Raw genomic sequence first — 108,307 nt, 5'->3', positions numbered from 1 at the left:
CCAAGGGCCGCAGGGAGCCCTGTTGGAACCTGGGTTTTTCCACACACTTGGATGCTTTGTGTCCTAGGAGGACTTTTCTGTCTTTAGTTTTGCCACACTTTTGGGTGAAGGTTCAGAACACCCAGGAGAGATGGTTTGCCCCAGAGTTCAAACCTGCTGGGCATGGTGGTGCACGCCTATAATCCCAGCACTGGGTAGGCTGAGGCAGGAGGATCACAAGTTCCAGCCCCAGCCTGGGCAGTTTAGCAACTTATTTGCTAGTGTATAGATCCCAGTACACAAGAGGCATGACATGTTTATTGTTGCTGTTGGGGGCTTTTTGTTCATTTGTTTTCGTTGGGGTTTTTTTTGGTACCAGGGATTGAACTCGGGACCTGCACTTTCGAGGCAGGTGCCAGAACCACTGAGCTAAATCCCAGGCCCTCATTTGTTTTTGTTTTTTTGAGAGAAGTTCTCTATGTAGTTCAGGCTGCCCTTGAACTCACAGTGATCCTCCTGCCTCAGCCTCCCGAGTGCTGGGATTCCAGGCATGTGCCACCACACCCAGCTCCGCCTGCGTGTTTGTTGTTCAGTGTAACAAGTGCCCTGCTACATCCTGGCTCCCAGCTAGTGCTTCTTGAGTGTCCTCATTTAATCTTCACAATAACCGGTGGCTGCAGTATTGTCCCCTGCTTGGGACAAGGAAATGGAGACTCCAAGAGGCTGAGCCACTTGCTGGGGTCACGAAGTGCTGGGGAAGGCTTCAGTTCAGAAGCAGCCTCTCTGATGCAAGGGCAGCCCTGTTTCCAAATGCACTGCTGGGCGAGGAGGGCGGACAGATGACTTCCTGGGGCCCGCTGTCCGCCTCCAGTTCATGCCTGTTTCTCCCTGTGTTGAAATCTTTTGGTTTTTTGAGCCAGGGTCTCTCAATGTAGTTGAAGCTGGTTTTGAACTCATGGCGACCCTCCTGCCTCAGCCTCCTGAGTGCTGGGATCACAGGCATGCAACACCGAGCCCCCGGCATCTCCCAACCTTCTTCACTTTCCCTCTAGCCTGAGTCAGTGAGCAGGCTGGCTGAGCAGTCCTGGGCCTGAAGACGGGGCCTGGGGCAAGGGGAGGCTGCTGTTGGGTGTGAAGTCCCCTTGGGGCACTTGGCCCTGCTGGCTTGCCTGGATGGCGTCACGTGAGGGGACAGGGCTTGTTCAAGTTCCGAGTGAACCCTGGCTCCGGCGACAGGGACAGGCTCTGCACATGGTCCTCACGGAGGTGACTCACTTGCTCAGGGCTACGGTGTTAGAGCCAAAGAGGCCAGGAACACGGGAACGTGGCCTCCAGTGCTTGGCAGCAGCATCACCGTTACTGCGGGAGGCACACAGGTGACAGGAGGGACAGCATCGTTCAGCAACACGGTCCCCCTGCAGAGGAGCAGGTAGGGGGCAGCTCCTGGGCATGCCCTCCCTGAGGGGCACCGGAAGATGGCTTCTAGCATTCCTATCTTTTATTTATTTTATTTTTTAAGACAAGGCCTGGATATGTAGTCCAGGCTAGCCTTGAACTTGGGGTGATCCTCCTGCCTCAGCCTCCCGAGTGCCGGGATCACAGGCGTGCACCACCCGCCCAGTTTGGGTAACTCTGCTGCCTGGGTGGCTGTAGGATTCTGGGTCTGGCCAGGGTGCTGGGCATTGTCTCAGAGCTGGAATAAGACTGAGCCAGCACCGTCTGGCATGTTGTAACCAACCACCTGACACCCGATGTGGTCACAAAGGGCAGGGCCAGCCTCGGCCGTTTCACACCTTCACCTTCCCCAGAGGAAGCTGCCCAGCCCGGAATCTTCAGCCTTTGGAGGTCTGTGTTGATGGAAACCAAGGCTCTGGGTCAGGGTGATCTGCACATGGTGCTTCAGCCCACTTCCAGTTGCCCACTAAAATAAAGAGTTCACTCAAAATAAGAGTCCCCCTAGCTGGGCATGGTGCTGCATGCCTGTCATCCTGGCACTCTGGAGGCTGAGGCGGGAGGATTGGCCTGAGTTCCAGGCCAGCCTGGGCTACATAGTAAGACTGTCAAAAAAAAAAAAAAGTCCTCATGTTTAGCACGCTTGGTAGCCTAGGAAACACTGCAATTCAGTGTCTTCCTGAAAGTACAAGAAAAGCGGGCCCAGAGGGGTTAGTGCAAGTGCAAGGTCATGCACCAGGAGGGTCCGCATGAAGCTTGAATCCAGATCCTTTGACCTCAGCCAGCTTTTCTCTCCTTTCCTTCCTTCCTTCCTTCCTTCCCTCCCTCCCTCCTTCCCCTTTTCTCTTCCTTCTCTCTCAGATGAGCCCTGCTGTGTGTACTAAGCATTTATCACCCAGATGCATTTCCCTTGGGAACTTCCCTCACTGGTGCAGGGCTTGCCCGGGCCCTTGTGCTCATCAGCGCCCCCGCCTGGTTGGGTGGGGAAGGCCCCAGCGCTCTTGGCTCTGGCCCGAAAGAGGAACCTTGTGTCTGGACCACAGGAGCCATCTGGGCACCGCGGTCCTGGGGCAGCGCCTCTGGCAGGGCCAAGCACTGGCAACGCAGGTGCACGCACGCACGCACACGCACACACGAGCACTCCGCGCCTGGGTTGTGCTGCTGCCCGACTCCGGAGCCGCTCTGACCGCCCCTCCAGACTGGGGACTGCGGTGCTGACCCGGACGTGACACTTCGGGGCGGTCTTCCTTCGTGCCCACCTCAGGGCTGTGGTCCTGCCAGGAGGCAGGGAATTGGCAGAGGGCTCAGGGTAGGTGGGGTCAGGAGAAGCTGCTCAGCCCCAGGCCTCAAGGAAGGGCAGGGGCCCGACTGCTGCTCGCAGGAGGCCACTGCACCTTAGGGAAAATCATTCCAACACCTAGTTGTTGTTATTGTTTTCAGTACTGGAGATTAAACCTAAGAGCCTCACACTGAGCTGCATCCCCAGCCCTTTATTATTTTTTATTTTGAGCCAGGGTCTCACTAAGGTGCCCAGGCTGGGCTTGAACTTGCCGTCCTCCTGCCTCAGCCTCCTGCAGTGCCCAACCACCTTTTTCTTGAGCATCTGCTATGTGGCAGGTATGAGGTGGCGATTGTAGTGGCCTCCGACGTGGCCCTGAGCGGGCCCCTTCTGGTGGACCAGGAAGTAAAGGGGCCTCACAGTCAAGGTGTGGTTCTGAGGCTCATGGCTGGGAAGCAGCCAAGGGGCAGGAGCGAGGGCTGCCGGCCACCGAGAGTGACAGGTGTGGCTAGCCTGTCCCCGCTGGAATACACCTGGGCTTAGGAAATGCTGTGGTCTACCTGCTGATGGGGGTGAGCGACAGGATCATACTGCAGCAAATCAGGGCCCCTCGGGCTCCATTCTGTATAAAGCAAGCCGACGGTAAGGCAGGGATACAGGCGGGAGAGTGTCCCACAGCAGGGCCCACCCTGCAGACAAATAAAGCCACGTGGGGGAGAGGGCTCAGCATAAACAGGGCCACCAGGAAAGGGGACAGGAAGCAAAAGCTGAAGCAGGAGCAGGGGAGAGCCGTGTAGAAATCAAAAGGGGGGGCCAGGGATTTAGCTCAGTTGTTTTGCGCCTGCTGCGCAAGTGCAAGGACCGGAGTTCGATCCCCGGTACCAAAAAAAAAAAAAAGAAAGAAAGAAATCAGAAGGGGCCCAGTGTGGTGCCACATACCTGTAATCTCAGCACTCAGGAGGCGGAGGCAGGAGGATTACCATGAGTTTGAGCCCAGCCTGGGTCACATAGTGAGACCCTGTCTCAAAAAAACAAAAGAAAGAAAGAATCAGAAGGGAAGCCAGGTGTGGTGGCACACGCCTGTAATCCCAGCACTTGGGAGGCTGAGGCAGGAGAACTACCAGGAGTTCAAGGTCAGCCTCAACTACAATAGCAAGGGACTAACAATTGGCTAGGGAGACAGGGCACTGACTTGGCTTTGTCCCTCTGGGGACTCAGGAGGGCCACCCCACCTCCAAGGGGAGAACCAGGAAGTGAGTGTAGGTCAGGGGCCATGGGAAATGGCTTCTAAGCTGAGACCTGTAGGATAAACAGGAGTCAGATGGAGAGGAGGCCAGTGTCAAAGGTGGGCAAGCTAGTGCAAAGGTCCTGGGGTGGTGAGAGTGGTTTGAGCTTCTTCCGTAGGCTCAAAGGGACCACTGAAGGTTTGGCATCAGGGAGTAACACAATCACATTTGGCTTTTCTTTTTAGAGACAGGGTCTTGCTATGCAGCCCAAACTGGCCTTGAACTCATGATAATCTTCCTGCCTTAGCCTCCCAAGTGCTGGTATTACAGGGGTGCACTACCACACCCAGCACATTTGCATTTTTTTTCTGGTACTGGGATCGAACTCAGGACCTTCCCCTTGTGAGGCAGGTGCAGTGCCACTGAGCCAAATCCCTGGCCCACATTTACATTCTGGAAACATCACTTTCGTCACTGCTCTTAGTGGTTCTTGCTCCACACATGCACATGCACACTCTTGGTGGCCATGGGGAGGACACAGCCTGGGCTGACCCACCCTGGGTAATGACAGGCCGACTTCAGGGCCAGCTCTGAGGCTGCTATATTGGGCCTCGTCTGGCATGAGCTCCGACCGCCTCTGCCCACATTGAGCTGTGACTCCCCAGTTCGGAGGCCACTTGTATCTTGGGTTCGCAGGGCCTCCTCCCAGAGCCCAAGATAACAGGGCAGCAGGAGCTGTTTATTCAAAGACTGGGCGGGGTGCAGCTGCAGCCACAGATAGCAGCAGAGGAGCGGCTCCTCCTGACAGCCCCAGGACAGGCCCGGCCACCACAGGTCAGGCAGGCCTCATGGGTGCCGTTGTTCGGGCCCAAGCAGCTGGGCAGCGCCATGGGGTAGGGACAGGCTGGCTTGGTGTGACCTAGAGGGGGCGGGAGGCAGGGGAGAAGAGCTGGGACAGAGGCAGGGCGGGGCAGGATGCCCTCTCGCCTGCCCTAGAGGAGACTCAGGTGTCCCTGTGAAGCATTCTCAGGAAAAGGGTGAGAGCCCGGCCACCTGGCACTCCAGCATTCGGGAGGCTGAGGCAGGACGATGGCCTCGACTTTGAGGCCAACCTGGGCTGCATAGTGGGACCATGTCAAAAAAAAAAAAGTGAGATGCTCTAAAAATAAGGCGAGTGACAGGCGGACTAGCAGCAGCCTCGCCAGGCGCTCTGTCAGGAATGTGCGTCACTGCAGTTCCCACCCAGCTCCGTGACAGATGTCTTCTCTCAGGCTCACTCTGCAGCCAGGGAAACTGAGGCCCTCAGGTCAAGAACGTGCCCAGCAGAGCTAGGATGGTGACAAGGACCCAGGTCATTGGTCTGTACTGCCGGGTCAGATCAGGGGGTCTGGCTGCAGTGGCACCTTCCGGTCTCAGGGTCTCCTCTGTCACAGGGTCCATGGCCTGTGGCCCTGGACTGGCCTTCCAGACATGGGTACAGCAGGACGTGCTGAGAAGAGCTTCAGATCTGATGGCCTGGCCACCCCAAGTGACCGAGCTATGGTCCCATGTCTGCAATGTGCGGTCATTGTAGGTTCCTCCCTGAAGCCCTGGGGATTAGCTACAAGAATGAGTCAGGTCTTCATATTTAGAAGGTGCTTCATCTTAACGAGCGCCACAGGCTTTTTGGTTTTGAAATACAGTCTCGCTATGTAGCCCAGGCTGGCCTTGAACTTGTGGCAATCCTCCTGCCTCAGCCTCCCATGTGCTGGGATCACAGGCTTATACCACCACACCCGCAGAAACTGAGTATAGAGGCAGTGATTTTTGCAGTTCACTAAAGGAGTGCATCTATGTGGTCCCTGTGGGTCATCCCTCTTAAAGACCAGGAATTGGGCTGGGGATTTAGCTCAGTGGTTTCATCGCCTGCTGTGCAAGCAGAAGTGGAGTTCGATCCCCGGTATCAACAAAAAGGATGAGGAATTCAGCCCTTTGTTAATTTTGGGGAGAGGTTGAGTTTTCCTGTAAGGGTGGCTTAAAGCAAGGCACACCTGCTTTCATTCTCTTTGAGGGTTCTCTCTCTCTCTCTCTCCCTCTCTCTCTCTCTCTCTCTCCTCTCTCTCTCTCTCTCTGGTTTTGGGAGACAGGCTCTCACTGTGTCCAAGCTGGCCTAGAACTCACAGAGGTCCAGCCTCAGGTTTTAATCTTGCAGTGCTGGGGGTGGAGCCCAGGGCCTCCTGCATGCTAGGCAAGAGCTATGCCCCTGAGCTACACCCCCAGCCACCGCCTCAGCTTTTTAAAAAACTTTATTTTATAGCACATGTTTGCAATACACAGGTCACATTCCCTGTGGGGCGTGGGTGTCTGGACAGAACACATTTTAATTCTCTTTTCACCCCTCCTCTCTGCTTTGTTTTTGTTTGTCTGTTTGAGGAGGGTCTCACTAGGAGCTCAGGCCCGACTCACAGATTACAGGCGTGCATCTCTTGGTTCTTTGAGGATTTTCTCCCTTTGCCCTGCTTGTTGCTGTCAGGCTGCTGGTTTTCAGCTGAGGCCAGGACCCACCCTCTTGAGTCCCCAGTGCCAGCTCTTTCATGGGTATGGGCTACACACAGATTTTGCCTGTTGTGTGGGTGACTCATACCCCAGGGCATGGGTTTCCAGCCTTTGTCTCCCACTGTGGTACCCTCAGGCAAAATCCTCTAATCTGAGCTGGCATGGTGATGCACTTGGGAGGCTGAGGCAGGAAGATTGTCACAAGTTCTAGGCCAGCCTGGGCCAAATAGTGAGCTCAAGGCCAGCCTGAACCACATAGTGAGACCCTGTCTCAAGGACAACAAGAAGAAAATCCTTTAATCTGCCTTTGGCTGTGCAGAGCTGGTCCCCCTGGGGGGCAGGGACAGGTTTGGGGCTCTCTGGAGTCCCAGGACGATGGAAGGGTCAGCTGGCTGGGCACTCACTGACAGCTGGGTCCTGTTGACTGGCGCCTGCTTTCTCTCTCCAGGTCCGGGGGGCTTGGTGCCTACTGGGACTCAGTTCTGCAGGAAGTGGGGCCCGAACCTGTCCCTACTCCCCAGGCTGATTCCACCCCTGCCTGTGACTCACACCTGGGCCTGGTTACATGGCCCTGGGTCCAGGCCACCTGTGACACCCAGGTGACCCAGTCCCTCCCAGGATGAGTCTCCTTGTGGCAATCAGGGCAATACACCCGTCACACCTGTCCTTGTGGTGCTGATGTGGGAGCCAGGGGCACAGAAGGAGCGCTGGCCCAGGGGACTCTGTCCTGTGGGAGAGGTAAGCGGTGAAGCTCACAGGCGCCAGATAAGGACAGATGCAGAAGAAAACAGGAAAGATGGCTCCTCCCTTCTTTTTCCTGTTTTTGTGAGGGGCAGTCTTGGGTGATCCTCCTGCCTCAGGCTCCTGAGTGCTGGGATGACTCCCGTGCACCACCACATTCAGTGATCCAGGAGGGAGGGCCAGGGATTTAGCTCAGTGGTTCCCCTGCCTGTCTCGAAAGTGCAAGGTCCTGAGTTCGATCCCTGGTACCAAAAAACAACATTCAGTGACCCTTCGAATCTATGGCAGTGAGCGACCCCTTCCCAAACAGGTGGGAGCCCCAGGCCTGCAGACCCCGTGTGAAGGGGCCTCGGGCAGAGGGACAGCAGGGCCTGGCAATGCCTGCCTGACGCGCGCTCCTGGGGATAAGGCTGTCACTCAGGGAGAAGAGGACTGACAGATGGCAGTGTTCATGGTGAAGATGAGCCGTATCTCAAGCCGGTTAGTGGCACAAGGCTGGGGTCACAGCTCAGGCCCCATCTGCTGGGGCTTTGGCCTGGGTCCCCTTCATGCTAGTACCCTCCCCCAGCAGTCCACACACACCTGCCCAATGTTGGCTTCACTGCTCTTTATCTTTTTATTTATTTATTTGCTCTCTTGAGGCAGTGTCTCACTGTGTAGCCCAGGCTGCCCTTGAACTCCTGAGGATCCTCCTGCCTCAGCCTCCCGAGTGCTGGGATTACAGCCGTGCTTCACCACGCCTCAAATATTCCTTTTGGGCTTTCAAAAATAAATTTAAGCCATGTAGAGCCTTACCCAAGGACAAGTGAAAAACCGAACATCCCCTGTGACCCCTGCTGTGACCTCCCCGCCAGGCTGAAACTGACCAGGGAGGCCATTGAGTGTCACCTGGCCTCAGTCACACAGGGTCACCTGGAGCCCAAGAGGAGGAGGAGGAGGAGTCACCCACTCAGCTGTGGCACCCACGCTGGGGACAGGGCAGTTCTGAACTGCCCAGATTACCTGGGAAGGAGCCCAGCTGGAGCAGCCACCCTGGGACCCTGGAGCGGGGAACCGGGAGCCCAGAGCACCCAGAGGCTGGGGCTGTGCTGATCCACTTAGGCCTCTCAGCTTCACCCGGAGATTACCGCCAGCTGCTTCCCCTGTGCTTTGACTCAGCCGCCCTTCGGTGTGCGGGGAAAGGAAAGTGGCCTCTTACTTCATTTGCTTTTTGAGACAGGCAGGGTCTTCCTATGGAGTTCAGGCTGGCCTTGAACTCATGGCGATGGAGCCACCACGCCTGGCTGGGAAACTGGTCTTGCGTCTGCCATTTCATATTTTGTCTCCTTGGCTAAGTCACGACGCTTCTTTGATTTTGTCACCTGTAAAATGGGAGGCGCTGTTTCTGACACCTGCATAGGCTGGGAGCAGGGAAGGATCAGGCTGCTAGCAGGTTCTGTGGCCAGAAACATGGAAATCTTCCAACCGGACTTCCCAAATGGCAGCTTCTGCTGCCTGTGAGCCTCAGGGAGGGGTCAACTCCTCACTGTCGGTGACATAGAGAGACTTTCATAGAGCTGCCAGGCATGCTTAGTTTTTCTTCCTTTTGGTCACCATTAGGGATTTGTGGGCAGAAAGACCTTCACACTTCGATAACCTTTCACTGGAAAAGTTACTGTCAGTACTAGGGAGGCTGAGGCAGGAGGATCGCTGTGTGTTTGAGCCAGCCCGGAGGGGCTGGAGGACAGGATTTAGCTCAGTGGTTCCACTGCCCGACTTGCAAGCACAAGGTCTGGAGTTCGATCAGTAAAAGGGGGGTGGCTGGACCGGTGCTCAGCGTCTCCGGCCAGGGCTGGCTGGGGCCGGCGTGAGCGGTCCTGAAGCCCTGTCCCCTGGGCTTTGCTATCCGTAAAAGGAGGTGTGGTCCCCACCACCCCGAAGCAGAGGATCAAAGGGGAGGACACGGGGGCAGAGGCGACACACCCGGAGCCAGTGGTCCTGGCCACGGCCACTTGGGGAAGCACCGGGCACCATGGAGACGGAGACGCAGGGGTGTTGCCATGGTGTCCACCCCACCCCCACCCCCACCCCTGCTGCTTGGGACCTGTGTCCCGGAAGGAGCAGCACTGGTCCAGGCAGGCACTCTGCACTCCTGACCCGGGCCAGCCCTGCCTTGCCTCAGCGGTGCCCTGCCACCCTAAGCCTGGGGGTAGTGGTCTCCCCTGAGCTTTTTTTCCTTTGGTTTGTGTTTTTGTTTGTTTTGAGGCAGAATCTCTCTGTAGTTCACTCTGACCTTGAACTCACTCTGTAGCCCAGGCTGGCCTCAAATTTTCAGCAATCTTCCTGCCTCAGCCTCCTGTGCTGGGATTACAGGCGAGCTCCCCTGGGCTTCATCAGCTCCTGACACTCGCTCAACTGAGTTTGCAGCTTGGGGACCCAAAAAGGGTAGGAGGCTGCGACAGCAGCGGCTGGGCCCCCCACACCCACTCTGCTTGGGGTGGGGTCTAGAGCATTCTGGGGTAAGCTATGGAACCCCCCTACCCCTTTGGACCAGTGGTGGAGCTACAGGATGTCTTTCCATGGGCAAGGGAAGGGACCACTCACACATGGATGAGGAAGCCAAGGCCAAGCCAGGTGGTGGTGGTCACACTTGGGAGACTGAGGCAGGAGGATTGCAAGTTCCAGCCCAGCTTGGGCTACATAGTGAGTTCAAGGCCAGCCTGGACTACATAGCCAGACCCTGTCTCAAAAGCACAAACAAACAAAAACAAGGAAGGAAGGAAGGAAGGAAGGAAGGAAGGAAGGAAGGAAGGAAGGAACAAGGAAACCGAGGCCGGGCCTGGCACTGTAAGTTAAGGCTGGGCCAGGCCTGGGGACCTCCTGTCCTATGCCAATCCCTGGGTCTCTCTCCTTGTTCTGCTGCCACCGCAAATTAAATCAGTTCTGCCCCCAGGCTGAGGACACCCAGCTTCTTGCCAAGAGTGGTTTGGCTACACTAGGGGAATGCCAGAAAAATGAAAGGTTTCTAATAAAAGTTGTCTCCAGGGCTGGGAGTCACCTGCGGCCCGGGGATATTTGTAGCCAGCCCCTCCCATGCTCCCCTTTGGGCACAACGTGGCGTTTTCTGCTCTGGCTGAAGAGGGATTCTGAGACCTAGTGTGACCCCACTTCTCCTGGCCGCCCTTTCTTCCTGTCACTGCCGGAGCTTTGGTGGCTCTTGTGGTCTCTAACATGCCTGACTCCCAGCTCTTTTTATTATGAGACAGGGTTTCAGTCTAAATTACCAAGGGTGGGCTCGAACTTGCCATCCTCCTGCCTCAGCCTCTCGAGTGCTGGGATCACAGGTGTGCGTCCCCATGCCTGGCATTTTGATGTTTTAAAGTGCGCCTTCCGCTCCGTTATCCCGTCACTGTCCTGACTGACACAGGGGTGCGGGTGGGGGGCTGCTACCTCTGCCCTGGAGGCAGGACGGTCCTCTCCCTACCCGCACAGTAGAAGGCACCCCCAAAAATGACCTTCGGCGGTTTTGCCGATTTATTTACTACCATTTGTTTTGTTTTGTTTTTGGTACCGGGGATTGAATTCAGGTCCTTGCGCTTGTGCAGCAAGCAGTGAAACCACTGAGCTAAATTCCCGGCTTCTTGCTACCATTTCTTGAGGTCTCTTCTCGCTCTGCCTCCTGTCCAGCCTGTACCTGCTGTGACAAGTCGAAGCTGTCCCCAACTCCTGTCTTCAGCCTCTCCCATCCCCAGAATGGGCCCCAAACACGCAGGGATTCTGAAGGGCAGGGCGTGTTTTCTTTGGCAAAATAAGTGCCCCGGGCCTGCCTGGCGCTGGCCTCTCTCGCCTCTTCCCTGGGTAGATGCAGGTGTGGCTTTGTTTCCGGTCTCCATAGAGGTGGGCGTGGCCACGGCTCAGACGCGCGGGGCGTGGTTAGGGCCACATCAGGGAGGACCCTTGCCGGGAAGTCCCTCGGCAGAACTCGCTCTCCCCAGATCCCCGTCTGCCACGGCAGGGCCCGGGGGAAAGCCGGGGTCCTGTGGTGGTGAACTGCCAAGCCCAGGCTGGTCACGGTGACCCGAGCCTGCTAGGACCCGCGGAGAGTCTGGGTCCTCCACATGTGTGCAACCCAGCAAGTTCACCTCACATCCTCTTGGCTTCCGTCTTCTTTTTTTTTGGTGTTGAAACAAGATGACCTTGAACTTGCAGTGCTCCTCCTGCTTCAGCCTCCCGAGTGCCGGGGTAACAGGCGTGTGCCATCGTGCTCTACTAAGCCTCTGTGGTTGGTAGGGCTCCTGCTACCCGTGGTTCCACTATGGCGCAGCTCTTTTCCTCAGAGCAGGTCCCCAGGCTTGGTGGGGCTTTTAGACTCTTGGCATCATCTCCTGAGCCCTGACCTGCCGTGGGGTGAGAGGCCTGGCTCACAGAGGTGGAAAAGGCCACCTCCTCTGAAAGGGCCCTGTTCCCTCACAGGACAGTGGGCGTGGGTCTCCCCACACTCGGGCCAATCCTCCTAGCAGCTGCCTGCAGGAATAACTCTGCTCATTCTCCGAGCTGTCCCCTGAGGGTGAGGAAGGTAAATAAAGGAGTCCTAATTTGTAACTAGCCGGTGTTTGAAGTTCTAATTTTGTAGCTTTCAATGGGAGTGCTATTTTGTGGTCTGAGATTGTCTGGGATGTTATTTGCTAACCCAAGCATAGAAGAATTCCTTTTTTTTTTTTTGGCGTTTCTTGAGACAGGGTCTTGTTCTGTAGTCCAGGCTAGCCTCAAACTGGAACTCTCGGTGATCCTCCTGGCTCAGCCTCCCATGTGCTGGGATTACAGGTGTGAGCCACCACGCCCGGCTAAGACCACGTCTTATTCATAGCACCACCTTGGTAGCCAAGCTGCAGTGCAGGCTTCAGCTGCACTAGACAGAAGCAGAGGGCGTGTGTATGAAGCAATTCAGTTGGTTCGTAGGAGGGCCGCCATCTGGAGTTGCCACAGGTCCTGAAGGCCCAAAGCCAAGCAGCAGGCCAGAGCTCTGGGCGGTTCCTCCCTCCAGGCCCTGGTGAGTTGGTCCTAAGGATCCAGCCCCTCGAAGGGTTCGGTTCAGCTCCGACCGCCACCGCCGATGTGGTGGATGTCAGGCACATCCGAGGGTCACTCCAGGATGCCTACCAAGAACCTGGCAGGGAGTCCCAGCTGGGTGTAACAGCGCACGCCTGTGATCCCAGCACCAGGGGAGCTGAGGCAGGAGGATCACAAATTCAAACCCAACCTGAGCAATTTAGGCACTTGTCAAGACCCTGTCTCAAAGTAAAAATTACAAAGGGCCTGGGATGGAGCTGAACTCGGAAGCTGTGGGTTTGATCTGTTCCTCCCCAAATAAATAACTCAAGACCATTGTTAGATTAAGTTGCTGCCTTCGCACCATTTCCTGGCGGGGCCTGAACTCCAGCGTGGGTGTCAGCAGGATGGAGCCACACACCCCCGCCAGGAGGTCCTTGTGTGAGGACAGAGCCCAGCCAGCATCAGGGGACCCACATGCACTGTCTGCCCCACTGTGGTGCCCCTCCCGGGCCTGGTGCCCTCTGATGACCTTCACAGCCCTCGTCCCCCGCTGTGGTCCGGGCCATGGCCAGCAGCGAGCCCCTCGCCACCATGTGGGACTCGGGGTGTCCCCCTCAGCCCCCTCTTCCACATGTTGGGGTGTCCAGGTGGCTGCCCAGTCTCTGCTCTCGGTGTAGGACCATGGCCAGCAGGCATGTACCCTGGTGTGCGTCTCGGGCCAGCCCTCGGGGACCAGGCTCTGCTGCCTGCCTTCTTTCAGACGATCCTCCAGGAGGCATCACCCTGTGAGTAGAAGGGCGGGGGAGTGATAAGGGGCTGAGGCCACATTCTGCGTGGCTTGCTTTGGCTTCTTTTTTGAGACAGTCTTGCTATGTAGCCCAGGCTGACCTCAAACTCACAGTGATCCTCCTGCCTCAGCCTCCTGAGTGCTGGGCTGATAGGTATGCACCACCATGCCCAGCTCACAGGTGCTTTAGGACTCACTTATTCAGAAGGTGGGGAGGAAACTCAGGCAGGGGCATGTGTTAGGGGTGCACAGCACAAGGCTGTAACTGTATGCATGTTTGCACCAAAAGCAAATGCCCATTTTTCCCAATTCTCCTTGATAGAGAGGGAAAAGAAACTTTCTTTGGATCAATGGCCACAAGCCATGTGCCCGAGGCTGTATTGATTAATCTGCTTTTGCAAGGAGACCACATCTGGTGCTGCATTTTCCGTGCAGGCAACTGCTTACATTGGCACAAGTCTGCTTTAATGCCTCGGGGTCTGTATGGGATCCGCAGGGCGATAGATCTACCTGCCCCCCACAGCTCTGTGGATCACCCTGCCTAGCGGCCTGGCCTTCCGCCCTCCATTATGCAAGGATACTGCAGCCTCATTGCTTTAAGAAGTCTGGTTCTGCAGCCTCAGCTGGGGCTTCTCTGGCACTATGGCATCCTTCTTACCAAAGATTTCTTATCTTTTTGTTTTGTTTTTTGGTTTGAGTCAGGATCTGGATATGTAATTCAGGCTGGCCTTGAACTCACTGTGTAGCCAAGGCTGGCCTGGAACTCTAGGTGATCCTCCTGCCTCAGCCTTCTGAGGGTTGGGCTCACAGAGGTGTGCTGCCATGACCTTTATGCCGCTTCGTCAAGCAGCCCCTGAATGTGGGCCGTCTCTGGGGTCTTTGGCGCCCTCCTCTGCATCCCTCCCAGAGTCCATATTTGTACCTATTTGTTGCCTGTTGCTGCCCCACAAGCAGCCCCAAAACTTAGCAGCTGAGGACCATGCACGCTCCCAACCCCGTAGCTTGTAGGTCCCTCGAGATTGCCACCAACCCCCAGGCCTGGAGTCACCTCCCATCCTGCTGTGGTGGCAGAGTCCACCTGCACACTCACACCTGTGCCTGCCATAGCCTGCGCTCACCTGGCTCCACAGCGTGTCATGGCCACCAGCGATGGGGGTCGAGTAACTTTGTCTTGCTGGCGACATCCTGTCACTCCTGCTGTGTCATTTGTCAGAAGCAGTCATGAGGGCCGGGGATTTAGCTCAGTGGTTTCGCTGCCTGCTGCCCAAACGCAAGGACCCGAGTTCGATCCCTGGTACCCGCCCCCCCCAAAAATTAAAAATTAAAAAGGGCTGAGGATGTGGCTTAGTAGTAGAGTCCCCCTGGGTTTGATCCCTAGTCCACAATAAAAGAAAGTAAAATAAATAGGTAAAAAGGGCTGGGCATGTGGCTTGGCGGTACAGCCACCCCCCCCCCGTGACCGCAGTGCCCCCCCAAAGAGTCCCTAGCCAGAGAATCCAAATGGAAATTTTACGAGTTGGCTAGGTTTGTTCCATTGGAAGAGGCTTCCAACGAAGGGAAACCGGAACAATAAGATTTCCTTCCCAAGCGCTGGGCCCCTCTTCACGTCCTCAGAAGGAGCAGGGGGTGGCCGGGATGCAGCCTGAGCCGCCTCCTGTCCCAGGCTCGCCCGGACGCGGCTTGGCTCTGGGCCGCCTTCCTCTCGGGAAATCTGTTCCGGCGCGGAGGCCTCCGATCGCGCTCAGAGCCGGGCCTGCCCCAGAACGCCGGCCGGGCGCAGCCTCCTCCCAGGCCCAGGCCCGCTAGACTTTGAAAGCTGTTTGGATCTGTGCTTAGTTTTTCCTTTTTTTGAAGCAAAACATTGGTACATTTTACGCTTCCATAATGATAACACCCAGGGAATTTGCACCTGTACACGATACCTCTCGCCCCTATTTTCCCACATCCCCTCTCCTCCCCGTGTACAAAAGCCTTGTTTCCATTTTTTCCTTCTTTGATTTTTCTTGTCCTTTCTTCTTCCTCCCTTCCCATTCCCTTTCCCATTTGAACACTTTCTTCCCATTTCCCAACATCCATTACGCCTCATTCCTTATTTCCACATTCAGTTTCTCACACCAGAGAAACAACGTGGTATTTAAACACGTGTGTCTGATTTATTTCACTTGAGAGTATGGTCTCAAGGTCCATGCATTTAGCTAGAAATGTCTGAAGCTCATCCTCCTTTTCTTGTGTTTGTTTTTGTACTAGTGATCGAACTTGGGACCTTGCATTTGTTTTTGTTTTTGTACCAGGAATCAAACTCAGGACCTTGCACTTGTGAAGCAGGCTGCAGCACCACTGAGCTAAATCCCCAGCATGCTCATCCTTCTTAATCGCAGAGTAGTACTCCACTGTATTAAAACAAACACATCTTCCTTATCCAATTGTCAGTTGGTAGGCATTTTGGCTGTTTCCAAGATTTAGCTATTACAAACTGTGCCGCTATAAACATGGGTGTGCATATATCACTGTGATATGATGCTTTTAGTCCTGTCAGGAAGATACCAAGAAGGGGAATAGCTGGGTCAGATAGAACCTCTAGTTTTACTTTTTTGAGGAATCTCCACACTGATTTCCACAGTGGTTGCACCAGTTTATATTCCCACCAGCAGTTCCTTTTTCCCTCAGCCCCACCAGCATTTGTTATTGGTTGATTTCATGATAGCAGCCATTCTTTCTGGAGTGAGGTGGAATCTCAGTGTTGTTTTAATTTGCATCTTTCAAATGACCAGTGATGCTGAACAGTTTTTCACTTATTTGCTGTTACTACTTCTTCATTTGAGAAATTTCTGTTCATATCAGATGCCCATTTTTGGTTTGGGTCTTTAAATTTGGGAGGTCTGATTTTTTTTAGTTCTTTATATATTCTAGATAGTAGACCTTTGTCTGAGATATAGCTGGCAAAAAGTTTTTTCCTGTACTGTGGGTTGTCTCTTCACTCTGTTGATGGTTTCTCTTGCTGTGCAAAAAGCTTTTCAATAAGATGAGATGCCAGTAGTTGATTCTTTGTAATATTTCCTGTGCAATCAGGGTTTTTGTTCATAAAGTCTTTGCCTACACCAATGTCTTTGAGAGTTCTACCTGTTCTCTCTTCCAGCAGATTTACTGTTTCTGGTTTGATATTTAGATCTTTGATTCATTTCAATTTTAGGTTAGTGCATAGTGAAAGACATGGGTCTAGTTTTCATCTTCGGCACGTGGGAAGCCAGTTTTCCAGCACCATTTATTAAAGAGGCTGTCTGTCTTCTAGTGAGGGGGTTTGGCTCCTTTGTTAAAGATGAGGTGGTTGGGCTGGGGATTTACCTCAGTGGTTCCGCACCTACCTCGCAAGTGCAGGGTCCGGAGTTTGATCACCCTGTTATCAAAAAAACAAAAAACCAAAAACAAACAAAAAAGATGAGGTGGTTGAGTGTGTCTGGAGTTGAATCTGCATCTTTTAATCTGTTCCATTGATCCTCGGCACTGGTTTGTTTTGCCAGTACCATGATGTTTGCTTTTTTTTAATTGCATTTTATTAGCTCTCAGCTATCTTTTCTGTTTTTTTTTTTTGTACCAGGGATTGAACTCAGGTCCTTGTGCTTCCGAGGCAGGTGGCGGAACCACTGAGCTGAATCCCCAGCCCTTTGTTTTGTTTTTTAATCACAGTAGCTTTGTAACATTATTTCAAGTCAGGGATTGTGTGTGCTTAGTTTTTCCAACTCCTTTCTCCAAATACTCCAGTCAGATACACTCACCACTGCGCAGTGGCGGCGGCGTCAGTGCTGACCATCGTTTCTGGCCCTGGTCGGTAGCGGCGACAAAGTGCTGTCCATGAAGGGATTGGCGGGGCTGGGGCCATCGTCACAGACGACCCTGTAACTGGAGGGGCCTGCAGGGGGCTTCATGTGACCCGGAAAGGATGATTCGTTAAGCAGGGGCCCTCAAAACGTCGCTGAGGCTAAGTTAGAAAGTTAGAAACGAAGAAAGACACACCAGGGATATGGCTGCTTTTTTTCTTTTTACTTTGAACATTAGCATTGGGTTGGTTACCGTACACATCCAAAGGCCCAGCATCTTAGAAAGGTCATTAAGCGGCACACCTTGTACCAGAGTCTCCAAGAATAAAATATACAATGCTACATCAAGTGGTTAAAAATACACAAAAAGTAGTTTTAACAATCTATAAACTTTTTATACTTAAAAATCATGATTGAGTTGAAATTAAAAAAAGTGCATTTCAATTGCTAAAAAAAAAAAGTATCGGTGTAGTTAACACAAGAGGAAATCAGTACGCTGAGGGGGACAGGGCGCTGGGGCAGGTGGCAGGAAGCCGGGCGGCGGCCGGCAGGGACCCTCGGCGCGTGTCCTGCTCACCGGGCCGGCAGTCCCTCTCCGCGTCTGCCCATCTCGAGAGCCCGGCCCAGCGACCACCACCCCGACCGGACTCCCCTAACCGCGCAGGCAGCGTGCCGTGGGCCTGTGCACACCAAGCCCGACGTGACTAGCTGCGTCTCAGCAGAGGTAGGAGGGGGACACGGCCCGTTCTGGACCCCAGCCACATGGCCTAGACCTTATGACCCAGCAGGCAGGACATGGACCGAGCAGCTTCTATTTCGTCAAACTCCTTTGGACAAATAGTCGACATTCAACAACAAGCTTTGTAAACCTAACGCTAAGCAGTTCCTGGCAAGCAAACTGGATTTTCTTTTCTTTAAGAAATGAGGAAAAGTGCAAGTGATTCCCATACTTTTGGGGAAAATGCAAATCGCAACAAATAAGCTGCACCTGGCCACCTGCCACCTGCCCGCTCCTGGCCTCCCTCGTTCTGCAGATGGCACTCGGGTGGCTGCCGCTGGCAGGAAACGGGTTGGGGTGGCCACGCCTCCGGCTCTGTAGGGTGAGGGGCCCAGCCGGGGTGTCCCCTTTGCTGGTGACCGCCTGCTCATCGGGAAGGAGACGGCGTAAGGACTGCAAGACTGGTGGTGAGCCAGAGGGCCATGTTAGTAAAGAGGATCACCTTCCCAATCCGTCCGCGAAGAGCTGCTCAGAAGCCAGCTGACCCCCAAAGGCCCACACCACGCTGCATCCTTTGCTTGGATCACGGGGCTGAGCAACCACTGGACTCAGCAGGGAAAATGCCCTCAATCTTCAAGATGCACAAATAAGCAAGGAGGTGAGGGACGGCAAACGGAGACCTGAAAGCGAGCTGAAAGTAAAGCCCGCGAAGTCCTTTGTTGCCCCCTTGTGGATACAGCCAGTACTGCGGTGGACTAGAATCAGCCTTGTCAAGAAATGAGCGGACTGCATATGCAAATTTATGCAAGACTGAGAATTCATCTAGTTTTCTGTGGCCACATCTATAGCCTTGGAAATAAAACCTGAAAAGTAAACAACAAAATTATGCTACACTGTCGCCTTTTCAGCCCAATGAGGAGACTAAGCAAGCATGGAAAGATACTGGGTGGAGGAATTAGGAGCCTTAGGATGTTCAGCTACTTTCTGCTAATTTGCAAATGCAGTGAGGCACACTCAAGTCCTTTGCAGAATGTGAGCTGGGACCTCTGTCCTGCTCACCTGTAAAGGACACACCCGGTACAGGGCCAGCTCCCAGTCCTGACTGACTGGCCAAGGCGAGGCTCAAGCAAAGCCCAGCTGCCAGTTTTTCTCTCCCCAGCCCCATTTCCTGTGCGTTCTACGAAATCACCTTCAGGGAATGTGGAATATCCCTGATCTCAGCAGAGAAGCGGAGCAGCCTGAAAGTGAGCTGGAGCTAGGAGGCTGTGGGACACTGCCCCCTGAAGACACGGACGGGACAAGCCAGGGGGCCCTGCACTGTTTGCTGGCTGGGGCTCTCAAGATGGAAGCAACACCCTGGAAAGCAAACTTCAGGCAGCCAGTTGTATGCAAGATGCAAGTGTCTAGGTCACTGTTGGGGGACAACAAGGCAATCAAACATAAAAAGTACTCAGGGCAGCAATGAGGAGCCCCTGCCACCATTCTCTGCAAAGCAGATCTGCCTCTTGCATTCGGAAAACGAGACCCCACTCCCAGCAGCCTTTCAATGTCCTAGACTTAGCGTTATGAAACGAAGCAACCCTCACACCGCTGCACTGTCCCACCCATAACACAGTCTGCGACAGACAGGACTCGGGCTTCATGAACAGCACCTTTAGACCCCTGCGGCATGTGGTTATTAGAGTGAACACCTGAGCGCTAGTAACTAAGGAAAGAGGAGGGAGATTTTGAGTGAGGAAGCAAAGATTTTGACTACAGCCAAAACACTCAACAGTTTTCATTCCCTACAAAAAATGGAATTCAATTTCCTCATTTTAAGGAGTTCCTTTGTTTTCACTTTTGGAGAACTTAGGAAGCAAGAGGCCCGTACGTAACACAAACTGTGGTTTTGGCTGTGAAACATTAACCAACTGCTAAGACAAGTTTTATCAATGAGATGCTCACATCGCATGCAGAATATGCTTCAACCTCCTTTTTATTACATCCTTCATATATTATGCAGCAATCATACTTTTAATATGCATTAGATGAGAACAACTAGAAAAAAGGTTTTTGAGGGGCAGGGGGATGGAGAGGGAGGCAGATCAGAAATCAATAAAGGACTTTTGTTAAACCCAGAGAGCACTTTTAAATTCATCAGGTTGAAATATAATTATGGGCACAACTTGCAAACTGGTTATGGAAGATAGAGGACACGGGGCGACAGCAGCATTCAGGGCCCCTTCGTCGGGAAGGGCAGGCGGAAGTTCAGGAAGACTTCAAGGGAGACAAGCTGTCCGAAAGAGACACCCAGTGACCTTTAAAGGTGAAGGAATGACCAGCTTCCAGTGAAAGGGGGCAGGTGAAGAGTGGGACAAGGGTAACAGGTCCCAACACGAGAGACGGAACATGTGAAGATATAAATAAAAGTGAAGAATGCAACCCCAAAATGACACGGAGGAAGGAGACAGAGCTATGTGCCAGATTCCCAGCCTAGGTTTGCGCTAGCCTGTAAGGTGAAACACACCGCAGGATGGGTGAATGGCAATGCTCACAGACAGTGAAATTGTCAGAGGTAGGAGTTGGACCAGGGAAGAGTGTGCCAGGGCTCTGGCTTGTTGAAGGCACTCAGGGAGAGAGTGAGGGATGAAGGTGTGTCAGGACGGAGGCAAAGGCTCTCACTCTATCATCAAGAAACCGAAACGACTCCAGAACACTGGTCGTGTGTGCTACACGGGTCACAAAGTAGAAAGAAAGCCAATTTGTATGTCACTTCCTGCAACGGCACAGCTTCTACTGAGGGAAAGGGAGAAGTCTGTTTTCTGAGTATACAACTCTGCCAGGTAGCTCTGACTCCAGGACACAATCTGATACCCGGTACATTATCTGGTTCTTCAAAGGAATTCACTGAAGCTAAAGCTTTGAAGTTGGGACAACTAAGAGCATCAGTTTCCTTAGAGTCTTGCAAAGCCTACCCTCTAAGACAGAAAGATCTGATCACAAAGTCTATAAAAAGTCTAGAGAGTATAAAAGTAGAGAACTATGAAAGTGGATACATCGGATGGCAACTTGTATGGCTTCCGTAGAAAGGGCAGAGGGTCTCTGGTTGGCTTCATCGAGGTAGTGTCCAGGGCTGCAAGGTCACACTTCTCACGAACGCTACAGGTGGCATAGGCAGGTCAGCAGGCGCTGTTATTGCATAATAATGCCACTGTCTCCAATGGCTGTGACCTTTCATTCCTGAAAGAAAATGACCTTTTGGGAAATTTCCTATCTTGGTTTAGGCAAAGGAAAATTAAAACTCAATATTTACTTGCTCAACGTTACAGTTGGAAAAATTCCAACTGAATTGACTTTTTAAAAAGTAGTGAGCTGATAAAATGCTTGAAAGTAATTTATCACTGTTTTCATTAAACACTCTCCATGTAGTCTGGGACAGCACTGACATTTTCATCACGTGGGTCGGCAGCGCAGTAGAGTTATCTTCTCTGTACAGTAGCTCAAACAGAAGGATTTCTCTATCTTTAGTTTTCAGGTTTGCTTTTCTTTTAAACATAAAAATCCACATACCATACTGGGTTGTACTAACTGAAATCTGCAAGATGGGGTAAATATATATGTACGTCTGAAATGTATTTCTATCTCTGCTTCATAGTCTCAAAATTTAAAACTGCCAGTAAAATCAAAAGGAAACCACATATCCATGCAACAAAAATAAAAACTGAAAAAAAAAAAATCTCATAAATTTTTACCGGTATCTCTTCAGAATATTTTGCCTTTGGTTAGTGTGCAAGGGACAAATTCTAGGGAGAGTTCTAACCATAAGAACAAGGTACTTCCAACAACTGCAGTTTTGAGAAAAGAAGGTACAACTATGGAAATCTCCATGCTCAGCCATTAATCTAGGGCTGTTTATGCACATGGCAGACTAGAAAAGTATACAGAAGGGATCTGAAAAGGCTTCTTGGAACTACAGTTAAGGTTTTTATGCAGACTCACCATTTGCTGAAAACAATAAAATCATAAATATGTGTAGAAAGCCACATGTTTTAATCTGATCTTTTTTGTTGTTCAAAATTTAAAACTTCAGTATGAGTGTACTTGACTCAATTTGAGAAAGCAAGCAGCCTTTTTTTGAGACAGTGTCTCACTGTGTAGTTCAGGCTGGTCTTGAACTCACTATGTTGTTGCCCAGGCTGGCCTCAAGCTCATGGTGATCCTCCTGCTTCAGCCTCCTGAGTGCTGAGATTACAGGGGCAGCAGCCTTTTTTAAGGCTAAAAAAAATTCATATTTGAATGATAAATCTATGAAAAAAGGATAAAAAATACAAAAACAAACCAACCACCAGAAATATAATGCCAACTCAGAAAAGCCCTTGGGGAATTTTCCTCAAATCTGCAACTCTTGCAATGTTACAAGCCCTTGAAGGCAATGTAAAATGAAGTTGCAAGAGAGCGCCCCAACTTGGTGTCTATGTAATGCTGCAATGAAAGACAGTACGGAGAAGGGCTGAGAACTCCAACTCTCCTGCATCTTTTCACGAGCAGGGGAGCAGGTAACAACAGGAGCTGAGGAATTCACAGGCGTTGCAGCAGATGTGGGAGAGAACACGGCACAATGCAGCTTTCCCTTAGTAGGGGACCCCACTCTCCACCCTGAGTCTGAGCCTTCACATTAAGCCTTGACGTGCACACACGAGCAAGGCTTCACCTGCAGTCCTGCGTGTCACAACTCTCCTTTGAGCAGTCACTATTTGTGTCCCGTGATGCTGACGAGGCACCATCTTCCCAAACACCACAGATCCCAGTCAGGGAAGGTATACTTAGCCAGGGAAAAACCCTGGAAGTTTCCAGACTGTTCCATAATCCATTTCACTAAGAATTATACTGTAAGAAACTGATTTTTTTTTTTTTTTTTTTTTTTGCTTCTGGGAAAGATGGTGGTGGTTATCTGCTTACTGCTAGTTTTCCTGTGTGGCAGCTATTTTCCTATGGTTATAGTTACTTGAATGAAAAATCAAACACAACTACCAGAATTTTCCAGGGTATAATCACAATACACCTCATGAAATGGTTGATTCAAAGATCTTGTCTAGAACTCAAAATTGTTGCCTAATACTGTAAATTTATTTAGAACAAATAAGGTATAACCAATGAACTAAGCTATAACGTACATCTTTTTAAGGACAATTATTTTTAATATTATAGGCTTGACCATGAAATAATGCTATGTCTACATAAAAGTGTGGCTTTACAAACTTGTCCTGGAATGCAAAGGAGATGGTGGTGGTAGGGGGGGACAGCCACTAAGGTAACAGTCACAGCAAGGAATTAACTTCCTTATTGGCTTAGGTGCCCAGGGGCTCAAAGAATGTACACAGATATAAAAATACTACTGTTTAAAACTTACAGCCAAAACAGGAAGAAAAGTATGTCTTGAGATACTTTTCTGTCTCCTGCAGTATCTTCCTATGCATTTTAAAAGCCAAAGGCAAAATCTGAAGGAGAAAATTTGGAATCATTAAACCAAAATAGCTAATAGAGGGATCTAGGCCTGGGATTTAGCTCAGTGGTTTCGACACCTGCTGCGCAAGAGCAAGGATCCGAGTTCAATCCCCGGTACCGAAAGAAAGAAAAAAAATAAAAGAGGGATCTAAGCTCAGCGGAGAGTTCCATTTTTCCCTGCTGCAGAGCTAAATCAGCTGGAAAAGTGCTTGACGCCTATCTGCACATTTAATATTAAAAAATAAAATAAATAAAAGCCAGGCAATGATCTACGGACCCAAGGAAAGAGTAATGAAGAAATTCCAAGGTTTAAAATGGAGAGGGCAGTGGAGGGAGAAGGACCTGTCCTTGGGACTCTGATCTCTGAGATGAATACCGAGTTAGTGGTGGTACCGAGCCTGGACGAACTATTCAGCGGAAGTCACCTGTGTCAGCCCCGCCTCCTGCCCGGCATGCTCTCTGGAGGCTCCGCAGGGAAGCGAAAGTGAGGCAGGCGCTGCTCTCCCCTTGCCCAAGGCTGTCGGCCGGCACGGTCACCTGCAGCGCAGGAAGACTTACACGGTGTCCCTGCTACACTATCAACTGTGTTAAAATCGCTCAGAGTTGTGAACATCAGACATTTCCAAACTCATACTCAGTTTGTCTTCTCATCCAAGTTTCTCAGCCACTGCCAGCAAATCATGTTTGAGATTTCAGTTTGCTACGTTAGCTTCTCATAACAATTCTAAAAAATAAAGCAACTTCAGAACGAGAGACTCCAATTTGTTTCCCAGAATGGTTAAACACGAGCACAGTTCCTAAGGGAAGTGAGAAACAGATGTGACTAAGAGGAAACAGTTCCCGCTACCGGACGTCCTTCTCCTGACAGTGACCAACCCCATGTTTCCAGCCCAGGGCACCTGTAGGCGAGCGCCCTGGAAAAGCCCAGCAGCCCGAAAAGCTCTCCACTTACTGCACGAAGGGAGCCCGAAGGAGCACGGCGCACAGGCGCGTCTGAGCCCGACGCCACCTGAGTGTGAGCAGAGGCGTGAACGGTGAAGCACGCACGCCCTGCTCGCCTGCGGTGACCCAGCCTGCTGACCGCTCACACATATAGTCTCTAAAGCACCTTTGAGTTGTACAGGTGTAAGAATAGCTTTGAATTATAGAAGTTATATGCATCTTTAAGAATCACATTTTGATGATTATAAAAATTTTTTTCTATTTTACAACATAGGTTCAGCTACACTGAAAAATTACACCGCTTATTGAAATACATTTCATTTTAGAAACAGACTACTAAAGAAGTCTATACAAAAACTCTAAAATAATTTCTGTAGTAAAATAAAGAGTGCGTTAGGAGAGCTACACGAAGAAAATTTCCATCTTTCTCTATAATGCTTGATATACTGCGAATCGGGGCCAGCTCCACTCTGCAGCCAGCACCGATAGCGGAAAAGAATTCATTACAATACACAGTGATACAATTAATGCTCTGGATTAATCTCACAGCCTTCCCGATTAGTACAAAGGAAACCAGGCCTATCTCCTCTTTGAGGAGAAGTCCGGGATATAAAAGCAAGCATACCTCATCAGCTGATATGAAGTTATAAAATCCCGTAAGTTGGAGTATTTGAAATTTATAAAAGTCATCAGAAAATGCAAGCAAACTGGGCTTCAGTTCGGTGGTTCCCCTGGTTTCAGGACAGTCCTCGCGAGCCCGAGGTGGTCCCCGGCTGTCCGGGTCTGCCGGTTCGCCCGCCCCGCCCCGCCCCGCTCCGGCAGAGGGGCTGCGACCTGGAGGGGGGCTAGTGGTGCGGGGTAGCGCCGTTCTTGTCGGTCAGGTGCCGCAGGAAGCCGTCCTCGGCCTGGCCGCGGTGGTTCAGGGTCTCGCTCTTGAAGAGTGCGGGCGGCGGGGGCAGGTGCGGCACCGGGGGGATGGGCAGGTGGTGCGGGTGGTGCGGGTGCGCGTGGAGGTGCAGGTGCGAGAAGGGGTGGGGGATGGGCCGCGGCGGGAGCGCGCTCACCGGGCTCGGGCTCAGGCTGGCGGGCACGGGGGTAGCGGACGCACTCACCGCGGGCCCGGGGCCGGGACCAGGGCCGGGGCCCGGCGCCGTTGGGGACGTGGCGGGCGGGGCGGGCGCGGGCACGGTCACCGGGCTGGTCACGCGGAAGCACTTCTCCTTGTGCGCCTTGAGCATGTTAGAGAAGCGGAAGCGCTGGCCGCACACATCGCACGGGTAGGGCTTCTCGCCGGTGTGCGTGCGCCGGTGCCGCTTCATGTTGGGCCGGCTGGTGAAGCTCTTGCCGCAGATCTCGCAGATGAAGGGCTTCTCTCCTGCGGGCGACGCAGACACGCGTGAGTCTTGGGCGATCACTGCCCCTCACAGCGGGCCCGTGGACGGGGACACGAGGGCCCTCACACGCGCCGGCGCGGCCTGTGACACACAAGCTGGGCGGTCGCCGGCCTCGCCATCAATTGCCCTTTCCTTCCGGTCGGGTGCCAGGCTCCGCGGGGCAATCTCACCCCATCTCAGGACCGACCCGCACGTTATGACACCTGCCTCCTCAGCCAGCTGCTGGGAGACTTAAGTCCAGGCTCCTGGACCCCTAACGCTCAGCACCCAGCCCTCCCCCCAGCGCCGTGGGACGCGAAGGGCGAGTTTGGTTACTGTTCTCGGGGCAGGACTCCTTACAACTGGAAGGAATCCCTCACGGGCCCCCCGGCACAGGCCTAGGCTCCTCTCTGCCTCCTCATCCAGGCAGGAAGCGGACCCTTTCTGTTGCCTTGCCCCAGGGAAAGGGCTGGGACTCCCTCCCTTCCCACAAGAGTGGACTGATGGGTAGGAGAGACCCACGTTCTCCCTGACTATCAGGGCCAGTTCCCGTCCACCGTTTCTCTTGTCTTTCTGCTTGCCCCTATTCTGCCCTGCACTGTGCTGCTCTGCACGCGACTTGCGCTCCTCTTTCTGGATGGTGCAGAGCCATTTCCTCCAACCCACCTTAAAAATCAAATTCTATTTTAAATAGCACTGACTAAATCAATTATGTATGGGGCATGGTAGTTGATGCCTGTAATCCCAGCACTCAACGAGGCCGAGGCAGGAGGATCACTTTGAATTTGAGGCCAGTTTAGAGTGCACAGTGAGTTCAAGGCCACCCTGAACTACATAGCCTGACCCTGTGTTAAAAAACAGAACAAAACCAAAAAACAAAACAAAACAAAACAAAAAACACCAAAAAACAAATCAAATCAATTGTGGTATATACATCTAATGGAAGGGCCGGGGATTTAGCTCAGTGGTTCCGGTGCCTGCCTCGCAAGCGCAAGGTCCCAAGTTCGATCCCTGGTACCAAAAAAAAAAAAACCAACACACACATCTAATGGAAAATGTCACTGAAAACATTGTAGAGTACAGAAATGTATTAACACAAAAATCTATAATCTATAAGGATTGTCTATACTCTAGTAAATAAAACAAGCTATAAAATTTATCCACCTTTAAAATATGCATAGGAAAGATACAAACAGAATACAACAAACAATACCAAGGATTATTTTTAGGTAATGAGGATTATGGGTGATTTTTACTTCATATTTATTTTTTTGTTTGCTTTTTTTTGTTTGTTTGTATGCTTTTTTGAGACAGCTCATTATGTGGCCCAGGCTGGCCTGGAACTCATGGTGATCCTCCTGCCTCAGCCTCCCGAGGGCTTGGCTTATAGGCATGTGCCACCACACCCAGCTCAATTTTTACTTTATTTTTAATGCTAATCTGTAATAACATGACTTGTACAATAGTGTGTTAAAAGCAGCCCTCTGTGATAACTGATTAATAGATCCATGGCCCCTGCTCCTTGACGCTCCAAAGTTTGTATTCTTCACTCTCAATAGCATCAGGCTTGCAAATACTCCCTCCCCACTGGATTCCCTGACCATTCAGCAGGAACAATGCACTCCCTGAACAGGAAGTGAGTGACATGCATTTAATTGTGCTCACAAGCAGTCCTGATCGCTCATCATCTCTCATTTATAATCCTGACGAGAAAAGTCTGTGCATACAGACCTAGCTCACTGTTGCACACCACAGCAGCCTTGTTTACTAGGCTTTTACTAAATACCTACGAATAAATATTTGTTAATTCTAAGACATGCATCTCCCCCGACATTTTAACACTTCTGAAACTGGCACACACCTTCTAATCAATGCCATGTCCTCGTTGGGCTGAAAACATTTTCTTTCTTTTTTTTTTTGGTACTGGGGATTGAACTCGGGTCCTTGCGCTTGCGCAGCAGGCAACGAAACAACTGAGCCAAATCCCCGGCCCCAAAATTTTGCCCAGGCACTCCAGCAAATATTCATGGATGGCTTTTTTTTTTTTTTTTTGTACCAGGGATTGAACTTGGGACCTTATGCTTGCAAGGCAGGCGGCAGTACCACTGAGCTAGATCCCTGGCCCTGAAAACATTTTCTTAGCAGTATAAGTGCAGCTTGTCTCATGACTGATGGATTTTTTATTTCATTCATTTCTCACCCTCTGCTCTCATTCTCCCCGACAGTCCTCTCCTTATAACTTCATTTCTAATACAGATTTTTCCTTAGGCAAAGGATATGCTGACCAAGGAGCACTCAGGATCCAAAGCACTTGTCATTCATAAACTAATCAAGTGGCAATTGTCTGTATACATCATCAGTGGCCTCAGACCCTGGTCTGCCTGAGCACACTGGCAGGTTCTGACGTGGAGAACCTGGCCTTAGAGTGGTACGTCTGACGCTTACGGTGTCCTCAGCAGCCCTCCACCTCACAACTCGCTGTTTGGACGTGGTGTGAGAAACACTGCCTGTGGTCTGCTGCAGGAGTCAGGCTGCCCTGGACAGGTCATTCAATCTTTGAGCCTCGGTTTCCTCCACTGAAAATAAAGGTAGTTACCTACCTAGTAAGCCACACTCGATTCATTTTCAGTGCTGCTGTTATCATCATCTCCATGACCAGGCATCAGGCCTTAGCTCCGTGAGGCGGAAACCAGGCTTCTGCCTTGTGTCCCTAGGCACCTGGCACCGTGCAGGATGCAAGGAAATGTGGCAAGCACCCTACCATAAACTCACCCCATCCTAGGAAACCTGAGGGCTGGCCGGGTTTCCTAGACAAGTTGTGCCTCACTTTTAACTGCAAAGACATTTTCACAAGCAAGGTGAATTCCCACAGGGCCTTCATCCCCCCAAATATACCATCATCTCTAAGTGTGAAGCCTTGCTTTGCTCTCTAAGTCAGTCTTTCTCCTGGACCATCTCAGATACTACTATCATTTTTTGTTTTCTTTTTTTTTTTAGTTTTTTTGAGACAGGGTATCACCATGTAGTTCAGGCTGGCCTTGAACTTGTTATGTAGCCCTGGCTGGCCTCAAAGTAATGGCAATCCTCCTGCCTCAGCCTCCTGGGTGCTGGGATGACAGGTGTGTGGCACCATGCCCAGCTGTTTTACTCTTTTAATGAGAAAAATAAAGGTGCAAGTGAATCATATTCCATTAGAAGAAAAAGGAAATGTCCAGCTCACTTAGTTAATCAAAAATTATTTAACATAAAGTTTAATTCAGTAACTAAAATTAAAAAATATGTACTTTGGTTTCATATTATGGATAACTAAAGGTCCTAAAGAAAAAAAAGAGAAAGACAAAGGGTAAGAGAGAAATGCAGGAGAAGGAGGGAGGCAGGGAGGAAGGAGGAAGAAGAAGCCCAGGAAGATCAGCAAGGAGATGCGAATGTGGAGGGAGACGGAAGTGCTGGCGGCTCCACGCAAACCTACAGCAGAGATTAAGCGCCTGTGTGCTGAGCACTGTGTGTGACATGACTTCTGCTTTAAAAAAAAAACAAAACTACTTATATCCTACCTAGTTCCAGTTTCCTGCCAAGTAAGAACAACAAAAATCTTGAGTCCTCCAGGAGACTTAGTTAGAACTAAGAAGCTCTCCAAGGGCCCTGGATTAGGACGGGCACCCGGTCAGGCACCCCGCTAGGTCCTGCACTCACCCCTCTGAGTCGGGCTTCAGTTATAACTCCCTTCTGAGGTCTGCCGCAGCTAACTAACCCTGTGGCTTTTCAGCTGGCTCTGACGAGACAGAAAGCTGCCAGGCAGGCATTTCTCTCTGGACTTCAACAGAGCAATGCAAACTAAAGAGACCCAGTCACAGGTGGAATCCGCTTACCACTAGTGAAGCAGGGACAGCAGGGCAAGCGAGGTGACCCTGGGCCTCCTCCAGCTCTGCTATGCTGTACACCTGGAACCCTATGATTAGGTTTGATGTAGAGACCCCAAATGCTTCATGCTGTTCACTTTGTGCAAGGATGGCGAATCCCGGAGCATCAAGTGCAGACCGTGGAACAGTGACAGTGTTTCAGGGCAGCTGTCCGTTTAGCTGGCCCTCTGGAACCTAGGTAATCATGCGGTTACAGGACTCGGGCCCATGCCACAGAGCCTGGTTAACATTTATGTAACCTCCCTCAATGTATTGTGCCTGAAAGCTGTGTATTTTTGATAAATTAAATCCAATCAAAGCAATATTTTATTTTATTATTTTGAGATAGGTCTCCCTGTATAGTCCAGGCTGGCCTTAAACTCACTGTGTAGCCCAGGCTGGCCTCAAACTAGTGGTGATCTCCTGCCTCAGCCTCCTGAGGGCTGGGATTACAGGAATGTGCCACTATACCCAGCAAAAAAAAAAAAAAAAAAAAAGGATTAAGAGTCTTCTATTTGGACCAGGGATTTAGCTCAGTGGTTCTGCTGCCTGCCTCGCAAGCGCAAGGATCCGAGTTTGATCCCCGGTACCAAAAAAAAAAAAAAAAAAAAGTCTTCTATTTAAAGCAGTGTCCTCCATCTTTATAAGGCCCGGAACCCTTAGAAAAATGGTGAATGTATATACATGAAACAAGATTTCTGGAGTTCCTGGGCCCAAGAAAGAACCCGTTATCTTTTTTTTTGGGGTACCAAGGATTGAACTCAGGTCCTTCTGCTTGCGCAGCAGGTGGTGAAACCACTGAGCTAAATCCCCAGCCCTAGAACCCATTATCTTAAAGACACCACAGTTAGAAGGCATTCACAAATAACCCTTTTAAAAATGGAGCTATGAAAGCCAAAATTTTCAGGAATAGAAATCTCTTTTCTTATGTAGGTTGATTTAAAGTGGAATTTGCAGTGAGATACCGATTTGGGGTTGAAATTTCCAAGAAACAGAGCCAGAAGATCCCCTCACCAGTGTGCGTCTTCATGTGCTCGTCAAAGTACTGCTTCATGTTGAAGTCCTTGCCGCACCACTGGCACATGAACTGCTTGTGCCCGATGTGGATGCTCATGTGGGAGCGTAGCTGGTACTTGTACTGGAACCGCTCATCACAGTTCTGCAGGGGATACAGTGGTGAGGGCTGGGTGCCAAGCCCGGAAGCCTCACCTGCACCCGCCCTGCACAATCTCTGCCGTGAGTCTGTCACACCCAGCTATCTCCTCTGCTCTGTGTCTGCCACTGAGTTATGAGTAAAGGCACATTTCCTCCCATAACTATCGCTGGAGCACATACAACTTCTCTGAATCACCGCCAAAGGAAAAGTCGGTCATTTCAGTGTTGTTCCCGTCACCCTAAGAAAGCTGGCCGTGAGGCAGACAGGACATTTCTCTTCCTAGTCAAGGCACATGCCATGCTGAGTGCCTGTCACATCAGAAGCTGGTGGCCTGTGGTGGGCAAAGCTGCAGCCCAGCCTGGCCTGCACGGGATGCGTCCCTTACCTCACATCTGAAGGGCTTCTCTCCAGAGTGCTGCAGGGAGTGCACCTTCAGCGACATGCTGCGTTTGAATGACTTCCCGCAGGTTTCACACGTGAATGGCATGTCTTTCGTGTGTGCTGCAACACAGAATGCACTTATGCTCAAAACAGTTCCACCAGAAAGCTCAAACTGGAAAAGACAGATGTCAGGCTGTAAGGCAGTTATACTTTAAAAATTTTTTTATTTTTTTTATTTTTTTAGTTATACTTTAAAAGTCATGTTCTGAAGAGGAAAATAAATAATAATGTTGGAAAGAAATCTGGGTGGGGAGACCACAGCATCCAGTGCACACTGAGAACATAGTGCATTTGGTCTCCACACATTCAAACTGATTAAAGTATGGCAGTGCCCCACGTCCTGCCCTGTCCCGCACATAAGGTGCCCTGAAGAATGGGCAAATTATAGGTGTGAAGGAAAGCAAGGAGGAAAAACTTACCAACCATGTGTTTCCGCACGTGAGCCATGGTATAGAATTTCTTCTCACAAATTTCACAGGCAAATTTCTTTTCTGCATATCCATGTACGATCTTGATATGTTCATGAAGGGACCAGAGTTTCTTGAATGATTTGTTACAGGAAACACACTGAGCAGGATAAATAGAAATAAACTTATTTACTGGGGCTTAGAGAAAGCCACCTGGCCTGGCAGATGAAATGGAAGAACTTTAGGTTCAAGGCACAGGGCCGGGATCCAGACAAACGCTATTCCTCCTCGGAGTCCAGATTCCAACACCAATATGTGTATGTTCTATTTTCCAAGATGCATCTTTTAGAGACCCTTTGCGAGTATGAAAACAGTGGCAAAAACTAAGCCAAGCAGTGGTGGAAAGTTCCACTAATATCAAAGAATTGACTGCTAATATCACATTAGTATTGTTCCTAGGGAAAAAACCCTTCAAGTTCATTTAACATGTGGATTATCAAGTGCAGCATCTCCTACACACATGGGTCACCATGCAATTAATAGGTGTTTACCAGAGTACACAAGCTGGCTTTACATGACATAAACAAAAGCAAGGCAGAACATACAGGTGCGGTCACATATCTGCAGGAGTTTAAAAATGTTTTGACACCTTAGAAAACACATTTGGAGCCTTCATTAACACACGTGATTGAGATTTCACTATGTGCTCTCAAATTTCATTTACTCATTCATGTAAACTCCCCCCTCTGGCAGAAGAGGACACAAACTCTCAACTGTTAGCTCCACTCCCCTTTCACCCTGCAGCCTGGCCCCATCTTCCTTACAGGCATCCACAGAACTACAGGTCCCACTGCCAGTCCCTTATGCTACGAATCATTAATCACCTGGAAAATTAGGCAGGAAGTGCGTCAAAATAAAACGTTTCTGGTTAAAGCAAAACAACACCGAGAAGCTCTTGGTGCCGGAGACGGAGATGTGCGGGAAGCAGTCAGTGTGCTCTGTGAACCAAGATCTCCAGACCTTGCTGTCACTGCACCTCCCCACCTTCGAGGCTCGAGGCGCGGGACTGGCTCCAGGAGGACCCACTGTGCCTGCGGGCCATGCTGCGGGCCGGGCCGTACTTTCTGCTTGTTAGCAGGGCATCAGAACAAAGCCCAACGTTCTTTAGGAATGTGACAGGCATTCACTTAGCAGAATCCCCAAAACACTAACACGAGTTGAAACATGTGGAGGAATGGTGAGTTGGTCAAAAAGGGGGATTTGTTTCTACAACTTCATGCAAATTTAAGGTAAAAACAACAACAACAACAACAACACACCCTGTATGTAGACAAAGACAGGAGCCCCTTTTCAGAACTGAATCACGCAGAACCCAGGTGTGGCCCCTAGGGTGCAGCACAGCGCCACCCGGCTGGCCTGAGTCTCCGCAGCCAGGGCCAGGGAGGGTGTGGGCAGCTGCCCAGGTACTGTGACAGCACTGTAAGGTACTGTGACTCAGCCTGCTTACCCAGCTCGGTGAGCTCCAGTCACAGTCGATAAATCAAAAGCAGTGGATTTTTAACAAAGGTCATTTATATTAAAAAAAAAAAATCTCTTCAAAGCAAGGCAATGATTTCAAACAGTTGATTAAAAGCAACAGAGATAAGCAAAAATTAAAAGTAACTACCAAGATTAGCAACATTCCAAAAAACAAAAGCAAGACAATTTGTCTTTTAAAAGAAGATTAAACTTGGTACAAAACATTTCTACTGCACGTATCTTACAGAGACGAGGGCAGACTTACCTTTTGTGAACAGCACTAACAGGCAAACACACATGCAACCACCTGAGCTGCAGTCCTCACAGCTCACCTCTCACCCTATCCGTGCAGGCCTCAGCACACCAGCTCGGCTGGGCGCCTTGACCACACTCACGGGGCACAGGTTAGCCCTACTGCCAGGTGGGCAACATTCACTCAGCTCGGCCTCTGTTAACGTGTGCATATTCCCTTGGCTCAGCCTCTTGACAAATTTAGTGCAGTCATCGCTCCACGGGTAAAGCACACTCCCTCCTGGAGGTCTTCCATGTCCACCGGTCTGAGTCCTTAGGGCTTTGTCCCCATCAGCTGCACTAGACTCTGGCATCCCTTTTAAACAGAAAAGAGCCTTTCTCTACTCCTGCCTTTCACTTGGGGTCTCCCACCTCGCCAGAAGATGCCACAATGAATTCTATCAAGCGTCCTATAGCAGCACATCTCAGTGCAAAGTCGCTGCCGACTTTGCGTCCTGGTCAATCAGCTCTACCAGCTCCCCCTTCCAGTGTGCCTGGGCTCCCTCTAGTCCAGCGTCAATCACTGTACATGGAATGCTCTGGAAATACCAGGGCAAGCCTCGGTTTTGGAAAGACCCAGGCAGAAGCTTCTAAAATGACAAATTGGTGAACTCTGTCCCTTCAGCCTGTAGTGTGCTTATTCTCTTGGGCAGAACCAGATGAATCTCAACAGCCAGGTTCTATCCTGGCAAGTTTGCCCTCTTGTTGATGAGACCTACCTGAATGTTTTTTTCACAGTCTGTTTGCTGGTGAAGGGACAGCTCACTTTCCAGGACAAACTTCTTGCCACACTTATCACAGATCTGCATGCGCCTGTGAGTAACGTTCATGTGCTTCTCCAGGTACCAGCGAGTATTAAACACCCTGGGGCACTTCTCACAGGTCAGAGTCTCTTTCTCTTCACACTTAGCTTTCTGGACTGGCGCCTTGGGCTCTCTGGTGGCCCGCTTCTTACGCTTAGGTGGCTCTACACTCTTCCTACGCCCTCTCGTAGTTCTGGGAGAAGGGGAAGTGGCAGCTGCGGCAACAGAGGCAGCTCTCCGCGTTCGCCTTTGGGTAACGCTGACTTTCTCCACTATCTTCTCCTTCTTCTTCTGCCTTTCATTCTCTCCGTAATCATTGCTGTCATCTGTGGCCTCTTCCTCACTCTCTTCCTCTTCCTCCTCACTGCTCGTCTTAAGAACAGGAGTCTCTTTGGACTGAGAAGAGACACCCTTTTCCCCTTTAGATACATTTAATGTTTGATTATTAAGGTTTACCTCCACTATGATCTGCTCCCTTTTGTAAGAGACCTCTTCCTCTTCCTCCTCCTCCGTGTCATCAGAATTCTCCCGATCTTCCTTGACAGCGTGCACGTCAGACACTGCTCTTGCCTCCCTGAAATATGGCTGTTCCTCTGTCTCATGGAGATGTGGCTTGCTCATCTTGGCGTCCACTAGCACAGAATAGGGACTTCCAGATTCCCTTTTGTACACTTTGGTGGACAGGTCAAGTTCCTGGTTGGCACCATGGTAAAAGGTGGATGGCACTTGTCCGCGACGGCTCTCTTCTTGTGCCATCCCTGCTACATGCACAGGACAGTTTTCAACCAGCTCCTGACAAGAACTGGCTGGGTGGCTCATTGGTAAGTGGCACAATCTATTAAACAGTTCAGACTAGAGAATTAGATTTCAAACAAGGTAATTATCAAGACTCAAATCTTTTCCCATCCACAGAGAATTGCTCAAGTGACAAAAAGATGTGGCTGGAACCTCTGTGCAATTCTTCCAGTGTCACAGCACCACTGTGTAAGTCAGAAAGGTCTGGTATTACGGCAAGAGCAGAGCACTGGGGACTTTCCTCAGAGGAGAGCTGCAAGGGACTCGGAGCACCTTATCTACAAAGAGAAAGGAAGAGGAAAACGTCAGGCACCACCATTTCCTTCTTATGCCATGCATCTGTCACGGGAGCACTTGGTCACCACAAACATAGCTGAAGGTTATTAAACCCTTTGCATACACAATGCATTACACTGCTTCAATGGTTTGGCTGGAGCATTACTTTCCTAGCTTATATAAATTCACAAACATTTTCTGTTAAGATGGAAATTCTATGACAGCAAGTGCCACAAGATATCCTCAGGCATGACACAGAGCCCAGTACACACTACATTTCTTTCTTTTTTTTTTTTTTGGTACCAGGGATCGAACTTGGGTCCTTGTGCTTGCGAGGCAAGGTGCAGAACCACTGAGCTAAATCCCTGGCCCAGACACACTACATTTCTGATGAGGAAAGAAACATCTGGCACTGTATGGCACTCATCAACCTCCCTGCTACACTGAGGTAGCCAGATCTAAGGCCTCCATCCACAAGGTGTTCACAGTCTAGTTCACGATGTGTCCGGAGACACTCCAGAGCTTCATGTGAGCGGCCATGCTTTCAGCAGTGACCACGCCACCACAGCAAGAGCCCACAGGATGCAGGTGGTGGCCAGACAGGCTCTGTGCCTGTGGAAATAAAGCAGCGAATTGGTATAACTACAGAAGAGGATGCAGATGCCCCTGGCCTTAGCCAATCTGTAAGCAGGGGACAGGATAGGACCGTTTTCAAGCTTACTAAAGTAACCCCAAGTTGTCAAGTATTTTCACATTTGTTGTGTGCATATCTCACTGGACCCACTCAATAACTGGATGATTTTCCATGTGTTAGTTGCATAGGTGGCTAAATTCTGAGAAACAGTAACCATCACACTGATATGGTTCCAAGAAAAATAAAACCATCCATTAAAAAAAAAAAAGATTAGAAGGGCACATAATTTGCTCTGTGACATGGCCCGCATTGCTGTTTAGCCAACCACCTAACCGCTGACTCACACAAACACTACTGCAAGCACAAAGCCTACCTCGCTGGCAAGAGGAAGGAAACTGGTCTTTACCAAATGCCTGCTATGTGCAAGGAGCTGTAAAAGCTTCTATTATTCATTATTTCTATTTAATACTCACTATAAAGCTTTGGGGTTGATTTTTCAACTTTTTAAAATTAATCATTAAAAAAGCACCCAGAGTTTTACAAGTCAGATACATTGGCCCTACTCAATTGAGTCTCATTCTCCAGGGATAATAATGCTATTTTAGCTGTTTCCTCCTTGGTATTCACTTCTCTTTCTCTATATGAATGTATTTCTATTTCTTGACTTTTTTTTTCCTCCAATTTCAGGTATCACCTCTCGTTCACAGATAGTTGCCTTACATGTTGTTCTTAGCTCTCCCTGATCCTAACAGTTGTATCAAACCTTTTAAAAACCAGTATTTACTACTTGTGTTTTAATGACTATGCATAGTTCCTAAATATTTCTCATTTCTCTGCTCCTGTCTTCTTTTCTATTTTCTTTGACCTTGTGGATTTATTTCTTGTTTAAAATTATTCTACTTTCACTTTAGTGGAATTTCAGGAAGGAATGGTGATAAACGCCACCATGTTTTCCTTGACATCTAAGTAGGTATGTCTGTACTGTTTGTAGGTATAAAGGAGGAAATTATGGCCCAATTTTGCAGAACGGGAGGCTTTTGGAGAGGCACACATGCCACTGTGCAAAAACACGCCTTTGTTTTAGGAGGAAGAGGAAGAAGCCCAGGGGGATGAGGTCAGGGATCAGAGAACAGCCGAGTGAACAGCCCGCCTTGGCAGGGCCCTGTCACGGCTGGGTTTCAGAATTTGTTGCAGACCGCTGTCTCCTCTTCCTGCCCCTTTCAAATCAGTGTTTGTTATTAGGTTGTCCCTACTCACTGTTGTATTGTTTATTATGCTGGGAGCAGTGGGTCATTTGTCAGCTTCTCCCCAAGTCTCTGGAGTAGGAAAAGAACTATCTTCTCACAAGGAGTCCACTGTGCACTGCCCTCCTGCATAACCTGGGGTCCTGGGCTCTGAGCTTCATGCTGTGATTGCTGGGCCTGTGAGTGCTTTACGTTGGGGTGGAAGTGAGTGTGTTTTGCCTTTAAGGGAGAACACACCAGACGCCTGAAACCAAAAATCGGACAGTGACAGACGCGCTGTCTAGCAAGTACTCCCAGCTCTCTGGCCCTGGCACAGGTAGCACTGTGCTTCCCAGCTCCCAGAAATCACGAGGGCTACATGACAAGTTCTGGCCAGCATGCCTGAAGCTAAGCAAGCACTTCTGAGCTGCTCTGTTTAATTGCTAATGTACAGCAATATGCTTGTCCCATCAACCTGGATCACCGAGCAATGATAAAAGCAGAGTTCCCCGCCAGTGATATAATGTGAGAAAGAAATCCTGCCTTGCTCAAGCTGCTGAGACCAGGGAGTGGTGATACTACCACACAACCCAGCCAATGGAGTCCCATGTGTGCCTGTGTGTGTCTGTGTGTGTGTATGCGTGTGTGCAGGAATTCCTAACATATAGGATAATGTCTCTCAGTAGAATCACATGAAAGGTTAAAAATCAGAAATACAAAAAGCTGAATTCACAAAGGAATCCTTTAATAAACAGTTGATAAAACTAAATAAGATTATCCTTTCTTTTAAAAACTTCTTATGAAGGAATGCGGTTCTATCTAACTGATGAGTACATAGATACATTCCCTCAGGAACCTGCAAATGACGTCTCCACACTGCTCGTCCCAGGAAAACCCACGGAATCCTCAGAAGCCGCCACAGCACAGCGTCTGGTCCGAGGGCTCACTGTGGAGCGACCCCGGGCACCCACCCTGCCCAAATTTTACTTTCTCTTTTTTTTTCCCACATTTTACTTTCTTGACTGATCTGGGCACCTTTTGTATTGTTTGCATTTTGGTAATAATCTTACTTTTTCTCTTTCCAGAAAATTTAAATATCTCCTAATAAGACAATAATTTTACAAAACCCAAACTATATTATAGATATTACCACCTTCCATTTTCCATTATCTAAGAGTCAGTGCATCAATCCTAACTTACTAGAGGTCAACTTCATTTAGTTTTTTACAGGACTCTAAGTGGATACTCTCAGCTCTAATACTTGAGGGTAGTGAGAAGCACATAAAAAATAACCTTCACTGACACCTGGAGCTGCTCATTTCATTACAGATGTTTAAACTCATCTCTCTAGTGGTAACAGAACAATACAAGTTCATCTATTCTTATAAATCATTTTCTACTATATCATAATATAAATTCCAAAATAAAATGGGTCATGGCTTAGTGTCTCCCTGTAACTAATGTATACAAATTCTCCCCCAAAATAGTGGTGTGTATGTTGGGGGGATGTATAAATTGAGAAGCAACAAGATCTGGTAGTGTAAAAATCTGACCAGCCGGGGATTTAGCTCAGTGGCATCAACGCCTGGCTCGAAAGTGCAAGGTCCTGAGCTCAATCCCCGGTACTCAAAACAAAACAAAACAAAAAACAGTAAGTATAGCTTCTAGAATGTGCCTTTTTTTCAATGCTTCTTTTCTTCTAAATTCCTTAAAAAATAAGTTTACAATCTTCAAAAACGTTTACTTACGTTTAGTTTTAACAGAGAAACAATTTTGTTCCCTGAAAAGCTTTGTTAATTTTTACAAATTCAACAGGTTAGGGCGGGGGATTTAGCTCAGTGGTCTCACCGCCTGCTGCAGAAGCGCAAGGACCCGAGTTCGATCCCTGGTACCAAAAAAAAAAAAAGAAAAAAAAAAGGGAGAGAGAGCAAATTCAACAGGTTTTTTTTCACATTAAAGGAAGTACCTAAGCATCTTCCTGGTACTTTCAAAAGACAGCCCCCCCACCCCCGCCTTGAGTCCTTTCAAGGTGGAAGGCAACCTCGCCCCAAGTGGCTTCCCATGCTCCCTGTGCTCCCTCTGGACCAAAGCCCCTGCTGTCCCAGCACTGCCCACTGCCAGCCCGCTGGTGCAAGGCAGAAGTGAGAGAGAGAGCACTGACCCTCCAGGAGGAGCGGGCCAAGTTGGAGACTGAGGCTGCAGGGAAAGTGCTGCACACCTGTGGGCTGCTTGCCAGGAGTGGACCTCAAGGAAGGACGCAAAGCATGTGCATGTGTCTTCCGACAGTAGCGCTCTGATGCTTCACTCAGAGTTCTGCTACTTTCACAGAAGGCTCTTGACTTCTGTCTCCTCATTAGGAAAGTGCATTAGCGACACATTTGCCGAGTGACAAGTATTGACACTGTGTTTGGAAGGCCACATTGTTATCAACATCTACTATATGGCTAACCTGAGCAACAAAAGCATGAACCAATGTGAAAGTTTAGAAGAGAGAGAAACCACACATATTTGTGGCATCTGGGAAAGTGTTGCAAAGAACACATCTCAGAAACACTTTGAAGCGCAGGTAGGTTATAGATGGGCAGAAATAAAGGCAGAATAGGCCTCCCTTGAGCCTCGCTGCTCCACTGTGAGTCGTCCGAGTGATGGAGCCAGCACTAGGCTTCTGGCTTTCTAACTCCTAATTCCAGTTTACCTAGTCCTTTACTCACACCTGCTGAGTAATGGTAAGCAATGATCTCCAAAGACATACAGTACTTAAGTCTGGGGGTATGACAGCAGAAAAACAAAAACAAAAATCCAGAGTAGCATTGAAGGAAGTAAATACAATTTATCTGTAGCTAATGGAATTTGCATCTCCCTTCAGAATGTCCCAGTGTTAGTTCAATTCATGCAGATACACATTAATTTTCAATTTGATCTGCTTGTAGTTTTGTGGGGTTTTTTCAGAGTAATCACTTTTGGCAAACTTAAGACTCAAAAGTTAAATTGTTTTAGTTCATCTTCTTGCAATAAAACAATTAAGCTTTCAAATGGATAAAACCTAAATAAATCTGTGGACTTTGAACCTGTTCTGTAAAGTAAAAGTTACAGAAACAAAATTTACACTGAAAGCCTTTTGGCTCTCTGAGCAGCACCACTGTTCGGAGGCAAGAACCGGAACCTTACAGAATGGCAGCAAAAAGAAAGCCAAGAAGAACGTTGATCCATTTGCTAAGAAGGATTGGTACAATGTGAAGGCACCAGGCACGGTCAATATAAGAAATGCTGGAAAAACACTAGTTACTAGGACTCAAGAAACCAAAACTGCATCGGATGGGCTCAAAGGTGGTGCGTTTCAAGTGCACCTTGCTGATCTGCAGAATGACGAAGGTGCACTTAGAAAATTCAAGCTGTTCACTGAAGATGTTTAGGGCAAACACTGCCTGCCTGCCTAACTTTCACGGCATGAATCTTACCCATGTAAAATGTGTTCTGCAATCAAAAAATGGCAGACCAAGCTGGGAATTTAGCTCAGTGGTTCTGCCGCCTGCCTTGCAAGCGCAAGGTCCCGAGTTCAATCCCCGGTACCAAAAAAAGGCAGACTGTGACTGAAGCTCAGGTTGATGTCAAGGCTACCAATGGTTATTTGCTTTGTATATTCTGAGTTGGTTTTACTAAAAAATGCAACAACCAGATACAGAAAACCTCTTATGCTCAGCACCAATAGGTCTGCCAAATCCGTAAGGAAATGATGTAAACTGGGACTTGAGAGGTACAGACAAATGATGTGAAGGAAGTGGTCAATAATCTGATTCCAGATAGAACAGAAAAGGCTGATCGGACTATTCTCCCTCTTCATGAGATCTTCATTAGAAAAGTAAAAATGCTGAAGAAGCCCAAGTTTGAATTGGAAAAACCCATGAGTGTTACGGTGAAGGTGGCAGCTCTGGAAAAGCTACCAAGGATGAGACTGGCGCTAAATTTGCATGAGATGATGGGTTAGGGAGCACTAGTCCAACAGTCTGTTTAAAATCCAGATTTTTGACAGGGATAAATAAAATCCTATTTGTGAAAAAAATTTACACTGAAAAAACGGTTCTGTGTCATGGGATTATTCTAATACAGTGGTACCTCGGTTCATGAACTTAAATTCTTTCTGCAATTCTGGTCACAGAATTCATTCATTCCATGATTTTGGTTGAATTCTGCCACCAGAATCGTAGAATTCAGTTTGTGAACCACGGTACCAATGTCAATGTCTTTCATTTCCAAAACTGTCCACATTATCAACCTAGAATACACTGGACAAGCTACCAATGTTAACTTGCAAAAAGTCAACTTTTCAATAAACAAAAACCTCAGGTGACATATGTTGCTGGGCTGTACTGTAGATAAGTTTATCACAAGTATTCTCAGATGGTATAATTTTATATGGCTAATAACAGCTAATTTGAATGTAATTTCATCTAATAGAAATTTAATGTCAAACAAATATTTTTAAACAGTCCATTTAATCCATTTTCTGTAAGAAACGGAATTGAGAAATGCCTGTTACCTTCAGTCTTAGACAAAGCTTTTATAAAAATTAAATGTCATGCTTGGGGTTTAGCTCAGTGGTTTCGCCGACTGCTGCGCAAGCGCAAGGACCTGAGTTGGATCCTCCGTACCAAAAAAAAAAAAAAAAATTAAATGTCACTGTGTAAGCTCTTATACATGCATTTAAACGAGACTGTCACTGTGTTCCTTCACTTTATGCACATGTGGCTGGCAGGAGAGGGACAGAGGAGAGGCTTCTAAAGTGCTGCCTCATCACCTTCAAGCATCAACAGTCTCCACATTTTTCCACGCAGAACAACAAAAACCAATGTGCATTACTCACCACACGGTAGGTTAGGCAACCTTAACCCTCACTAATAATCACCCTAGGGCCAAAGAAGAAATTAAAACCATGAAGGATATTTAAACCATTTCCTATTATTCGATTCTAATCACAAACATCTATATGTAGGAATATAACTTAAAGGACCTGTTTTTAAAAGGAAGGTAAGCTATTTTATGTGTTGCTCTGATCTTTTCTGTTAAAATCTAACAAAGTCATAGGAAACAGAAACATCGATCTTTTACAAAAGGGAAGGAGATCAAGAGATGAGGGTGTAGTGCGGGTGTAAAAATAATTAGGATGCACTATGTACCTGCACCAACTCGCCACAAGGAATGTAATCATTGTGTACTGCAAACATGTATTAAATCAAAATTTGAGAGAAAAAAATCTGACAAAAGTCCTACTCAAATTGAATGCAGTACTCAAACAATGAGAATATACCCACAAAGCATATAACCTCAGGGCCAGGGATTTAGCTCAGTGGTGCTGCCGCCTGCCTTGCAAGTGCAAGGTCCTGAGTTTGATCCCCAGTGCCAAGAAGAAAAAAGAAGTATACATATAACCTTAGAGCTAGGGATGTAGCTCAGTGGTAGAGCACTTGCCTACTACTCATGAGGCCTGGATTTGATCCCCACAGAGGTGTCAGTCTAACACGAACCTGAAGTAAGTGCCCATTAGGAAATGAAAAGAACTTTGAGAAATGTCCTTATTAGATTCCCATACATTACAAAAATAAAAACATCAGAACTACGGGAGTTGTGTGAAGAACATCAGGTAATGTCTAAGTATGTGCATCTGACTCAAAGGCAAAGGCCAAACAGATACTGTTTTCTCATTAACAAAAAAATTCCAACACTTCAAAAAGTAACTCTTAGGAAAAAATTCTTAACCAGTCTTAAACCAAATTGTATAAACAGTCTGAAACAAAAATATTTGTTTAATTCAAACCAGAACATACCCAAAATGCAACCAATGGAAAAAGCCAAGTTGCTACCACACCTGCCTTTTCTTTCCAGCAAGCCTGGATGACCCTCTCTTTAACAACTCCAAACACTTTCGAGATTCTTTCGAAAATCACAAATCCCCTGCCAAGTGAACAAGTAAAATCTATATGCGGTTTCTGGAGATCTGCCCAATTCCAGCAACTCACCCACGAGTCCCCAGAGCCTCTGGACTCCAGGCTTAGACTAGCCGAAGAGCAGGCCTTGGGACGTGCCTTGGGATGAAGTCTCCAAACTGGGTTTTCTCTACTTTTGCCCCTTCCCTCCCATCCTGGCAGTATACACAGTGCCTGGTCCGAGAGGAACTGACAGTGGAACAAAAGGACATTAAGTCTCTAGCTACAAACAGAAAGGTCTGTACTGGCCTCCGAACACTACCCTGTTCTAATTCCAGGGAGGAAGCATGGCAGGGCCACTCAGCCAGGCAGATGGCGTTGGGCAGGCCAAGTCAGTCTCGGGGGCTCCTGTGCGCGGCTGGGGTCCAAGTGCCTACACCGCTAAGGGTGGTGTGAAGGCCTCCTCTAACCACACAGACCCACTCCTGTGTCCCACAGGAGGAGATCAGCACTGGCTCCCTCTTCTCCCTGTCTGACAAGATCCTTGCTGAAGAAGTTACGGATTATGGATGGCAGAGCACCGGTTTATGTAAATTATAGTCTGCTGTGCACAGTGTTTCATAGTGAACATGCAGTAGTGGAAATGAAGGAAAGGAAAAGATTGGGAAAGAAAAAGTTTAAAAATGAGATAGCTACAGGCTACCAAAGAAAAACATAAATTGAACTTTATTTTTAAAAATTCTCTGGCCGGGGATTTAGCTCAGTGGTGCTGCCATCTGCCTCGCAAGTGCAAGGGCCTGAGTTCAATCCCAGTAGCAAAAAATAAAAAAAAAATAAAAAATAAAAATAAAATAATAAAAATAATAAAAAAAATACCAGCACTCAGGAGGCTGAGGCAGGAGGATTATCTCAAGTTCAAGGTCAGCCAGGAATACATAGCAAGACCCTGTCTCAAAAAGCAAAACAACAAAAAAGCCAGGTGTGGTGGGATATACTTGTAATCCTAGCACTTGGGTGCTTGAGGCAGGAGTTGTCACCATGAGTTTAAGGCCAGCCTGGGCAACATAGTGAGACCTTGTCTCAAAGATTTAAAAAAAAAACAAAACACCCAACAACACCTGTGCATCAAAAATCGCTATAAAAAAGAGACAACATGGCCGGGGATTTAGCTCAGTGGTTTCGCCGCCTGCTGCACAAGCACAAGGATGCAAGTTCGATCCCCGATACCAAAAAAAAAAAAAAAAAAGAGAGACAATACATAAAATAGGAAAATCATGATCTGATAAGGGTCTAAGAGCCAGAATATATAAATAACTCATACACTGGAACAATAAAAAGACAAAATGCTCAAGATAAAAATGTGGAAAGGATTTAAATAGACATTTCTCCTACGAAGATATACAAGTAGCCAACAGGAACAGTAAATGATCTTACTATCTTTAGTCACTAGAGAAATGTAAATCAAGACCACAATGCAGTACCACTTCACACCTACTAGTGTGGCTACAATAAAAAGGTACAACATAACAAGTGTTGCCAAGGATGTGGGAAAATCAGAAACCTCCTCCATTCCTAGTGAGAATACACTTTGGAAAACAGTTTGGCAGATTATCAAACAGCTACCATGTGACCCAGGAATTCCAATCCTAGGCATACACCCAAGAGATCTGGAAATATGCTCAGCGTTCCTATAAAAATGATCACAGATATATACACAGCAGCATTATTTATAACAGTCAAAAAGCGCTCCGCACCACACACAGGGTATTATAGGCCGTGAAAGGGAGTGAAGACTGGCACAGTACAACACAGGGAGCCCTGAAAACACCACAAAAGCCACATCATTGTAGGAGCCAACGTACAGGAAACAGAATAAACAAATCCACACAGACAAAGCACACCAGGGACTAACAGGGGTAGCGGCAGGGAGGCGCGGGGACTGCCACTCATGAGTTCCAGGTTTCTCTGTGGGGCACTGAAAATGTTCCAAAAATAAACACTGATGATGGCTGTGCAACTCTGAGAACGCACTAAGAACCAGGTATTATGGTATGCAAATTATACACAGTACAATAAAAATAAAATGAAACAGACTAAACACTAACAGTCCAAAGATGATCTGAAGCAGGAAGATGAATGAAAATAATTACGGTATTTTAAATAAGATGACGCTGACTCGCTGGGAGGCTCCCCAAGCAGAAGTGAGGCTCCCTCGGCAGCGACGCAGCCGACAGAGGAGCATAGTTACCTTGCGCCGGAGTCCGAGGACCTGGTTGGGCTGCACGTGCACTTCTTCCGTCCTGTGCGGCGGGCGAGCTTGCCTTCCCAGCCCTCTGTGTTTCCAAGTGTGAACTCAAGGACGCCCTTCCACCACTAACATTTAACTTTTCCACAACTTGTGCTGATCATTGTTGACTCATCTTTTGCCTAATTCATCTGGTTGCCACTGATAATTCCTGACTTCTCAACATTAAGAGCTGTGACATACTACCCCTTTGCCCCGCCCCACCCTGCCATGTTCTCCCTTGTTGTTTTCGTTTGTTTTTTGGTTTTTTGAGACAAAGTCTCAATGTGTAGTCCAGGCTGGCCTTACATTTACTATGTAGCCCAGCCTGGACTCAAACTCATGGTGATCTTCCTGTCTCAGCCTCCGGAAGGCCAGGATTACAGGTGTTGCACCCAGCACCTCTTACTGTTTTAAAAAATGTGCCTTTAAAAATGTGCATTCTAGGGGCCGGGGATTTTAGCTCAGTGGTTCCACTGCCTGCCTCGCAACCACAAGGTCCTGAGTTCGATCTCTGGTACCCCCCCCCCGAAAAATGTGCATTTTGGGCCGAAGATTTGACTCAGTGGCATTGCACCTGCCTCGCAAGTGCAAGGTCCTGAGTTTGATCCAGGGTACCGCAAAAAAAAAGAAATGTGCATTTAGGTCATACTTTTATTTACTTATTTTTTACTAACTAAAACAGCCAATCATAGTATCTTGGTTAGACTGTAAAGTGTTATCATGATTTCCATTTGCCTCTTTGAAAAATTAGCTTATGAATCTATCTGGGGACACCTGGGTTAAGGAAACAGAACACAGTCTTGAAATAAATATGATGCCTAAAGAACTCAAGGCTACAAACTTAGCCATGGAACAGGTGAGTTTTTCCAAACAAATGGGTCTACTGCACTTTCTCAGGGGGAGAGAGGTATGACTACACTCAGAAGCTTCCATGACTGATTCTCTCCAGTCCTCCACCCCAATCCAGAGGCAGCCAGAAACAAAAACCTAAGTCAGCCTGGTAATGATGTCACACCATTTCAGGAGTAAAGGCCAAAGCGACCAGCTGCTCCTCAGGCAGTGTTGAGCAAAGTTTTACTGAAAAGACCCCTCGAGGACCCTTGCTTCTCGGGGAGACCCACGCAACAGGGAGAGGCTGACTGCTGTGGCCTGGGCTGGCATCCTCACTACACTGGCTTAGGGTGCACGAGTCTCCCAAGACATCCAGCATACCATGGCTTCACAGTGATGGATTTTATTAAAGACAGCAGCTTCTATGTAAGTGCCTGTGTCTTTTTTCCTCAGATAGAGAAATCCATTTTTAATTTTTTTCTGCTATAAAGGTGAAGTTTATAGGTAAATGAGTTTATACAATAAACATTTTTAATTTCTATACCCCAGTCACTCATAAATTTTGACTATCACCTGCATGCAAAGAACTAAAACTCTAGTACAAGGAGAAGATAGTTATTTATTCCTTCAAATAATAATAATAATAACTTTTTTTTTTTTGGTACCGGGGATCAAACTTGGGTCCTGGCACTTGCGCAGCAGGCAGTGAAAACACTGAGCTAAATCCCCGGCCCCTTCAAATAATTATTATATTGACCCTAACTTCACAAGCTTAAAATCTGGTCAAGCAAAACTACAGACACAGAAAATAAGTCATGATTGCTGAATTAAACAAACGTTGAGTTTTGAAAAGATGGCATGAAATGACTGAAAAGGGCATGAAAAGGAAGGCCTGGACACGCTGTGAAAGGCTGTGAAGAACGTGAGATCCTTGCAGGGGCCGGGAGGAGGAGAGTAAAAGCCATCACAGGCCAGGAGCGTGCGTAAGGGCCGGGCAGAGCCACCTGCCCAAAAACTCCTGGGTGTGAGCGTGTGATGAGAATGAGAGGACAGCAGGGACACAGATGTAGGGCTGGGGGTGCAGGCACCACGGCAAGTGGCAGAGAGAGCCACAAAGTGGAGACCGACGGAATGTGCTCTTTAAAGAGGAGGGAGAAGGAAAAAAAAAAAGACGAGGGAGAAGAAAGAAAAAGTGATCAAAAATGACGCAGAGAATTAGGACTCCACTCCTATGACTTCTGCTCTTACCAGTGAGATACATTTCCCTATTTTCAGTTAGATTTTCTACTCTTTAAAGGCAATGCTTTGTGATTGCAACTCAGACATTCGGGTAGAGCTGTCAAGCACAGGTTGACAATGAATCTCCAGACTGGGGCTGGGGTGAGGGCTGAAGGCAGATGCTGACAGCGCCTGGCTTCTGACCATCGGACTGAAGACTTCTCCACTTTCTGCTGGCGTGGAAGCAGCACCAATGGAACATGTGCCCTGCTGGTACCGCTCAGTGCCAGGGTGCTTGCGTGGCATGCACAGGCCCTGGGTCTGACCCTCTTCCCCAGCTAGCAATCCCAATGCTGGGGAACAGCAGCGAGCCACTGCTCTGGGTGGCGTGGTCACAGGGAACAGCATTCCACAGAGCGCTCTGCTGGCAGCTGTGCTGTCCAGGGGGCCAGGTGTAGTAAATGGAGTTTTCACTTATGATATGTTCACTTTGTGATGGGTTCAATTTATGATCTGTCTCCCAAATATAGACACTAAGTTTGAGGTCAGCTAGGGCTACACAGTGAGACTGTCTCCAAAAAAAATGGAAGAAAGTCACAGTGAGGTAAAAGAAAAGTACTAAACTACAAAGCACTGGAGACAAGAGATTAAAACAATTTTTTAAAAAAATGTATGGGCCAGGGATTTAGCTCAGTGGTTTCGCTGCCTGCTGCGCAAGCGCAAGGACCCGAGTTCGATCCCCAGTACCAAAAAAAAAATGTCTGGAAAGAACTGGTCACCTACATCAAATACTGCTAAACAACCAGTGAGACAGAAAAAAACATGACCACTAAATTTCATGCTTGAATAATTCCTTAACATGAAGGCCCGTGTCCTTTCAGTACTTCCTCCCCGAGAAGCTAAGCCTAGCGCTGAGTACATAAAGGTTAAAGGCCCACTTACTTGAGCAGGGCTCCAGTGGGTGAGGAAGGAATGGAGCTGAGGAGCTGAAGGGGGAGAGGGACGAGAACCTGGAACAGAGGTGAGCTCAGTTTTCAAAGATGGATGAGAGTTGAGCATGGTACCTGCTGACAAGGTGGCTCATCTCTTGCTACAAGACAACTCCCCTACAGAAAAACATTCTGGAATTCATTGTATTAGGAGTAGAGTAGGGGGTTACTCCATTAAGATCTTAAAATTTATACCAGGTATGGTTGAAAAAATGATGTTTAAATTTTTAAAACAGTTATTACAGTAAAAGACACATTGCCAATGATCTTCTCAAAATCCCTCCTCGCTTTGAACTCTTATCCCTCCCTTTTCGCCACTTTCTGAAGTGGTTCCAGAAGTCCTTTTTTGTGTTTGGTTGTGCTGTCGTGGCTGCCTTGACACACTGAACTGACTCAAAATGTTTACCTTTCATGGTCGTTTTGACTTTGGGGAAGAGCCAGAAGTTGCCCGCTGCCAAATCCGGTGAATGAGGTGGATGAGCACACAGCACTGTGCTGTGGAGCTGCCTTCCCCCTGCGCGGCACAGGCAGCAGCAGCACCGCAGCTCCGAGCACACCTCCTAGACACTCATGAGGACCCCAGGGCTGCCTCATAGTGTGGCCCGCTGATGGGATAAGTGTGTTGGAAGTGAGGGGAGCATTCTGATGGGGATTAATGACAGTGTGTCTTTCACTGTAATAAATGTTTAAAATGTAAACCTTCACTGTACATGCCAATCACTCCTTGTATATAGAAGTGTGATACAGGCACAACTTGAAACTCCACTGCACTTCAGAACACATCTACCGAAAGAAAATAGATGGATGCTTTAAAAAATTGTAATAACAAACAGCAAAGTACTTAACTTTTTCTTTGTTTTTTGGTACCGGGGATTGAACTTGGGTCCTTGTGCTTGTGAGGCAGGCAGCGAAACCACTGAGCTAAATCCCTGGCCCACTTTTTCTTGTTTGTATTATAAAGATGATTTTAAAAACTAAAACACTAACTCAAAGTACTGAGCCACCAAATCACAGATTTTTTTAAAGCTAAGGAAATGTATGTTCTATATACATAAAACCATTTGAATGCCCTTGTAAGATACTTTCAGCCTATAAAAAACACTTTCTCAAAGCTGAAGCATTTCCCCCTTTGGTCTTACTGAAAAAAAAAAAGGTGGTCTTGAGGTAAGTTTTCTATAAGCTTATACACAGCAACCACATTAGAAAATAATAAAATATTTTTAGGTTCATTTTGGAAAATTCTAAATTTTAAAACCACTCCCAATTAAAATATGACCACTTCAAAGACAAGGGATAATTTCAAAGTTCAGACCAAAGCAGCATTTGATAGAAACCACTGTGCACTGCGGGAGCGGTAACCCAGTTTCATTCTGAGTGTGACGTTTGCTGCCCTCAAGAGAACTGCAACTTTCGAGCAAGGTATTTTCATTAGATGCCTGATAACAGGTAAGACAGAGGGGGAAAATCAGTACATTTTCATGCTGCACCGTACGCACCTCACCTCCTGGTTTACAGGAAGAGAGGCATGCTCTTATGAACAAACATATCCGACCCTATTGACAGGCTCTGTGCATTACTGGTGACAACACCACAATTTCAACTCAAGGCTGAAATATACAACATGTGCCAACTTCACAAGAAAAACCTCATCACACAAAATTATTCTCTGCTATTTGCTCAGTGGCATAACAATTGCTCAGTAATAACCTGAGCTGGGAAAGCTGCTGAAAGATATTCAAATACACAAAGGTTTTCTCCACATTAAATTCCCTTTTCCCCAAATGCCACTCTTGGGGCTGCACTGTGGTAACTGCACGCTCACAGGACAGAAGTCCCCAGGACTCATGTTTCTGAACAAACCACCTGTTCACTGTGCTACCTCCCCAAAAATGCCACAACAGTTACTTTCAGGGTAGAAAATCATTAGTAACAACGCACTTCAGACATTTGTATTTTAACCATGCTGGAATGTCTGAAAAAACGATCCTGTGAGCTGCAAAGCACTGAGCTCTGGAGGGAGAGGACAGACGCGGGATTCCACACAGATGAGTGGAGCATGGGGCCTGGATGGGGAGATGGCTCTTACAGCATGAGTTTCCCAACCTGGAGAAACCTCAAGGCTTCACAATGTATGTGCTGTAAATAGGCACAGCCAGCTTAAAACCTTAATGTTCGGCTTGCTTACTTCTGTTTTAAAATAACTTTTCTCATATACCAAACCCAGAGCACAGTCAAGGTAACCAAACCACGTGACCAGGCAGGTGGCCTGGAGATACCTGAGTCTAATCTCCCATCATCTATTTATGGGGAAGAAAATTTTAATTAGTAATAAGGAATTTCACTATAATATCTTCAAATATACTTTCCCTTTCCATAACCAAAGAATTTTCAGACTAGATTATACCAATGTAAATTTTCTATCACTACTTTTAGTAACATCTTCATTTCAATCACGCAAGGTTCAAGGAATCACTTTCTTCCCTTTCCTGGCTCCTAAGTCACAGAGTTCCCCCAGGTAAGTGTTAGTCTCTTCATGAATGGTTAAAGGATGAATCTTTTAGCCAATAGACCTTCATCTCCTCCATTCATAAAGTGATGAAAACCTGTAATCCCAGCTACTTGGGAGGCTGAGGCAGGAGGATTATACATTTGAAGCCAGCCTGGGTAATTTAGTGAGATCCTGTCTCAAAATAAAAATTTTAAAAGGGCTGAGTGTGTAGTTCAGTTGTAGAGCACTTGCCTAGCACATGCAAGGCTCTGGGTCTGATTCCCAGTACTGTGAAAAAAAAATCATTGCATATATAACTGCTATGCTTGACTTTTCCTGAAGATAAAATCCAACCAGACAATAGATGACTTTTTTCTTGGTGGGGAAGTGGATGTGAGGGGTGGTGGTAAGGAGGTTATCCAGATTTTCTCATTTCTTTACAATGAATATACACTATTCCTACAGTAAGCAAGCCAACTGACCAGGAACTTAAATGAATTCATCAAAATCATTCGGATCCAATGTCTAACACTTCCATTTATTTTTTATTTGTTTTTGGTATTTTTGAGACAAGGTCTTGCTGTGTAGTCCAGGCTGGCCTTGAACTGGAGGCAATTCTCCTGCCTCGGCCTCCCAAGTGTTTGGGATTACAGGTGTGTGCCACCATGCCTGGCTTAACACTTGCATTTAGATCCAAAGATTCATGACAGGAAGTTAAAAAAAATGCAAACATAATTTAAGAAACTCTTAAAATCTACACTAAGCCTTAACATATTAGCAAATTTTTATTAAGACTCACCAAATATTTACACTGTCAGAGACACAACTAGAAGCACAACAGATAGGATCTGTCCTCTCAGGAGGCTTAGCCATCTCACCAATAAAAGGGTGTGGCCATTTGTCCTAGTTTATACTTGCTTCTCCCAGAGTAACTGTTAATAGTGCCCCCCCTTTCCAGTGTGGACAATAAATGATGTGCTTACTCTATTCATTAAAAAACATACTACCCAGGGGCCGGGGATTTAGCTCAGTGGTGCCACCGCCTGCCTCGAAAGCACAAGGTCCTGATTCAATCCCTGGTACAAAAAAAAAAAAAAATACTACCATTCCTACAGTGTTATTATATGATTAAACTTATTTTAGGGCCAGGGATTTAGCTTAACAGTGCTGCGCCTGCCTACAAGTGCAAGGTCCTGAGTTTGATCCCTGGTACTGGAAAAAAAGTTTTCAAACTTATTTTAGACATTCATCTAGTTCTGATATGTAATGAAATAAAAAATTTGCTTTACTCAAATAAGAGTAAATAAAATCAAATTTATCACATCAAAATGTACACAAAGTAAATAAATTAAACAAAATTTTTTTCTTTTCTTTTTTTTTTTTTTGCGTTTTTTTGAGACATAGTCTTGCCATGTAGTTCAGGCTGGCCTTAAACTCTCAGTGATTTTCCTGCCTCAGCCTCCTCCAGTGCTGGGTTTACAGGCATGCACCACTATGGTTGGAGATGAATTTATTTTTTTTCCCCGGTACTGGGGATCAAACTCAGCACCTTGCACTTGTGAGGCAGGGGCGGTGCCAATGAGCTAAATCCCCGGCCCTTCAGCAATGAATTTTTAAAATGAAGTCCCTTGAAGGCAGATAGTTTGGGTTTGTTTGCTTTAAAGGGAAAGGAGTCTCAAAACTCCTGGGCACTTATTTTTACAGTGTTCTAGCTAATAACTGAAGAAGAGAATACAAAACCAGGTATTATTTTGCAATCCCCAAGAAGAAACAATGTTCCCTGGTAGAATTATATACTACCATCTATTAAATAACCTTGCTCTATGCCTGCAAAAAGAATCAGACCATAATCATCCAATTAAGACTATAGGTCTAAAAGACAATTTTCAGGAAACAAAAGGAACTGAGGAACATGTCAAATGACACCATAAGGATGCAGCCAGCGGACTGCAGATACAGACAACTATGCAATAAGTGATCTGTATTCCCCAACAGAAAATTTTAAGGGCAGCGGAGGCATGCGACCCACCCAGCCTGTAGAGCGGAAATTTACACATAAGAACCAAACACTCTTCTCTGGATCCTAGTTCCAACAAACTGAAAAAAACCTATGAGTCAAGTGAGAAATATAAACACTGACAGCATATTTAATGATGCTGAGAAAGTTTGCTAGTGTAATAATGTTATTGTAGTTGTTGTCTTAAGAATAATTTTATATTAATAAATAACATGATGTGATGTCTGGAATTGCTTCAAATGTGAGGCAGGCAGGGTAGGTAGGGGTGAGCGGTGGATATGGATGTAGAAACAAGATTGGCCCAGTTCACACTCCTCTCTCTAGAATATAAAAAGGGTTTTATTTTTCCCAAAACCAATACAACAGCCTTCTTTGAAAGGTCAAAATAATATCATAACTGAGAAACACAGGACAGTATGACCTGATAATAACTACAAAATCTAATCATTTGATGTGACCAGGGGAGGAGAGGAAGTCAGTGTGAGTGTGAAAATCCCTCCATATTATAACTAATTTTCTCTTTATACCACTTATATTTCATATGTCTAAAAGCAATATGGTGTATTTCTGAGTTAATAAAAATTCAAAATATGCTAACACATCGTGATTAAAGGTATAAAAGAAACATGAAATGTGTTAGAAGGAAAACATTTTCTTAGTGAAGTCATCCCTCCGTCAGGGTTAAGAGTCTAACCCTCTAACCTTGTAGTTACTACTACACCCCAAACATGACTTCGCTTTTTTTTTTGTACCAGGGATCGAACTCAGGACCTGGTGCCACTGAACTAAATCCCCAGCATGACTTCACTTTTAACATTTCAAGGGCAGAATAATAAAACGGAACCACAGACGTCTCTTGTCTTTCAGCAGAACTCACCATGCAGCTCTGGCCACAGGCAGGGGTTCAGGTGTGAGCTGCTCAAGTGCGCAGCCAGCATTTACAGTGCTGGTGTCAAAGTCACTCCACACAGTCCCCCGTGGACACACACCATGCCCTGGGGTCTCTGCAGAGTGGAGAGACTGTCCTCCAAACAAAGGGTGTGTGTTCCCGCTGCGAGGTCCAGGGGAGCAGAAAACCACTGCAGAGGGTTCTCTAAATTCACTGCACTGGGAAGTGATGGATTCCCTTCTGGGTCAGCCAGCCCCTGTCACTGGACAGCAGGCACAAGGGTCTCAAGCAGCCCCAGGTGCAGCCTGCCCGGCTCAATGCAGTTCACCCCCTCTCTGTAGCAGCAGATAGCAGCTGGCCTCAGGTTGAAACTGCATCTTAGTAGCCAGCACCTCTGACTGGGGTTCAGGGTGTACTTGCCTTTACCTAGATATCTAATGCAGCAACACACTAAGGTCCAGCTGCTGAAATCTTCAGCTTCCCTGTTCCAACTGCTGACACAACACCCAGTCCATCAGAACCATCTCTCTGCTGCCCTCTTAAGCCACCCTACACAGAGAGTGTCAGAATGTGGACTACAACTCCCTGGCTACAAAACCTTCAGTGGTTTCTAGGGCCTTGGACTAAATCACAACTCCTTCTCCACCTGAGCCCAGCATTCCTGGTCATGGATCTCAAAGTCCTCCTTTCCTTCCTACCTAAGTCCTTATGCTATTTTTCACTTGCACCCTGGCTTTTCCTATCTCTGAAACTGTATGTCACTCATGCCTCCTACCCAGAACCCCCTCCCACGCTCTCCCACAGTAAATCCTGGCCGTCCCTCAGGAACTGGCTCCAGCGCACCTCTCCCCAGAGTGGCTCCTGACCGCCTAGGCAGAGATTTCCCCACCTAACCCTGTGTAACACAGGGCTTTCACCTAACACACCACAGCCTGAATGCTGTGGCTTTTCTGTAAGTTCTGTCTCTCCCACTACAAGCTCTTTGACAGAAAGGAAAGAGATGTGCCCACCCCATGCCACCTAATGCACTGCTCTGCCCGAGGCATGCCCAGGACACACGTGCCAATGCAGGTCCCTGAGCTTAGCCCACTGCTTTACCCGACACACACGGCAAATGCCGTTCTGCCCAGAAAGAGGCACTTCAGATTTAGCATGTGCTTTCTCATGGTTTTTTTTGCCTCCTGGAATACTCGAGGATTTTTTTTTCTGTTAAAAAAAAATGTGGCCTGGCATGGTGGTGCATGCCTGTGATCCCAGGAGCACTCTGAGAGGCTGAGGCAGGAGGATTACAAGTTCGAGCCCAGTCTGGGCAACTTCGCAAGACCATGTCTCAAAGATAAAAAGTGGGGGGATAAAAAAAGGGCTGGGGATACAGCTCAGTGGAAAGGCCCTGGCTTCAATACCAGTAAAGCAGAAAAATGCGGGTGTTAATGGAGTATTTAAGGGTTCCCTTTAAATTGGAGGAATAGTGATCCATATCTATTTGATGCGGCCAATTCCCTCTTCCTCTGCCATAAACTGTGCTGCTTAAGAAATGATTCAAATGAATGAATCTGGATGCCACAATTTGCCTCAAGAAGGATGCTTCCCATTAGTGAAAATACCCAGGTACTGCCCCATCTGAAAAGGTATTTCGCCTCAGGGCCAGCCCTCCTCTCTCAAGAACCACAACGTATTTCAATTCTTAAACCTTTCTGCCTTCAGGACTCTCCACCACGTTCTCAATTAGCAGCCAACTTCCAATGCACAGGGTGGGCAACTTCCCAGGAACTCCTAGGGGTGTGTGTGTGTGTGTGTGTGTGTGTGTGTGTGTGTGTGTGTGTGTGTGTGTGGACAGGGGCAAACAGTGCACTGCTAGGGCCCAAGCACAAGCAAGTGCAAGAATCCTGCTCTGCCAGGAACCAGGAGAGGCCGGGGAGTGCCCCAGCCCTGCCCTAAAGAGCCCTGGGGCAGAACTGTCGTGAATGTCAAGATAATTTCAAAGATACTAATGTCTGAAGATAACTTACATTTGTTTAAACAAATACAGAGAGCCAGATGCATTATGTATAATACATGTGCACAATGTATGTTACAAGCTACAACAGAAAGTCATCTGTGAATAGGCACTCAAGCTGTTTAAGAGCTTAATCTAAGATGTTTCCAAATAGAAAAGGAATACTGTTAAAACTAAAGAAATCTGAATTAACTCTGAAGCCTAGTTAATAGTAATACAGTACAGTAAACCAATGTTGGTTTCTTCCTTCTGAGGAGCACACCATGCTTATGGAAAATTTTATCAACAGGGAAACTGGGTAAGGGTTACATGGCAGCAATCCTGCTTCAGCCTCGTGAGTGCTGGGATTCTAGGTGTGCGCCACTGCATCTAGCTTAAACTGTAATCTTTCTAAGCATTCTCAAGTTTACTTGGTAGACTATCAACTAGCAAGTAGGCATGGTTTTTCACCAGAATCCATGTACAAATGTGTAAGTATGTTTTATGGCACAAATCTCAATTTGGCTAATGCCAAGATAACCCGGCTGACTCTGGCATTACCTGGCACCCCCAGCGCCAGCTCAGCACACAGTATGGATGTGGAACAGCTGCCTGAGAGCCACTCTGTCTGGTCTCCTGACTGCGAGGCATGTGCACTTCTGGACTCGGCCACAAAGAACTCCCCACTGGAAGGACAGGAAGATGTGCATGAGGGTATCGGTCACAGCAGACTTTATGAAGACAGACCGGAAACCCAAAAAAGGGCACAGAGAGACACAGGCAAACTATGAAGTCATCTGACTTGTGATAAAGATTTATTAACTGATACATTAATGCAGCCGCATGGAAAAAGATTAAAGAACGTGAGTGGGGATCCTAAAAGTTTGTAGAGTAAAAACATGAACATATTTGTGCGCATGTGTGCGTACATTGAGAGAGACTCTTAGGACAGAAGGAAGAGAAGAAAGGAGATACTTTTATTTATTTTCTTCATTTTTTTGTACTTGTAAAATAAGCATGTATAATTTTTTTTTGATAGGGTCTATGCAGCCCAGGCTGGCCTTGAACTCACTTGCAGCCATCCTCCTGCCTCAGCCTCCCAGGTGCTGGGATTACAGGCGTGCGCCACCACACCTGGCACATTTATAATTTTTAAAGAAAAATAGTGAATAATTAGTTTTAATATATAGAAAGAATCTATATAATTAAAGAATCTATATAGAAAGAATCTGTCTTATAGCCAAAAGACATTAAGGGCAATAAAGTTTTTAAAAGTGATTCCTATTTGTGACAAAATATTCGTTATTAAATTTACTCTAAGTTATAATCCTATAAAGCTAAGAAATACAAAAACACTATATATAAGCCAAGAGTCTCTAGGTTGTCCATGTTTCTTTTTTTTTTTTTTTGGTACCGGGGATTGAACTTGGGTCCTTGCGCTTGCAAGGCAGGCAACAGAACCACTGAGCTAAATCCCCAGCTCAAGGTTGTCAATGTTAATTACAACATCATGAATGTAAGCTTAGCTTCTAGATGTAACATGTATCACCACAGTACTATTGTTTAGGTCCAAAAAAATACTATAGTTATAAATATCAAGTTATTTCATATGGATTCCATTTATAAATACGTATACTGCTGATAATATTTGTATTTTACTTGAGAAGATTAGTCAATAATTTTGCACAACACACACAAATCTCTCCTCTTACCAACGATTTATCTCAATGCTTTTAGGAGCTAGGAAAACTTAAAATACACTTAATATAAAACCCTGCAGAATGAGGGATAAGGAAGGCCGGGGATTTAGCTAAGTGGTTCCGGCACCTGCCTCATAAGCGAAAGGTCCCGAGTTCAATCCCTGGTACTAAAAAAAAAAGAGGGATAAGGAAACGAGAGACTCATCAAAGTCAAATGGCTCCTCTCAGGTCAGCAATGGGCCTAGGACCCACCTTCTGATCAAAAGGCTCAATGCTGGGTACAGTATACTGGTGCACACCCGTAATCCCTCAGGAAGCTGAACCAGGGAGATTCCAAATTCAAGGATAGTCTGAGCAATTTACCGAGACCTTGACTCAAAAAGGCTGGGATGTGGTTCGGGGCTCCCTGAGTTCAATCCCCACTAGCACAACATGCACGCATGCACGTATGCACGCACGCACATGCCAAAGAAGAGGAGAAAAGAAACAAAACAAAAATGTACATCCCCCAACACTTGCCTTTGAATGTTTATAGTGGCTCTCTTCATAATCATAAACAACTGGAACTAATCCAAATCCTTCAAATGCTGACTAAGGAACAGTTAGTGGTACACTCAGATAATGGAATATTACTTGATAATAAGGAGCAAGTTGCTGATACACAAAAAAGCTTGGAAAAAAATCTCAAAGGCATTATTCTGAGTGAAAGAAGACAGACTTTAAAGTTCACATATAAGCCAGGGGTGGTGGCACACACCTGTATTCCCAGCACTCTGGGAGGCTAAGGTAAAAGGATCACAAGTTCCAGCCTGGGGAACTTGGTGACTTAGCAAGACCCTGTCTCAAAATAAGAAAATTTAAAAAGGGCTAGGGATGTAGCCTAAGGTTCAATCTTGAGTAACACAAAATACATTTTCAAAAAAGAGCCGGGGATTTAGCTCAGTGGTTCCGCCGCCTGCCTCATAAGTGCAAGGTCCCGAGTTCAATCCCCAGTACCAAAAAAAAAAAAAATTTCAAAAGATAATCTTTACATACTATATAATCCTATTCCTGTAACATTCTTCAAAAGACAAAACCATAGTAGTATTGGGCCGGGGATTTAGCTCAGTGGTTTTGGTGCCTGCCTCGCAAGCGCAAGGTCCCAAGTTCGATCCCCAGTACCAAAAAACAAACAAACAAACACAACAACAACAACAAAACCATAGTAGTAGAAAACAGCTCAGGGGTGACAAGAGGAGGGGGGGGGGGGGTGCGTGATGGGTGGGACGAATTCTGAGGTGATGAAACCTTCCTGTGTCCTGATTGTGGTGGCTCAGGTCCTTGCCGGACCATTTATTTTTATTTTTAAATAATGTACACTAAAGGGGCAGGGATTTAGCTCAGTGGTTTGGTCGCCTGATGCGCAAGTGCAAGGACCTGAGTTCGATCCCCGGTACCCAAAAATAAATAAATAAATAAATAATTTACTCAATCTCTGGTTTCCTAAAGCCAGAAGTAAAGCTGGGAGTGGTGGTGCACATCTGCAATCTTAGCATTTGGGAGGCTGAGACAGGAGAAGCTCTGTGAGTTCAAGGCCAGCTTGGGGTATATAGTGAGCTCCTATCTCAAAAAAAAAAGGTCAGAAATATTTATAGAATTTTAAGTCTTTAATTTTTCAGTCAGTAAAATAACCTAATGACTTTTTTGGGGGAAGGTTAAAATAAGGGATCAAACTCAAGACCTTGTGCTTGTGAGGCAGGTAGGCACCACCGAGCCACATCCCCAGCTAAGAAATAATGACTCATCTTAAAAAGAACATATTCAGGGCCGGGGATGTGGTTCAGTGGTTTCACTGCCTGCTGTGCAAGCACAAGGACCTGAATTCGATCCCCGGTACGAAAACAAAAACAAAAACAAAAGAACACGTTCAAAGGGCCAGGAATGTAGTTCAGTGGTGCTGTGCCTGCCTAGCAAGCACAAGGTCCTCAGTTTGATCCCCTGTAACAACAACAACAACAAAAAGATAAAAGAACACATTCAACTTGGAAAATTAGCATAACCTGTTTGTCTCAGTTTTTCTGTCAGTAAAGTGGGGATAATAAGAATTTCTTTCTTTCTTTTTTTATTTTGGTACCAGGGATGGAACTCTGGTCCTTGCGCTTGCGCAGCAGGCTGTGAAACCACTGAGCTAAATCCCCAGCCCAGAATTTCTAATAAAAAAAATAAAAAAGAATTTCTAATACCTCACTGAGTGACGAGACAGTCCAATGGTAAAGGCTCTGTGGCATGTGCTAAATATATGCACAGACACAAACTGAATGCGCAACCCGGGCGGAGAAAGAAGACGGCTCCAGCCCAGGAGCCCAGGCATCTGCCCTTTGGAGGCTGCACCCAGGGTCTGTGCCCTGCAGTCCGGCAGAGCTGTGTAGGAAACAGCCGAGCCCTTAGCCCGCCCAAAGGCTCACGGCACAGGCCCTGCCGTATTCTGCTGCTGCAGGGCGCCACACACAGGATCACAGGGTCACCGTGTTCAGAGTTTAGAACATCTCTTTTTACATATTCATTAGTCCTCAGTTCTCCTACACAGTGAACAGCCATCTGCGTGCACTCACGTGTGTGTATGCATGTGCATATCATTTAGAAGACCTCAGCTTTAAATGGAGGCAAATGGGATCCAACCCTAACCTTTTCCAGATTTTCAGGTTTTTAAAGGACAACTCCTCTATATGGAATAAGGTCATAAATATAATGATTTTATCACTCCCTTCCACACCCTTTACTGGAGTGAGCAACTGTGTAGTGTCGACTTCAAAAAGATACTTTTCCTGCCAGGCATGGTGGCAGGGGTACATGTGTAACCCCTGCACTCAGGGGGCTCAGGCAAGAGAATCACCAGGAGTTCAAAGTCAGCCTGGGCTACAGAGTGAGCTCATTCTAGCCTAAAATTACAGACTAAGACCCTGTCTCAAAAAACAAAACAAAATAAAACTTTTCATTAAAGACTACATAGCACAGTGGTTTTTCAAACTGCCTGCCCCATGGTGGCACAAGCCTGTATCCCAGCACTCAGGAGGCTGAGGCAGGAGGATCACTGCAAGTCTGAGGCCAGCCTGGGCCACAGTGAACTCAAGGCCAGTATGAACTACACAGTGAGACCCTGTCTCAAAAAAAAACAAAAAACCCAAAAAACCGAATTGCCTGCTCCAATCCAATTTTTCTAAATGAAACAGAACTGACTAAGAACTAACAGCACCTGACAGACTGTAAGGTAAGCGCTGTGAGAGTGGGTGTGCATGTCAGCGAGCCCCTGTGGTGGGCACTGCTTCTCCCTGGGGACCAGGGCTCAGACACCTGAGAAGCACCGCTGGTTGGAAGCGATGCACAGCAGTCCTGGTCTGCAGCCATTCATGCTGCTGCACTGGACCTGTCTCTCAGAACTCGGTGCCCTGCTGCAGAGACGAGAGTCACCTGCAGGAAATTTAAAGTTAGCTTCCCACGCCAGGTGACAAAGGACCGAGCCGAGGCTGGAAGGCAGGACAAGCCATCTTCTGGATGCTTAGTGCAACATGATGAGCTGGCAAAGGTGCCCTGTGCTTTTTTCTTTACCACAACCTGATGGGAGGGAATTCACCACTGAAAAGTGAGTAGATCATTCCTTGTCTGCTATGCGTGTCATTTCTAACATTTAATTTTAATATTTTATCACTTGGCAATATTTTTAATTTACTATATAATATAAGATTTAGACTTTTTAAATTTAAAAAGAAAAACAATTTTTAAAAGAAATACATTTTATGTCCAAAAACCATTTTTTTTTAGTACAAAACAAGATCCACACTAGGATCACAAGATTTATGTGCTTTCTAAAAAATCAAGCCTTTGCTGTGTAATACACAAAAAGACTGTTTTTGAATGACCTTTTAGATAAAAGCTCTACTCCAAGATAATTTGGCTTTGCCCACTCACAAAGTATAAATAGGCTATTTTTAAATTGGGATAATTTGTCCACTAAAACACATACGTTCTAAAGTTTCATATTTAAAACTCTTATTATTATTTAAGAAATCACCACACCTATTTCTTCCACAAACTAGATAAGCTCACCGCATGTTCTCCACCTAATGCACCCGCTGGCAGCAGCGGCTCAGTCACCAGGGGCTCTGCCGCAGGGTTTCCCAGCCTGGGCACCGTGGACTGGAGAGACGGGATCACTCCTGGGAGGCAGGGGCCCTGTGGACCTGGGACACTTGGCTGTCAGATGCCAGAGCACATTCCTGCCCCTGGGCCTGACAACCAAAAGACCTCTCCAGACATGGCCAGTGTCCCCCAAGGCAAAGGCACCTGTGGCTGGGAAGCTCTGCTTCAGACAGACACTTTAATTACTATGTCCAGATTTGGGCAAGGCGGGGCAGTGTTGCTGCACCTGAAAGAAAACACTTATTCCAATGCACCTTTCCATAGGAACAGGGGTGACTCCGCAGTTGTTAAAGCACACAGCTACATACAATCACATTCCACTGTATTTGGTTGACAGCCCTACTAAATCCTAAAATATTCAAAGTTAACAATATTTTAAGTTTTTCATGTTGCTATTTGTTTAGAACCTTGGAGTTCCAAAAAATATTCAACTATATGGCAGGTTTCGTTTTTGTTTTTTTCTGGTACTGGGGATCAAACTCAGGACCTTGAGCTTGTGAGGCAGGCACGGCACCACTGAGCTAAATCCCTGGCCGAATATATGGCAATTTTAAAAAATTATATAAAATATTTTAATTACCAATGCAGGATTATGATTTCAATATTATAAATTGAGACAATAAAAGAAATATTTAGCAATGCGAAAAGGCATTTTTCAGGGGTTTTTTTTGGTACAGGGATCGAACTTGGGAACTTGCGCTTGCGAGGCAGGCGGGGGAACCACTGAGCTAAAGCCCCAGCCCTCAGGTTTTGGTTTTTGTTTTTGTTTTTTTTGAGCTGAGGTCTTGCTATGCTACCCAGGCTAGTTTCAAAACTTTTGGGTTCAAGGGACCCTCTTGTCTCAGCCTACTTAGTAGCTGGGACTACAGGCATGCATCACCATACCCAGCTCAGGTGCTGTAATATTTTAAAGATATTTTCCATTATATTAACCCCTCTTTATTTAAGGATAAAAGAATATAAGTTTGCTCTTAGGTTGACTTGGGAATTCTCAATATTGAGGCTAAGGCATTTAGAATATATGCAAAAGTAGTCTGAAATTATTTTGTACCATAATATTTCAATACTTAATTTAAAACAGGACATTAGAAGTGTACATTCCTGTTAATACTAGCTATTTGGAAGGGTAAGTTAGGAGAACTGCAAGTCCCTGTCTCAAAAAAAATTTAAAAAGGGTTGAGGATGTAGCTCAGTGGTAGAGTACCCTTGGGTTTGATTCTCAATACCACACCACCAAAAAAAAAAACATTACAATTTTCCTATGGATCAGTTAAAGGATGGATACATTTTAAATTTAAAGATTTAATAAGAGACTGGGCATTGTGGCACATGCCTATAATCCCAGCACTTGGGAGGCTAAGGCAGGAGGACCACCTTGAGTCCAAGGCCAGACGGGGCTACATAGTGAGTTCAAGACCAGCCTGGATTACACAGCGAAACCCTGTCTCAAAAAACCAAATAATAAAAACAAAGACTTAATAAGTATACATTCAGTCAGTCAAAACTGTAAGTGTAAACTTATTCTGGATCATGTGATTTCGGCAGACACGAGCAAAAGTACCGATTAAATATCAATCAAAGAGATTATGAAAGAGAGGACAGTTCTAGGGAAAATAACAAAGCACAAGTTCCAAATGGATTAGCTAGCAAAGAGCAATGAGAAAGTAGAGTTTAAAAGAATCTACCTCAGGGCCGGGGATTTAGCCCAGTGGTTCTGCCACCTGCCGCGCAAGCAGAAGGATCCGACTTCAATCCCCGGTACCAAATAAGTAAATAAATAATAAAAATAAGAAGAATTTTTTTTTAAAAAAAGAATTTACCTCAAAATCTAGTCAATATAATCAGATAGCTAAATTTGAAAAAGATAAAGTCAGCCAAAAAAACTAATATGCCAAAGAAATTTGTACCATTTTACTAAAGCACTGCTAATAAATAGCATATTTTAATCATAACATTCTGATGCAGAAATACCTGCTTCTAAGATTATTTGTAGAGATTACAGAAAGCTTATCTCAAATTTGTTTCAGTTGTAGGTCCCTTTGTCACAAATTGAGTTTTAGGCTTTCCATGGGTATGTTTACATACAGTATATCTCTTAGTGTGACAATTTAAGTTTCTTTACCTAAAGGTAATTCTCTGATCCTTCTCAGCCTTTTGGCTATCAAGTGTGGTAATTCTCTGAAAACATTGTTGCTTCATTGTATTATGGTGTATGCAAATTCCTGGGCCCATCCTATCTTGCTGTTTGGCAGAAAGTTAATTTGCACATTAAATGCTTGGATCATTTCATCAAAAAAAAAAAAAAGTAAGTGTAAAAAGAATATACAGAGAACACAGCAGCATTATTTGCCATAGCCCCAAGACAGAAATAACTCAAATTTCCATCAATGACAGAGTGGACAGATAAATGCTAACACAGGATACAATGGACTTTTACCAGGTTTACAGCAAACTAAAAATACTGGTTGTTTATATGTGAGACAAATTATCACTACACTCAACAACGTGGATGCAGCTCCTAAACACAGCACAGAGCTAATGAAGGCAGACACAAACAAGTGCCCACTGCATTCTGCTTACAGGAAGTTCCAGGAGGCCGGGGATGTAGTTCAGTGGCAGAGCACAAGGTGAGGCCCTGGATTCAATCCCCAGCACCACAAAACAAACAAAAACCAAAAAACAAGAGAAGTTCCAAAAACAATGCAGAACTACTCTATGGTGATAGAACTCAAGACAGTGAAGACCTTCAGGACAGCAGTAACTGGAAAAGGACACGAAGGTTCTGGGACTTCAATATCCTGTTTCTCAGCTAGGCAGAGTGGAACATGCCCACAGCACCAGCCACTGGGGAGGCTGAGGCAGGAAGATCAATGGAGCCCAGGAATTCGAGACCAGCCTGGGTAATATACTGAGATTTAAAAAAAAGTCTTTTTTTGTTGTTGTTGTTAAATTATTTTACTGGTACATTTTAGGTATACAACATAATTACCTTTCTCATTGGGAATTGTACCTTTACATAATGCATCTTGGTTCTTATTTTTAAAAATCTGTCTTATTCTAGGTGCTGAGTACCGAGATAATTCACACAACTGATTACATGGAAAAAATTCACTGATGCATACACCATGATTTTTCTACTTTTCTATGTGTACTTTGATAAAAATTTTACTTTGAAAACAAGTATACTGTTGGGCATGGTACCACACACCTGTAATTCCAGCACTCAGGAGGCTGAGGCAGAAGGATCACTGTGAGTTCGAGGCCACCCTGGGCTACACAATAAGTTCAAGGCCAGCCTGGAACACATAGAGAGACCTTGTCTCAAACACCAAAAGAAAGAAAGCAAACAAGTACACAGTGAGGCATGTGCCTCCAACCAGGTTCCCTTCTCCTGATTTAATTTCCAAGGGAGACCACAGTATTAGATTTTCAAAGAAACAAATGAGCACCTTACAGTTTCATGGTACACTGTATAGGAAAATGGTCAAATATATCTATTTTCCAATAATACAAATAGTGTCATACTCTGCACACTGTTCTATACTTTTAAAATAAATGGTCTAATTTGGAGATTTTTCCATAGCAATATAGAGAACTCCCGTTATCTTGTAGCTCTGTCGTATTTATTCTATTGTACAAACATACACTAAGTTACTTAATTTTACACTGATAGACTTTAAAGTTGTTTCTCTACTTTTGCTGAGTTCATTTTAATTTAAATGACTTTTAGTGCTACAAATAGAATTGTGAAGGGCCGGGGTTGTAGAATGCTTGCCTAGAATGTACAAGGTCCTGGGTTTGATCCCAAGCACTGAAGGAGGAAAAAAAAAGAAAAATGAGGGGCTCTTTACAATGAAGACCTTTCAGACAAGATAAGGTCAAACTGCAGTTCTAACAATGTACAATACAGGAAAATGCCCTTGCTGTTCTGGTCAATTGTAAGAGCCACACACACAGATTTATCCAATGGACAGCACATACAATCTCCCTTCCAACAACAACAGCAACAACCCAGTTTACCATGTTTCAATGTTCAAAGCCATTGATACTAAAGCTATTAAAATGATACACTCAAAAAGGGTGAAAAACATTCAAAAGAGCCTAGCTATAAGCTTTCCCATTTTGTAGGTCACATATCATAAGTAAAAAAAAAGTTATAGTCCATTGAATCCCAAAGAATCTAAATTCTAAAGTTGAAAAGTATACATGTTAAAAATTATATTTTTCACTAGCATTAAAGACCAAATATCACCCGACATTGTATCTTTGTTGTTTTGTTTTGTTTTTTGAAAGAGGGTGTCACTATGTATTTTAGGCTGGTCTTGAAATCACTATGTGGCCTAGTCTGGCCTCAAACTCATGACGGTTCTCCTGCCTCAGCCTCCCAAGTGCTGGGATTACATGTGCACGCCACAACACCCAGCTGTATATCTTTGTTTGACTCCCAGATGCCATATGCACAGTAAAGATCAAGAAACAAGTGTATGGAGCCATCATTCTTTTCCATTTCTCTTCTATCCCAACAGTACCTTCTCACTACACTCATCAGTTTATCAAGAAACTGACAAAAGCAACCAGCCATCTGCTAGGCCATTAACTTTTATGAAACAAGAAAGAAAAAAAAAAGTTAAAAGAGCTCTCCCAAAGAAAAAGTTTCCTCAGCAAAACGTGTTATAATTAAAGGGAAAATAATGTAATTCAATCACCTGAATTTTGCTTAGCCATTCTGGGCTTGCATGGTGCTAGTGCAGTTATTATACACTGTGGTGGCCAAGATTAAGTTTTCAAGTGTACTGCAAAATCTAAAGTGAGTTAAAGACTATTATTTGCCAATCCCTCTTTATCAGCAATCCAACACTAGTGACTAGACCACTGATAGACAAGCCCCTAGGTAGCTCAGTAATAAAATAAAATAAGGATTAGCACATTCCCTTGAGGTAAACTCTAATGTATTTCTAATGTGTCCGCCTTATCTGTAAAGTCTCTAGGTAACTCATATAGGCTCACAGACTTGTCACAGGGCTTTCCTGCAAAAACAACAATTTAAATGTATAGCAACCAAAGAAATTCTATTTTAAAAGTTGTATGTACCTGGCCTTAATTGAATCTACTTTTCAAAGTAATGTCGTAAACCATATTTTAAAAAGGAAAAGACATGTTTTCATAGAACTGCCTTTTTGGCTAAAAACAAGGCCACACAAGCAATCTGTGGGCCCAAAGCACAGTGGATAAAGCTTCACAGGTAAAAGGATCTTACCTTTCTTTCCTTCCCCACCAATGCAAAAATGCACAAGGCACTCAAATCTATAGTCCTAATAATCTATAATCAAAATCTCAGAAGAGCAATAGAAATTCTATAAGAAAAAATGTTCATAAGAATTTTAAAATCAAACATAACTGCTACATAAACAAACAGATTAACTAAAATAAGCAAGCAACTGATGTCTCCACTGTTTCCACCAAGAACTTTATGGCTTGTATTAACCATGAAAATTTACACAAGGCTTTGCATGTGATTCAACTCTGGACACAGAACTCATTGAAACACGTTAATGTCCTAAAACACCCCTTTCTCCCACCACATAAGCTCTGAATAAGATTAAAACAAGCACAGCCTGTGAACATTGTAGAATTTGGAGCTAGGTTTTGTCTTATTATTAAGTTCAACCAGCCATGGAGTAACTAACAAATATGAATCCCAATAAGCACCTGCCCCATAGGACTTAGGTAGGTCTCAGTCAAATATTTGCCTTTTTCCATCCCAAATCTGTGCAAATGAAAGAATGCCAGATCACAGCGCCAGACCTCTCAAGTTTGTCATAAGCCAAAATGATCTGTACTTTCACTCTGACATGTCCTGTATCCCACCATTTATGACTTCGCAATATGAATGTGTATAGGAACTGGGCCAGGAGCATGCATTATTATCTCTAATCCATATAACAAATCTCACTCTGCTGATGAGGAAACTGAAGCTGGAGGGGTCAAAGCAACTTGTCCAATGCCAAAAAGCCAATAAATGGAGGAGCTAGAATTTAAGCCTAGTTTTTTCTGGCTCCAAAGAATCATCTCCCATGAGCTAAAGTCACTAACCACAACAGCAGTTTGCCTCTATCAAAGTCAATTCACATTGTAATTGCCTGAAATGCCAACAACAGCTGAGAAAACCATCATACCCCCAACAGCAACACAAGACCTGCAACTGCCAGTGAGGAGATGCAGGTACCACCCACCTCCAAAGGCGATGGTTCCAAATACAAAACAATCCACTTTTTTTTTTTTTTCCTTTTGCTAGTTCTCATCTGACTTTTTAGAACAAGGGAAATGAAACTCAACAGTATAATCACATTTTCAGTAAAATTATTTAAAACCCTTGAGAAAAGGGTGACTTTTTAAACAGTTCACATTATATTGTATTTCTTCCATAGGCTTCAGATTTGAAAATAAAATCACATCAGCAGCACTACTAATCAACTCCCCCCAACCCCAATGCAGACTTGAGTCTTTTCTTACTATACTACAGGCTTACTTCCCGTACTCGGAGCAGAAATGGAAGCAGCTCTGAGCACTAGGAACCAGAGCTCCACACCGCAGCTGCAGGGAGTAGGTGCCGCTTCCCCTGAGCAGGAGCCAGGTCTGAAACCTCCTCAGGGAAGGGTGGCTGGAGAGGGATGGAAGAAAATGGAGCAAGCTGTTCTATTAATGAGGGTGCACTGCTGGCACCACTACTCCTTGGGTGGCTCACTCATATGCAAGTATTCCCCAGCTTCCAAGCTCTGAAGCTGGGGGTGGGGGAATGCTGCTCTCACAGCCTTGTGTGTTATGTGATCAGCTGCCCCAAGGTGTGTGGGTATTTAACTAGGTTTGTGACCTGGTGCAGAGAGGTTCTGCAAAAACCAAGAAGCACACCATCCCGAGATTTTAATGCTTTGGCCTTAATACTACAAGGACAAAGAAAAGTAACATATTTGCAACTTTTAAATGGTTTGGGTTTAGGACAGGCGAATAATTTCCAATAGTAAAACTTCAGGTGTGACATGAACAAAAAAATATAACCTGTAATATAAGCCACTTCAAGCTTATTATTGGGTAATAAAGATGTGATATATGCAACCTCAGCATGCTTTAAAATTTCATAGGTATACTGCATAATTATTAAAATAAGTACTCTTCTGCAGATGTGTGGAACAAGTTCTATGCAAGATTTCAAGCCTCCTTTGCCTTCCAAAATGCTAGTTAAGACCATGAATTCCTTAGCTCTCAGAACCCCATAAAATGCAAACAAGTGAAGGCCTCAATGGATTTCTTTTTTTGGTACCGGGAATCGAACTCGGGTCCTTGTGCTTGTGAGGCAGGCAGCGGAAGCACTGAGCTAAATCCCCAGCCTGGATTCTTTAAATGAAAAATACTGTACAAACTGTAAGCTCCTAGAGAGCTCGGCTGTGTTTATTTAATAACTGCCCAATCACAACACTATCACAAGTTGGAATGTCTCTTGAAACATCATCAAAAAACAAAAGCTGAGGGCAGAGTGAATAAAAATAACTGACATTTATCATCTGCTTATTGACAGAATGGTGCAAAGTTCATCCCTATTTCTAGATTCTAAATGTGGAGACCAGATTCTCTAAGTACAATAAAAATCCAAATATTTCAATATGGACGATTTTCTCTTTTTTGTTTTGTTTCGTTTTTTGGTATGCAGATCGAACTCAAGACCTTGTGCTTGTGAGGCAGGTGTGGCACCACTGAGCTAAATCCCTGGCCCTGTTTTGTTGTTTTTCAGACAGGGTCTCAGTTTGTAGTTCAGGCTGGCCTCGAACTCCCAGTGACCCTCCTGCCTCAGCCTCCCGAGTGCTGGGATTACAGTCACGCACCACCACACCCGGCTCAATATGGATGATTTTGAGGACACCATCACCTTGTGCTTTTGAGGCAGGTGGTGGAACCACTGAGCTAAATCCCCGGCCCCAAAGACACCATCACTTTTCAGTTTTTGTTTTTTGGTGGGTTTTTTTGGTACCAGGGATAAACTTGGGTCCTTCCGCTTGCGAGGCAGGCGGCAGAACCACTGAGCTAAATCCCTGGCCCCACCATCACTCTTAATAAAGTCAAAATCACATTTTTTCTTTTTCTTTTTTTTTTTTTTTTTTGGTACCGGGGATTGAACTCCGGTCCTTGTGCTTTCGAGACAGGCGGCGGAACCACTGAGCTAAATCCCTAGCCTCACATTTGACAAAAGTTTTAAAAAGCCTCATCATGGAGCAGGTGTTCTACCATTCCAATAACAAAGCTTTCGTTTAAGAGATCAGATCAACTTCAACCAACATATAAAGATTCCACACAGACATTAAAAAACAGAGCACAGACTTGGCTGTTTAAATTTGCTACATTGCTACATTTAGTGTATAGTGCCAGGAACAAAGTATCAATCGGCCAAATTTAAACATGATTTTGACTCTACTTTTAAAGTTTTCTGAAAGACTCTTACATTCCATTTCTTTTAACAAGAACACAGGACAATGATTTCTTATAAATACCAAATCTACTGCAATCAAAGAACAAGAACACAAGGATATATACATAAGCTACACTGGTGTTTATTCCTCAGGGTCAAAGTAACTGTAATCCTTAAGAAAGCCAAAACAGAACAACACACAAAACTCAAGTTCCTTTCACTTTTGGCTAACAGATTCTTTTAACCTGAGGTGCCAGGACCAGCTTCAATATGACTACAGCTGCATACGAAATTATGTGTCTATTTCACTAAGGGGGCCCTGTAGGAAGGGTTAGGAACCACAGACGGGAACATTTCCAGAACCACTAAAACTCAGCAGGGAGCATTTTCAACAAATTACACTAAAGGTAGTACCTATGTGAACACATGTGCAAGCTGGCTGCCAGCTCATACACTCCCGGGGCAGCCACCGCACGTCCCAGCTGCAGCAGCTCCCACTTCATTCCTAGGCATGCACATGTTGTCAACAAAGCATGTGCCAGTTGCCATTCCCGGAACAATACCGGCCTGGCCATCCTTTGGAAAGAAATCCATAAACCTTCCTCCCCAAACATCCCCCCATTTCTGCACGATGCCTTGACCATAGATGTTAAACATTACAACAAAAAGGTTGAGATTCCCGCTCACGCTTCGTATCTAGTTACTAAACTGGATGGAAAGCATCACTCAGGTGTGTTTGAGAGTCCGTTGGAGATGCACGTATGGGAGACACCATGACAAGGACGCCCGGACAACCTGGGGCCATCACAGACGGACTCACACAGGAACAGCCTGCAACACGGTTTCGGAAAGCACCCTCCTCCAAAGGCAGAGGCACATTCCTTTGATTGGCACAAGCTATTTCTGACAATGGATCTGCGATGACAGGGGCTCTCGGCAATCAGGAAGTGTGTGTGTGTGTGTGTGTGTGTGCGTGTTGTGGGGGAGGGATGTGTTAGATGTGATCAAAGACTGGCCTGCTGAAAAGAAGAGAATATGGGATCTTAAAGCCTGGAGGCAGACTTGGAGGTGAGGCGGGGGCATCTACAGATTCCACAGGCGACAGCCCTCCACAATGAACTTGTTACGTGTGGACGTAATGGGGGTGTCACTACCTTCGGTGTCTCGGATCTAAGACTCCTCAGCAGAACCTGATTGGAGGGGGGAAAGAAGTGGGGGTGGAGAGAGGTCTGCAGCACCCACTGGGCTGAGTGTGGGGCTGCTGGAGGCGGTGTGCATCAGATGCACGCTGGCTCCGGGTGGCACAATACTCCGGGGCTGGGGTCTGGGCGACCTGCGGGGCAGAGAGGCTCGGGTACAGCTGCCCCGCTGCAGGGCAAGAGCTCGCTCGCGGAGACCGGGCAGCCTCCCCTCGGCCCGCTAACTCGTGCCGCTCGGCCTTCCCCAGGCCTCGGGGCCAAACGGCAGCCGGCGCGGGGTCCCGGCGCCAGCTGGGCCAAGGGCAGCGCCCGGGCCTCCCGTGGGGTGGGGGGGCTCCTCTGGCCTAGCGCCCCGCGCCAGCCCGGGCAGAGGAAGCGCGGCGAGGGGGAAGGGCCCTACTCACCCGGCCGCCCGCCGCCGCCGCCGCCGCCGCCCCGGCCGCGGTCCATCCCGCAGGGCCTCCGCCGCGGCGCTCGAGTGACCCCGCGGCCGGCGGCCCCTCCCCCGCGCGGCGTCTGCGCTCGCGGCCGCTCCTCAGTCCCGGCCTGGGCCGCCGCCGCCGCCGCCGCCGCAGCGCTACGTGGCCGCCGCGCCGACGTCTCGCGACTCCCTCTCGAGCGCGCGAGGGCGACGGGGCCGCGGGGCGGGCGGCGCGCGGGGCGGGCGGCGGGGGGGAGGGGGCGTGCGTGTGTGGATGTGCGCGCGGGGGCAGGGAGGGAGGCGGGTGGCGGCGGGAGCGTGCGCGCGAGCCCGCGGGCCCTCCCCCCCCCCAGCCCACAGGGATCCCAACACCTCCCTCCACCCCCATCCCCCCCTTCCTCGGTCCGGCCTCGGGAGCGACGCGCATGCGCAGTCCTCGGGCTAGCCCAGGCGCACCTTTTCTCGCTCCTGCCACTTTGTGAGCGCTCTGCCGTGCAGATAACCACAGACTCCCCTCCCCGCCCCGCCCCCGCCCCCGCCCCCGCCCTCGCCCACTCCGCCCACTCCTGAGCGCCCAGGTAAAGGCGTGGGCTGCGCATGCGCGCCACTCCCTTCGGGTCGGGGGTGTCCTTGCTGAAAGGAAGCCAAACCGCGAAGTGGGAGGGAGCTGTGAGTGGGGGGTGTGGGATTCCACGAAATGGGTAGGGGGGATAGTTAGCACGAGGGAGAGGTAAAGGGGAGAGAGGGGGCAAAAGTTAAAAAGTGGGTCGAAGTGCTCGTGGAATAAAGTTTAAAAATCTTGACTGCTGGCCTGCTTTTTACAGGAGAGCAGTGTGAACGACAGAGGACAGAAATAAAAGAGGCAACATGCAAGTAGTAGTGGTCGTTCACCGGATGAATGGGACAGCTAATAAAACTGGAGCAATTTACAGATTGCCAGGGTGGTCAGAAAAACAGATTTAGAGTCATGCTTGTCTTGTGGCCAAGAATAGGAAAGGGCGTGTGTGTGTGCGATCCAGAGTGGCTGCAAGAAAGGAACCCTCCATTCTAAGTATTGCAGCATTATGACTAATTAGCTATTAATCATTAATATAATTAATGGTACTATTAGCTAACAAGGTAGCATTTATCCAAGTTCAGAGCCAAGAGAGACAGTCCATAATTGAAAGTGCTTAGGGAGTCAGGGAGAAGAAATGACTTAGTGAGGTGAAGGCCTAGGGTAGAAAGGACCCAGGGTAACAACCCCCCGGGTCAGAATGACCCTCTCCCACCATAAACCAAACTTCCCAGAAGTTGTCCCAGTCTTATCTTAATTGGAACGCCTTCCGTTATTAAAAGCACACACACTCAACTGATATTCTTGGACTAAACCTGACCTCAACACCACATGAACATTTTTAATACGAATATAGTTACTTCCCCCAAAATGGCAACTCCCTCCCCAAAAAATATCCTGCAGGGAATAAAATGACCTGAGTCTGGGACAAAGTTAAGAAAGAGATTGAAACTTTATGAAGGGGTCCAAGAGCTGACTCTGTCCTTGGCCCCTTCCAAAAACAGATGCTTGGGTTTTATTACCCTTGGCCTCCAGATCCCAGAGATCATAGTTTTGGCAACTTTGGTTTTGTTCTTCAATAGTAAGTGTTTTCAGTGAGTGAACACTAAAAATTGTATTTCAGCAGGTAGAGTGACAATCTTCAGGCAGAACAGGAGAAAGGAAGCATAAGTAATAAAAGAGAAAACAAAGTCAGTGTAAGAAAGAACCTGGCAGGGTCCGGGATTGAGCTCAGTGATGCCATGCCTGCCTCTCAAGGACAAGATCCTGAGTTCAATCCCTGGTACTAAAAAAAAAAAAGAAAGAAAGAATTTGGGACTCTAGGAGACCAAGGCGATTTGTTCCATTCCCCATGAGGAGTAGCCTTCTCGTCCAGGGGTCCTGCTTGGAAGAGGCATGTGCAGCAGAACACAGTGACCTTCCAAGAGCTGTGACTGCACTCGAAGCCCACTCTGCAGGGCTCCCAAGCACCAAGGTGATAATAATACGACTTTCTATTTGAAGAGTGCTTTAGGGTTTTTCGCAGGGAAGTTGTGTCCTTATCTCATCAGATCTTCCACCAGTCCTGCAGGGCAGACAGGACAGGTACTATTCCCAATTAAGGAAATTCAGTCCAAGGAATGTTTGAATAGCCCAGACAACAATGAAGCCAGCCAGCTCTGAAAAACTGCCACATATTCTTGTGAACTGAAAACAGGTTTCCTGATGGAGCTCTACTTCTGCATCTCCTTTGTTTTTGGTTTTTTCCCTCTCTGGACCCCTGGAACTTGCTCTGTGGAGCTTGGTGACTGGTGCTTGGGAAGGCTCTGGGCCTCCACCTGGCCAGCAAGGTCCCCTTCCGGAGATTCCAGTTCCTCTATTCCCTTCTACTCTTTCCCCTCCACTTGCCTACCACAAGGAAGGGGCTGCCAACCAAATCATTAATTCAATAAATCACTAGGGAAGGGCTGCTTCCAAGGCCACCCTCGATCAGGCTGTTGACACCGTAGCTTGGCAGTCATCACAGGCAACTTTGAGCACCCACATCTGGCCTTACTGGAAGACTAGCTTTGTTGTCCTGATTGCCTGGCCTTGAATAGCTTTGCACTAACTTTTTTCATTACACAGTGGGTAGAAATGAGCAGAACTCCCCCTTTTAATTTAAAAAATTGTCTTAAAAAGTTCTGCACTCTTTGAGAGTCCTTCAGACGTTTTTAACATTTAAGTTAAACAGCAGCAGAGATTCTGATTACGGTAAGATGAGCTAGATGCCTGATTCAAGCTCACTCAAGTCTTAACTCCCTAGCTGGATGTGGTGGTGTAGGCTTGTAATTGTGGTGGTGCAGGGCTCTGGGAGGCAGAGGCAGGAGGATCTCAAGTTTGAGGCCAGCCTCAGCAACATAGGAAGACTTTGTCTCAAAATAAAAAAAAAAATTTTTTTAAAGGAATAAGGATGTAGCTCAGTGTGAAAGGCCTGGGTTTGACTCCTAGCATGTACTTACGTAGAGGCCATGGTTAAGGCTCACTGCTTGTCCATCAGTTAATATAACCCTATCCTACAGCTCCATACAGGAGCCAGAATCCTGGCCACGACCACCTACTTTCTCATTCTTGACCTCCGCTCAATCATTTCATCTTTTAGGCTTTGTTAAGGGGGGGGGGCAGTTTCTGTGGCTCTTAGCCATGTCCAGATCTGACAGCTAGGGGTCCACTCTAGAAACCTCATTGTGTTCCTTCCTAATTGCAATTCCATTCTTCCCTAAGAATCATCCAATTCTCACCCCTAAGCCCTTCCTAAAGGAAACTCTCTTTTACAAAAGGGACAAAGCTTTCCCAGATTCTCCCTTTTTATTCACGTTTTCTTGTCTGTGATGGTGTCCAGAGACAGCTAGAAAGCTGGGCTTCCTTGGCTTTTGGGTCATAGGGTTTGTGTGTGTGCCACACTTGCACAGTTCACACTTATGATGCACCTTGACTCTTTTTTTTTTGGTACCGGGGATCGAACTCTGGTTCTTGCGCTTACGCAGCAGGCAGTGAAACCACTGAGCTAAATCCCTGGCCCACCTTGACTCTTTTGAATGCTGGTGAAAACCTAAATGTCAAGGTGGCCTGGAAGAAACATAGAGGATGCACTAAAGGGCAAGATATATTCCTGCAGCTGCTGAGATAGGCGACAATCCTCCTGCCTCTGCCTCCTGAGTGCTGGGATCACAGGCATGCACCACCATGCCCGGTTGCTAATTTTCTTTAAAAGTTTGTTTGACAATGTCTACAAATTTTTCTTTTGCATTAACTTCATCTAATCCTTCTTTCAACTCAGAGATAGGAAGGACAAAAACTGGTCTCACAATTTTTTTTTTAACAGCCAATAAAAATGAGTCCCAAGGCCAGAAATAGAACCTGGGTTTCCAGGGTCCAAGTCCAGGATTTCTCGGTGACACCATACTGTAGCCCTTTGCTGGACACCATACAAAGCAAATCGAACAGACGTGTTCTCTGCCCTCTGAAAGTTTGGGCTCAGATGGACAGCCAGGACATTGGCAAACATGAAAGGTCAGAGCGATTTATAGTCAGCTCGAACATGCCAATGAATAAATGGATTAAGCAGGCAAGAAAAGGCAAGTTTCCGGGGTCTACAAATGTTCTTTCCATTCCAGTCAGTAGAAAGGGCAATGTTAATGGGACTACGGTCTTGGGCCGGTCACATTCTGTCTACTTACCTTTGTATATGGAAAAACAATTGTAACTGAACTGTTAACACCCATCTTCACTGTTCTAGGAAACTTGCTTGTAAAGAATCAAAGGTAGGAGTCCAGAGCCATTAAGAAATCATCTTCAATTTAACTCAGTGGTTCTGCCATCTCCCTCAAAAGCTCAAGGTCCTGAGTTCAATCCCCAGTACCACAAACAAAACCAAACAAAAAATGCTGAGAATAATCCACTGTGATAGACACCGCACACCGCATGTATCATCTGTGGTGATGGTAAACTGACACATGGGCCCAGTACTCATCCCAGTGGTAGAGGGGTCTCCTAGCTAGTTCTGACCTGGAGAGGGAGGCTTTTGAATTTGAGGGACATTGGTCACACTCTCAGAAAGGAGGCCACTACCTCACCTGCAAAAATACCTTAGCCCGGGATGTTTAATTAAAGGCTGAGAGAAACCCTGAGGTTAGGGACCTGGGCTGTCCAGGGAGGGACCCCGCAAGGGGTGGGGGGGTGTCCTGCTATCTCTAACCGACTTGGGGTAGCCCAGTTCCTCCCTTGGAGGGTCTGCCTCAGGGTCTGTTCACAGCAGGGTGCCTCTACTCTGGAGGCTGAGGCGGGAGGATTGCAAGTTCCAGGCTAGCCTGGGTAATTTAGTTAGAACCTGTATCAAAATAATAATAGTAATAGTAATAATATTTTTTGCAAGGGGCCAGGGATGTAGTTCAGAAGTAGAGCTTTTCCTAGAATGCACAAGGCCCTGGGTTCAATCCTCAGTACTTTAAAAAAAGAAAAAGAAAAAAAAGGCTTCCAGATTCTCTCGGGCAGCGCGCTTAATTGTTGTCTGTAATTGATGTGACATATGCCCTAGAGGCAGGCACTGAGGTCCAATTGAGATGGTTTTCCTAAAAAAAATAGAATTAATTAAAGAGGGCAGCTGCACGGGGCTGAGGAGTCAGTGCCAAACTCCGTAACCCTAAACCAGCCAACCCACCCGACCGGCCCCACCGCCTGAGGAACAGTCCCCGAAGTTCACACGGGGTGGGATGGGAGACCTGGGAAGCCAGGAGGGACGTGGGGCGCAGGGGAGGCCCGGGCTCAGGGGCTCTCGTAGCTTTCCAGACCCCCCCAGGCTTGGCTCTTGAGAACTGGAGGGGGGGGGGCCCGTAGGTAACCGCGGGAAAGGAGGAAGGGAAGGGCAAAGGAGGCATTTGAGGTTATGGAGCGGGGAAGCAAGGGGGCTCCTGGGGGCGGGGCCATGGTGGGCGGGACAGTGTGGGCGGAGTTAGAGGGTAGAGCCCGGATGTGGGGCTGGTGGGGGCGCGACCACGTGGTACCCGTGGGCTCTGTACTCAAAGGCGGGATTAATTAAACCCCTGACCTGAGGTCATTAGCAAGGCTGTGGCAGCTTTTCATAGGAGCTGAGTTAATAACAATAATAATAACAATTAACGATAATGAGGCCTTATCTGGAGCAAGTTGTTCCTGATGATTGTATACATGAAGTCATTAATTCCCCTGGCCCTCAGGGCCGCCTTTTCCTAAAAAGCAAATAGGGCTTCGAGAGGATGCAGAGGATGCTGGTGTCTTGGGGGCCCCTGGCATTGAGTTGCTGTCCCCACTCAAAGGCAGACTGGTACGCACATCCCATAGATGGTGACGTCGCCGTCGCTGCTCTGGACAAGTATCTGTCCAATGCGGAGAGAGGTCTACAGAGAGCCTTTAAAAAAATCTAGACCCCAGAGCATTGGTGCAGGTCTGTATTCCCAGCTGCTGGGGAGGCTGAGACAGAATTGCAAGTTGGAGCCCAGCCTGTGCAACTTAGTGGGATCTTGTCTCAAAAAATATAAAGGGCTGAGGATGTAGCTCAGTGTGAAGGCCCTAGATGTGTGTGTGTGTGTGTGTGTGTGTGTGTGTGTGTGTGTGTTTGTGTGTGTGTGTGAGAGAGAGAGAGACAGAAGGGAGGGAGAAAAAGAAATCTCAGTGTAGTTCAGCTTCATGGGTATCCTGGGTGGTCCTTAGATCATGGGGAGCAGAAATGATCTCCCCATTAATAAAGAGCCAGGTGAGATCTGGAGGAGGAGGAACAGAGCCTCTCCAACTCTTTCATGAAAAGCAGAGCTTAGTAGAAGCAGCAGCTTATATCATGAGAGAAGAGGCCCCCCCCATACCGGGGATCTGACCCAGGACCTTTCACACAGCTACATTCCCAAGACCCCCCACCCCACCCTTTTGAGAGAAGATCTCACTAAGTCACCAAATTGCCCAGGCTAGGCTCAAACTTACCCCTTGGTATCCTCCTGCATCGGCCTCCTGGGTCCTGGGATTACAGGTGAGTACCACCGTGCCAGGCCCCTGTCCTGTCTTCTGACCTAGCCCCCTCGCCATCCCTCTGGAACCCTGGCCTTCCTTCTGTTCCCTCTGTTACTGCAAAGAAAGTCGCCTGTAAGAAGGAAGTGGAACTTCCAGGGCTGGGATATCTAACTTGTGAATTGCATATTATAGGGTGTTGGGGAATGGAATAGTATGGTTAATCAAATAATCTGGGTAACAAAATACTACTGTGTTTCCCCAAAAACAAGGCCTAGCTGGAAAATAATCAGACTTGGAAAAACTAGAGATCAAAAATCCTGGCTCCAATCAGTCTGTCTTTGCCTTACCTCTTACTCCTCTTGCTTGGTTTCTACTCTGTAAGGCAGGTAAGGTGAGGATTGGCTGACTGGGGCCGGCAATTTTGATCTCTAGTTTTCAAGGCTGATTACTTTCCAGCTACGTCTTATCTTCAGGGAAAGAGGGACTCAACATACAGTAATACTTGAAATATATTGTTTGCTGCTTAATTGGATATTCAGATTGAACTGGGTGTCTTTTACTGTTCATTGGTACCAACCAGGAAGGGGGGACACAGGAGATGAATGACCACTCTGAGGGGTTCTGAGGGGTTTGGGGAAGTGAGGTTGGGTCTGTGCGCTCTGGCCACTGACAACCTGCTGGAGAGACAAGATTCAGGCTGGGTTACACAGCTGGAGAACAAAGGATGCATTGTAATCACTTTGAGCTGCACGGTTTAATGGACTTGCATGGAACTCAGAGAGGTTGTGAGGACTCCAGCCAGCTCAACAGCATCCTTTCTGTGCAGACTAACTCTGCGGATCCCCCAGGAAGGCAGGAAGGAGAGAAGGTGGAGAGGGAGAGGAGGAAGGAGGGAGGATAGAAGGAGGAAAGAAGGAAACAAGGAAGGAAGGAGAGGAAGGAAGAAAGAGCTTTTGCCTTTGGAGTGATTTGCTTTGTAATTTTTCTTTTTCTGTTTTGTTTTGTTTGAGACAGGGTCTCGATCTGTAGTCCAGGCTGCCCTTGAACTCACTGTGTAGCCCAGGCTGGTCTTGAACTCACAGGAGTCCTCCTGCCTCAGCCTCCCAAGTACTGGGATGACAGGCATGTGCCACACACCATGCCTGGCATTTGCTTTGATTGAGGAAGCTCCCAATGCTCGGGGCACAGCCTTTAGCAGTGTTATTTCTCCGTTCCCCTCTCCCCAAGGAGCCGCAGTCACTGGCACTCTTACCAGACGCCCCTCAAAAGGAGCGCCTTCCTGCTGGGCTTTGGATAAAGCCCCACTCCTGCATTCTCGGGACCCATCCCAGTTCCACCACCAGGAACACGTCCCGCACCTCTGCTTGGTGCCTTGGTGACAGAGGCACCGATGGGGAGAAAACGCCACTCAGGAGGGGCTGCAGCAAGCCCCTGGAGGCTGTGTTCTGGTGCAGTGAGCTCAAGCCCTTGTCTGTCCTCTCCACCACACCATCACACGACAGCGTCCACGTGCAGTGACGACACTGAGAAGACAGCCGCTCAGATCCAAGGCTCCTGATGTGGGTCAGTGTATAGGTGTCTTTATGGAGCACTTGGAGTAGAGAATACGCTGTAACTTTGCCTTATTTTCTCCACGTCACAGAGGGTGGCAGACAAGCAAGGGGGTAGAATTTGCAGCGTCATCTTGGTGAGGCAGCTGAAGACTTCTCTGCCAATGATTTGGTTCAGCACTGACTCCGAGCCCAACACCTGCATGCAGGGTCAGCACCTCCCTTCCTGGGTGAATCTCACAAACAGCAGCCACACCATCTGGGCAGTGTAGGGAGAGGAGAGTCCCTTGCACACCTTCCAAGAGAGCCACCCCGGGGTCCATGCTGCAACCGGTGCTTGCTAACACTCAGCAAAGTTGTGAATGCCTTTTGCAGCTCTTTGTGCCCTCGGGATCCAAAGGCTTTAGAAACTTTAGACTCTAAATCCTGCCCCTTGCCAGGCGTGGTGGTGCACACCTATAATCCCAGCACTCAGTAGGTTGAGGCAGGAGGATCACCATGAGTTCAAAGCCGGCCTGGGCTACATAGTGAGTTCAAGGCCAGCCTGAATTACATAGGACCTGTCTTTAAAAAAGAGGACCTGCCTTTAAAAAAAAAATTCTGCCCCTGTTTCCTGGTGTCACTTCCAAAGAACACTGAATTCAGGGAGACTCATTCATGGTAGGGGGCAGATAGGGGGCATCTTGTTGGACACCCTCACTCCTCCCAGTGAGGTTCACTCTGCCATGTGAAGCTGGTCATTGTGCCGTCTGACCCCTCACTACATTCCACTTCCAGCATTGGTGTCTGTCCACCTTACCAAGGAGCGCATGTGTTCCCAGTCACCACAAGAGCTGTCTAGCACCTGTCACAGTGCCTGGAGCAGAGCAGCTATCTAGTAAAGGTGGAATCCACTATGAATGTAGAAATAATTTCCCTAAAAAGGTCTTTGAGCATTGTTCAAATGTAGAGAGCCATGTTGCAGGCGCTTTCGTGTTGGGTAATAGGCATGTGTGGGGAGGTCCTGGAAAATAGCCCCCAGAGTTCTGCTTGTGCCTGATAAGCATCAGGAAGCCACTGGAGGTTATTCGGGTCAGGGGTAGAGGCCTTGCAGTAGGGCAGAGGTGTGCTTGGTTGGGAAGAGTCAGGATCAGTGAAGGACAGGGAGGCTTGGAGCCAAGCTCAAGAGCGGGCTTTCATGGCTGAGGGCTGAGCGCTCAGGCTGAGTGGATGTCAAGGAACCAGGAAGAATTCCTAGGAGCCCTGCGGACCTGTGACCTCAGAGAGTTGGTGGGCAAGCTGGTGGCAGAGGCAGGGCCCAGGGCAGGTTTGGCCGAACACAGCCAGGGAGGAAGAAGACATTTGGGACCCAGCCCAGGATTCTGATGTTGTGTCCTGTGGAAGGGAGGTGTGAAACCAAAAAGGAAGACTTGGCTTTCTGCAGAGAGCCTGCTGAGGAAGGCGGTTGTGCCCATCTGGTGCATCTGTCCCCATGGGGCCATGCCTGGCACACCCGTGCTCGGTGGTTGGCTGACTCGGAGCATGTGGATGCTGTGGGCCCTCTGGGGTCCTGTCTCTTGTCTTCCATCCTCACCTTCAGCCTGCTCTTCTGTGTTTTCCCACCTGTCCTTTAAATTGCCAGATGTTCCCAAAGATCGATGTCTGTAAGGGCGCCAAGGAAGTTGACGGTCTCAGCCTCCATCATCAGGCCCCCTCCTGTCCCCTCTAGGTGCCCGCTGAAGGACAGGATCTGGTGTTCACCCCTCACCCACTTATCAGATCGCCCTTCGAATTCCTTTCTAGCCTTTCTCCCTTTCATCTCCCGTCAGCAAGCAGGGACACGTCACTCCTGGAAGCCTGGTGTTAGCGAATGTGCACAAAATGCACACCTTTCTCTGTCTCTGAGCCATTGTCTGGCGCACTGGCCCCGGGGCTGGCCCATCTTTATGAGATCCGGGCTCTTCCAGTGTCTGGATGCTGAATCTGGCCTCTGACTCGAGGGAGCTGGGCATTTTTCCAATCTGTGGCATTGCCGTCCCTCGGGGGCTGATGGAAGAGCCACCCTTATGCAGAACCTTCCAGAGAAATGGGAAACCGAGTGCCTGGCCTCATGGTGCCTGAAGCACCTGGCACAGAGGGTACCAGCTCTGCGGTCCTGGCCCCAGCCCAGTTCCCTCTTCTAGAACCGACACCTTCCCTGGCTCCCCTCCAGGCTGCCGGGATCTGGCCAGCTCTGGGAAGAGATGCAATGCCCAGTGCAGGGTATGGCAGGGGAGGGAGATTCCCTTGCAGCCTGGAGATGAGACGCCCGCCCTGCCCCACCCCTTGCTGATTGGCAATGCCTGGCCAGCAAGGCAGGGTCCTGGGGATGAAAGCTACAGGAGGAGCAGAGAAGGAGCAGGAACAATAATGATAATCATCAGCTGCGTCGTCATCTTAACCATCCAGGAATGCAGGGCCCCACGCCCTGCCACACACCTCAGGCCACTTCGAGAGCTCCTCTCCCTACGTTTTATTGCAGGATCCCACACTCTGCCATTCCCAGCCCAGCCCATTTGGGTTCCCAAGAACTGCAGTCCAGCCAGCAGTTCATCCACCACCCAGCTCCATGGGCAGCTTCAGCTCAGCCAGACCCAAGCCAACAGGCTGCTGCTTGGAAACTCGGGCCCCAGGGGTTTCCCAGAGAAGTGGCCTGCCCGCCCAGGGCCCTGGCTGTTTTCCCACAAGCCCTGGAGTCTGGTCAGCAGGAGCTTTGCCTGCATCCACCCGAAGCCCGATTAAAATCCCAGCTGGGCCTCAAACAAACACACCATAGGCCCCTGGCCATGTTTTATTTTGAAAATTTGGGGGCATTTACGCCTCACCCTATCCCAACTATCCAAGGCTCTCTGTGCTCACTGACGATGAAGTAGCTGCTCACAGCTAGCAGCCCATACCCCGTGCTTTTCCACCATCCCTTCTCGGGGAATGCCATCCCACCCTTCCACCTGGGCACACCCTCCAGACCTTCAGGGCTCAGGCGAGAGTCATCAGCTCCGTGACTAAGCCTGATCCTCATCCCACTTTGGCACCCCGGTTCCTCTTCGCCGGAACCTCTCAAGCCCCTGCACCCACCTTTGTGCTGGGGTTCAGTGCGTGGCTGACCTTGCCTCTTGGATCAGCAGGGTCCCGACAGTCTTTCATCGTTGTGTCTCCATGGTGCCTATAAAGCACCTTGCACAAAGAATAATCATCCCCACCCTGCTAACTTCACCACACAAATGTGCTTTGAAAAAGTAGGAACTTTGTTTTGTGAGACAGGGTTTTGTTAAGTAGTTCAGGCTGGCTTTGAACTTACGGTGATCTTCCTGCCTCAGCCTCCCAAGCACTGGGGTTACAGAAGCCTCCGTGTCTCATAGGACTTGCATACCTGAGGGTCCTTGGGTCCACGGGGTGCTAAGAGAGGGGCAGGTGGAGGTAGTGAGAACCCAGGCCTGTGTGCTCGCTCCTGTGAATCCCTTGGGGCAGTCGCGCTGCCGCTGGCTGTAAAGTGTTGGCCATAAGAGAAACAAAAACGCTGCCAGTGCCTCGTGTTTACTTAATCCTTTCTCCAGGGAGCACAGCTGATCTTTCCTTCATCTCCAGGAGGAAGAGAAGGACCAAGTCAATGAGAGACAGATGAGCCATGCTCCAGGATACAGGCTTCCTTTGTTCTCCCAGGTAAATGCAATACACAGTGTTTCCGATGTGGAAAGCTGATAAAGTAGGAAAGCAGTTGGCTCCCTGGGACCAAAACCCATGACTGAAGAACTTTTGCCCAAATCAAACCCTCTGTGAGATGACAGTCCCCACACTGAGGTGTGACAGCTCATCAGTAATAAAATTCAAGCAGGCACCTTAAGTCTATGTTCAATTATTTTCTCTTTTCTTTTCCAGGCAGGGTCTCACTATGTAGCCCAGACTGGCCTCAAACTCACAGCAATCCTCCTGACTCAGCCTTGCAGAGTGCTGGGATTATAGACATGCACCACCATGCCTAGCTATCAATTATTTCTAAGTTGTATATGCAGCCTGGTATCATTAATATCTCAAGACACAATATATTCTTGAAGTGAGGTTCTTATTTATTTATTTATTTATTTATTTATTTATTTTGGTACGAGGGATCGAACTCGGGACCTTGTGCTTTCGAGGGAGGTGGCAGAAGAGTGAGGTTCATTTTTTTTTTTTTGGTACCGGGGATCGGACTCGGGTCCTTGGGCTTGCGCAGCAGGTGGCGAAACCACTGAGCTAAATCCCCAGCCCATAAGGTTCATTTTTAACAATGGCAGACATGAAGTCTGCATGTCAAGTAGTTGTCTTGATAGTAGCAGATCACAAAAACAATTTTTTTTGTCTTCCTTCATGTTACACCTGGTTAGATTGTCTCTGCTTTCACCTCATAATGGGAAAGACATAGAAGGCCAGGTGAGAAGAGCCATCTTTACAGTGCTTTCTGAATTAGGAATTAGGAGGGTCCTTTGCTGTTGTTTTGAAACAGGGTCTTGGTGTGTAGCCCAGGCTGGCCTCAAACCCTCGGGGATCCTCCTGCCTCAGCCTCCCGAGTGCTGGGATTATAGGTGTGTGCCACCACATTTGGTTAGGAGGGTTTGAATCTGCAGTTTCTTTCCAGCAATCTTTTCAAGCCTCTTGACCATTTTGTAAGGGTTAATTTAGCTCAAACTGGATAAGATCATCCATAATGTCATTTAACCAGGCAGTGTAAACTGTGATGCTTTGGCCATGAATTCAAGGCGGAGCCCTGAGAGTGCCCTGCTACTCTTCTTGTGTCCTTCGGGACCTTGCCTACCACATGAGGCTTGTGACTCTGTGCCCACCCTACATTAAAGAATTGTAGGGGCCAGGGTGCTGCCACTGGTAGAGCACTTACCTAGAGCATCCATGAGGCCCTGGGTTCTGTCCCCAGCACTGCAGAAATCGAAAATTAAAAATGACGTTGAAATAATAGTAAAGCTGGCCTGTCGGTCCGAATGGAGCCTTGTGCCAACCCCTTCATATTCATCACCACACCTGCCATTTCTGTCCTGACAGTGGCCTCCTGGCCATCTCAACCACCTCCTGTTCACCTTTCTAAAACCTTCTCTAGCCAGAGGGGTGGAACTTGCCTGTGATCCCAGCGCTCAGAAGGCTGAGGCAGCAGAATCACTGTGAGTTCAAGGCCAGCCTTGCTGTCTCCCACGCACATCCCCTTCTGCATGGGCCGCCTTTCTCTGCTTCATCTTCTTGCAGTGACCAGTTTGCCTGGCCCTTTCCGAATGCAGAGGGCACAGGAAGTCATTGCCCCTCTGCCCTGCTGGTTGGTGGCAGATGCTCTTACACTACACTGAAATGCGACTGTTCTGTTGTTCCCATGCACTCGGGCCCATACTTTATTTATCTGCCATCCCTCCTTCCCTGCTCCCTCTAGGGCAGGTTTGGTGGGAGGCTTTCTGGAAAGGGCTTCCATGAAATGACAGTTAGGAACTTCCCTATCTGCCTCCTGGACTGCCCGGTGCCCCACTTCCCATAGCTGACACTTTTGGTTTCTTTGTTTTGTTTCGAGACAGCATCCACTTTGCAGCCCAGGCTGACCTTGGACTCTCAGTGATCCTCCTGCCTCAGCCTCCCAAGTGCTGACTGAGAAGACAGGTGTGCAGTACTGCAATCAACTCTCAGCCAACCTTAAGAAGCGCTGGGGAGCTGCTACTGTTCTAGCTGCCTTGGGCAGATTACCTCACAGTGCTGCGAGGGCACCTGTGTTGTCTTCTTGTCACAGATGAACCTGGAGCCCAGGCACATTAGGTGTTAGTCCGAGGTCATGCAGCTGGAAGGTGAGGGGTCAGGCTTCCTGGACCCAGAGCCGTCCTCTCCACCTCCAGGTCAGGGCCAGCGAAGGGTCCAGTCCCCTCGCTCCTGTTCTCTCTTCCAGGACGAGAACTGCAGGGATACCTTTCCCACCCTGCCCCAGGGCCCAGGGTGGCTCCCTCTCCACACCCACCCCATCCCAGCCCAAGGCTCCTAGGGGATCTGAATCCCAGTCTTGGTGGCCCAGGATCACTTCTGTGTGCCTTAGCCACACCCGAGAGGGTCCCCGCCCAGTGCCGGCCCAGCCTGGCCCACAGACACCCAGTGGCTGCCCCTTCAGCTCTACCTGGTCGGCTTCGGGCCATTAGAAACCTCGCCTTCTCTCTCTCTTCTCTGGGGCTTTTTCTCTATTCTGCTGCACCTCCCCACGCTTCCTTCCTGTGCTTATTTCTCTTTACAACAAAGCTGGTTATTTTTAACCTGAGGTTTTCACTCTCCTCTTGTCCTATGGGGACTGAGTTGGGGAGGGATGTTGGCACCCTGGGAGGGCTGCAGTTTGTGTCCCTCACCGCTGAGCCCAGCCTCTGGCCTGGTCTGTATGTTTGAGACAAGCTCTCACTATGTAGTTCAGCCTGGCCTCAAACACAAGGCGATTCTCCTGCTTCAGCCTCCCTGGTGCTCTGTCCTGGTCTTTTGAGATGTACCCCAGAGAGCTCTGCACTCCCTCCAGACCCTCCTTGCACATCTGTGAAGGTCTCTGTCTTAACCTCCTCCCACCTCAGCCCCAGCAAGCCCAGCTCCATCCTCCCCTCTGCGGGGCTCCAGCCCCTACCTGGTCCCTGGTTCTTTGCACATCAGGTGTTTGAGAGAGAAACTTTTATTTGAAGCCCAAACAATTGCAAAGGGGAGACAATGGGGCATTTAGGTTTTCATAGTTAGTGTTTGTTTTTAGTTTGGTTTCTGCACCCAGCTTTCTTTGGAAAGAAAAACAGTAGCAACTGAACAGGTTCATAGCAGGGATTTAAAAAAACAACTACCAGTGACTCACTGGGGCTGCCAGGCCCACAAGTAAAGTTCTCTAAAGTAACTGGTACTGGGAACCTTCCCCCTGGGGCAGCTCAGTATCCTAATGTGCGGAGCTCTGAGTCAAGCCAAAAAGGATTAGATATGTTCGGTGCTGTTTTGTGTGTTTGCCTGTATTTTTAAAATTCTAATTCCTTTAAGTCAGGCACCTTCTGTCTAATGCCAGGAGTGACTCTTGGATTTTCTGGGTGGTCTGCACTGAATTTCTCCCGCTGTCCTCTCCAGCCCCACCCGCCCGGCCTCTGTGTCATGCTCCTGTAACTGTCCCCACCGGCCTGGGGAGCAGTGCCTGCCAGCCCCATCCGGACTCAGGGCTGCAACCTTGTCCCGCATCCCTCATCCCTCCTGGAGGTGGCTGTTCAGTCTCTTGTTTTGGAAAAAAAGAGAAATTAGAACAGAAAGAAATAAACTTGATTATTGTAAACACACACACACACACACACACACACACACACACACACACACAAGAAAGAAAAGAAAAGAAAAGAAAGAAAGTTCCAGGCCAGCCTGGGCAATTTAGCCAGACCCTATCTCAAAATGGAATTTGATACCTGTAATCCCAGCACTCAGGAAGCTGAGGCAGGAGGATTGCTGGGAGTTTGAGGCTGGCCTGGGCTATATACTGAGTTCAAGGTCAGCCTGAATTACATAGGGAGACTCTGTCTCAAAAAAAAATTTGGGGGGGCAAGGATTTAGCTCGGTGGTTCCACCACCTGCCTCACAAGCGCAAGGATCAGAGTTCAATCCCCAGAACGGCCCCCCAAAAATCGGGGGGGGGGCAGAGGCTTAGCTTGGTGGCACCAGTGCCGGCCTGGCAAGCACAAGGTCCTGAGTTCGATCCCTGGCTCGCCCCACCCAAAAAACATTTTTTGCAGAAGGTGGGGGGTGGGGGGGAGCTAGGGCATAGCTCAGTTGCAAAGGACTCATCCAGCATGTACAAGGCCCTGGGTTCATTCCCAGTACTACAAATACAAACTCCATCTGAGAAGCAAAGGGGTAAAGTGGACCCAAACAAGGTGGAGTTCATCAGAAAAGCCTTCAAAAAAGGGGAGAGCTGAGCCCAGTGTGGTGGTCAGTCAGGCTGTCCCAGCCCCAGCTGGGCACAGAGGTGCCCAGAGGAGGGAGCTCATAGTGGCAGAGGGACCAGAATCCCCTTTCCCCTCTGCCAGGAAGTTTTGCCTAACTCCTGGGCTGCTTCTTCCCCCTGGCCTAACTGGCTGATGAGGACAGGGCACCAGCCTGGGCAGGGAGGAAGTAGACTGGCTTCCTGTTTGTTTGTGAACCTCAGAGCTGCACGGTGCAGCCATGAGCACCAGCTGAGCAGAGGAGCCCTGGCCTGAGCCCAAGGCTGACCCAGCAAGCCCTCAACAGTGGGAGCCACAAGGGCTCCATCCAGGGCAACCATGCTCAGGGGAATGGGTGAAAGGAGCAGCAACTTCCCCAAGAAGTCAAGGCACAGATATAGGCCAGACATGAAGCCATTGGGCAGCTCCCCCTCACCCGAAGCCATTTCCTGGGACCCTGGGCACAATCTCGTTTCTTATGAGAAAATCATGTGGCCTTTAAAGAACCGGCAGCATGTATCCCAGTTCTGTTTGCAATAATAAAAGCCAACTTAGAGCAACAAAATAACAGATCCTCTTGAGGGAAAACAACATAGCCATTTGAAAGAATGAGGTGGGTTAGTATGTGCTACGGTGGCCAAGATGTCCAAGATACTTCAATAAATGAAAATAACGGCAATGTGTAGAATAGTGTATACAGAATGATACCGTTTTGTGCAAATAATGACAACAGAAGAGGATGTGAACACAGGCTTAGAGTTATGTGTGCTATTAGTGCATGACTTTTCTGGAAGGATGAAAGCAACCTCACAGAGATTATTTTGAGGGAGAAGAATAAGAGATGTAGGAGCCCTTCTACTTTCCATGATATATCTTTCTGTGCTGTTTGCATCAGAACAATGTGGCACGGATTTAGCCATTATCTGTGAGCAATGAGAGTATGGATGGCTCATTCTGTTTTATCCTTTACACTTCTCCGCACCGTTTAAACCAAAAAGTATTATTATTATTATTATTTGGTATCGGGGATCGAATTCAGGTCCTTGCGCTTGCACAGCAGGCGGTGAAACCACTGAGCTAAATTAAAATAATTGAGGTCTTGCTGTGTTGGTCAGGTTGATCTCAAATCAAGTTCAGCAATGCTCCCAGCTTGGCTTTCTAGTAGCTGGTGCTGCAGGCACACACCCTACACCCGGCTGGCCAGAAGTATTCTTTCTAGGACAAGTTAGAGAATCAGGCAGGGGCTACAGATGTGGCTCAGTGGTACAGTGCCTGCCTGGCAAGCATGAGACTGGATTTGGTCCACAGCACTGCGATCAATCAATCAATCAATCAATTGAGTGAATTTTCAAGATGAAGCGGGGTACAGCTAGGCTCAAAAATTCTCCAAGAAAATCACAGGGAGGAGGTGGGAGAGACGCTTTTCTTTAGGGTCTGTCCACATTGGTAACAGCATAGCTGCTTCTACACTCCACTTTGTGGATTCCTTAGGGTAAACGTTTGAACATTTTCTGACTTCCAACCACTCCCTTTCCCTATTTCTTCCCCATTTTATAGCCTCATCATTAAATTTTGGCCTAAACCAAAGAAAAAGGGACAGAAATCTGAAGAAAGAAGAAAAACAATATAAAGCACTTCAATATCATGACCCAATCACCTGTCCTTTGGACTAAGGCTCATTAAAGAGGATTTGCTGGCTGGGGATTTAGCTCAGTGGTTTCGCTGCCTGCTGCACAAGTGCAAGGACCTGAGTTCAATCCTTGGTACCAAAACAAAAAAAAGAGGATTTGCATCCTGCCAGGCACGGTGGCCCATGTCCGTAATCTCAGCACTCAAGAGGCTGAGCCAGGAGGATCTCTATGAGTTTGAGGCCAGCCTGTGATACATAGTGAGTTGGAGGCCAGCCTGAATTACGTAGCAAGACCCTGTCTCAAAACAACAACAACAACAATAATAATAATAAAATTAAAAAGGACCTGCATCACAGTTATCTCTGAATCCCCTGAAACATGAAGCCTAGGACTATATACAGTAGGTACTCCTAATACCTACTGGATGGAAGAATACACCAACTTGTGTATAGAACACTTATCCTTGTTTGTATTTATTTATTTGGTTTTTTGTTTTTTGATTTTTGATTTTTGTTTTTGGTACCAGGGATTTAACCAAGGACCTTGTGCTTGCCAGTCAGACAATGTTGTTTGTTTGTTTGTTTGTTTTTTAGATAATGCTTCACTCTGTAGCCCTGGCTGGCCTGGAACTCATGATCCTCCTGCCTGAGTGGTGCTGGGATTACCAGTGGTCCCCACCACACTCAACTTTAGAGCACTTACTTGTTCTTTTAAGGTCTGTTCATTTCTAAAAGCACCCACAAGACAGAAATCAAGCCTCCCTGAGTCTTTAGTCTATGAGATTTAATTTTGCTCTTGCTCCTGGACGTTTTGGAAAATTGGAAGGAGATTTGGGGGGCTCAAAAAGAAAATCTGAAGTCCACTCTGTGTCATATTAATTCACTAACAACTGGGTCAGCTCCCCAAATTGACCTCAGGCTCCCACAGCCTAAGTATCCAGTGCTCTGTGAGCTAGATGGTTAAAGGAGAGCTGGCTGGTGGTGCCTCTGGCAGAGATGGGTGGCACAGTTCGCTGGGCTGTTCAGCGGGCATGGTGCCTGGAGTATCTGGATCCGGAAGTCATATGCAGAGGATTCCCTCGGCCCATTTGCCTACCCTCGTTGTTGGCACCACAGCCTCCTGTCCCTTCCCTGGGACATTTCCCGAACATCTTGTTCCTGCACCGCCCCAGCCTGGCACCTGCGGTAGCAGTCAGCCTGCTGCCCCCTGGTGGAACAGAGAGGCCACAGCCGTGCTTGGCTTGGTTTGGAACTGACTGGAGAGAGGAGTGGTTTTCAGAAGCGCCAGGTTAGCGGTTTCAAGCATTTGCAGCCGTGTAACGCTGACTTGCAGCAGTAGCGGCTCCCAAGCAGAGATGGAAGCGAGTTTATCAGTTTTCCCCGAGGACCGAGGACCGGGGAAAACTGATAAACTCTCTTCCATCTCTGCTTGGGAGCACGTTCACACCTATAGTCTCGTTCCTCACATCCTCAGCTATTTTGAGAGGGGAAAAAGGATGCTTGAAGTATTCATGTAACTGACTCCAGGTCTATCAAGAGTCGGAAGCCAAGCCAGGCGTGATGGTGCATGTCTGTAATCCCAGCACTTGGGAGGCTGAGGCAGGAGGATTGCTGTGAGTTCAAGACCAGCCTGGCTGGAATACCTGTCTCAAACAAAGGAAGCAAGAGTCCAAATCCAACCCCAGATCTTTCTAGATCTAGAGCCCGTATACTTTCTACCACATGGGTAGCCTTCTGGAGTGAGAAATCTGGGAAGCCCAGCCCCCTGAGAGTGGCCCTGAAAGAGGGCTTTGTGAAGAGCAGGAATGATCGCTGCCACCCACCTGTCACACAGCTGGGGATGGGTCGGGTCGGGAGAGATCAACGGGCTGCCTCTCTGTGAGCGCAAAGAAGGCTTTGGGCAACCAGGCGCCTCCACACTGGGCATCACCATGAGACAGAGCCTGGCGTCCTGGATCCCAGCGCTCCACCACCCACGGCTCGGGGTGTTAGGCAGGGGCAGGGGCGGTCCTCACCCAGGGGAAGGCCATTCCCAGGGTGGGAAGTCAGCTTTTTGGTTCTGACCACTGCAGCCGCAGCAGGTCTCAGGCAGACAGGAAAGGAGTCCTGAAGGGAGAGGACCCTGAGGCGGGCAGAGAGGGACCAGGAAGCAGAAATGGCATTTTACACTGATGCTTGGCCCGACCATAAAAGGAAGACACAATCGCCAGCCAGAGACAAAACCCCCTGTGTTCATGGAGAGCACTGGAGGTTTGTTGGGGCCTCGGGGTGTCCAGGACACGCAGGGACTCAGCCCGTTTCTGGGACTCGGCACCCTGGGCTCCCTTCCTTGGCTGTGGTCTCTCCTGGCTTTTGAAGGGCAGCCCAGCAGCTGAGGCTTCCTGGAGAGGTGGGGGAGATGGTTTCGCCACAGGCCGGGTGATCCGCAGACCACTGGGGGACCTTAGGGTTCTCCTTCCTTCCTTCCTTATTCCTTCCCGTGTGTGACACCCCATTCCCATCTACTGCCATTCCAGAAACATGTGCCAGACTGGGCATGGTGGGTGCCTGTAATCCCAGCACTTAGGAGGCTGAGGCAGGAAAGTTGCTGCAAGTTCAAGAGTCTGGGCTACATCATGAGACCCTCATCTCAAAAAAAAGAAGGAAGAAAGGGAGAGAGGAAAAGAGGAAGAGAGAAGAAAGCAAGCAAGCAAGTGAAAGAAAAACAAAGAAGTGCTGGGCATGAGAAGAGCAGGGAGTACCATCCTGCATGCTGGGACTCCAGCTGAGCCTCGGACACAGTTGAGGTCTCTAGCAGCAGTTAGACTGGTTTCTGACTTACAGCCCTCAACCCCTCCTGGAGTGGGAGGCTTCCAGATTCCAGGGTTCTTCCCCCTCTGAAATGGATCCCCTAAAATCAGGGGTCCACAACCTTTGTCTGTACAGGGACAGAGTACCTCTGGCCTTGTGGACCGTGCTGTGTCCATGGCAACCACCCAACGCTACAGTAGTAGTGCCGGGGCGAGGAGGAGCTAGTTCCAGTGAGCGGAACTTTACTGATGGACTCTGAGCCTGGAGCTTCATCTCATTTGCATAGGGCCCAAGGTGTTCTTCGTTTGATTTTTTGCAGCCATTTAAAAGTATGGAGGTCATTCTTAGCTCACACGCTGTGCAAAAACAGGCAGCAGCCTTCAGGCCACAGGCTGTCCACCGGAAGTGTTCGCAGCTCTTGCAGCCAACCATAGATGGTCCAAGCCTTTTGGCCAACGGGGCTTTTCCAGCTACTCCAGGTTTGTCGTGGGCTCCAAAGATGATGACAGCTTTAAGGTCTCTCAAAGTAGCCTTGTCCTCTCTGCTTCACTAACTCTTCTAAAGCAGCTGATCAGAGGGCGCTAGAGAGAAACCCTCCTCCCCATGCACTCTGTGTCATAGGCCAGGGCATTCTCCTCCAGCCTCAAACTGGTTTCCCCAGGCCCGGTACATTTCCATCTGCTTTCTTCCAGCTCTATGCATCCAGGCTTTGCCAAAGCACCGGGCGGCTACCAGCCAAGGCAGGCCCCATCACTCCTTACTGTACAGTCCTCAATCCAGGGTTGCAGGAGTCCCATGGCCCAGGCCTCCTTTATAAAGGGAGATGGTACAGCCCAGCTAAGCCTGAGAGGAGCCAGACAGAGGTAGATTCTTGTAGAAGGGAAATTTTTTGTTTTTGAGACAGGATCTTGCTGTGCAGTTCAGGCTAGCCTTGAACTCACTATGTAGCCCAGGCTGGCCTTGAACTCGAGGCGATCCTCCTGCCTCAGCCTCCTGAGTGCTGGGATGATAACCGTGCACCACTAACCTCAGCTCCCCATCTTTCACATAAACCCACCTAGGAATGACACAGCCCTCCCCTCCCCCAGCACATGCGTGTGTGAAACTCGCAGAAATGAGGCACATGGGGTTCTCCCTCCTTGTCCAGGCCCTCGGCCAGCTCTGCATGCAACCCTGCAGCCTTGAACAAGGGGTCTATTCAGCCTGGGTGGAGGAGAGAGGGAGGAAGACACTTCCTGCCACAGTTTCTCGCAGGCCAGTCCGGGACAGGATTTGGCTGCAGGGCCAGAGAACAGCAGCTGATAAAGGTCCATTGTGGGAGCCTGAGAAATGCAGGCAGTAGGGGCTGGGGTGAAGAAGCTGGTTAACAGCTCTTGTGCGTTTGTGAAAAGAATTACTTGGCTACTTGGCGGAAGTCAAGGCAGAGGAGGCCCCAGGCTGTGCAGGGCCTGTCTGCTCAGGGTTCCCCACACCTGGAGGGTGAAACCCAACCTTCTGCCAAATGCAAGAAACACAGAAGGGCTCTTTAAAAGGGAGGGGCAGAGAAGAGCCTGCAGCCCCCACCTAGAGGGTATGCGGAGCAAAAATGGCAGGAAAGGAGGGAGGCTGTGGAGGGAGCCCATCTGGAACTCATTTAGGAATTAGCACTCTTTCTGCTCGGGTCTTCAGCAGAGCTTAGGGTACAGGCGCCTCGTGTTGGCAGGCCTCACCATTCCTATAGCAAAAGTGCCCACTGCCAGGAAAGAGATGCCGAGGCCTGGCTCTACCCCATGCCCTGGAAGGATGCTGCGGGGAGGCAGCAAGGTGATGGCCAGCCCGAGCTGCCGGCCCCCAGAGAATGGAAGGGACCCGCTCCTGTTGAGCTCTGGGAGGGGTGCGGGGTGTCGGGAGAACTTGAGCCTCAGTTCACCTCAAATCTGCACATCAGGGCACCCTGTCCAGCTGACAGCCAGCCCTGGCCCCCTGGGAGAGGAAATGCAGAATCCTGGTGGACAGTGGCCCTGGTGGTGACCAGGCACTGGGGTGAAGGTTGGAGTGCAGGCTGGCTGAGCAAGGCTGCAATTCCCTGGTCACCCGTGGTGCTCAAGGCTCGTTCTCCATCCTGGTCTGCTGCTCTCCCTTGCCACCATCCCCAGCGCATGAACTCAATCTCAAGGCCAAGGCGTTTCCGGGTCCTCGTCACCAGACCAGAGAACCAAGCCATACAAATATGACCACAAACCCAGCTAGAGAGCAGGCAGGGTGGCGGGCATGTGTGCTTCCTTCCCGCGTAGGGGCAGTGCAGACTTGGCGGCCAGGCACCTCCAGTTGGTGCCAGCACACACAGAGGAGTGAATTAACCTCCTCTGCTTCTACCTCCTAGGAACCAACCTCACAACCACCCTCACTTGGGCCGGGGATTTAGCTCAGTGGTTTCGCCGCCTGCTGCGCAAATGCAAGGACCTGAGTTCGATCCCCGGTACCAAAAAAAAAAAAAAAAAACCCAAAACAACCACCCTCACCTTCGGTATCACTGTGGCTCCATCCTGGCCAGGGCCAGATTCTGAAACCAAAGCCCCTCTGGATGCTCCATCCCAGGTGGAGATACAAACACGCCCAGGCAAAGCCTGCTAGGATGCTCTGTTCTCATCCCACTGAAAAAACAACCCGCACCGCAGCTGGAAGGTCTGGGTGTCGTTTATTGACAGCGGTTTACACAGATTTATTTTCTTCCCATGATTGATTCCTCTGGGGCCCAGGCGCAGCCCTGGGGAAGGGCGGTCTAGTGAGGAGCAGGAACGTGGGATGCGCGTCTTTGGCTGGCCCAGCGGCCGGCAGGATGTGATCCTTCAAGCTGGAATTCCACCGGGCATTGGAGCCGGAAGACTCCAGCAGGACGCACCTGGGGCCAGGTCTCCTCTTGGCTCCCTATCCAAGTCCATCCTGGTTTTAGGACCTTGGGGGACAGCAGAGCCAGGCCCACCCACCTCAAAAGGGGCAGATTCCTTGGCTGTGCAGGAATTGCCCACCCTCTCGGCCACTGTCCTGGAATCTTCACTGACAGGATGGAGGCCAGGAGAGCGACCCCGCTGGTCACCATCGCCCTGCCCTTCTGCCAGCTGCCGGGCCCCAGGCTGGGGCACCCACAAGCCCTGAGCCGCTCTGCACAGGCACTTGGCAGTTTCTGGTAGGGAGGTGGATACAAAGGTGGATACGGGAGGAACAAAAGACCTTCCTTGGATAATCATCGGGCTAAAGTGATTTTAGCTTTATTTCCGTCACTTCGGGTCAATCATGAAGTGTCACAGTGATTCATTTTGGGGGTGGGGCGGAAGGAAGGCGCCTCCGGCCCGGCTCACTGGGGCAGCTGCAGGAGCACCGACTGCCCGGCCGGCAGGTAGGTGATGTTTCGAGAGCGAGACAGCTGGTAGGCGATGTCCTCGGCGGCCTCCAGCTTGCGCAGCTCGATCAGGCCGTCGCCCGAGGTGGCCAGCGAGTTAGCGATCAGCTCAGCCGCCTTGGAGTCGCCCTCGGCGGAGATGATGGCTGCCTTCTTCTGCTGCTCAGCCTAAAGGAGCGGAGGTGAGAGAGACGGAGACCCCAGCAGGGGCCCTGGCTGCCAGTCCTCTTCCCTCAGCCGCTTCTCAGCACTGCAGGGATGAGCTCTCAGGGGCTGCACAAACAGCCATCGTAGCCAGGCACCGTGCCACACACCTCTAATCCCAGCACTTGGGAGGCTGAGGCAGGGGGATCGTCACGAGTTCGAGACCAGCCTGGGCTACCATCTCAAACACCAAAATCAAAGCAATTCTCAGGGTCGTCATTCCCTCTCACCCCAAGTCAAAACAGTTTCCATGAAAAGCAAGCAGGACTGGGCTGGGGGTGTGGCTGAGTGGTAGAGCACATCCCCAGCATTCATGAGGCCCTGGGTTCCAGCCCCAGCCCCATGAACAGGCCCAAAACGACGAGAGGCTAAAGAAGAGCAGTGTAGGCCTGGACACTGGGCTGTTCTCTGAGCAGGCACCTAGATAAGGCCTCCTTGGCCTGCTGGCCAGTACCATACAATAATCCCTGGGCCACGATGGCCTTCATTGCGTGGGACAGGAGTACGGCACGGAACAGCTCTGAAACGCACACACAATCCTCTTTTTTGTTGTTTTAGTGCTACAAGTCTAACCTTGCACTGCTAGGCAAGCGCTCTACCACCGAACCACATCCCGCTGTCTGTCTACTCTCCCGATAGGAGACTGCACTGAGCAACACCAGGGGAGTGCTGGGCTGGTCACAGGCCCCAGGGACGTGGCAGGCACACATGGAGCTCACAGTCTCCACAGTCCGATCTCTCCCTCTTCTCCCTGATCTGAAGGCTTACAAGGTCTTGGATTAGGAACACTAGCGTGGGGGAGAGAGACAGCAAATAAATCCACCTCTATAAGTAAGGGGAAGACCAGGTTGCCCAAAAATACACTGTGTTCCATGACACTCAGACACATCTGGATGGGTTTAGCCCAGGAAAAAAATCTGGGGACAATAAGCACATCTGGTGCACCATTTGATCTTTTTTGCTGTCAGCTTTCACTATGGAACCATGGTTAAAAATGACTTCTCAGTGGAGCTAAAAGTCTTCCAGGAGTAACATTTTCATGTGGAGGAGAGTTTTTGATCTTGGGCAAGTGGGAAGAAAATGACCCTTCACGTGTCCCTGATGAGCCCCCTAAGACTCTGGAACCGATTGCAGGAGTGCAGCTCTTTCACCCCCCTTCCAACGATCCCGGAAGGAGAGATGACAGATGATGAATTTCCAGGCCACCCAGCAGACGGGGGAGCCGAGCAAGGGCGCAGGGGAGAGGGGTCCGCCATCTGGCCAGGCACTCACCTTCTCCACTACGAATCTGGCCCTCTCTGCTTCCTGCTGGGCCACCTGTTTGGCTTCCACAGCTTCTGTGAACTCTTTCCCGAAGGTCAGATGTGTCTGAGGGGAGAGAGCTTGGGCTGAGGCGGGGCTGGGGCCGCTGGAGGAATCTCGAGCCACCCTCCACCTCCCTGGCTGTCCACACCACAGAGGCCCTGGCTGCCCTCACACGTCACTGTCTCCTCAGTGCGGCCACCTCAGGCAGAGAATGGCACCTGGGGTTTTGGAGGGGGCCTGGCGCAGGAGGAGGTATCTTCTCAACCCAGCACCTCCCTAGAGGAGATATGGGGGTTCAGGACCCCCAGCCAGCACTCTTTCAGGATCCTCTGATGCCCTGTGCAAAGGCCCGAGGGAAGCCAGACGGAAGCTGAGCCCCTGAGAGCTGGGGATGCAGCCAGTTCCCAGGGAGCAGGAGCCAAGACCCCGCTTATGAATTAACCAGTCCCTCTTCCCCCCAGCACCTCTGCGGTACACAGGAAGGAAGGGGCCACGGAGATAGGGCGCAAATCACAGCATCCCCAATGTGAGCGCTTCTGGGAAAGAGTTTAGAAGACACAGAAGGCAGGTAAAGCCATTGGCCAGGGAGAGGGCTTCAGGCTGATTACCAAGACCATCCCTGGTCACATAAATAACCGGGACTTGGCTGAGGCGACCAGCTCTAAAGACGGGACAGATGATGGGGACAGATCTGAGAGCTCACAACGCCTTCCTAGCCTGGGACGATTTTCTCATTTATCCAACTTTTATTGGAAAAGAAGAAACAAAGGGAAGAAGAGCATTGGTTTTGCTATTGTTATTTGTTTCATTTGCTCTTTCGCCTTCCCAACCTCTGCTTTGTTTGCAGGTTGGCTTTGAACTTGTGGCGATCCTCCTGCCTCAGCCTCCCAGGTGCTGGGATTGCAGGAACCCACCACCACACCTGGGCCAACCTCTGCTTTTTAAAAAGATAAGCAGCCCCCAACTTCTCCTGAGGAGTAACGCCCACCTGCGTGTCTTCCACAGGCGTTAACACCAACACCTAACTTCAAAACTGCAGCTGCTCTACCCTGCCCGATCCACTCTGGGACTCTTACTCAATGTCTGGGTAAGAAAACGTGACCCCGAGGAGTGGAAAATGAAATGTGTAATTAAGGAATACAATTTCCTTCTACAAGGGCCAGCTGAGGGCAGCAAATTCCCCAGGAAATCTAATTTTCTCCTCTCATCTCTTACACACAGCTTCTTGTGCTCAGCCCACATCTCCCCAGAATGGAGCTTGTGGTCAGTCTAGCACAGCACCAAGCTCTGCCTCAGGGTTTTTCCTGGTCTGCTGCCCTGCGGGCTCAGGTTGACAACAGGTGGGAAGCTGGGCGTGCAGCTCAGCAGGCTGCCGGCAGGGGGCGCCACACGCCGTTTCACCCCCCTGGAGCAATGGAGCCCGCAGGGCTGAGGGGAGCCTAAGCAGGGTGCTGAGAACCAGTGTTTAAACAGCTGCACAGATGCGGAGGGGAAGCAGTGCTTTCCCTAGCAACGCACAGGAGACCTGGACAGGAAACTCTACCTCATTACCAGAGCAAATCACTGCAAATGAGCTTTCCCAGGGAGTCTAGAAATTCCAGCCCTTCCTTCTACCTGAAATGCTACCCTGACTGTCCTGCTTTCTCCCCAAGTGAGGGACTTGGCCTCGAATACATCCATGCACTGTGGGCTCTCAAGAGGCTGGCAGGGATGTCCCCTGCCCACGCTGGCCAGGGACAGCCTGCTCATTTATCCTCTATCGCCTCTCACCAGACTCGCTTCCCTTGGCTTCAGCCCTAAGTGTTAGCGGGGAGGTGGGTGCCAGGGACAGGCCACGCCACTGGGGTTCCTCTGGTTCTACTGGTTAGTTTCATCCTGGGTCAAGCCCTGGGGAGCACTCACAGTTGGTGCTTAGGGACCCTCTGGGGACAACCAGGGATCCTAGGAAAAATGATCATGGTGGAGAAGAGGTAAAAACTCTCAGCTGAAAGCAACCTTGCCTGGGGAGCTGCCTCACACAGGTAAGTCTCACATGTAGGAGAGTGGGCCAGGACCCAACCGTGCCCAGCCCAGAACCCGAGCCAGGCACCCACAGGAAGCAGGGCCCCTCCACAGGGCTCCCCCTGGATCTTACCAAGGACACGTCATCCAGGATGAGCCCAAAGGTCGCCGCTCGCTCGGTGAGGTCATCGCTCACCTGCCTGGAGACCAGCTCTCTCTGGGTGATCAGCTCCCCGGCATCGAAGCGAGCCTGGTGGTGGGCAGAGGGCAGGAGTGTCACCGAGGAGTGGAAAACAGGACAGCACCAGCCCCAGCTACTCTCCTGCTGAGAGGTGCCCGGGCCCCGCCTACTCACCACCACGGACTTGAGGATCTCCGTGGTGATGGATGGCAGCACACGTTCGTCGTAGTCCTCCCCAATGCTGGTGAAGATGCGAGGGAGCTGGCTGGCGACAGGCCGGAAGAGGATGCGCAGGGTGATGTTGACGTTCTGCAAATCTTAGGGAGCAGTGCAGGGGTTAAACCCCTGGGGGAGACAGGTGGTCTTTGATGTCACCTGTCTGAGCCTAAATCTGCTACAATTCATAAGCAAACTGGCTTCTGGTTAAGAACTTAGGGCAAGGAGCAGGTGTGCCTGGTTTTCTTGGCAGAGAAGCCAGCAGAGTTGCAAAGTAAGGAAATTTTTGTTTTGTTTTGTTTTTTTGAGATGAGGTCTTGCTATGCAGCCCAGGCCAGCCTCAAACTTGCAACGATCCTCCTCCTTCAGCCTCCTGGGTGCTGGGATTACGGGTGTGCACCACCATGCCTGGCTAGGAAAATTTTATTTTTTTTGGTGGGGTGGGGGGGGGGATTCTTAAAAGGATGCAGTGACAACACTTTTCACTATGTCCCAAGTGTCCTCTGATAAGAGCAATTCAGATGAGGCCAATGGGTGTCATGTGATATTTGAACACTGAATGTTTTAAGACAAGCCAGGTCACCAGGTCGTGCGTGGCCACCGCTTGTTCACAGTCCTTGACAACATGAACCCAGTTGAGATGGAGTCTGGCTGGGTCACCAAGACAGCGGGGAATACACAGATACACGGAAAGCCCTCACCTCTCAGGGCGCCTAGCAACCCCTTTAGAAACAGGCACAGGATGCACCCTCAGAACAATCACTGGCCAGTGAAGAAAGAAACCCCAACTTAGAAGCAGGCTGTGCAAGCTGATGTTCCCCCACTGCTCTCCCCCACCTTTCAGTTCCTCTCTGTAGTGGGTAAACCGGCCCCTTGATGGGAGGCTTCTCCCCAGCCAGGAGCTGCAAACCATTTCCAATTTCCGCTTCCTATCTGCAGGTCCCTGGGACATCGCCTCCTCACAGGAGGTGGCTGCTCTTGTCTGTGCGACTCCACATGACCTGGGCCTGGTCGTCCTCACCCTGATTACTTGTTTGCACATCTGCCTTCCTGGGTAAACTGAGGTCTTAACCGCTCCTGCTTTAGTCATCTCTGCACTACTCCACCTTCCAGCCTAGCTCCAAGCCTGGCATAGCAGTAAGCAAACATGTGAAGAACAGCACCAGAGGGCAGAGTGAAGGTCACAAACCAACATGCAACGACCCTCTTCTGCTGGGCAGGCTGGTGCACACCTGTAGTCTCAGCACTCTGGAAGCTGAGGCAGGAGGATCACCATGAGTTCCAGGACAGCCTGGACCACACAGTGAATTCAAGGCCTGAACTGCATAGCAATTACTTCACTATGTATCTCTTCATATAAATTTTTGTATGTTTTTCTAAATGTGCGCCACTGTCTATGCGTGTACCTCAGTGTGTATTTCTATGACTCCATATAAACGAATCCAGAGCAAACATGCTAGATCCCTATGCTGTGAAGTCCAACCTGGTGTGGACCCTAGAGCCAGCAGAAGGGCACAGGTGACACTCACCTTTGCTGCCGGTGATGACTGGCACATTACGGGGTCGGGAGCGGCAGTCAAAGATAATTGGTTTCTGTACCCAAGGGATGAGAAAGTGAGTCCCTTCTCCTACCACGATGTCCTGTACTCCACGGAACCGGTCAAAGATGACAGCTCTGTGCCCAGCATCCACTAGGAAGGAAGATAACAGGTCAGGAAAACTCCCTCAGCCCAGAGCCAAAAGGACCGGGTCTCTGAGAGATCCCTGCTGCTGTCTACTCATTTACTGCATGTCCCTTCTCCTGCTCTGCCTTAGGAGCTTGTAGTCTCTAAACAGCATCGAAACTAAGCAATCACTTCCTGTCCCAGGCACTTCTCAAGGACTTTGGTAACAGGATTTGTTCTTTAGCCTTTCTCCTGCAAAGAAATGGCTGTTGACTTTCTGATTATCCACCCCACCTCCCACCTGTGCACTTCCAGGAATCAGCTCCCCGAATTCCTGCAACTCACGGGGATCTGCACTGTTTGCTCGAGGCCATCCTGGCTCCAGTGTACCCCAGTGTTCCCAGAAGCAGTACCCTCACTACAGGAACCCTAAAACGTTGGTCCCACTCTTTCTTCTTCTTTTTTGGGGGGCGAGTACCAGGGATGGAACTCGGGTCCTTGCGCTTGAGCAGCAGGTGGCAAAACCACTGAGCTAAATCCCCGGCCTCACACTCTTTCTTCTAATATCTCAGTTTCTCTAAAATTTTAGAGCCATCTTGTTCACTCAGTGATGGCAACAGCCGCATAGCCATGCAGATGCACAGAAAAGGGTCATAGCAGCAAGAGGTGGCATAAACACCCAGTTGGCTTCTCTAATTAGCTTCTGTCTTCCCTCTCTGAACTAGAGTTGGTCCAACAAATACCTATCCTCTGAAAATAATCCTACCTCCTTTTTTTTGAGGCAGGGTCTCGCTCTCCATGTAGCCCAGGCTGATCTCAAACTCACAAAGATCTTCCTGCCTGAGCCTCTCAAATACTGGGACTACAGGTGTGCACCACTGTGATAAGCCAAAATAATTCTACTTTTATCAGATAGCCACATACTCAGCAGGATCAAACTACTGGTGCTTTGGGGAGTGGAAATTACAGAATGGTGGACTTTGAGGTGGTCTTAGAGATAAACTCGTTCAATCCCACTGCTGGACCAGTGAGGAAACCGAAGCTTAGAGAGGCAGAAGCGATTCCAATCCTCACTGTAAAGTGGAAGAAAAGCCAGCGTAAAGCCTGGCCATGCTGTGAAAAGCCGGGCAGTGCATCGCAAAGGTATTTTCTTTGGGGCCAGGGATTTAGCTGAGTGGTTTCGCTGCCTGCTGTGCAAGCGCAAGGACCCGAGTTCAATCCCACTCTTTCTTCTTCTTCTTCTTTTTTTTTTTTTTGGTACCAGGGATTGAACTTGGGTCCTTGCGCTTGCACAGCAGGCAGCGAAACCACTCAGCTAAATCCCTGGCCCCCAAAAAAGGTATTTTCTTTGGAACAAGACAGCAATAGCTCCTGCTCAGGACAAGGTCACCCAAACGAGTCTCAAGGCTGTGCTGACCCAACCCATGCACGGGCAGAACAGATTCGAACCTCTCTCTCACTATCCAGTAAAATCTGGATGCCACAGCAGCAGCACTGGGGTGAAATAGCATCACTTCAAACTGACGCGGGCAGTCAGTGACTGGGAGGTTCTAAGAGAACCACAGCAGACGGGACAGGGCTCTGGTGACAACACAGCCGTAAGGTACAGGGTGACAGAGGGTGAGCCCTCTCAGCCACAAACACACCACAGAGAGCAGCTGCCATCGGGAGTGTCACACGGCCACGGCGAGAATTGCCCTTGGGCAAAGGGCGGTGACCCACCACCCCCGGCCTCAGAGGCTCACCGTTATATAAGGCAGAGTTCACCACGCCTCCTGCAACAGCTAAGGCCAGGCCAAATTTGCCGATGGACTCAAACACTTTTGCAGCCATGTTTCCTTCTGCTGGCCCCACTCACACCTAAGAAAGTAAAACAAAACAAAACAACTGGACCTCACATCCTCACAGGAAGCCCTCTCCGCTGCGCAACATTCATTTCCCACGCCTGAATCGCTCGGTGAAAGCCAACTAAGGACGGACACGCTAGAGCTAGCAAAGTGCCACGATTCCTCCGCTGTTCTTCTTCTGTAGTTTCTTGTTTTCAGTCACATAAGGAATGCGGTCCAGATTTTTGGACAAAGAGGCCCCAAAAGTGGCTGATTCTGAGTCATCTTTGCTTGGAAAAATAACTCTAAGAATATGTTACAGTGAGTTCGAACCTTGGTACCAAAAACAAAACAAAACAAAAAAATGTTACAGCGATGATGCCAGCAACAAAAAGAGACAGCAACAGCTATGTAGGAATTATTCCCGATGAGCAAACCCGGGTGCAGAGAGGTGATACGAGCAGGGTAAGAACCCAGGCTCTGATTCCAGAGGGCAGAGTTGAACTCCTCTCCTCACACTGCTTCCCGACACCCTGGTATAAGAATGATCTGCTGTTACCCAAGCAGGATGGCATTCTGGGACCAGGATAACAAAAGGATCCACTGGGCACCGAGGCCCTAAGGAGCTGCCCAGCGCGGCGGCGGCGCTCTGCGGACTAGGGGCCCGGGAGCGAGCGGGCCTACCTGGAAACTACTCCCCCCTCAACTTTCCAATGCCCCGCCCCAAAGCCATCACCGCCCCGCTCGCCAATCCCCCCTCCCTCCTGCTCAGACCTCACTCAACTCCGAGACTACTGAACCCTGATCTTCCCCAGCGCACGCATCTTCCGCCCCGAGACCGGGACACCGATCCTTTCCATTGCTAACAGCTTTTGGATTTTTCCTACCCCTGCGCAACCCCTGGCTCGTCCTGGGCTCAGCTCCTTTTCTCTCCCCCAAAGGCAGACCCATGCACGCAGCCCACAGGCCCAAACTGAGTATAAGCAAGCAAAGGAGAACTTCTCAGACGCCCAGACACGGGCCTAGCTCAACAGCTCCACTCTCACCTGCTTCCACCCTGACCTCCACATGAATTCCCCAGCCGCAGCTACTGCGCACGCGCCGTGCCGCTCCTCCCCGTCCCCCGCTCTTTCTCCAAGACCTGTGCCTTCGATTGGTGGGTCAGAGCGCAGTGAATTCTGGGAAACGTGGTTTGCAGCCTTGTGCCGGCTCCGGAGCTTTTTTACAGATAAACTACAATTCCCAAAAGGGCATGCGGCGGCTGGCCCCCCGCTTAGGAAAGCCTTTTCTCTCTGGTGGCAACCTGTGGGATGTTGCCGCAAAGCCTTTTGGGGGGTGTAGTTCCCTGGTGGTAAATGCACGTGCCGGTCCTCCACCACGGCTGGGACTTAGGGAAGATGAGCCTCAGGGCCCCAGGGAGGAGAGGCTGGGCCTCTGGCTGATGGCAAAGATGCCAGGGCAAATTTATGGCGGGTGAAAGAGGACGAGTGGACACATTGGAGGAGTTGTAATGGAATAATTGGTGGACTGAAGAGACCTTGTGGAAAACAAAGGGCTGCCCTCTTTCCAAAGTCCTGTCTGGGAACTTGTCAGAGTTGTGGAACTTTGATTGCCAAAGCCAGAGAACCTTAGAAACCATCTGGTCTAGAAAACAGAAGAAGGATTTCTTCAGGGTCATGTGCTGAGTGAGCAGAGAGGGCCTGGGCTTAGAGTCCAGGTCTACTGGACACAATTCTTTTTTTTTTTTTTGTACTGGGGATCAAACTCCGGTCCTTGTGCTTGCACAGCAGGCAGGGAAACCACTGAGCTAAATCCCCAGCCCCCTGAACACAATTCTTTAAAAACCTGTATTTGGAAAAGTTGCACAAGATATACAAAGAACACACACATATCCTTTCTCAAATTCACCTATTGTTACATTTCACTTCATCTTCATTCCCTCTCCTCCCCTCCCCACTCCTCTCTCCTTTCCCTTTCCCTGGCCTCCTCTTTCCTTCCCTCTTTCTCTGTCTCCTCCCCTTTTTTCTCTCCACCTAGGGCAGTGTGGGTTTTCTAAGAATAAGGACATCTTACTTGTGTAGATGTAATCTACCCTCTGCATTCCAACTTTGTCAGCTGATCCAATAAAGAGCTTCTTTAGTGCTCCCCTCCAGTACAGGAGAAAATGAAGTACTATGTCTATTTCTCACAGCTCTTAATCTCCTTTGCTCCCAAAGTTTGCCTCAGCCTTCCTTTACCTTTTACTACATTTTTGAAAATGGATGTTTCTCATTTTGGATTTGTCTGGCTTTTCCTCATGATTAAATTCAGGTTTTGTGTTCTTAGCTAGGATGTTACAATGACAAAAGGACACTTAACAAAACTAGAACCATTTCCAGATTCTACTGGGATTGGATTCTTTCCATTTCTTTTCCTACATTTTCTCCATTCTCTGTCCTTCCTCTGTGTCCCCCCATTTACACAATCAAAAGGCCAGAGATACACTTCAGGTGGTACAGATTTGCACTAATCAACCATAACTTTTTCCTTGGCCTTCTAGAGTCAAAGAGAGCTGGAAGCCTAATGTCTTTATTGTTCTAGTCTCAATACATGCAACAGTGCATGGCAGATAGTGGGGGCTCAGTGGAGTATTTGTTGAATTAATTAATGATGAAGGGCATTGAAGACAGGCTGTAGCCTGAAAACACACGACAGGGTGCTCCAGCATCTTGAAAAAGTAGCCTTGGTATTGTTTGTCTCTGATTCAGTCTCTATGCCAGGAAGGCTGAAAATATTCAAATAACCCAAATTTTGAACAATTTAAAAATAATTTTCAAGTCTATATAATATAACATCATTAAAATCCATTATCCCTACTCTTTTTGTTTGTTTGTTTGTGAGACGGTCTCACACTATCTCACTATGTAGCCAGGCTGGCCTGGAACTTGCAGCGATCCTCCTGCCTCAGCCTCCCGAGTGCCTGGATTATGTCACCATGCCCAGGAAAGTAAGGAGAACCCGTCATCCCTATTTTGTGGGTAAGGAGAATGAGGTTCAGGGAGTAGAAGGCTTGCTTGTGGTCACTCACCTACTCAGAGCCAGACTGGACCGACCTCAGGTCTTCTAGGTCTAAGCCCTGAATTCTTTCCTGAATTGGTCAGCTGTGCTACTAGAAACAAATCATTCCCCACCTTGTGCTCTGGAAAATGAAGTCAGGAAACCCAGGGTATCAGAGCAGCATGTGGCCTTGGGTCAGCTGCACAGGGAGAGAGGAGGGCGGAGAGGTGCTGGTCAGCTTGGAAGCGGCCCCACACACCCCCAAGGCAAGTGGCCCCAGTTTGCTGCTCCCCTGCAGCCCATCCCCAGCCAGGTGTGCAGATCAGGGGATCTACTGTATCTGGAGCACCAACTTTGGACTTGTTGCCTTATAAATACAAGATCCCATTCAGCTGTTTTCACAGCTCTACTTTGGAAGTGGTGAAATGGAGATTCCGCAAGGTCAAGTAATTTACTTCTAACAGCACAGATGTGCCTCAGACCGCAGCCACGGGAAGGGCTGTGGTGTGTAATAATGTCTTTTGGGCTTTTTTTGTTGTTGTTACTGGGGATCAAACTTGGAACCTTGCGCTTGAGGGGCAGGTGGCGGAACCGCTGAGCTAAATCCCCGGCCCGTGTAATAATAATGTCTTAATGAAGTGTGTTTCTTTTTCCAGCTCAATGTCACTGTGACGCGGGTGGTAATTAGGGTAAGCAATTACAGAAGAACATCTCTTTTTCTTCTTGTTTAACACATATATGCAGCAGAGCTGTCTGGTTCCACACTTGCTAGATATTGGGGTTACAGGGCCAAAGAAGATGGAGGAGGACTGGTCCTCCTGGAGTTTACGTTCTGAGGTGGCACTTGGTGGTATGCAGACAAAAACCAAGTGAATGGCCGGGCAAGGTGATGCACGCCTGTAATCCCAGTTCTCAAGAGGATTGCTGAGAGTTGGAAGTCAGCCTAGCCTGCATAGTGAGACCCTATCTCAAAAAAAAATTTTTTTTAAACTAGTTTCATGAAGGAAATAAGCAAAATTCTTAGTTACTTTTTCTCATTGTTGAGACAAAATACCCAACACCCACAGTTAAAGGAGGAAAGGTTTATTCCGGCTCATGGTTTGTAGAGATTTCAGTCCATAATCAGCTGGTTCCAAGGCAGGGTGGCATGGCAGAGGGGCATCACAGAGATAAACAGTTCACGGCAGCCAGAAGACAGCAAAAGCAAGCGATAATAGTAGCTTCTTTTTGCCCCTTTTACATTCCATCTAAGCTACAGGGCACAGGGTGGGTGCCAAGCCAATCAGTGGACTAATTTAGTAAGCGAATGCCTTTAATCCCAGCATCACACACTCTAGATCCAGCCGCCTCTGGAAAAGCCCACCTATGGGTGCATGAGGCTTTGAGGGGACATCTAGACACCTCCATGACAGCAAACAATAAGCAGATGTATGAATAAATGTGGAAGGCTTGGGGCTGCAAGCAATAGAAAAGTGAACTCAACTGACTTAAACAAGCAGAGGAGTAAGAAATAAGGCCGGGGTGGGCAGTGCTGGGTTGGTCATTCAGTGGCTCACAAGCTCACCAGTGATGCATGTCAGTCATCTTCAGCCTCACCTTCTTTTAGGGGCTCACTTCCGTTCTCATGCTTGTCCCCTCAAGGCCACCAGATGGCTACAGAAGGTCCAAGCTGAATATTCGCAAAGGGCATGTCACACTTTTGGGTCCCTTTACAGGGGAGAAGTGCCCACTACACATCTCCTCATGTTGCCGGGCAAAAGTCTGTCACCTGCCCGTGTCTAGGCCACTCGCTGGCAAAGAGGTTACACTGGCCTGGGACTGGGGGGGGGGGACCTGACTGTTCCTAAACCCTGTGATCACCTTGAACTTGAACAAATCAAAATGAGGGTACTTGTTAGCAAGGAAGAGGATGGGAGAGAGATTAGATGTCAGAACTGCAGCCCACAGTGTCTATTTAGGAGAAGCGGGTCAAGGGAGCTCTGGGAGGGAACGACATTCCCACCTCGGGTAGGTGGAAAGAGTCAGGGCAGAGGGCCGGGGATTTAGCTCAGTGGTTTCAGCTCCTGCCTTGCAACTGCAAGGTCCGGAGTTTGATCCCCGGTACCAAAAAAAAAAAAAAAGAGTCAGGGCAGAGGGGACAGCCTGTCTGTGTAGGCAGGCAGCAAAGCAGGACTGCTGGGTTCCGCTGGTAAAGACACGAGGAGGCCTGCTAACATTGTTCCTTACGCTGGTATCTGGGGTCCTGGAGCCGGGTGACACTGAAGCAGCAGGGCCCAGATAACTGCAACACGGGTGAGAAGACATCCCGTCACTTGAGTCAATGCCGTTTCTCCGCTGTAGTTTATAGCCACATCCTTACAGGGTGACAGAAGCCCTCAGAGCCGAGGGACAACTCTCCTGGTGGCAAGGGACATAGCAGCTCCTCTAAGCCTGGCTGTGGAGCCCTGTAAGGTTGCTGGCTGCCATGGCAGAGCCGTTTCCCTGCTGTGTGAAGAATCTGGAGCGGGTCCGGACCTTGGGCCACTGAAGGAGAGTCACATGCAGTTACAATGGCGGGATAAGGGAGCGCTGGCTGAAGCCTTTGTGCCAAATCTTGTTTGTGTTATTGATTGATTGATTGATTGATTGATTGAGACAGGGTCTCCCTAT

General features: G+C 48.5%; 2 protein-coding genes and 1 long non-coding RNA gene across 7 annotated transcripts; 1 reads left to right on the top strand and 2 right to left on the bottom strand.

Moving 5' to 3' along the window:
* Nucleotides 1-17,047: 17,047 nt before the first annotated feature.
* Znf652 (zinc finger protein 652) lies at nucleotides 17,048-71,884 on the bottom strand. Of its 3 annotated transcripts, none has more exons than XM_021239894.2 (6): nucleotides 71,831-71,884; nucleotides 33,794-34,950; nucleotides 31,278-31,425; nucleotides 30,803-30,918; nucleotides 30,276-30,420; nucleotides 17,048-25,364 (listed from the first exon to the last, which is right to left on the bottom strand). In XM_021239894.2, the coding sequence occupies exons 2-6, from the start codon at nucleotides 34,694-34,696 to the stop codon at nucleotides 24,835-24,837; spliced, it is 1,842 nt and encodes a 613-aa protein (XP_021095553.1). In that variant the 5' UTR covers nucleotides 34,697-34,950; nucleotides 71,831-71,884; the 3' UTR covers nucleotides 17,048-24,834. The 3 variants fall into 3 exon arrangements, with proteins under 3 accessions (XP_021095553.1, XP_087058555.1, XP_004859707.1); XM_087202429.1 differs by lacking the exon at nucleotides 71,831-71,884 and adding an exon at nucleotides 71,358-71,727; XM_004859650.4 differs by lacking the exon at nucleotides 71,831-71,884 and adding an exon at nucleotides 44,975-56,650.
* On the top strand, nucleotides 70,411-87,374 carry LOC110344781 (uncharacterized). Its single transcript, XR_002387570.2, has 3 exons — nucleotides 70,411-70,822; nucleotides 83,081-83,155; nucleotides 85,042-87,374. It is a non-coding gene; the product is annotated as an uncharacterized LOC110344781 (long non-coding RNA).
* Nucleotides 87,375-94,506: 7,132 nt separating this feature from the next.
* Phb1 (prohibitin 1) lies at nucleotides 94,507-103,751 on the bottom strand. Of its 3 annotated transcripts, none has more exons than XM_004859652.4 (7): nucleotides 103,669-103,751; nucleotides 102,542-102,656; nucleotides 100,662-100,823; nucleotides 99,091-99,233; nucleotides 98,869-98,985; nucleotides 96,702-96,797; nucleotides 94,507-95,393 (listed from the first exon to the last, which is right to left on the bottom strand). In XM_004859652.4, the coding sequence occupies exons 2-7, from the start codon at nucleotides 102,627-102,629 to the stop codon at nucleotides 95,181-95,183; spliced, it is 819 nt and encodes a 272-aa protein (XP_004859709.1). In that variant the 5' UTR covers nucleotides 102,630-102,656; nucleotides 103,669-103,751; the 3' UTR covers nucleotides 94,507-95,180. The 3 variants fall into 3 exon arrangements, with proteins under 3 accessions (XP_004859709.1, XP_021095727.1, XP_087058287.1); XM_021240068.2 differs by having other exon boundaries at nucleotides 103,510-103,676; XM_087202161.1 differs by lacking the exon at nucleotides 103,669-103,751 and adding an exon at nucleotides 103,182-103,321.
* Nucleotides 103,752-108,307: the final 4,556 nt, after the last annotated feature.

The sequence above is a fragment of the Heterocephalus glaber genome, unplaced genomic scaffold, assembly GCF_053883595.1.
Source record: "Heterocephalus glaber isolate CG9 unplaced genomic scaffold, H.glaber_assembly_v1.0 deba00001773, whole genome shotgun sequence".
Lineage (NCBI taxonomy): Eukaryota > Metazoa > Chordata > Mammalia > Rodentia > Bathyergidae > Heterocephalus > Heterocephalus glaber.
Note: the sequence above shows the minus strand (reverse complement) of the source record. Positions and strands in the feature narration are given on the sequence as shown.

Coding starts and splice junctions, on each gene's coding strand:
- Znf652 (XM_021239894.2), bottom strand. CDS start 34,696: ATGAGCCACCCAGCCAGTTCTTGTCAGGAGCTGGTTGAAAACTGTCCT. Junction 31,426..33,793: donor ACTGTGAAAAAAACATTCAG/GTAGGTCTCATC, acceptor TATCCTGCTCAG/TGTGTTTCCTGTAACAAATC. Junction 30,421..30,802: donor AGAAGCCCTTCAGATGTGAG/GTAAGGGACGCA, acceptor TATCCCCTGCAG/AACTGTGATGAGCGGTTCCA.
- Phb1 (XM_004859652.4), bottom strand. CDS start 102,629: ATGGCTGCAAAAGTGTTTGAGTCCATCGGCAAATTTGGCCTGGCCTTA. Junction 100,824..102,541: donor GAACTCTGCCTTATATAACG/GTGAGCCTCTGA, acceptor CTTCCTTCCTAG/TGGATGCTGGGCACAGAGCT. Junction 96,798..98,868: donor TCCTGGATGACGTGTCCTTG/GTAAGATCCAGG, acceptor CTCTCCCCTCAG/ACACATCTGACCTTCGGGAA.